We start from the raw sequence: 143,038 nt of genomic DNA on the forward strand, positions 1-143,038 counted from the left end.
AAATATATTACATTAGGATGTAGCCAGGGTTGAAGATTCAAAAAAAAAAAAAATTCTATAGGGAGAATAAAATCAAAATATGAATTCAAAGGGAAAAAAAGGAGCAGTGTAAAATTTCCAACTGTTAAGAAAGAGATTGTTTGTTCTCTTAAAAAATTAATGATGAGTGTCAAAACATTATGGTATTTATACTCCATTGGACACATGATTAACAATTTTATTTAAGTGTGTTATATATATAATATGTTGCAAATTATATTCTTTGCAATTATTTGAATCCATGCTGAGAATTTCAGGTCAGTCTAAACCTGCAAGAGGAGTTATATGATATTTCACAATTCTTTTATGAGAGATATGAAGGGAAGACCATTGAGCTATTCTTCCTCCTTCTTGTGTTACCCTAATAGGAACATGGACATACAACCGAGAAGAGAACCTAGGTGTCAGCAGAGACATGAAGGAGTGAACATTTTTTTTTTTTATTCTATGCCAGAAAGCTCTCTCAAATGAAGAAAACATAAGGGAGAGAGACACCAATCTTGATGCCCTTGGCATTCTGGAAGGCCTGCCCCACACCCTAAATTACCACACCCCAAAGCTCCCTTCAGCCCAGTAGGTTGTTCTTTAATTTTCAGCAACTCTTCCCCACAGCAAAGAACCAATTTTTCCTTTCCTTTTAATTTGAATCTCTCTTCTTTATTTACTTGAAAATGAAGATATTACCCTCTTTCACTACCGGTGAAGAGAAAATGACCCATGTGAGGCCAGGGGGGAAGTGGGAGCTGTGAGGTCTTAGAGTAAACCATTAACTTTATACTTGAAGTAACAGAAAAATTTAAATGCCAGCCCAAGGTAGAATCTGGAAACAATGGAGGAAAAGAGGCGGAACTGCCTGGCATTAGACAATTGCACTCCTAGAAGTCTGTCCTGCAGACTTTCCTCCAATGAACCCTAATCTGGGGACAACACCAAGTTTCTTTAACTCCAAATTTGCTCCTCATATATGCTTAGGGTAGATATCTCTTTGACTATCCAATCACACCATTGAGTAGCACCATTTACATATACATACACACTCACCTAGAGTTTTTTTGTTTGTTTTTAATCAAGTCTGGGATCTGGTTTCCTCCCATTGAATCACTGGTGAAAAATTTGGGAAATGCAAGAAGAATGTCCTTGGAGTGGATCTCTTGGAGATAAGGGAACCTTTTCTCAGGTGCCTGGGTGCCCTTCTGGTTACTCTCCAGGCCCCGGGCTCGGCTTCCCCAGCGCCCATGAATAAGCAGGGGAGATCCAAATGCAGACCAGGCACGTGGAGCTCAGACCACAGGGGCTGGCCATCCCTAGAGAAGCCGGACATTGGGCACTGGGCCTCCTGGAAAACCTGTCTTGCTGATTTTGCAGTTCTCCATCGTGACTGCTTTTCAGGCTAAGTTTTCACCAGCCTCTTGTCTCACCTCCTCTGACCCAAGCAGCAGCAGGAACTCATTTGCATGTGCTGGCCCCCTGGGCAGTGGCTTCTTGGCCATACCCTCTGCCTACCAGAGGGTGTGAGACCTGCCTGCGACTTGCCTGCCTGATGGTCATACTCTCCTCTATCCTCTATAGCACACCTGTGGGTCACCTTCTCTAGCCGTAGCATAAGAGTGGTGGGATATTGTGTACCTCACCTACTTAGAGTGTGAAACCCACACGTCAAGCTGAAGCGGCCTGGTATCCTCACTCCCTTTCTACTCGAGTTTTTCATCCGTATTATCCAAACTCCATTCTAATAACTAGAACACCAAGGAAGAGTAGACCAGCAATTATGTCCATGATGATTATAAGGAGGTAGGAAGTTGGCTTTGAGAAGGGGAGAGGAGACGGCTTATGATTCTCTCTAGGCTGGAACCTTGAGAGTCCTGCTTAAGGCACCCTGGATAGCTCCTGATTTCCCTGGTCTGAGAAGAGATTCCCTTCCCCACATCTCCCTCCGTACCCCATCTCAGGCTGAGGGAAGCTGATGTGAGGCCCAGAAGGTGGTGCCTGAGAGAGAAACCGACCGTTGCACAAACCGAGGCCACCCCAGGTTAAAGGGAGCGAGTTATATGTATATCTAAACGAACACGGTGAGGACTGAAGGGATAAATGTACCACCCGAAGGATTCCCCTGGGACGCTCCCCAAGCACCAGGATTCCTTTAATGATCCCTCCAGAACAGGAGCACTCGGAGTACACCCGCCCCAAGTAAAGAGTCTAACGCTATGGGCAGACCCCCTCCCTCCCTCGTCAGGGACGAGACCCATTCTCACTGCTCTCCCCCGCCTCACTCCAGGGGCCCACGGAGGAAACGAGAGAGGAATCTAGAGGTCCGTATCCCTTTCTCACTGCCTCAGCGGGGCGATCCCTGGGGAACACAATCACCGTCCCACATCTCACCACGCAATAGCGTCTCCTGCGCGTTCTTCAGGTATTTGCAGAGCCCCCGGATGCCCTTCTCCTCCTCCAGACAGGCGCTCTGGGACTCTGCACGATAGGCATCTCCCATTGAGCCTGGGGTTTCGAGTCGCCATGTCTGCTTCTGTCCAGGACTCCAGGCCCGGGTGCGGCATTTCGACCAGGGCAGTCGGAGGTGCAGAGACGCAGGACTCGCCGGCGCCCCCCTGCCGCACGCGCCTGAAATATAACGACCTGGGGGTCGGCCTCCAAGGGCGCGCCCCCGAGCGCTCCGGCCCCACCCACCTCAGCCAGGCCATGTTTGGCTCGGCTCAACGCCAACCAGGGCTCGGCGCGGTGGGGTCGGGAGGCTCGCAGCCCGACCCTCCAGCTTAAACCCCCTGTGGGATAGTCTCAGCGCTCCGCGGGTGATGCGGCTTCGCTGATGTCCCCTAGTGCGGTCCCGCGGTGACCTGAGATGTGCAGCCCTCAGCCACCGCCCCCCGGGTCCTCCCGGCTCGTCTGCGCTGTTCTCGCTCTAGGCTGAGATCCGCCACTCGTCTTCGCGCCTCCAGTCTCAGCTCCCGGGCTCCCCTACCTCCCGCGGCCCCCGGCGGCCAGGCGGGGCGCGGCCACCGAGAAATGCCCCGGACTGAGACCCGAGCGGCGGCCGTGCCCGCGGCCCGACTCCCGCCTCTCCAGGGCCCTGGGCCTGCCTTCTTCTCGACTTCCCGCCCCGCACAGCCCCTGAGCGGCTGCTGCGCGGCGAATTGGTCACCCGCAGGGAGGAAAGGAGGGGTCAGGGTGGGGGAGGAGAGACGGAGGACTGAAGGAAGAGGGGGGCAGAGTTGGCAGAGGGCGGGCGGGAGAAGGTTGCGGGGAGGGGGAGTGTTAACAGCATGAGTCCTTTCCTCGCAAGGGTAGTCTCTCTTCTCGCAGTGCGATGGCTTCTCGTGTCAGTTCCCCCACTCACCTGCTCACCCCTGCGGCGGGGCCCCTGGAAGGAGCAGGAGGGGGATTTCCAGTAGTGTATCGGGATCTCCAGATGCCACAGCATGACACAGGAACTTAGAATCTAGGTCCACTCCAGCTGACTTGATAAATGCGAATCTTGACTAACCCTGGAATCTTCCTCGTTGGCAGGTGGAAAAAAAGGACGTCATCTGTCCCTAAACAGAATAACCTGAGACCGCAGGTACCATGGCTGTGGAAATGTGGGGTCGTGGGCATCCCTGGCACTGGTCGCGCTCTTAAGTCCACTTCCAAACCTCATCCATGACCCCAAAAGCATGCATATATATATATATATATGTGTGTGTGTGTGTGTGTGTGTGTGTGTGTCTGTATATATATATATATAGTGGAATGGAATACATAATATATATAAATATTTAATGTAACTGTATATAACATATAAATATATGATATATATATTTTAGTGGAATGGAATAGAATAAAATAGAATAGAAAATACTAGCCTGCATCACAATGAGTGTAACTATAGTTTCATGAAACACTTGTTTCAGTTAAATATATTTGTGTATGTGGGTGTGTGTATTAGCAGGTATATATATATGTCTTTATATATATATCTTTTATATATATCAGACATTTTTTAAAAAGTCTGAAAAACACTGATCCCTCTCCCTGAACTGAACTCTTGGTGCTCTTGTTCACGAACTAACCCAGAGGCCTTCTTTCCCTGAGCCCTGCCATGCCTCCCCCGCACCTTAGACTCATCTATAAGGAAAGGAGCCCTGAGCCCAAGAGTGATCTTCCTTCAGAAGATGGCAGGTGATGGAAAGGGGCTTTGCTCTTTCTTTCCGAAAATAGCTGCTGGTTGGGGGCACCACACAATGATCAACTCATCATTTTTCAGTTACATTGAATCCTTCATTTTAATAATCACCTGCAGAAAAAATTAAATGGACTGTTGAATATTTTCCCACAAAGGAAACTCGAGCCCTGATTGCTGCACCAGCAAGTTGTACCAAACACTCAAGGAAAAAATAATTGTTTCTCCAGAAGTTCTTACAGAATTTAAAAAGAGGAAATATCACCTACTCATTTTATGAGGCTAGTATAACCTTGACACTGTAAGAAAGGAAAATTATAAGTCCATCTCACCCATGAATATAGATACAAAATTCCTAAACACACAGTTCACATGGTCTTTCACACAGGAAAAATAAATCTCACACTCAAATAAAAGAAGAAATCATTGACTTCTTGGGAAAGCTGAAGATTGTACAGTAACACTTTCCTTCCAAGAAAAAGAAAGGAAAAATGCATACATCTAGAAGAGAAAAAAAAAATCACAGAGCTTCCTTATGTTTCGTTTTAAAAAAAAATTGAGGGTGATGAGTTGTGGATCTCTTTTACTGAGGAAAAGCAACCTATTTGAACCTCTGTGTTCAGCATCGTGTAACTTAAACCCCAGCTGGGTTATTCTCAGTGCTCTCCATGGGGATGCTCTCCATGTTGGCCTCATTTCTCACAAAGAATCACTCACTTCGCATCAGATGAAATTATAACTTGATCAACGTAGAAAAACAAATGATAGAACATATGGTGGAATTACAATTGTTCTTCTCCTCCAGTGGTTCTCAAAACGTGGTCTCTGGACCAACAGCTTCAGCATCACCTGGAAATGTATTAAAAATGCAAATTCTCAGATCCCAAACCAGACCTACTGAAATCAGAAACTCTGGATGGGGGACCCAAGAACCTGCAGTTTAACAAGCCCTCCAGCCATTCCAGTGCACGCAGGTCTGGGAACGCCTGCTCTGATTCAACTGCTAGTGCACTCACAGATAAGACTCCACCTGGACCCATGCCAACAGTGATTTCTAGCAAAAATCTTTAGACAAAAATCAACAACAAAATAAAATCCCGTAATTTTCTTACTTTCTAATAGCTCTGGATTTTTAGTACAAATAATTCTTTAACAACAAAGTTTTGAGCTAACTAGGGAAAGATCACAGAGGCAAGCAGCCTCCCATTGAGGCCCACATAGAGATTCATCTTACTTGGCTTTTTAAAATTGAAAAAAAGTTTTTTTAATTGTAGGCTCATTTTTAGGCTCAACATGGAACAACCCTCCTTACATCTCCACTCTCTGCTTGGTTCAGTCATCCAACAGTCTCTTACACTCTGTCTAATAAAAAAAATCCAGTAAAGCCATTTTATTCTGACATGAGAAGAGGGAAATGGCAATGATTCTCTTCTGGTTTGACAGAAAAAATTTACAAGTAATTTTACCTTCCTGCAGATGGAGATGTTCACTCAATATTATCACTAGAGCCCTAAATTATTAAGAAAGATAAGTGGTCAAAATTATAGATGTTTTTTAGGTGAAGGGTCATTTGATCAGGTCCTGTCCAAAATCTTTGAAGTCTAGGGGTTTGACAAATTATCCTTATTAGAAATATTATTTACAAAGATACTTTTATGTTAAAAAATACATTCATTGTTCTCTCCAGCCTCAGGGGCAGGAAAGAACATTTTTTCCTCCTCATCTTGCCAAGAACTTTGTCATCAGTGTTTCAAGGCTAAGAGCTGAAATTCCATTGTTGGCACTGAAAAAGAGGGAGACCTTTTTAGAAAGTAAAATTTTATAATGTGAAATGGAAAATGGAATAGTAGGATTACTTAGGCAGGAAATAGGGGACTTTTAACAACAGCCAAAAAAAAAAAAAATAGAAAAGTTAGAAGGATGGGAAAGAAAGCAAGCTTTCATTATTTGCTAGTGATATGATTGTCTACAGAGAAAACACAAAAGAATCTAAGGCATAAGAATTAATAAGAGAGTTTAGCAAAGCGGATAAATATACAAAAAATCAGTTGCATTTTTCTGTCAAAACAAAAAAGCAGAAAATGGTCCCATTTAATAAAAAACTTATAGTAATCAGGAATAAAGTCTCAGAAAGAAAAGACATGCAAGATCTTAATAGGGAAAATTAAAAACATTGAAAGACATTGAAGAAGTCATGTATTATTAGAGAGATACACCATAATCATGGTTAGGAAGCCTCACTATTATGAAAATGGCAGTCTTCTCCAATATGATCTATAGCCTCAATGCAATGCCTAGAAAAATCTCCGCAGGGTATTTCATGGAATTTAGACAAACTGATTCTAAAATGAAATGAAGTAGTACAAGGTTAAAAAGAGGCAACATACCACTGAAGGCAAAGAGGAAGTTGGGGGGATTTCCCAACCATATGACAAGATACTTTAATGCCACTGTAGTTAAGACCATGCACTACTGATGGTGGTTGGCTGTGTAGACAACTGGGCCAACAGAGTAAGATGGAAAGACAGCATCAGGCCCTCTTGTATATGAAGAGTAGCCATTAAAGACAAGTGAGTAAAAGATGTACTAGTCAATAAATGACTCAGGAGTAATTGGATGTACATTCATCACACATAAAAATCAATTCCAGATGAACTAAGGAGTAAGATGTTGAAGACAAAACATTAAAACTTTTAGGTGAAAATGTAAAATAAATAACTATATGACTTTAAGATGGGGAAATAGTTCTTAAACAAGATATACACGCAAATTTTAAAAGCACATAAAAATAAAAGAAAAGGTTGATAAATTTGGCCAAGTTAAAATTAGAAAGTTTAATCAAAGTACATTCTAAAGAAAGAAAACCCAAGAGCCACAAACTAGATTTATTTGCATCACACATAATTTACATAGGATTATATCCAGAATATTTAACCATAATCCAAGGGAAAGATGGTGAAAAGTTGTGAATAGAGGCCGGTCCTGTGGCGTAGCGGTTAAGTGCTCGAGCTCCGCTACTGGCGGCCCGGGTTCGGATCCTGGGTGCACACCGACGCACTGCTTCTCCGGCCATGCTGAGGCGGCATCCCACATACAGCAACTAGAAGGATGTGCAACTATGACATACAACTATCCACTGGGGCTTTGGGGAAAAAAAGGAGGAGGATTGGCAATAGATGTTAGCTCAGAGCCGGTCTTCCTCAGCGAAAAGAGGAGGATTGGCACGGATGTTAGCTCAGGGCTGATCTTACTCACAAAAAAAAAAAAAAAAAGTTGTGAATAGGCATTTCACAAAAAAGGAAATATAAATGACCAATAAATATGGAAAAAATTACGCACATCCACAATGGTTATCAGAGAGTTGTGCGTTAGAACTGCCTTTGAAATTATATTTTAAAATGACTAGATGGGCAAAAATCGAGATGTCTAGCATTATCAAGTTTACTTGGCAAGGGACTCAGGGTGCCAAAGTGGGAGAAATGAGCCAGAAAGAAGGTGCTAGTTTCAAGGATTGAGGAAAGAACACAGGAAAGAGCAGGACATCAAATTTGAAAATAAACAGTAAGTGAGAAAAATGCTGTGGGGATAGAAATAAAATAACCGAACAATTAAAAGTAAGTGACCCAGAGGCAGAGACTTTTGCACTCAGAAATAGGCCTGGTTTGCCCATTAGTCACAGGGGAGCAGTGACTCCATTGTTAAAATGCTAAGGATTTCTGGCACAGTTTGCTGGGAACTCTGACCAATGGTGAAGGAGCCTGGAATTGGCACTAGTTAGAATCAAAGAAAAATAAGGCACAGCCAGGGAGGGGGGAGGCGGAGAAGCAAGGGTAGTGAGCCAGGGTCTAATAGAGCACATTCAAGGATTAAACTGCTGCCCGGTCCTGACAGATTTTAGATCCCAAAGGAAATAAATTGAGGGTCATAGTGTCCCCCAGCCACAGTGAAGCGAATCTGGCCACCCATTTCAAAGTGCCTCTGCAAGACAATACAGGTGGTTATTAGAAACCAAATCTGGCCTCTGGGGAAAAGAAATAGCATATCACAGGTGAGAATATCTAGGTCTCACCTATTGGCCAGATCAGAGCTGGGGCCCAATTGGGGGTGGAATAGAGTAAAAGGAATGGGCAAAGAAGCTGGGCAAAGACATAGGGTCATTGAGGCAGGCTGGTCAGAGATATTGGAGGTTAGGCCAGGCTGCTGTAGCCACTTACGGTGGCTCTTCCTTCAGAATACTCATGCCTCCTTTCATCCAAGGGGACTCTGGGAAAGGAATGTGTGCAGATCCAGTGCATATTACTACAATTGTACTTCACTTAAGGAAAAATAATATATATTTTATTTATCAGTGTGTGTGTCTCTTCTATTATTCTAACCATAATGGACCGCCATTGTTCAATTTCAGTAGTGGTATATCTCAGGCCAGTTTACAGAAAAGCAGGTTATAAGATAACATAACCAGAAAAGCATTGCTCATAAGAGCATAATATGTACAATCTGGCATTCATGAAGAAGTTCAACTTTAGACTGAACTAGTTAATAAATATTTGTAGCTACAAATGTAGCAACAGCATTTGATTATCAGCTTAATGAATGTTTCCTTTTGCCCTTCAGTTTCAGACTGACATTGATGGTGATTTTTTTTTCTACTACCACCTAGTGGAAATTCATTCTTTTTCAAAAGTGCAATTTTTTTTTTTTTATCATTTAAAAAATTCCAGAGCCAGCCCTGATGGCCTAGTGGTTAAAGTTTGGTGCTCACTGCTTCTGTGGCCCAGGTTTGCTTCCCAGTCACGGAACCACACCACCCGTCTGTCAGTTGCCATGCTGTGGTGGCAGCTCACACAGAAGAACTAGAATGACTTACAACCATCAGTCATTGGTTGAAGACAGCTTCCTGACATATGAATTCCTTGTCCCTCCTAATCTGCTTCCTCAGGGAAAAAAAAAAGGTTCAAACCATACAAAAGAGCATGGGATAAAAGGTCCTCCTTTGTCATTCTCCCCTCCCCATTCTACTCTGCCTTCCAAAGGTAACTGCAATGTGGCATGTATCCTGCTAGGACATTTCCTGTGATTTTACATATACAGGTATATGGCGGGAAAAGTTCTGAGACATTAACTGAAGATTGTTTTGTCTTTCTACTATAGAGGCAGATAAGGCATTTTCCCTTCATGCCTTGGGTGACCACAGCAAAACACACATGATCAAAATAGTAAGCTCTTTAATTTAAAATTTTACTTTTGAAAACCATGGTAGAGGCAAGATGAAAGAAAGGCCTAGTAAATATCTGAAGTCAATGCTTATGCCATAAGTAATAGATTTGGGAGGGACTCTCAATGATGTTAGAGCTAGTTTTCCTGCTTTGGAGTTGATGCAGAATCCATGGGCTGAGGAGAGAGAGTCTCAGGGACTGGTTTGGGGGTCTTGCACCCTGTAATCCTTTTAAATTGTGTCACATATGATCAGTGCTCCCCACAACGAGTATATCTTGGGCATACAAGGGCAGGACCAGAGGCAATGTATTGTCTCTCTTTTACAGAATATTACAAATTTGAACCAAATAAAAATATTTCTGACAGTTTCTAAACTGTCTTTGCTTAATATTCAATAGAATGGACTGTCATCCATACTGGAGAAGGCAATGAAAGAAGGGAATAAGGAATTCTTGAGAGACAGGGTGCTAGAGATCCAGGCACCATGATACAGAGTCGTGGTTAATGACTCTTTGGTTACCGCTGTGAAGCAAAGAAGACATCCCAGGTGCCTTAGTTTTGTTTCTTCCAGAAGCAGTCCCTGAGACAAGGACATGAGTGAAAGCAGTTTATTTTGGAGGTGCAGGAACCTTCAGTGGTAGATTGGAGGATGTTAGATAGGGAAAGGACAGCAGCCAATAAAGGGTGAATGACTGGAGATTAATCCCATGGGGAGACTCGGGGATGACATGGAACACACACCTTAGAGTTATCCCGACTGAGGCGTGAAGGAGATGGGTAATTACACAGTAACTTCCATCAGTCATTGGTTGAAGACAGCTTCCTGACATATGAATTCCTTGTCCCTCCTAATCTGCTGTGAGTGTGGCAGAGTAGCCTCCATGACTTTTGAGAAAGCTTTCAGGAAAGAGATGCAAATGCTGATAGTAAGAAGTCCAGCCAGTGTGCACTGCAGTGGTAAGGCGAAAGGAATATGGGCAAGTCTTGGTAGTGTTGGCCACATTTGGTCTATTTCCAGTTGGAAAACCCTTAGATGGGCTTGGGCCTGTGGTCTCTAAGATCCATAATATCTGCCATCAGAATTGAAGGGTTTCCTGCCACTATGGAAAACAGTATGGAAATTCTTAAAAAAAAAAAAAAAAAAGAAAGAATAGAATTACCATATGATTCAGTTATTCCACTTCTGGGTATTTATCCAAAGAACATGAAAACACTAATTCAAAATGATATATGCTCCCCTATGTTCATTACAGTATTATTCACAATAGCCAAGACTCGGCAACAACCTAAGTGCCCATCAACGGATGAATGGAAAAAGAAGATGTGGTGTATACATATATATATATATATATATATATATGTATACACACACGCACACATATACACAATGGAATACTGCTCAGCCATAAAAAAGATGAAATCTTGCCATTTGCTACAACATGGATGGAACTTGAGGGCACTATGCTAAATGAAATGTCAGACAGGGAAAGCTAAATACTGTATGATTTTACCCATATGTGGAAGATAAAAACAAGAACAACAACTAACAAACACATAGACACAGAGAATAGATTGGTGGTTACCAGAAGGGAAGAGGGGAGAGTGAAAGGGGTGAACGGGGTAAAAGGTCACATGTGTATAGTGACGAATGGCAACTGGTCTTTGGGTGGTGAAGATGATATAGTCTACACAGAAATTGAAATATAATGATGTACACCTGAGATTCATACAATGTTATAAACTAATGTTACCTCAATAAAAAATTAATTAAAAAAAAGAAGTGAAGGGTTTCCTATCATCGTTTTCTTCAATTTTGCCCAAGCTTTCAGTAAAATCTTATTAAATGTTACAGTCTTACCTAGCAGTCCCTTCATTAATAAGGACTAGGCCTAGGTCCAAATATTGGAGGATGTATTAATTTGCTAGGGCTGCCATAACAAAGTACCACAGACTGGGAGGCTTAAACAACAGAAATTTATTTTCTCACAGTTCTGGAAGCTAGAAGTCCGAGGTCAAGATGTCAGCAGGATTGGTTTCTTCTGAGGCTTCTCTCCTTAGCTTGGAGATGGCCATCTTCTCCCCGTGTCTTCACATGGCCTTCCCCCTTGTGTGCCTGTGTCCTAATCTCTTCTTCTTATAAGGACACCAGTCATATTGCATTAGGTCCCCCTCTCATGACCTCATTTTAACTTAATTACTTCCTTAAAAACACTGTATCCAAATAAAGTCAGATTCTGAGGTACTGGGAGTTAGGACTTCAACATCTGAATTTTGGAAGTTTGGGGGTAGGGATACAATTCAGCCCATAACAGAGGAAAATAGGGCAAAGGGAAAATCCTCCTCCTCCATCTCCCTTTGTTTTTTCTCCCAAAGCCCAAGGTGACTGAGAGCACATTGGATCATGGGATTTTGGTGGTCCTGCAACTCAAGAGATATCAGGCTTCAACATGAGCAGTGAGCAATAGCAGAACTGAGAATAATGGTCTAGAGCTGGGTCACACAAGAGTTAGGCCAAATTTTCCAGGCTTATTTGCAACAGAATTGCAGATCTAATTTTGGTTCATTCAAACTTTCTGTTGATCCACTTCCTAAAAATATATTGAAAAACTGTACACATACTTTTTAAATTAAACTTTTATTTTGAGACAGTTGTAAATTCACACGCAGTTGTAAGAAATAATATAGATACAGCCTTTTACCCTTTACTCAGTTTCCCACAGTGGTAACATCTTGCAAAACTAGTACAGCATCGCAACCAGGATATTGACATTGATACAGTCCAGATACAAAATATTTTCTTTACTCCAAGTATCCCTCATCTTGCGCTCTTGTGGTCACCCCACCTTCCTCCCACCCCCACCACCTCCTTAACCATAGGCAACCACTAATCTTTTCTACATTTCTATACTTTTGTCATATCATGTTTGTTATACAAATTGAATCATACAGTATGTATGGCTTCTTCTGTCACCATTCCAACAGGGTTAGGTGGGTGAACTTCATTACTGCCTGGTAGGGGAATAAGTCCAGGTTCCCCATTCAGCCTCCATTGACACTCCAGAGGAGTCCTCATTACTGAGTGGAAATTCTGACTCCCCACTAGGCCTTCACTGATACCTCTGTGGCTAGTCGGGGTAGGAGTGCCTCTTACTACCCCCCACTTGGGAGCAGTACTGACACCAAGATGGGACTGGGAGTCTGGGGTGGGAGTGGTTGCCTGATTAGCTCTGGGTGATGGTAAAAATCCTGACTCTCCACTAGACATTTTCTGACATCACCCCAGAGGGGCTGGGAAGAGGTGCCTCTTTATTGGGGGAGTGGGGGTGGGTAGGTGGAAGTCTAGGTCTCCATTGACACTGTGGGGGTTGGGGGAGGAGGCCCATTTCCACCGAGAAGGGATGAACATTCTGGCTTCCTGCTCACTTTCTCTGACACCACCCTGGCGTGTGCGTGTTGGGAGGTTGGGCGCCTTGTTACTGCCTGGTGAGGGTGGAATTCTAGGCTCCTCATTTGGCCTTTGCTGGTGGGGATGGAGTCAGATTTTTGTGGGGTTTGGCTGGAGTAGAGCAGTTGCCTAAAAGTTTCTGTCTTGCTAGGCTGCCCCTCCTCCCTTTTTCCCTGTGGCTGTTGGTGTTTCTGGGTTGCTGGCTTTTTGAGCTCCAAGTCTGAGATATATAAGGCAAAGAGAAAACCCAGGGAACTCATCATTGTGTAGTTACTTGGGTTCTGAAGTCCCTAGCTAGTCTGCCGCCTTCTCTCCATCTTTAGGAGTCTTATATTTGTTTTATAATAATGTCCAGGATCTTTAGTTGTACTTAGCAGAAGGAACAGGAAAAAGTACATCTACTCTATCTCTTGGGAGCGGAAATCTCCCCATGCATTTTGAAGTTGATAACAAAATTCTTATCATAAGTTTAAATATATGTAAATTTATGGCCAATAACAGAATTTAAAAAACAAAACTGTTACATCATTTAAAAAATGTATCCAATATTTTATACACACCATGATCTGTTTCATAAATATAAACATGCAGACATTTTGCATTGTTTTTCTTTTTCCCAATTTTATACTCAACTTGCCTACCAGAATTTTATCCTAGATTTGAACTCGCAAATATTTTTGGTTGATCACCATATCATAGTTGTCTGCAACAACAAAGTCAATCAATATAAAGTTTCTAAGGCCATAAAGTTCTAAGAGTTAAAATGTTTCTTTTGTTTGACTTGTTATTATAATCAGGTATAGTATACAATATATCAGAACAGTATAAATTTATTATACATTTTTATAAATAATCATAACCATAAAAAGTAAAATTATATTGGTAATGAATCTCTTAATGAGATAGATGGAGCTTTTTCCAATTAATTTAATGTATCTGTGGATGAATAATACTTATTTCTAGAATGAGATAGAATTCAGCATCAGTTTTATTTTGAATTTTCCTTTCATATTCTGAAGCACTTGGAAACTGTGCACATAAATAAATAGATGGCAATGGATGGAATTTTGTTAAAGCAATTTTGCTTAACTGTTTGAATTTCTGCAGAATCATATTTCCTAAATCACATAGTGAACTGTCATCAAAAATTATTTTAAATGATGTAATAGCTGACAACTTGATTGGGTCCTCTTTCTATTTCGTTGGAAGCAAAGAAGCGGAAGCTACCTGACTTACAAAACGGATTCGTTTCCTGTCATTAGACTCATTTGCTGTCTCAATTTCTGGGAAGTAAACCTAAACGTAAACATATACATTTAATCTAATTAAGTTATTACAAGCTGCTTTTATTATTTTTTTTAACTATTGGCTCTTGTGAACTTTAGAGAATGCTGCAAATCATTTGACTTAGTTACTACACTGACTCTGTAAAATTTGTAAATTTCACCTCTGAGAAACTTCTAAGATCAATAGTGATATGTTCAGCTCTGTAGTGTCAACCTAAAGATTTTATGACTTTGGACCAACTTAAATTGAGTTAATTAATTAAGCGACTTTTGATTACCAGCAAAATTCTTAAAAGAAATGTTAATTCATAGAGACAAAGATAAAAAGTACTGGGTCACCAAGCAGCTTTTGTGTATATACTCTTGTCCATATCTACTTTTGCAAAACTCAAATTAAGGTAGTAAATTGAATGTGGTGTATACATTAGTGTATTGTATCAATAAGGTTAGTTACATTTTAAAGCTGAAGTTGAAAGCTTTAAATAATATTGTCGTCTAACTATATGCATATTTCCACATGTTTAAAACACACACATAATGATGAAATAAAATTAATAAGCAAAAAAAGAGAGGACTTGTAGTTCAAAATTTTTCTTGGGACATTCATTATACTCTTAAAAAGAGGTAGAAAAGTTGGTTTTTTTTTCCTTTAGTGTAATCTGCCCAGCTAGCAAAGATTTCTTACCAGAATACTCTCACTCAATATCCTGATAACTTTTAATGCTTTGTGCTGATAGTGTCATGTTCCTAAATCATTTTTACAACAAATAACAAAAGCCTTTTGCTTCTGAGAGGCCTAAAACCTCTTATAATTATTATGTTACCTTGCTTACATTTATTTTAAAATGTTTTATTGTCACTCTGGTTATTGGGATAGCAAAAGCTATAACAATTGCTCACTCTCAGGTACTTGTGATCTTATCTTAATTAAATGATCAGTTTCTTCTGAAAATTCTTTTGTGTTGTTGCCGTCTTGAGGCCCAGACCCTGAATTCAGAATATTCAAACTATCAAGCTATCTTTTACTCTGAAAAAATCTTCCTTTTTTCCCAGCAGGTAGCCACTACACACTTGACCACTAGGTAGCACCAAAGGCTTAATCTTTCACCACATAAAATGAAAGAGGCTAGAAGTAATCAGGTGCATTTGGCATGCTTCACATTTTTAAAGTTAATTCTATACTATCAAAAAAGCTACCCTGTGTATCAAACCCACAATGTGGAAAAACCTGATAAATAAAAAACAGGAGCTCAACCTTTCCTTAATAATTTTGTCCAGATAAAAATATTAGTAATATATGTTTTAAAGACTGTATATGTTTCAGGAAGGGTAAAAGCATACCCATGTTCATATTCCAGGTGTGGCATGGCGATTAATGCATTCATTTATAAGAAGATTATGTTTCTGTGTTTAAAATAACTTTATCAACTGGTAGGAATCCTGATACACACTTTACAGGATGGATTAGAAGACTGTGGAAAGCTGTCAATGTCCTTACTGTCTAGAACATGTTTTTACCTTCAGAGTAATGACTAGTAAGTCTTGGTGAACTAGTGATATGTGGAATATTCTGTTCCTCTATTATGATATTGTTGGTGACCGTAATACATTAAACAGAGCCATTTGGTCTTGTTAAAAACAGATGTTTTCTGCTTTTCTCTCATTTGCCTGAAGGCCTCTGCTATAAGCTATCATCAAAAATTGGATCTTCTGAGAGAAATGACAGAAAAGGACAATCTCAGAGGATAAGTGGAAATGACTCTACCAGGTACTCTTGATTCTTGATATTGCAGAGAATAGAATTACAAGACAAACTTACCAGGTTAGGCTGACATTGCCACCTATTGACACCTGTCAGACTTTACCAGGGGACTTAAACATTGGAATTTACGGGATTGTTTTTGTACAGAAACAGATGAGTTTCTTAACGTAGTCTGCTGGCCCAAGCTCAATAGAACAAGAAATAAGACTAGATGAAACTGTTAACCAATGTTGAATATGATGATTTGTTTTAGAATATTGTTTTAAACATTCTACTTTCTGATAAGCTAAGAGAAAAACATTTTATTTGCCTTTTAATTTATCTATCTATAACCCTCAACTTTAGCCTATGCTTGTGGAAACTGAAACCAAATGTTCTTTGAATGATGGCTTGTTCCAATGGAACCTTAGAATTCAGGAAAAAATATCCTATAGTAAATCTTAATATACATGACAAAGTATAAATACTCAGGAGAAATTAAGGATGATAATGATCCTATTAATTGGAATTCTGAGAAATGTTTTTATAATTTTTTGATCTTAGAAAAATCTCAGCTATTCTTTGTTAAAGGACATTGAGTGAAATTTTGCTTTTTATAACTACTACACATCTATAAACAATCAAACATTTTTGTAGACAGCATCACTGTCTACAGATATTATATCTGTATACAGATATAATATCTACAGATATTATATCTGTATACAGATATATATGATGATTCTACAGAAAAATTGATACATAGTTCTCTGCAAATACTATGGGAAGTGCTTTTATGGGTTGCTTTATCTTTTTACGGCAATGTAGTGATGTGTGATGATTTAATAGTCCTTCTACCTCCAAATTTGGAATCATGCCAGAAATGTCACATTTAAAGGAAAATCTCATTTAATTGGGTATGACAAGTCACTATTAAAGAGAAAGGGCTTCAGTTCAGATGTGGAAACAAGGCCTACTAATTCCTCCTAGCACACTGGTTCAGAGTTTATTAAGTCCCCACTTGACATGTAGATAAGAATGTTACTTATGATAAGCCAGGATCACTGCTGAACTTTGGGCATCTCAGAGAAAATGGGATTTCATCCACTGTTATAGGCACTGCGAGCAAAACTCTGAGGAGGTAAGTTGGGGGAGGGTTCTCAGAATACATGAGCTGATGCGTGGCAATAAAAATACTTCTGGTTATAATAGAAGTGATCAAAATTACAACTTATGGGCTAAAGCCTTCCAGACAGATGTGAGCTCTCTAGTCTTAAAACCATAAGACCTTCATTTTGTTAACTACACAACAAGGAGGTCATTAAGTCTTAATCCCAAAACAGGCCAAATAGAAGAGACAACACAATTAATGATACTGAATTAGAACATTTCTGAAAAATCTTATTTGGTCAATTCTGTACCTTAGGAGAAGGAATTGTGTAGGAAAAATGTTCCAAAAATTGGAAATAAGGCAAAATCTTGCTTGCTTGATTATTTAATTAATACCATACCTGAACATTTTCTTATAATCCTGCCTGATCAAAATCTGAGTGTTTTAGGGATTGTAATTGGACTCAAAAGAACCCAGCCAGCCCTGTACTATTAGAGGTTAATCTGTAGAAAGCTGATAAGGTATGGTGGTTTTGCTTTTTCTCTAGTAAAGAAGATAACACCGAGGTTATGATTTTATTGCTCTGTAGTACATTAACCATTTTGAATCTCTACCACAGCAATTTTTCCTGACTACCTACATTTTTGTTTTGCGAATATTTATTTTATTTTTAATTTTTTATTTATTGCAGTAACATTGGTTTATAACCTTGTATAAATTTCAGGTGTACATCATTATACTTCTATTTCTGCATAGATTACATCATGTTCACCACCCAAATACTAATTACAACCCATCACCACGCACATGTGCCGAATTATCCCTTTCACCCTCCTCCCTCCCCCCTGTCCTGCGAATATTTTTTGAATCAAGTCTCTTGTATTCTTCCTGGTTCCCTCATTAATGAGTTTGATAAAACTTGGAAAAGTCTAACATAAATTCCTCTCAGAGTTAGGCTTTTAGAGTGGAAATGCTGAAACAACAATGGAAGGCTCATTATAAATATATTTGGGCTCAGATAAAGGCCCCAAACACACACAGAACAGGTCTGATAAACCACATCACTTTTCCTGATGCGCTGCTTCTAGATGTTGCTGTTTGCTCTGTTGTTAGAGACTTACTGCAACCACCACTGAAGACACTTCGAAACCACTTCTGTTCTAGGAACTTCACCTTTTTTACCACTGCTTCCCCAAAAGCCAGTTGCTTCTTCTGTCACCTTTGCCAGTGAAATGAGGGCAGGGTGGATCCCCATTTCCTCCTGTTGTTCCGTTTTGAATTGAAGACTTAGGTGGATGAATTTGACCGGCAGACTTAGGTCCCATATTTGTGCCCTCACTTCAAAGGGGGCTAGGGGAAGTGAGTTTTCTGATTTTGACTATGGGGAGGCAGGACTCATAAGGTAGGTGAAATTTTACAGTATTCTAAAGATGTTCAGATCCGACGGGCAGCCAGAAAACATAACCAGTGTCCATACACGGAATGTGAGGTGCTGTATGCAGTGGCTGCCGAGAACAAGTGCTTTGGTTCATGGGCTACATCAGTGGTTTTTAAAGCCCAGGTAACCCACAGACTCACATGAGATAATAAAATGATTGTTTTTGTTTTAAGGCACAAAGGTTAGGGGTGGTTTGCTACACAGCAATAGATAACAGAAACATAGAGTATGTATTTGTGTGAGTGTGTCTGGCTTCTTCACTCAATATTGTTCCTATGAGATTTATCTGTGTTGTTGCATTATTAGTAGTTCATTAATATGTATTGCTTATATAATATTCCACTGTATGAATATACTACATTTTATTTATCCATTTACTGTTGAGGAGGTATTTTGTTAAGCCATTTGAGAGTAATCTGTGGACATTATGACATTTCACCCCTAAATAGTTTGGCATGTGTGTTTTAAGAACAAGGACATTTCTCCTAAATAACCACAATGACATCATCACCCCCAAGACACTTAAAATGGATATACTGTTATCAAAGGCACAGTCCATATTCAAATTTACCTTATTGTCCTAGTAATGCCCCATAGTAAATGTTAGTTATTTTAAGCTGCTAAGTTTTCGGGTCATTTTTTACACAACAGTGGGTCTGCTTCTTCCAGCAAAGATGTTCAGGGGGATTTTGTGATTCATAGTTCTCAGAATTCTCTGTGTCTGCTTGTATGGCCCCATTTCCTATCTCAGGGTCCAAATCGATCCCAACCAATGGCCTTACCTTAGCATAAGAGACCCTGTGTGTCATGCAGTTAACGGCGTTCTGCAACTTCACAACCCTTATCATCAGACTCTAGGCTTGACTCTCATCTGTGTCTCTGTTGGGTTGTAGGAGAAAAGATATCCTTTAAAGTGCTATAGTGGCTTTTAAACTTTTTCATTCATGTCCTGAGTTTGGATTAAAAGCTTTTAATTTATTCTTTTTTCTTTGTATGCTCTCTAGGGCAGTCTGAAGCAGCCAGCCTATGAAGTAGGGACAAAAACCTCAACTGAGTCACCCAGCATTTGTCTGGTACCTATCCTAATCTAAAGCCTTGTGGCATGTTACCTTGGATGTGAGGTCAGTGCAACACTTCGGTAACGATGATTCAGCTGTGCTAATTGGTTAGTACCGAGTCCATTTCCTTCCTCAACACTCCTGCCACATTTATCTTGAAGTTTCACCTTGAGCCATGTGATGGCTAATTCTGTGTGTCAACTTGGCTAGCTATGGATCCAGATATTTGAGTACCAGTCTATGTGTCACTGTGAAGGTATTTTAAAAATGAGATTAACATTTAAATCAGTAGATTTTGCGTAAAGCAGATTACCCTCCATAATGTGGGTGGGCCTTCCAATCAGTGGAAGACCTTAAGAGGAACAGACTGAGGTCCCCCGAGGAAGAAGAAATTCTGCCTCCAAACTGCCTTTGGATTCGAGCTACATCAACTCTTCCCTGGGTCTCCAGCCCGCCCTGCAGATTTCGAACTTGTCGGCCCCCACAATCACATGAGCCAATTCCTTAAAGTAAATCTTTTTATATACATATATCCTATTGGTTCTGTTTCTCTAGAGAACCCTGACTAATGCATTTCCTAAAGAAGGCTATTTCCTAGAGAAATCCACTTTCTTCCATGTCAACACAGTTTAGATTAAAAATGAATCTCCATACTTCATCTCTGAGTTTTTGAGAGCATATATTCTGTATTGCACATAATTATGCTATACATAGAACACTGTCATAAACATTATTGAGTAAAGTTGAATATTGTTGAACCAATTTCCAATGTTGCTGAATAAGCTCAATGGAATTAAAACATTTTTCTTCTTACAATGTATGCCCACAACCAGCAGAGTCAAGAATTTGGTAAGGAGGACCAAAGATAATTCACATATTCTGGTTTGTTATATAAAATAGAACATATTCATTAGATTCTAAAAGATTTAGAATAAAAAAATAGTATATGTGCATTGGAGAGAGATGCTGCAAATGTAGGAAGGAATCTAAGTATTCTTAATTCCTACCCTCCCTTTCTAAATCCTGATATTCAATTGAACACTTTAACTATATTCCCTGTTTATTTAGTTGGATGGAGAAATGGGGAATTAGCTAATATTTGTTGTGGAAATATAGAAAATATTATTCTCAAAGCTATGATTTTCTTTGAGTCATTGACCTTTTAAAAGTCTTAGATGAAAATGGTAGAATTAATTATATTCCTCGGTTCATAAGACATGGTCATCATTGGTCCATAAGAAATCTTCTCTTGTGTTTGTTATTAATTTCTTTTTCTCTACTTTTTCTACTTCCAACTTCCTTCTCCTCACTAAAGGCAACCATTGTAACGTGTTTTGTATGTATCTTTTTGTTATATGTATTCTGACAAAATGTGTATTGTTTTGTGTGTATTTCTTGTTTATTTAAAATGAATGGCTTTGTGCTAAATAGCTCATTCTGTTACTTGTTTATTTTCCTTAACCCTCTGGTTTAAAGATCCATCCATGTTAGTATGTGTACATTGAATGCACTTCTTTGAACTTCTGCGTAGTACTCCAGGTTGTGTATTCACAACATTTTTCCTCCCTTTTCTCTGATAGATATGAAGATTACCTCTGTCTTCCCACCACCACAAAAGCTTACAAATAACATCCTCCTACAAGTCTCCTTATGTGCCTACGAGACAGCTGGGAGGAGGGTGTATTCCCAGGAGTGAACTGTTGGATCCTAGAATGTTATTCACTTAATTTGATCAAGTATCACAGACTTCTCTCCAGAATGGCTGCACTGGTTTATATTTTCACCAGCAGAGCAGGAGGCTTCCTTCATTTCTATTTCCTCACTGACACTTGGCATTATCTAACTCTACTGTTTTCCAGTCTAATAGGTATAAAGTGATGTATCAGTACTGTTTAAATTTGTTTTACAGTGATTATTATTGTTTGATTGTCTCTTCAAATGCCCGTTACCTTTTTTGTTTCCTCTTCTGGAAAGTCCATGTTTACGTCCTGCACGTGCTTTTCTCCAGAGGTTGCTGCCTTTCTGTTACTGATTTGCAGGAGTTCATTGTACATTCTGGATATTATCCCTGGTTGGTTTTAGACAAGGCAAATATCCTCTCTCATTCTGTTCTTTGTTTATAAGAGTTGTCCATGATCTCCTTCATTTAAAGAAATCTGTAATTTTGATGTAATGAAATAATAAAGTATTTCCCATTATGATTTTTGGGGTTTTATATAAAGAAGTCCTTCTCTGTCCCTGGTCACAAAGATAATTTTTACTTTTATTCTATTAAATTTAAAGATTTCCGTTTCTCTTTTATGGCTTCAAATCACCTGGCTATTATATGTGGCATTAGGTCAAGATCCAGTTTTATTTTTCTGTATATAGTGAGCCATTTTTTTTCTAACAGCACCTATTAAACAATTCATAATTTCCTCATTGATTTATGGTGCCAATCTTATTGTATATTAGGTTCATATATAGGTAGATTTGTCTCTCAGCTCTCTATTTCCGTACCTCATTTTGGAATTCTGTCTCCTTGTCAATTTCTTTTTTTTTTAAATAACTATTGGATTTATAGTATGTCTTTTTTATAATTATAGTCACATAGAATGTCTTCATGTTTCTTTTTATTTATTTATTTCCCCAAAGCCCCAGTAGATAGTTGTATGTCATAGCTGCACTTCCTTCTAGTTGCTGTATGTGGGACGCGGCCTCAGCATGGCGGGAGAAGCGGTGCCTCAGTGCGCGCCCGGGATCCGAACCCGGGCCGCCAGCAGTGGAGCGCGCGCTCTTAACCGCTAAGCCACGGGGCTGGCCCTTCGTGTTTCTTGAGACAGGTATCCCTTTTGTATTGTTCTTTTTTGAAGGTTTGCTTAGCTATTTGAGGACTTTATTCTGTCATATATATTTTAGAGTAAATTTACAAATTTCCTCAAAAAGATCAAGTGGAGTTTCAATTGGGATTACACTCAATTTAAAGATTAATTTGGGGGGACAATTGATATCCTTATAAGATTGTGATCCCATCCAAACACGCAAAATGACTCTCCATTATTTCAAATCAGATTCAATGACTTTTTAGAGTTCTATATTTTTTTATGAATTCTTAATTATGTTACTCACTAGACACTATATGGCTTTTTGGCTACGAAACATGATTTCTAATTTTTATTGTATTTCTTATTGGTTATTCTGTGTAGGGAAATGCTATTAATTTTTGTAAGCTGTTCTTATGGTTGAAAATGTTGATAAATTCTTTTGTTATTTTAATAGTTTGCTGCTTCTGTTGTTGTTTTTCTAAGTAAATGATCATATGATTGGCAAATAACAATAGTTCATCCAGCGCTCTCATTTCTCTTTCTTCCTTACGCATTAGCCTGAACTCCAGTGCTATGTTAAACTAATAATTATAGTGCGCATTCTTGTCTTGGGCACATAACATTTTTCCATTATGTATATTGCTTGTTATGGATTTTTTGGAATATAATCTTTACCAAGAGAAGAAAGTTTTATTTGATTCCTGGATCATTAACTTTTTTTCAAAAATCATAAATGGATATTTAACTTTATAAAATACCTTCTATTAATTAAGAAAAACAGATGATTTTTCTAAGTCTGTGAATATGGTGAATTATAGCAATATATTTTATTATATTGAAGCATCCTTGCACTCTAAAGATTTCCCCTTTGATTTTGATGTATTATCATTATTTTTAATACTGTTGAATTCGGTTTGTAAATAATTATTTATTTTTTTCCATCTATGTTCAAGGTGAAATGGGCCTATTATATTCTTTCCTTGAATTTTCCATATCTCAATTTAGAATCAAGATTATGCTAGCCTGGGGCCAGCCCCGTGGCTTAGCGGTTAAGTGCATGCGCTCTGCTACTGGCAGCCTGGGGTTCGGATCCTGGGTGCGCACTGACGCACCGCTTCTCCGGCCATGCTGAGGCCGCGTCCCACATACAGCAACTAGAAGGATGTGCAACTATGACATACAACTATCCACTGGGGCTTTGGTGGGAAAAATAAATAAAGTTAAAAAAAAAAGTTAAAAAATTAAAAAAAAAAAGATTATGCTAGCCTGATAAAATTAGCTGAGCTGCTTTTAATTTCTTTTCTATTTTCTAGAAAAAATGCATTAGACAGGAGTTGCATGTTTCTTGAATATTTGATGGAACTCACTTGTGAAACCATCTGGGCATTAAAAAAAATATTTTTATCAGAGGCTATTGATGATTTTTTCCATTTCTTCAATATTTACTGGTGTGGTCAAATTTTATATTTCTTCTTGTGCTAATTTTGGTAGATTAAGTTTCTCTAGGAATTTACCTCTCTCACTGAGCTTTTCAACTCACTAGCATATATGTGTCCATAATATCCTTTATCATGTTTCATATCTCTGTTATATCTATTGCTACTCCCCCTTTTTCATTCTATATTTTATCTATTCATTTTTTCTCCCCTTTATTCATGATCAGCCTTGTTCCAAGTCTGAATATCTTACAAATATTTTTTTAAGAAGCAGCTTTTGGTTCTGTGAATCTTCACTACATAGGTTTTGACCTGTATTAAACTGCTTTCGATTCTTATCTTTATAATTTCCTTTCTTCTTATTTCTTTTCTTCTTTTTGCTGGGAAAGATTCACCCTGAGCTAACATCTGTTGTCAATCTTCCTCTCTCTCTCTTTCTTTTTTCCTCCCCAAAGCCCCAGTACATGGTTGTACATTCTAGTTGTAAGTCCTTCTAGTTCTAGCCACCACCACAACACAGCTACTGACAGACGAGTTGCGTGGTTCCATGCCAGGAACCGAACCTGGGCCACTGAAGTGGAGTGCAACGAACTTTAACCACTAGGCCATCAGGGCTGGCTCTTCGTATTTCTTTAGGTTTGCTCAGTTGCTCTTTTTGTAAATTTTTGAGGAGAATTTTTACATCATTTATTTTTAACTTTTCATGTTCTAATAAATGTATTTGAAGCCATAAAATTCTTTCTCAGTATTGCGTCAGCTGTGCCCCACAAAATTTCATATGTAACGTTTTTACCACCTGGTTCTGAATAAGCTGACTTCCTTTATGACTGCCTTTTAAATCCATGTTATTTACCAATATTTTGTTAGTTTGCAAGCCATGAAAATATTAGGAATCCTTTTGCTGTCAAGTTCTAACTTTATTACAGTATGGCTGCAGAATGCAGATAGTTTCAAAGATACTGATACTTTGTAATTTATTGGAATTTTCTTTATGGCATAACGCATATTCTGTTTCAATAAATGCTCTGTGTGACAAAAAATTATATATATATGCTGTTTTTGGGATGGCTTGCTTTTTTTGAATGAACCTTTTGAATCTTGTACCTAGTTTCACTTCCTTCTTTGCTTTTACTACTGTGTTAGCTCAGAGCCAGTTGTTTTTTACTCAACGATAGCTGGCTGATAAATAAGTGTCCTGTTAAACTGGCTCTCTAGGGAAAAAAACAGAGTTCTGACTTGTAGCACTGCTGGTTTCTGTAAGTTAAATACGTCCACCACGGTTAACATTAAGCTACATCAATGGTTAACAACTGCCTTGCAGAATTCCTAACTATTTTACCATCTGCTCTTGTTAGCTAGTAGAAGACAGCTCTAGCGCACCATTTTTTTTTTAATTCATGTTGTGTATTTGTTTTACCCCTCGGCTTCACTTATTTTCTTAACTTTATTTTCTCTTTGCCCTGATTTCTTCTTCTCCTTCTTTTTAAATTGTGCCTGTCCCTGTAAGCTGCTACAAACCCTTTTTGGAACGAGAGACATAAGGACACAATTCTTTGTCCAGTTAAAAAAAAAGATAGCGTTTTAATTTTAAAAGGTTTAAATCTTAGTTCGGTTCTAAAAGTCATTGCTGTGCTGTTCTGGGCGTGTCACACGCATGCGCAGCTCAGAGGTAACAGCTACTCAAGAGGGTTCATACCTAGAATTAGAGAATCCCCTTCTTCACGCTCTCATTAGGGAAATTCCCCTACACTGTCTCACCCACAGGGGCCCCTTTTCTCAGTTTCTCTCATCAAGGGAAAGATGGTTTTTTTCTTGGAGATTTAGCTGGCTGTGCAGCTCAGCATCGCAGGCCTGACTTCGGGGCAAAGCCCTGAGAAGAAAGAGGAAAACAAATTGATAACCACCCCCAGGAGGGTTGCCTCTCCCAGTTTTGACTCTCTTCACAACCCACCTGCTGTTCTTTACTTTTCAGAATCCTCTAGTACTTGTTCTTGTCTACTCTCTAGAATTTCTCATTGTGATCAGTGGGAGAGACAGGCTCTTAAACTATTATTTTAAACTTTAAAATAAATTAAATATCAAGCCTAGAAAGAACTCAGGGCTCTAGTAATTTTAGATTTTTTTCCCCCCAAACCAAACACACACTCCCAAAGGCATAGGATTGTTTTAAGGTACTTTGAAGTTGTATGTTTAGCTTGAGATCCAGAAAGAAAAGCAGTCAGAAGCTTCCTGGGGAGCCTACTAGTATTTCTGTTAAATATGCCTCTTAACTGCTCACTTATTAGCAAAATGGCATTGAATGTCAGAACTGTAAACCATCTTAGAAGTCACTCAATACCTTCATTTGACAGAAGAGGAAATGAGGGCTCACAGAAGGGGAATAATTTTCCTGTCACTCAGGAAGTACATGGCAAAGATAGGACCAGAATTCAGCTTGTTTAATACTGTTACTCAGGCATCTGATACCCACTTCCTAAGTGTCAATTAACGTGCTGGGCTAATTCTTGCAGATTTCAAGGAGGAGATGATATACGAAGCTTGAGGGAGTGGAAAGTTTATATAATGGTAAAGTAAGGGCATATGGTAAAACTAAATCCCAGATCTCAGCTTTTGAACTTGCTTTGACTTTGATCAAGTGACTTGCTCTTTCTAAGTCTCCATCTGTCTTTAAATAGAAGCAGTAATAGTACCTATATAAGGTTTTTTGTTTGTTTGGGTTCTAAGAGAGAAAGTTCATAAGCGTTTAGCCAATGCCTGGCTCAATAAATGTAGCTTTCTTTGGTTATTGTTATTATTCTTTGAAATTCACAAATGCTCCCAAAATATTTAAGCATTTATCATGTATTGATCTCTAATGTGAACGAATGCATTATTAAAGGAATTTTCTCACATGAGTTTGCTGGTGCTCTTAGCTAATTCTCACGTGGGTAGCTGTCTTATCTACCTATCAGTCTTAACTTTGAGGGAATGAATCTCAGCTCCTCACTTGCACCCTCATCCCTTGGGCATCAGAATGAGAATTTCTATTGTTTCTAATATTTCTGAATCACTCCGTACATGATGACCTGTCATGTATAGGGCTCTTTCTAGTATACTACCCACTCCTCCTTCTGAGAAAGATGTTTCAGACCTGAGAACAAAGGAATAAAAAGGGTGTGCTGGTATCTGGGAGGGAGGAAGCCCCCTCCGCTAAGCTTCATCTCCCTGAGTACCCATTTCCCACTGATAGTACCAGGTTCTGTTCCCAGAAAGTTTATTATAAAATAAGGGAGGGAAGTTTGAAGAAGATTCACTCGTCATAGAATTTCGGCAGCTCATTGCCCAAGATTACTCGATGGTCCACACCAGCAGCTGTAATAGTGACCAAGTAGATGACACCCCCACTAGAGCCATCCCGGCTCATGGCCAGAGCGATAGCTGCAGAGGGTTTCAAGTTGGGGAGAGAGAGAGAGAGAATGGCTTAGCTTCAAAAATCTTTTCCTTTCCCTCCTGTCCATATGCCTACTACCACATTCAGACCTCAAAACCCATCTCCTAGAAAGGCACATTTAGTGGTGTGCTGGTAAACCAACTTAAAAAAATAAAAGCCTTCATATGTAGCATCTCCCGATGTCTATGGTCTCAATACTCCCACCATGATCAATTTCAAGTTATAAATAGCTTAACAAGCAGGTCACAAACCCTTGATTATTTAACAATTGGCTCTCATGAGCTGGCCCAAGCCAGCTCCAGCACACTGCCGGTTCTTATGGTAACCATGTACCTTAATTTGGTGTACTCAGAACAGTCCTGGTTTATGCCTTTTGTTCTGAAGTCCCATTTAGGTAAGCATTTATTCTGCCCCCTTTCACTCTCAAAAGTGTTGTCCTTTGGACATTAAATTAAATGGTCACCCATGTATTCCTCTTCCTGTTCTTCATATTCTCCTTCCTTCCCATGTTTAAAAACCCTCCCAGGTACCCTTCCACTTGGTTAGTTACCATCCGTGGTGAAGCGCCTGCACTCCTCAGGGGACATGCCTGGTTTATATGCTGCGTCCACATAACCGTAGATATAGGTGCTGCCAGAGCCACCAATGGCAAAGGGCTGTCGAGTCAGCATTCCTCCCAGGGTTCCGTATACCTGAGGGAGGCATCCTCAGGTCAGACTATAGAAGCATCAGTCTTCTCCTTCCTACTGAGACAAGCAGGTGGTCTCTGCACTCTGCAATGAAGCCCCAATATCTCATACCCCCATTGGTTGAGACCGTACTACGCTTTCAGAGGCAATGTCTTTGGAACTCATTGCTAGAATGACATATGACCTCCATGTCCCTCTACAGGAGAGTGGGGAACCTCAAGGGAGGGAGTGCATTGGGGAAGACTCGCCTGGCCCCCTTCACGTTGGTCCCAGCCAGCTACCATGAGATGTGCAGACAGATCCTCCCGATATTTGTAGGTGATATTCCTCACCACGTTGGCAGCAGCCAGAACAAGCGGAGGTTCTTCCAGTTCCATCCTGCAGGAAATGTTAGGAATAGGGGTCAATATAATTTCCTGAGGTTCCATCCTCCTGTGCCATTTCCATCATTCCTGCCAAGTGACACTTGAAACCTATAGCTGCAATGGTTCAAACTCTGGCTCCCCTCCCACATGTACAGGGGAGCCAGAGTCTCACGCCACCAACCAGTAACAAGATTTCAATTGTTCCCCTCCTTTACTCTGTCCCACCCATTCACCCCCCAATGGCATAACTCTCTCTTGGCTGCAAGGGCCCTGCCCACGTGGGTAATAGCAGATAAGCTTTACTTCCACCCCAAGACCTTGGTTTTTCATACAGTAACCGTCTGATATTTTGGTGGGCAACATCATCCTTTTCTTCCTCATTATTTACATTAGGATAGTGATTTAAAGTTTTCAAACTGCCTTCGCATATGTCATTTGCTTCTCAAAACAACCATCTGGCGAGGTAGGGTAGGTACTATTATCTCCACTTTACGGATGCAGAAACCAGCTTAGAGAGATTCAAGTGCCAGTTGAAAGCTAACAAAAGCAAGAGCTCAAACAAGACAGTGCTCCTGCAACAGGACACGGTACGGGGGTTCACTGCCTGCGGGAGCTCTAGCAGGTGTGGAGTGAGGACCCGAGAGCTTCGAGCTTCATACCCATGGAGCTCCAGCTGGTAGGCGGCCATGTCGGCCACAGCCTGGGCGTCAGCAGCTGAACCAGAGAGGGCACAGTAGATACGTTGGTGCAGGGGGGACAGCTTGTCAAACACTCGGTTCACCACTGCCTCTCTGTCGGAAAGGAGTCAACAGTCATCAACGTTAGAGTTGCAGAAATTTTTGAGGTTAATCGTCCGGTGTTTCTCAAACTTATTTGACAAGAGGACAGCCACATAGTGCATGAAATTCAATGCTTGGATTAAAGCAGGGAGCATAAAAATCGTCTCAAATAAATGAAACACTGCAAGTAATAATCAGAATTAGACTTACTTTCAGGCTTAGATTTTATAATAAAAAATACTAAGTTAAGAATAATGCTCCTTTTATCAATTTTTCTTTGCTATTAACCATCTTGAGGAAGTTATGTGTTTCATGGAACATAAAGTAAGTAATATTGATCTAATCTCATATGGTCATTTTGCATGTGAGGCAATTGGCCAGGAGGGAGAAAGACTCAAAATTAGTTCAACGTGTGAAAGATGAGAAACCAGAATATCTGCTTGGCAGAATCATCTTTTCTATCTAAAGAGGGCCCCTCAAATCTCCATCTCCTATCCCCTTCTTAGACTCTATTCCTTCCAGGGACAGGCCACATAAGCATTCAGGCCCCACATGCTCCTCCATGAAATCAGAGACCTGAGCACCCACCCAATATCTTATTATACTGGCCTTTCTGAAAGGTTAACTCCATTTCTCCAAAGATCCAGTTCACTAGTCTCTTCATGAATAGGTAAGAAAAACACATATTTAGGGCCACTAGCTTCCTTCCCAAAGCAGATACGTTCACTGATACTTACCCCGCAGACACCCGGGAATCAGAACCCACCACAACGCCCCCATCAAACTCTACTGCCATGATGGTTGTCTGCAGAGACACAGAAGATGGAATGTCAGAGCAGGCAGAGCCTTGATCCCCTCATGTTACAGATGAGGAAACATTCCTAAAGAGGAGAGGTAACTGGCTCAAGGGCATTCAATAATTCAGGCCAGAGCTGATTCCCACTTTACAGGATTTTTTCTTCCATCTTCCCATTTTCTCTATTGCCTCTCTCAGCTGCAAGGGAATGTCATAGCCTGGCCGTGGTACGACACAGAAAGAACCACATCCCTAAGTTCCAACCTTCCTACGTGGAATCCTTTCCACTGTAGGGAGAGAGTTGGGGATGAAGCTCCTAGGGGCATAAGCGCTCCCTTTGAGGGAAGGGCTCAGGGGGTACTTCCAAGCTTCAGTGAGGCAGCCCCACAAGTGAATTACCTCTACCACATGTGCTTGTTGTATGTGCAAATGCAGTACAGACCTGACACAGAGCAAGTTACTGTGACCTTGGGAAACAGCTCAGGTCTTTTTTTGGCCCTAAATCCCCCCCCGCCCCCCACTTAATCAGAAGCAAGCTTTTTCAGTTTACTGAACAATGGAGAAAAACATGGAGGGGTAAGTGGTTAGCATGGCCACATGTCAAGGAAGGAGGGAAGCAGCAGGGAGCACATGTGATGGTTTACAATAAAAGTTTCACTTAAGGATTTCTGATCAAGAGGTAAATAGATATCCCAGCAGCCAAGGGAAGAGGGAGTTGATTGGAGAGTCTGAGCTGACTTTTTCAGGTCAAGAAAAGAATTAAGCAAGAGTGAAGGAGGATAAAGCTACACTTTCTCTACTCCTGTTGAGTTGGAAAGAGCCTTAAAGATACTTGGCTCAAATGAGGAAACCGAGTCATAGAGAAGGCAAGTGATTCATCCAAGGTCACACAGAATTAATAGCAGACTGGGACAAAACCCAAGTCTAACTGCCATCCCTTGTTTGGACTTCTACTTCCTACTTGCCACTGTTCATCTGGCAGTGAGGGGAGATTTTCTAACATATTAGTGGTTTTACCGCTATCTTGCTCACCACTTGTCAGTTAGTCTGGCGCCTGGGGATACTGCCCTGACGATGCTTTCTGACATGCTGATTTCCCATGAGTAGAGGGCCAGAGAGCAGGGACAACCCCGTCCTAGAGGTCATTCCTCTATAACAAAGCTGCCCCAAGCCAAGAGTGGCAGCAGTAGTCTGGGAGCAGAAGGTAGCCAGCTTTAGGCTGCCACATCTCCAGGCACCCAGTCTGGACAAAGTCCCCAGCAGGCATGTGGGAGTGGGTAGGGAAGACACAGGGAAGGGAGCATGGCAGCACCTGGGCCATGCAGGCGCATTCCTGGGCCAAGCCAGAGAAGGGCACCATCAGCTCACATGGAACACCCATGATCAGTGCTGGGCTATGAGTTACTCAGGGACCAGTTTATCAAAAGTCTGTGTGATGAGGTGTCCCTTTGCGATCAGCGCCCATACTTCCCTCCCCCAGGTGTTGTCCTACTTCACCCAGGGCACCATTTTCTTATCTCTTTGCACCTTCTCCAACCCCCCTCCCAGTTCAGAGCAGCCCCTCTCTCCAGTTCAGAGTGAAAGCGAAAGCGCTTTAGAACAGCTTCCCCTTGACGTTTCCAGCTAAGAGCCAAAGCACCCCCTTCTCCACTACCCTCGAGTGCCCAGTCCCTTCGCGGACCCCTAGATGATCCCCTTCAGAATACAGATGCCCTATATCATTGTGGGGTGCAAGCACTGGCTGCTACAAGCTATCATCTCCTCACTCTCCTTAGTCTCCGCATTCACTCCTCGGCGCTTCCACCGTCCCCCATCGCTCTACTTCCTCCACCCCTCTGCTAACCCTCAAGCCCAGCTCATTACCCCAGTGTGGACTTCTCCGGCCCGGGGTAAGTCCCCGGTTGGTCCTCCCGCCCGCAGCATCCCGGCGCCGCGCTCCTCGCTGCCTGGGGCACTGGTTTCCGACCTGGGACAGCGCGCTGCGCGCAGCCTACAGCCCCGCCCCTTCACCACGCCCGCCAGGGGGCGCCTGGGTCCTCTCCCGAGGCCGCGCTTCCGAGCGCTAACCTTTGTGCGGCCGATCTGCCCGGAGACAGGTGACGCAAGAGTCCCGCCCTGAGGCTGGGGTGAGAAAGTCCCGACAAGCGGATCCTGCCAGAGGAAGCAAGGAAAGGAGGAGGGACGGCTGTGCGTGATGGACAAAGATGGAGCACCGGGGCTGCTCCCCAGAACCTCAGATCTGATTTCCTTAAGCCCTTTCCCCAAATCATCTGGGCCGGCCGTGTTCGGAAGGGGGCGGATCTAGCGAGCCGGGGACCGCTTTCGTTTTCTCTTTCCACTAAACCTGCTAGCGCGGACGGGCTCAGCCGGTTCCTGGGACTTTCCGAGAGCTCCGCCCCGGCCCGCCCTTCCTCCCTCCCCCAGCCGCCGGTCCCGGCGCCCGCTCGGGCACCGACTCGAACCGCACCCGGAGACTCCGGCCCAGCGGGGACGGCGGAGTCCCAGGCCCGGGCGCGACGCCCGACAGCGCCCGCGTGCCAATGGCCGGCTCACGGTCCCCCGCTCCCTGCGGGTGCCTCTGCCTCTCCCGAGCTTCCCTCGCGTGGCTGGGCACAACGCTGCTGCTTCTCGCCGACTGGGTCCTGCTCCGGCCGGCGCTGCCCAGAATATTCTCCCTGCTGGTGCCCAACGCGCTGCCGCTGCTCCGGGTCTGGGCGGTGGGCCTGAGCCGTTGGGCTGTGCTGTGGCTGGGGGCCCGCACGGTCCTCAGGGCCACCGTTGGCTCCAAGAGCGAAAGCGCAGGAGTCCAAGGATGGCTGGCTGCTTTGGAGCCGCTGGCGGCGGCGCTGGGCTTGGCCCTGCCAGGACTTGCCTTGTTCCGAGAGCTCGCCTCCTGGAGAGTCCCCAGGGACGCCGGCAGCACCAGGCTACTGCACTGGGGAAGTCGCTTCGACGCCTTCGTCCTCAGCTACGCAGCAGCACTGCCCGCAGCCGCCCTGTGGCACAATCTCAGGAGACTTTGGGTGCCAGGAGATCACGGGGGTTCTGGAGACGCGGTGCGTCGGCTTCTGGGCTGCCTGGGCTCAGAGATACGCCGCCTCCCGCCGGTTCTCGTCCTGTTGGTCTTCTCCTGTCTTGGTAAGGGGGGCGCACGGGGACAGAGAGGACGCTAGGGGACTCGGCAGGAATCAACAGCAATGGTCAGTGAGAGAGATTAGTATGCATTCTGGGAAATGTGGATCGGGCGAAGGCGACCGAGCTCGTGTCTTGAGAAGACCACTCCAGTGTAGACGAAAGAGCCCCGGACTGGGTGGGAGTCAGGAGTCGTGGACTCCAGTGCTGCCGCAGGCGTGGCTTCACTGGCCACCTTGGGCAAGTCCTTTCCTCTGGGGCACACACCCTATGATCTCCTAATTAAACTCCTAAAGGTCTGGCGGGGCCACAGCGTCGTGAGTTCCAGGGCGGCCTGTTCAGGTGCAGGGTTGTGTCCTCAGTGTGCTCTTTCTGCCACTGACCTCCGGGATAATGGTGAAGGGTGAAAGAGGGGTGGGTTGAGGCCAGTCTGGCTGGAGCTGACCTGCTCAGACTTGATATTAGTGACTGACCTCTCTCTCTCCTCTCCTTCCCCAGGGGAGATGGCCATTCCATTCTTCACTGGCCGCCTCACCGGCCGGATTCTACAAGATGGGTCAGCCGCTGCCTTCACTCAAAACATAGCTCTCATGTCCATTCTCACCATAGCCAGGTCTGGGCACTAAAGATGGAAGGCTGAGAAGGGGGGACTCTGAAAAAAAGGGAGTTGGAAGTTCGGGCTGCTGTCCAAAGTGCACTTCTCAGGGATACCTGGGACCTTCTGTCTGTCCCCTGAACACACCCTGACCCTCCTTCTCTGTCTCTCTCTAGTGCAGTGCTGGAGTTCCTGGGTGATGGGATCTACAACAGCACCATGGGCCGCGTGCACAGCCACTTGCACGGAGAGGTGTTTCGGGCTGTCCTGCGCCAGGAAACAGAGTTTTTCCAACAGACCCAAACAGGTTTCTCGTGAATCTCTTTCATTACACATCCATATATGTACTCTTAATATCCCCATACATCTTCTTTACTTATAACCTTGATCCCTCTCTCTCACATATGAACATTGTCATTGCTTATTCTTGTTATACCTCAAGGGCAAAATATGACACTCTTTACCTTCAAAAAGCCCTAGTTTTTCCATCCAAGATTTTTCCATAAATGTATCCCTATATGTGTATTTAGATAGAAACTACAGAATTTCAAGCCTGGAAATTTTGAGATCACAGAGTCCAACTGCCTCATTTTACAGAGAGGGAAACTGAGGCCTAGACCCTCAATGCTGAAACTTGCATGGTCACATATGGATAAGAGACGAACCTGGGGATGGAACCCGTCTCTTGATTCTCAGTTCAGTGCTCAGTACAGTTTCCTGCACTGCTTTATATTAGCACCCTCTGTTTTTCTCCAGCTCTGTTATATCACCAGCTTAAACTCTTCCTGTCTATGTGTACAGCATGGGATATACAGGTTTTTTAAGGAACAGAAATCTGTCAGAGAAACGGAAATTCACATGGGCATCAGTTTCTTTACAATTAAATTGAAGGTCTTTGGCCACGCTTTTCCTCTCTAACACTCCTTCTCCCTGCACTGAGATCGCCAAACCTCCCTATAGCCCTAACCTTGTTTTCCCCAGCCTCTTTAGAACACCACGTCGACACCCCTCCCCCTGGCAGCCAGGCTCATTGCTAGTCCCTCCCATCACTCTGCCTCTCACTCACTCCGCTCTCTTGTCCTGAACCCGGCAGGTGCCATCACATCTCGGGTAACAGAGGACACGTCCACCCTGAGTGAGTCTCTGAGTGACCAGCTGAGCCTATTGCTGTGGTACCTGGTGCGAGGGCTGTGTCTCTTGGGGCTCATGCTCTGGGGGTCACCGTCTCTCACCATGGTCACCCTGGTCGCCCTGCCTCTGCTTTTCCTTCTGCCTAAGAAGCTGGGAAAATGGCAGCAGGTATGTCCAGGGAGTCGCCTCAACTTACACAGACTCTCATCTCCCAGACTTGGAGGACTCAGATCCTCTTATATTTCTTTCCTGGCACCCTCACTGATTCTCCACCTTTGTAGGATTGCTCAATGTTGATCTTCATATTCTCTGTCTTCTCTTCTGGCCACAATCTATCTTTAAGAATATGATCACCAGTCTCAAGAATATGATCCCCTATGGCCCTTCTGAGTCATTTTCCTCTCGTCTGTATTGCTTTAGTATCCAGGGGGGATAACTGTGTTTCTTTCTCTTTTCTCCTGTCCCTCTGCCTCTTTCCACCTTTAGTCTCCATTCAGGTAACTCAGGTACTAGTGTCCCTTTGGTTTGTCAACCCTTTGTGACATCTCTTGTCCATGTCTCCACAGACGCTGGCAGCACAGGTGCAGAAGTCTCTGGCAGAGTCCAGCCAGGTGGCCATTGAGGTTCTGTCGGCTATGCCTACAGTCCGGAGCTTTGCCAACGAAGAGGGTGAGGCCCAGAAGTTTAGGCAAAAGCTGCAGGAAATGAAGACACTGAACCAGAAGGAGGCCTTGGCCTATGCAGTCAACCTCTGGACCACCAGTGTGAGCACCTGGAGATGAATGCCTATTCCCTTGTCCCTGAGATGCCTCAATTCCGTTCCCTTTCCCGTGACCCTGCTGCACACTCCTCCACTGGGCAATGGGTGGTTCAGTGTTCTCATCCTAGCATCCTGAGGCTCAATTACCCTACTCAGTGTTCCTAACCCCCTCCCTCTTTTTTAGCCATGCTGGATGGCTTCCTTCCACTATGGTACACAAAGTCCACCCAACCTCCTTTTTAGGGAGATGCCATGTCGTCCAGTTCTAGGGCCTTCCTTTGCCTCTCAGGGAGCCATAAGTTCCTACACCTGGGCCCGCTTCATGCTGGGACTGTGTGGATGTGCTAGTCGTAGCCATGAGACTAGCAGAAGCCAAGAATGAGGGGCCTCTGTGATGGAATTGAAAGAGAACTAGACCAAGAATCAGAAGTTCCTGGCTTGATGCCACCATTTACTAGCGCTGTGACCATGGGCTAGTAACTTGCCTTCTCTGAGACTGTTTCCTCGTTTAAAAAAATGAGAGTGATATAACTTTGTTTATAGGGATCTTGATATGAATATTGATGACATTAGATTCATGAAAGCCTTTTGTGAAGAGCAAAATGCTCCCCAAACAAGGCGATAATGGGGATGGTGATGATGATCATGATGACTTCTATCATGTGTAATTGAGTAAGACTCCATGGGGTCGCTATGGTTCATTCTTTCTGTCTACCTATTGAGCCTACTGCTGTTACTTGGGGGAAAGGGACTTTATATGTCCTTAATGCTAACGATTCTGGTTCTTTGTGCCCATTCTAGATTTTTCTACCACAATCTCTTTTTTCCTGTGGACTCTCCACAGATCTCAGGAATGCTGCTGAAGGTGGGAATCCTATACGTCGGTGGTCAGCTGGTGACAAGTGGGGCCATAAGCAGTGGGAACCTTGTCACATTTGTTCTCTACCAGATCCAGTTCACCACAGCTGTTGAGGTGAGGTCCTTCCAGTCTCTCTATTGCCTTTCCCACCCCGTCCCATCACCATCTTGGCCACTTTCCTTCCATTCTTTACCCTTCTCACATCACATAACCCTGGCAAGCAGATTAGGTCTCCCTGCCCCACCTCACTATTCATACCTCCCCTCCAGGTACTGCTCTCCACCTATCCCAGGGTACAGAAGGCTGTGGGCTCCTCAGAGAAAATATTTGAATACCTGGACCGGATCCCTTGCTGCCCAGCCAGTGGTGTGTTGACTTCCTTAAACTTGGAGGGCCTTGTCCAGTTCCAAGATGTCTCCTTCGCCTACCCAAACCGTCCAGATGTCCCCGTGTTGCAGGTACAACCTACCAATCCTTGCACTCCACCAACCTCACTCTCAACTCTACCATCCTAAATTTTCTTCCTGCCTTCAGCCTGCTTACCACCAGGTACAGGTAGATCCTTCCTAACCCTTCAAAGGCAAAGAGGAGCATCATCTATTCCATAAAACTGCTCCAAACTCAAGAACCAGTTTGGATTTCCAAGGAGAGTGGGAGAGGAGGCTCTAGGGAAAAGACTCTCGCATCCTGAGGAATTGCTGAAGCAAAATCAATGTCTCCAGTCTTCCATCTTTCCTTTTCTTTCCCTTTGTGATTTGGAATGTGATTTTTCTGTTTTCTCATGGTATCTGATATCAAGTGTGGCACAGTGGTCTTTAGTCTTTGCTCTTGTCTTTGCCTCATCTTCCATCTCTACTCCTTGGGGAGGTCTCATTCCTGAGGAACAGAAGTCTGTGCATGAGGGAGGGTAGGAGTTGCTCTGTTTACCTATTTTTCTCCTTTCTTCTCTGGGGTAAGACATCATGCTGGGTAATGAGACAATGCCAGTCTCAAGGTTAGGGGCCTTAGTCTGCCTCTTACTGTGTGATCCTCTGGCCTCCAGGGGCTGACGTTCACCCTACGTCCTGGTGAGGTGACGGCGCTGGTGGGGCCCAATGGATCTGGGAAGAGCACAGTGGCTGCCCTGCTGCAAAATCTGTACCAGCCCACAGGGGGGCGGCTGCTGCTGGATGGGAAGCCCCTTCCCCAGTATGAACACCACTACCTGCACCAACGGGTGAGCAAGAGGTGGCATGGGGGTGGGGGTGGGTAGCACCAAGTAAAAAGAGCGTTCTCACTGAGCACTCTCACTGAGCACTCTAAAGGAAGGGTTAGGGAATCGTAGGAAACCTTGGGTGGAGATGGGGGTGTGGTCAGCAGAGAGAGTGTGTGATTTTGTGATATGCTCTCAATAAAGACTGAGTCTTCAGTCTCTAGACAGCCATACTCCTGTGTTCCTTGTTCTATGACTTTTCATCATATTTCATCCCAGGTGGCTGCAGTGGGACAAGAGCCATTGCTATTTGGAAGAAGTTTTCAAGAAAATATTACCTATGGCCTGATCCAGAAGCCAACTATGGAGAAAGTCATAGCGGCTGCAAAGAAGTCTGGAGCCCATAGTTTCATCTCTGAACTCCCTCAGGGCTACGACACAGGTGCTCTCCCACTTGTATCACCACCCAGACATCTTTACCTTTCCTGAAACCCCAATAGTCTTGCCTTTAATCATCAGTTCCTCCTGCCCCACTGACATCAATTTGAAGTTGTAAGATCTTGTTCCTGTGGCTCCTTCATCCTCACATCCTCAGAACTCCATTCACTTTCCCAGAACCATCCCTATCCAGCTGCATCCATCAGTCCTTGCTCTGTGTGTGTGTGCACGGGGGTACACATGTGGTTGTCCAGCTCGCCCCTTGTCTTGTCTCTGCAGAGGTAGGCGAGACTGGGAGCCAGCTATCAGGTGGTCAGCGACAGGCAGTGGCCTTGGCTCGGGCATTGATCCGGAATCCACATGTACTCATCCTGGATGACGCCACCAGTGCCCTGGATGCAGACAGCCAGTTACGGGTGAGAGAATCATCTTCTTAGTGCCTATCTCCCACCCAATCTTCCTTCCTTCACTCATCCTATGTTAGTCATCCTAACATCATAATTATCCAGACCAGTGCTTGCAATTCTCAGTTCCCATCGGTTACTCCCCAAGATGCCTAGAACCATTTAAAAGAGACTGTCTACAGACTCTGAATCTCTGAAGCCAAACGTAAGGAAGAGACCATCCTAATAATATTAACATTAATTGAGCTTTTACTATGTGCCACACATGCTACTAGGCCCTTTACATGTACTGTCTCACTCATGTTTTCATCATGAATGCTTGTGAGCTGGTTTGTTACCCTCATTGTACAGATGATAATATGGAGGCTAAAAGAGATCAAATAACCTGCTCACTCATCCAGCTGTTGAGTAGCAGAGCCTGGACCCAAATTCAAGTCCACTTGACTTGAATGCTCATGCTCTTCGCCACTAAGTTATATTTCCTTAAAACAGAATATAAAAATTCCCAGTCCATAGGTGCAGAGGAGGGACTATTCAATACCCTTCACTCTTTTCTTATGGGTTTCACCATAGGATGCTTACTTTTATGCCACTGTTGCCACCTCCTGTACACAGTCCTTAATAAATCAAAGATTTCACAGAGAAACACTCAGAAAGAGAATCTTCGATCTCCTTGGGGTTGTTGGCAGAGGCGGCAGTGATCCTGGTGAGGTCTGTCTCAGCTCTGGAAACACAGATGTCTGCCCGGGCTGGGAGAGGTGCCCAGCTCTGACAGAGTCCATGTCTTTTCTCAGGTGGAGCAGCTCCTGTATGAAAGCCCCGAGCGGTGCTCTCGGTCCGTGCTTCTCATCACCCAGCGTCTCAGCTCGGTGGAGCAGGCTGACCAAATCCTCTTTCTAGAAGGAGGCATCATCTGTGAGGCAGGAACCCACCAGCAGCTCATGGAGAATAAGGGACGCTACTGGGCCATGGTGCAGGCTCCTGGCGGGTCAGGCGCTCCGGAATGAAAGACTTCTCAGACCTGCACCCTCCCTCTCCCTCCCTTTTTTTCTCCTCTCTATAGTGGAGAATTTCGGAACAGAAATCTTACAGAGCTGGAGAGTAGGCAGCTGCTTCTAGAAGGAGTTACATCCTAAAATGTAACCCCCTAGATGATGCCTGACATTCAGCCATGAGCGTTACCCCCTCTCCAAACTCCTCTTGATAACGCAGACTTCCTAGAAGAAAACATAGACTTTATAACTCCTTAGTGTAACTGGGTTTAGAGCCAGGGTTGGTGTGGATAGCACCCTGAAAATCAGGAGAAATATTTAGAATACACAGAGGGGAAGATCATCTACTTTCCAATAAGACCAAAGGCATATGCCGGCCCATAAACACCCTGTGGATTCTTGATATTTATAATAAAACTGGTGTTTTGTATTGTGGTTTCTCGCATTTTCCGCGCACCAAATATCTCACACATCTTTTCAGTGTTCTTTTCTGGGTGTCTCCCTCCTTCAGCATCCTCGATGTTTCACAGCCTTAAGTGAGCCATCTTCTTTCTCCCTTAAGTTTTCTATTTCCTATGGTCCACCCCCCACCGCCCCCCCCGGCCCCCGCTAGTTCCCAGGGATAAGCCAAACTGGGATACAGCGCCCTCCAAGGCACCAGCCGCTGCAGCCGGAGCCAGCGCCTTCCTGAGGTGGAAGACGGAGGGAGAGCGCGGCTGGCGGAAGTGCAAGCGCGCGAGCGGACGAGCTGGTCGCGCCTCACCCTTCCCCGCCTCGCCCGCCCTGGGCCTTTCCTGCCGGGCTCACCCGGCTCAGAAGCGGCACCTGCCGGGCTAGTCTCAGCGTAGTGGGCGGGGTTGCTAGTACATCTCTTCCATTCAAGGGAGGGCCACGGTATGTAACGTTAACAGTTGCTGGGCAGATTAGGCCAAAAGAGGATGCAGCGAAAGGCGGGGTTTAGAGGAGTTAAACTCAGCAGTGGTCAGGCAAGCAAGAATTATGCGAGGAGGTGTGGGCAGAAAAGGCAGTAGTTGTGGGTGGCTACAGGTTAGGGAGACTGTTGAACCGAGAGAGGCCCTATGAGGGACCACGTGGAAAGGTTCAGAGACTGCGCCCTCTCCTTGGTGCCGCTTCCCCCATACGCCGCTGGTATATTCTATTGCCTATTGCCCCAGGACTCGTGCTCAAGACTCAGTGGCCCCACACACTCCTGTCCCTCCCCTACTTGTATGAAATAATGCCCATATGAACACCCCACGCCCACCCCCGACGTGAGTCTTGCTGACTTCCAGCTTTCTGGTTGAGGCTACGCTTTTAGATAATACGACCCCTACCACTCCCTGACTGTTCCCAGAGGATGCCCCGCCTGTTGGTTCTCTCACCGTAACCTCATCGCCAAGGGGGCTTTCGAAGCCGTTCCCTCTCTTTCTTCCTTTCTTCTGACAGTCTATTACCCACTGTTTCCCTAATCTCCAAGAAGGCGGAGCGCAGAAGTCTGTTCCCAATATGATATTCCTGGTCCCCCGACATCCACTGACTTCTTCTCGGAAAGGGCAGGGGGATGTGGAAAAAATTCTGGTTCCCTCCCCTGAAGGCTGCGGGCTTTCGCTTTCACTTCCTCCTCCGAGAGCCGACGGATCTCCGGGTGCCAGGCGATCATGGCGCTGCTGGAGGTGTGCGGAGCCTCCCGAGGGCAGCGGGAAAACTGGGCTTTCCCCGCCGCGGGAAGCGGGCATCGCTCGGACCCTGGACACTACAGTTTCTCTATGCGATCTCCGGAGCTCGCCCTCCCGCGAGGAATGCAGGTCAGGGTTGTAAGAGAACCCCGTGGGAGGGGGGAAGAGGGCGCAGAGGAATGGAGGGTCTGCCTTGAGGCTGCCGAGAGGTGGGGAAACGCGGAGGGGGCCATCCTTTAGTGGAGCAGGGCCCGAGCTGGGGAAGAGGCCACGTGGGAATCGGGGGCTGACCGTCTGAGGGTGAGGAAATGCGGATTACGGCAAAGGGGTAGGGGTGAGGTGGGGGGTCCCGGCGGAAGAATAGAGCTTGCTTGCCTGTTCTCCATCACACACAAATCAGGAATCCTTTCTCATGGGGCTTTCATGATAGAGGGGCTGTCTTGGAAAACCTATGAACTTCGGCAATTAGCCTTGCCTCAGCCACTCACTGTTAATGGGGATACTATTTTTTTTTTAAATGTTGACATCCTTTATTGAACAGTTTCTTTTTTTTTAATTTTTTGTTTATTGCAGTAACATTGGTTTATAACATTGTATAAATTTCAGGTGTACATCATTATACTTCTATTTCTGCATAGATTACATCATGTTCACCACCCAAATACTAATTACAACCCATCACCACACACATGTGCAGAATTATCCCTTTCTCCCTCCTCCCTCCCCCCTTCCCCTCTGGTAACCGCCAATCCAATCTCTGTCTCTATGGGTTTGTTTATTGTTGTTATTATCTACTACTTAATGAAGGAAATCATACGGTATTTGACCTTCTCCCTCTAACTTATTTCACTTTGCATAATACCCTCAATGTCCATCCATGTTGTCACAAATGGCTGGATTTCATCGTTTCTTATGGCTGAGTAGTATTCCATTGTGTATATATACCACATCTTCTTTATCCATTCGTCCCTTGATGGGCACTTAGGTTGCTTCCAAGTCTTGACTATTGTGAATAACGCTGCAATGAACACAGGGGTGCATGTATCTTTATGCATTGGTGTTTTCAAGTTCTTTGGATAAATACCCAGCAATGGGATAGCTGGATCATATGGTAGTTCTATCCTTGATTTTTTGAGGAATCTCCATACTGTTTTCCATAGTGGCTGCACCAGTTTGCACTCCCACCAGCAGTGTATGAGAGTTCCCTTCTCTCCACAGGAGATACTATTAATAAAATGTGTTGGTGAGGGTTAAATGACCTGTGAATGGAAAAAACACTAAAGTCACCGTAACATTTTTAGCTATGGTAACATTTATTTTTTTTTCATTTCTATTGCGCTGGAAAATGGAAAAGTTTTGTGTGGTGTGGCTCGTCTTTTCCTTCTCCCAAGCCGTTTCCTTGTAGAGATTAGTTACTAACTGTTCCATTTATTGATGGTGGGAGAATTTCTGCATGTCCCCTCACTCCCATTCTCTCTAAAACCCTGTCCTGGAGCCTCCTGCTTCAGAAATTTTCATTGCCCCTTTCTCTGCCTTTTCTCCCTCACTAGCCCACTGACTTCTTCCAGTCCCTGGGTGGGAACGGAGAAAAGAACATTCAGATTGAGATGGCCCATGGCACTACCACACTGGCCTTCAAGTTCCAGCATGGAGTGATCGTGGCGGTGGATTCTCGGGCCTCAGCTGGGAGTTACATTGGTGAGTATGTGTTCCAGCAGCTGGAATCCTGGGATCTGGGCCCACTGCTCAGCAGGAGCCCAACATCTGCACCAAAGCAGAAGCAGATATTGATTTAGGATACAGAGGGAGAGCTGTGGAGACATTCCTCCTCTCTCAAAACTCCATCTTCCTCCAGCCACCTTAAGGGTGAATAAGGTGATTGAGATTAACCCTTATCTGCTTGGCACCATGTCTGGCTGTGCAGCGGACTGTCAGTACTGGGAGCGTCTGCTGGCCAAGGAGTGCAGGTAGGCAAGGCTTCTCGCCTCCATTCTAAGCCTGGTGGTCCATCCTGGAACCTGGATCCTCCAGATCACTGCTCCTCACCCTTTCCCCCTGTGCTAACATAGCATCTCAGTGCTAATGTAGTATTTCATAAAACAGCCTTTTGGTGATAAAACCTCCCAAATCTCAGCTTGTACTCCTGCCAATAAGCCAGATAATTTGTCGGTGATTTAGCACCGACACCATCAACCCTGGTGGGAGAGTATTATTTACTAGGATTTCTTTATATGGTTTAGGTACTTTAAATTCCAAATCTCTCCCCCATCCGGAGATCTTACAAAATCACTTCTTTCAAATGCTTATCTCTTCATTTCTTGCCCATCCATTGGGCTGCTTGCTTGGAGAGCTAGCCTTCTCCTGCCTCTTCTAAGTCCTCTCCCTGCACTGCCCTGTCCTCACCCAGGCTGTACTATCTGCGGAATGGGGAGCGCATCTCAGTGTCAGCAGCCTCCAAACTGCTCTCCAACATGATGTGCCAGTACCGGGGCATGGGCCTCAACATGGGCAGCATGATCTGTGGCTGGGACAAGAAGGTGAGTGCCCTCCACTCTCCGTATTCCCCCACCGTGGATGAGAGGTCAGTTTCCCCATTGTACACTCCCACTCTCTCCCCTACAAGATGCGTGGCACATAGAATGCTCGGTTATAGAACTGTTCCATCATATTCACAGGCTATTTTTGGGTCTAGATGTGGACCATTGTTTCATAAGCTTGTCCCTTTTGATAAAATTGCTGATTCCAGGTTTGTTTTTCCTTTTTTTCCCCTAAAGTTCTGTGAGTGTTATCAAAGTGTTGTCCTGGTTCAGATGTTCTTGTGGTAATTCTTATTCTTTTGTCCACTTTTTGTGTCTCACACTTGAACCTGTATGTTACCAACAATTCCCTCTCCAATTCCAACCTGGAACCCTCTTGCCTCCTGTAGGGTCCTGGACTCTACTATGTGGATGAAAATGGGACTCGGCTCTCAGGAAATATGTTCTCCACTGGTAGCGGGAACTCCTATGCCTATGGGGTCATGGATAGTGGCTATCGGAACAATCTTAGCCTCGAAGAGGCCTATGACCTGGGCCGCAGGGCTATTGTTCATGCCACCCACCGAGACAGCTATTCTGGAGGTGTTGTCAATAGTAAGAGACCAATGCTCCCACCACCACGCCCCTGGGCGGGGAAAGGGGATTTGAGGTTGGGAGACTCAGGGAGGGTAGAGTGGCAGGGAGAAGGTTTTCTGAGTCAGAAGAGGAGTATTGGAGTCCCAGTAATAAGCGCTTTGAGCGTGTGTGTTGCTGTTGTTGCCTTCAACATAACATTATTAACAGGAACTTGCTGAAGTGAAAGGTGACGCCATGTTCTTTCTCCTTTGCCCACAGTGTACCACATGAAGGAAGATGGTTGGGTGAAGGTGGAAAGTACAGACGTCAGTGACCTGCTGCACCAGTATCGAGAGGCCAGTCAGTAACAGTGGTGGCCGCTGGGCTGGCCTCCTCTGGGAAAGCCTGGCTGACTGAGGGACCTGGGCCAGCTTATGCCCCAGGAGAAAGAGGGGCCTAACCTGAGCCCAGAGATAGAGAACTGCAGCCAGTGGGGGCAGGGCAGAGTTCATCCATTGCATGTTCTCTGTTTCCCTCCCCCCACCTCAACCTTCTGGCTGCCCCACTAAGCACAATAAAGGAAAACGGTTATAAAAGCTTCTGTGTTGTGGCTGAGTGGGCTTGGGGATGTGTTTGTTAGTGGGGAAGGGAGCAGGAAATAAAGAGAGGCTTTTCCTGAGAAGAGAGACTCAAAGCCCTACCTAAGAAATGGGGCCTCACCAAATATTTCTCCTGGGTTTTCCTTCCACACTCATCTCTCTAGGACCTCAGGAAGGCTGATCATTGTGGTCTGTGGACACTCACTTGCAATTTAATTCAGGTTAGGGTCCTTTCTATAGGGAAACAACCTGGAGACTCCTGTGTGGTCCATTGTTAATGGTTTGGGTGCCTGGGAGTAGGGCACCTAGAACAACTGCTTTTGACTTTGCAGAGTCGGATGAAAAAGCTCTCACCTCACATGTGTACGGTAATTGTAAACATGGTAGTAACTTTACCTCAAAGAACACTTTGGATGTATTGGCTATTGAATGTAAAGATGGACATTAGGGGTTCAATTTCGTGATGTGTCATGCTCAATTACAAGATGACAGGACCATGATTGAAGAGGAAGAGGAGATAGAGAGGACTCCCTGAAGTGGGGAATAGGAGGAAAAAGTAGCCAGGTTAGAAAACTGAGACAGACATAATGAGGTTTTCTGAATCATGCTGGAGCTTCAAGAAGGAGCAGGCACAATGTCACCTTTCAAAGCAGAGTTAGTGAAAGGAAAAGCTTGAAAGAAGAAAGTAGCTGAATGTAAAGCTTTTTTTCATTAGGAAGAGATCCTTAAAACCCCAGAATGGACAGGGTTGGAGAAATTTTAGTAATCCCCTACTTTAAATCTCTCCCCCTTCCCCCACACTATTTTAAACTTGAAGTGACTTATTTGTAGTCACACCAATAACATTTCAAAAAGGTGGTTTGGAATCCAAGCGATCCTCTCCTTGGGGATATTTTGAGTTTGGGAGGTAGTTCCAACCTGAAGAGTTATTTCTGGAATAAACAAATCTGCATGTTCCATAGATAAACTCTAGGTCAGGCAGGATCTGTAGAAGCCTGATTACTGTTTTAATCAGTGTTGAAACAGACCAAGAAACAAAGTCCATTTCCCTTCTATGCCGAAGGTGCTTCCCACACAATTTGGAGCACAAATTTAGAAGCATCTGAACATGTGCTCTGCTCAAGGTGCTGTGTTGAGAAGGACAGACGAAGATAAAGGGTGAGATAAAGGGTCAGGGCCTCCTAAGCTCAAAATCTGTTAAGTGGAAACCCACTTAGGCCCTGGGGAGAGTGGCTGAAATCTTCTATTTAGGATAGGTCTTGTGTGTTTCTCGCTTATTATCTGGGTCTATTTTTACCCCAAGACCCTAAAACTGGCGCTTGGACAGGGGAAGAGGGCAGCTCTGAAAATAGGTTCAGAGCTTGAGGTAGCACGAGATTGAAGTAAGAAAATTGATTGGTTCTCCAATTATAAAGCATCCCACTCTTGAAACAGCTTTATTTCACTTAGTGACAATTAAAAAAAATTGCAGTCGTTTTCTATCCCAGAGTGTTGCTAAGGGTGAGAGAGTCACCTGGGCCTGGCAAGTGCAAGCAGGAGCTGGGGGCTCCGGGCCGGCGGTCTGCAGCTCTCGCGCGCCCCCCGCTGGCCGCGCCGCCCGGAACGAGAAGCGAAAGGGAAAGCGAAAGGCGCAGGAGCGCGGCCGCGCTCGCTGGGGGAGCAGCGCCGGCGAGCGGAAGGGGGAGACGAAGTTGAGACCGCGGGAGCGCATTTCAGAGCTCGGTCTTCAGCGCTCCACGGAAAGACCTTCGGAGCCGTGGTCCCGAAGCCGCCGCTGGTGAGTTCGTGCGGATGGAAACCTGGAGCGCTAACAGAGACGCATCCCAGTCCCCCAGCCCCTCCACGCCCCTCCTCCCTGTCCCTCTGGACCCGGGAGTGCAGGGGAGCGGGGCGGGGACCGCCTGGCTCTTTGGAACTCGGCGGCGGCGGCAGGCGGGGGATGGGGGGTCACGGGAATTCTTTATAAAGGATGAGGCTCCTGTGGTCAGGCTTCCCAGCTCCCTCGGACAGGCCGAATGCCTTCCGCCGTAGGAGGGATGTACTACTGAGCGCAGGGTGCCCAGGGGACCTTTTAGGGTGGGATTGGATAAAATGAGAAGCCAATGGACGGGTTGGGCAGAGTGGGGGTGGGGGGATAGGGGTGAGGATTGGGACTTCTCTGTAATTTCTTGTCTTCCACCCGCAGGTAACGCCATGTGGCTCCCTGACCTGAGACCCTGGGCCTCCCTGCTGCTGGTGGACTCGGCCTTACTCTGGCTGCTTCAGGGGACCCTGGGGGATGTGCTTCCCCCAGGATTTCCAGGCCTGTGGCTGGAGGGGACCCTGCGACTTGTAGGGCTGTGGGGGCTGTTGAAGTTGGGGGGTCTGCTGGGATTTCTGGGAACACTGCTGCCCCTGCTCTGCCTGGCAACCCCCCTGTTTCTCTCCTTGAGGGTCCTGGTCCCAGGGGCCTTAAGTGCTCCCCCACTCAGAGTGGCTTCAGCATCTTGGAGTTGGCTGCTGGTGGGGTACGGGGCTGCAGGGCTAGGCTGGGCAGTGTGGGCTGTGCTGAGCCCTCCAGGAGCCCAGGAGAGAGAGCAGGGCCAGGAGAACAACAGAGCCTTGATGTGGAGGCTGCTGAAGCTCTCCAGGCCAGACCTGCCTTTCCTGGCTGCCGCCTTCTTCTTCCTTGTTGTCGCTGTGTTGGGTGAGTCAGGAGAGGGCCTTGTGAGTTGGAGGTGGGAAAAGGCCCTTGGCACCAGCCTATTCATCTGGTATCCTTCATGCCTCTTTCAGGTGAGACAGTAATCCCTTACTATTCTGGTCGTGTGATTGACATTCTGGGAAGTGATTTTGACCCGGATGCCTTTGTCAGCGCCATCTTTTTCATGTGTCTCTTCTCCATTGGGAGGTAAGTGATGGGCCATTGGGTCCATTTGCCAGTCCCAAATCTTAACAGGGGCCCTCACTTTCCTAACTTTGTTTTTAGACCCTTTTGTGCACAAAGCACAAAATACTTGAACTAAAATATGCATGTATTTATTTTTTCAGCATTCTGTTTCATCCATCCATTCATTCGTTCCTTCATTCACCATATTTATCCAGCATCTTCCAAGTTTATAGTACGTGATTATAAATACAAGTACTAGTAAATGTAATTCAAAGGAGTTTATGTGTCAAATGGAATGTCTCTCTGTTGCCTCTCAACATTCTGTCTCCATGGAATTCCATGTCTCTTTTCTGCCTCCTACCTCCCACCCCTAAGTTTGTTTGCAAAGTTATCCTCTTGTCAAGGTGGACATGTTTCTCCCTCCCTTCAGGACCTCAGTTTCTTCCGGGAGACTAAGACAAGTCAATCCCTGAAGATCTTACTCTGAAGCTTAGCACCTTTCTTTCCAGCATCTTCACTCTTTTTCTTTTTCCTCTGTTTTTAGACATACTCAGGAGTCTGCTGTCTACTAACTAACTAACTAACTAACTGGTTGATCAGGCAGGGGCGAGGATGAGGTGGGTGAGGCACCCAGGGTGCAGAATTTAAGGAGGTGCTTGCTCCTAGGGTGGTGCAGATGCCTCACTTGCCTTACCCTAATACCAGCCCGCTGCTTGATGCTGCCCCTTTGTTATGGTCATACTTTGCTGAGAATGCCTCAAAAATCAGTTCTTCACTATGCCTTCATTCCATATTTGCTACTCTTTGCTGAAAAGTGAACTTCTTATTCATCAATCCACTGCTTTTTTTTTTTTTCTTAAATCAGTCCTCAATTCTCTTTGCTTCTCCGTTTCATTTGGCATTAGAATAAACTCTTATTGATCTCTTTCTTCACTTAGCTTTTATGAACTCCCTTTCTACTTCTCAATCCACTCCTCCTCTGGATCCTTAAATATGGACTTTCCTTGTGATTCAGTTCTTTGGTCTTTAAGAGCATTTTTCCTATTGAGCTAACTCAGTTCATCTCTGCAGATGACTCCCAGATCCATATTTCCATGCCCACCAACAGTCTTGTAATCCAGTTGCCTCCTTGACATTCCCATTGGATAGCCCACTTTCATCTCACTTTCCACATACCCAGAGCTCCAAATGCATTACATTCCCTCCTGTCTTCTTGAAAGTGGCTCCCTCTTCTTATTCCCCTTCCTGAGTTCCCCATCAGTATCCTAGGCTCCAGGCGTCAGTTTCGTTGATGCCTTTCTCATGTTCAAACAGTAGCCCTGTTATTTTCTTTCAAAATGTTTCTCCTTTGGCTCCTTTCTCTCCATTCCCACTATGATCACCAAAGTCCAAACCCTCATCATTGTATGTCTCACTATCCCAACAGCCTCCTAACCATGGTAACTAGATTTGTATTAAAAACACATATTTTGTAAAATACCTGCTATGCTTTCACATTTTTCCTTTAAGTTTTATTGTTTTACAATAAATTGGTTAGTCTAAGAGGAATTCTCCAACTCCAGGGATGATGGAGATGGGGGAAAAGCGTGACTCTAGGGCTCTGGAGAAAGAGAGTTCATTGCTGCAGTTCCCGCAGTGAATTATCTGGGACTAGGAACAGGGACTTTGGGGTGGGGGTGGGGGTAGGGGGCAGTGGGGAAAGACCAAGACATAGAGGAAGCCTGGAGGGAGAGCACTGAGGGAGGCCAGGTCAGAAGCAAGCCATAGGCTATTTCTTTTCACATCATCTGTTCACTTCTATTGTATCCTTCCCTTGTGTCTATCACAGAGTGAATTCCATAAATACACGTGTATTTCTGCACGTTAGTATTGTGTTCCCACATGCAGCTCACCATGTCCTCTCTTTTCTTCCCCTTTTTATTCCTGCCCCTCTTGTCCCCCTCTCTACTTCTTTCTCTTCTGCGTCTCCTGGTATACTTTCCCCAACTTCGTATTTTTTCTTCATTCCATGCTCTCTCCTCTGCTTCTCTCACTTATGCCCTCCTTCTCTATATCTCTCTCCCCTTCCTTCTCCTACTGTCTCCTCCCTATCTGCAGCTCACTGTCCGCGGGCTGCCGAGGAAGCGCCTTTATCTTCACCATGTTTAGAGTCAACTTGCGGATTCGAGAGCAGCTTTTCTCCTCCCTTCTGCGCCAGGACCTCGGTTTCTTCCAGGAGACTAAGACAGGTGGGGCCTGGAGTCCAGGTCTGGGCTTCCCCCGGGCATTCCTTGCCCCTCAGTCACCCTCCACCTGCACACAGCCTCTCCTGCCTGCATCCGGGGAGCCAGGGCCTGGGGCTGCTTTTCTCTCTTTTAGGACAGGGCAGTGAGGCAGCCTCCACTGCTCTCCCAAAAGTGAGGGAGGGTGTTTAGAGGAGGGGCTGTGCCAGAGGAGACAGGAGGGAGGGAGTTTCTGGGGGTTCTGCGTTACACGTGGTTTCCTTACCTGCTCTGTCCTCCCCAGGAGAGCTGAATTCACGGCTGAACTCCGACACCACCCTGATGAGTCGCTGGCTGCCTTTAAACGCCAATGTGCTCTTGCGGAGCCTGGTGAAAGTGGTGGGACTGTACAGCTTCATGCTCAGTCTGTCACCTTGGCTCACCCTCCTCTCTCTGGTCCACGTGCCTCTCAACATAGCAGCTGAAAAGGTGTACAACGTCCGCCATCAGGTATATGTGGATGTGAGAGAATCGCCAAAGACGAATAAAGCTCTCCTAGAGGTCGTCTCTTCTCTGCCCTTAGAGCAGCAGTTCTGACAGGCATCAGAAGGTCCATGGCCCCCTGGGACTGTATGCAAGTATGTGTGTGTGTGTCTTTCCGTGTGTGTGTGAAAGAGAGAGAGAGAGAGGAAGAGGGAGAAGGAAACAGACCAAGAGCATTTTTCTGGGGAGAGGATAACTTTTCATCAGATTTTCAAAGGAGTCTGTACACACCTTCCCCACAGAAGATTAAAAATGCCATCGTAGAAGATTTTAGGTAGAGAGTTTTCCCTTTTATAATCAACAGAAGGAATTTGGATGGAATGTAGAGAAAGTAGAACGTGCAGCCAGGAAGTCCTGAGTCTGAATGAATGGCAGCTGCACCTTCTCTCTCCCTTTAAAAAAAATTGTGGTAAAATATACATAACATAAAATTTACCATTAAAAAATTAGTATTATTTATTTATTTTTTAAAATTATTTTATTGAGGTCACATTGGTTTATAGCATGATGTAAATTTCAGGTGTACGTCATTGTGTTTTAACTTTGTATAGACTGCATGGTTTTCACCACCAAAAGGCTGGTTTCCATCTGTCACTATGAGTTTGTGACCCTTGACCCCTTTCACCCCCCTCCCCCACTCCCTTCCCCTCTGGTAACCACCACTCTGTTTTCCTTATCTATGTGTTTCTTTGTGTATCTTCCACATATGGGTGAAATCATATGGTATTTGTCTTTCTCTGACATTTTGCTTAGCATAATAACCTCAAGGTCCATCCATGTTGTCACAAATGGCATGATTTTGTCCTTTTTATGGCTGAGTAGTATTCCATTGTATATATAATACTGTATCTTCTTTATCCATTCGTCCATTGATGGGCACTTGGGTTGCTTCCAAGTCTTGGCTATTGTGAATAATGCTGCAGTGAACATAGGGGTGCATATATCATTTGAAATTAGTGTTTTCATGTTCTTTGGATAAATATCCAGAAGTGGAATAGCTGGGTCATATGGTATTTCTAGTTTTAATTTTTTGAGAAATCTCCATACTGTTTTCCATAGTGGCTGCACCAGTTTACATTCCCACCAGCAATGTATGAGAGTTCCCTTTTCTCCACATCTCTCCAACACTTGTTATTTCTTGTCATTTTGGGGGGGGGGAGGAGTGGAGGGAAGATTGGCCCTGAGCTAATATCTGTTGCCAATCTTCCTCCTTTTTTCTTTTTTTCTCCCCAAAGCTCCAATAGATAGTTGTATGTCGTAGTTGTACATCCTTCTAGTTGCCCTATGTGGGATGCCGCCTGCGCGTGGCTTGATGAGCCGTGTGTAGGTCCATGCCCAGGATTTGAACCTGTGAAAGCACGAACTTAACTGCTACGCCACCGGCCCGGCCCCAATTTCTTGTCTTTTTAATAATAGCCATTCTGACGGGCATGAGGTGATATTTCGTTATAGCTTTGATTTGTATTTCTCTAATAATTAGTGATGTTGAACATCTTTTCATGTGCCTATTGACCATCTGTGTATCTTCCTTGGAACAATGTCTGTTCATATCCACTGCTCTCATTTTAACCATTTTTAAGTGTGCCATTTTGGTGGCATTAAGTAAATTTGCATTGTTGTGCAACCATCACCACCATCCATCTCCAGAACTTTGTTCCTCTTCCCAATCTGAAATTCCATGCCAGTTAAAAACTAACTCTACATTTCTCCTTTCCCCCAATCCTGGGGCAACCACCATTCTACTTTCTGACTCCGTGAATTTGACTAGTTTAGGTATCTCATGTAAGTGGGGTCATATGGTATTTGTCTTTTTGTGACTGGCTTATTTCACTTAGCATAATGTCTTCAAGGTTCATCCATATTGCAACATGTGTCAGAATTTTTTTCCTTTTTAAGGCTGAATAATATTCCATTGATGCGTGGACCACATTTTGTTTATCCATTCATCTGTTGATGGACACTTGGGTTGCTTCCACCCTTTGGCTGTTGTGAATAATGCTACTATGAACATGAGTGTACAAATATCTGTTTGAGTCTCTGCTTTCAATTTTTTTAGGTATATAGAATTCCTGGATTATATGGTAGTTCTGTTTTTAATTTTTTGAAGAGCCACCATACTGTTTTCCACGGTGGCTGTACCATTTTACATATTTTATGTTCTCACCAGCAATACACAAGGGTTTCAGTTGCTTTATGTTCTTTTCCAACACTTAGTCTCTGTTTTTGTTTTTTTTTTTGTAATAGCCATCCTAATGGTTGTGAGGTGATATCACATTGTGGTTTTGATTTACATTTCCCTGATGATCAGCGATGTTAAACATCTTTTCATGTGCTTATTGGCCATTTTTATACCTTCTTTGGAGAAAAGTCTATTCAAGTTGTTTGCTCATTGGGTTGTTTTTTAATTGTTCAGTTGTAGGAGTTCTTCATATGTTCTGGATATTAACCGCTTATCAGATATATGATTTGAAAATATTTTCTCCCATTCTGTGGGTTGTCTTTTTACTCTGTTGATAGTGTCCTTTGATGCACAAAAGTTTTTAATTTTGCTGAAGTCCAATTTATCTATTTTTTTCTTTTGTTGCTTCTGCTTTTGGTGTCATATCCAAGAAATCATTGCCAAATCTAGCGTCATGAAGCTTTTCCCCACTGTTTTCTGCTAGGAGTCTTATGGTTGTAGCTCTTATGTTTAGATCTTTGATCCATTTTAAGTTACATCTCCACCTTCTGTTAGTTAGCTGGGGCTTTTTGGGAAAACTACCTCTTCTTCATTCAGTTACTGGGAGTGGTGTGAATGACCTCAAATGAAGTTCAAAAGAAATAACGTGTGTCTCTTACACTACCTATCACTGAGAGCTCAGTAATATTTTGTTCCCTCCCTCCTTCACTCTCATTATTCCTTCTGGAAAGAAATGTAAGGAAGATGGAAAGAGGACAGTTTGAAATTTTTAGGTAGATTGGGGGAGCATTCCACATTGGGCTGGAAGGAGACATGGCGTCTGCTGTCTTCTGCCGAATCAACCCCTTTTATCCCCTGCCCCACTTTTCCAGGCAGTGCTTTGGGAGATCCAGGATGCAGTGGCGAAGGCAGGGCAGGTGGTGCGGGAGGCCGTTGGAGGGCTGCAGACTGTGCGCAGTTTTGGGGCCGAGGAGCAGGAGGTCTGTCGCTATAAGGAGGCCCTTGACCGATGTCGGCAGCTGTGGTGGCGACGAGACCTGGAGCGAGCCCTCTACCTGCTCATAAGGAGGGTGAGAAGGCCCAGTGGCTGGGGCGAAGGGCCCAGGGAAGAGGGCCGGGAAAGCAATGGGAAGCCTACAGCTGGTCCTGAGGTCTCTGCTGCTTAATGTCATAGGGGAAGAGTGGGGAGACTCTTTCTCAGCCTTGCCTTTCTTCTCCCCTTCCAGATGCTGCACTTGGGAGTGCAGGTGCTCATGCTGACCTGTGGGCTGCAGCAGATCCTGGCCGGGGACCTCACGCGGGGCGGGCTGCTCTCCTTTCTGCTCTACCAGGAGGATGTGGGCAGCTATGTGCAGGTGAGTCAGGAGCCCGTGCGTGCTGTTTTCCCCTCCCTTTTTCTCTCTGGCCTTCTGGGCCTCGGGCTTTATTTGTTCTCCTTAAAAATACACAACAAGGAGTCGGCCCGGTGGCGTAGCGGGTAATTGCGCATGTTCCGCTGCGTTGGCCCGGGGTTCACCGGTTTGGATCCCAGGCATGCACCAATGTGTCGCTTGGCAAGCCATGCTGTGGCGGCGTCCCATATAAAGTAGAGGAAGATGGGCACGGATGTTAGCCCAGGGCCAGTCTTCCTCAGCAAAAAAAAAAGAGGAGGATTGGCAGATGTTAGCACAGGGCTGATCTTCCTCACAAAACAAAACAAAACAAAACAAAACAAAACAAAACAAAACAAACCTAACTCATTTTGTTATGGAGAATTCCAAACGATGGCAAAAAACACCCAAAAACAAAGAAAAACTATTATCGAGTCATGGCCAGTCTTGTTTCATCTGTATCCCCACCCACTTCCCCGACCCATGTTATTTTGAAGCAAATCCAAGATATAGTTTCATCTCTACATATTTCAGAATGTATCCTTAAAATATAAATATTAAAGAAACCACAATGCCATTATCCAACCTAAAAAATTAACAGTAATTCCTAAAATTCATCAAATACAGTCAGTGGTCAAGCTTCCACTTGTCTCGTACATGTCATGTAGTGTATATATTTCATTTATATCTCTCATATATATCTGTGGTATCAGCCATTGATGCTCATTGCCTAGATCCATTAAATTATTAAGGGTTGCAAAAATGGTGATATTCTACCATTCCTTCATTGATTAGCTGGAATGCCTCTGTCAAGGGAGATGTCTCCTCATCTGCTGTTTGGTTACCCAGGGTTACAGTTTGATTAGGAAAGGCAGAATGAGCATTTAGTTCTTTCCCTATATTTACCAGTTTTAATTAATTAATTCCTTCGTCTTGGGCTTTATTTTATAGTTTTCCTAGACATTTATTAATCATCTTCTATGTGTGAAGGACTGTGCTAAGCACTCTGGTGGCTACAAAGATGAGGTAGGCACAGTGCCTACTTTAAGGAGTTCACTGTCTAATCAGGCAAAAACTGTGCTCAAGTAACACAAAATCGTAATTGAAAAGGTCTGGGGATAGAAGTAATTCTGTACAGGAGGGAAGAGTATGGACTTCTCCATCCTTTACATTGCAAATTGGAACACTGGAGTAGGGATTGGTGCCACTTTTAAATTCCATCCAAATTGCACACTTAAAGGTAGAGAATCTTTTTTGGACGAGGGGAGGAGAAGTGTGACTGGGGTGGAGTGTGGCAGGGAAGTGTGTGAAGAGCTGGGAAGTTGGTTTCTGGTGGAGCTACGTTTGATTAGATGACCCCTCCACTCCTGTCTTCCAGACCCTGGTATACATGTTTGGGGATATGCTGAGCAACGTGGGGGCTGCCGAGAAGGTTTTTCACTACCTGGACCGACAGCCAAATCTGCCTCCCCCGGGAACCCTGGCCCCTCCCACTCTGCAGGGGCTGGTGGAATTCCAGGATGTCTCCTTTGCTTATCCCAATCGCCCTGACCAGCCTGTGCTCAAGGTACCTGAAGAGGCCACAGGAGGAAACCTGGGCCCTTTGCTGCCTGCTGCTTACGTGTGACCAGGCCTCACAGCCTGTAGATCATCTGCCTCTGAGAAGCTGATCTTCCCTTTGATAGAAAGAAAAGGGGAGGGGACCTGAGGGAGCAGAGGCAGGCTCCTAACTCTTTCTTGGCTTTTCTAGGGGCTCACGTTCACCCTACGTCCTGGTCAGATGACCGCACTAGTGGGGCCCAATGGGTCTGGGAAGAGCACAGTGGCTGCCCTGCTGCAGAATCTGTACCAGCCCACGGAGGGGCAGCTGCTGCTGGATGGGGCGCCCCTTCCCCAGTATGAACACCACTACCTGCACCAACAGGTGGGTAGGGAGGAAGAAGAGGGGTAGGAGATAGGAAAGAAGAAGCACGTGCAGAGGGAACATGGGCGATCGGTGGGAAGAAACACAGGGAGTCCATTCTGAGGGAGGAGGAAAGGAGGATCCCTGCCATGCGGGTTTACACGCAGTCCTCTGCTCCCACCCCTGTGCACAGGTGGCTTTGGTGGGGCAGGAGCCCGTGCTGCTCTCGGGTTCTGTGAGGGACAACATTGCTTACGGGCTGAAGAGCTGCAGTGATGAGAAGGTGATGGCTGCTGCCCAGGCTGCCAAAGCGGATGAGTTCATAAAAGAAATGGAGCGTGGACTAAATACAGGTGCCTTGAGTCAAGAGAGAAACGGGAGCTTACTCTTGCAGTGAGGGCTGTGTCCCTGTAACTTGATATGTGCTGTTTCCTTGCCCTTTCCTCAGCTCCCACTTCCCCTCCTTCCCCAACACCCTGAGCTCCTCAGCCGCTTGTCCTGCTCAGGAGTCCTTGTTCCCAGAGAGCAAGCAGAAGCAGTGCTCCCTCCACACGGGCAGCCCCAGCAGGTCTCCACCCCACCACCCTCCCTATGCCAGGCCCTCCTGCCTCCTAACTGCTGCTAGTGGAAATACCAGTTGTGCACTTGTCCCTGCTCGTGGGGAAGATGTTGTTGTGGTCACTTGTGTCTGAGGAAGGGTATTTCTCGGTTTCCCCAGATGTAGGAGAGAAAGGGAACCAGTTGGCCGTGGGACAGAAACAACGTCTGGCCATTGCCCGGGCCCTTGTGCGGGACCCACGAGTCCTCATCCTGGATGAAGCCACCAGTGCCCTGGACGTCCAGTGTGAGCAGGCTGTGAGTACTGGGGTGGGAGAGGCAAGGGACAATGGGACCTGAGGGGTCACGTTTGCAGGAGCAGCCTGTGCAGAATCGGGCGGTGGCAGGACAAATGGCCCACTAGTGGAAAGAGTAGCTGTGTCTTCTTGGGGTCGGGAAATGGAATGGAGAATACGGTGGTCTGGGAACATTCTCTGTTCTTCCATAGCTCTCTTTCCCGTCCACCAGCTGCAATAATCCAGCTGAGAGAGAAGGGCAGTGCAGACCTTTATCTTCTGCTCTTGCCTACCTTCTCATGTTTCGTGGCTTCTTTACCCTAAGCCTCAAGAGATGGGGCCCACTTGGGGTGTGGTGTCCATCCCATTCTTATCTCTCTGAGGCATTGTGATCCTCTCCCTTCAGCTGCAGGACTGGAAGTCCCGCGGGGACCGCACGGTGCTGGTGATCGCTCACAGGCTGCAGATGATTCAGAGCGCTGACCAGGTCCTGGTGCTCAGGCAGGGAGAGCTGGTGGATCATGCCCAGCTCATGGAGGGGCAGGACCCCTATTCCTGCCTGGTGCAGCAGCTTCTGGAGGACTGAGGCCCCAGGGACACTGGGCCCTTCTCATGGCCATCTTCATGACCCAGAGTAGCTCCTGCTTTGAGTTTCCCTGGGGCTGTGCCCCTGGGTAGTTGTTTCCGGAGTTGGAGGCATGGTGGAGATTTGGACTGTGTGTGCTCTCGTTGAGGCTGGGGGTGGGGGTGGGGGGGGTGCTACCTGTGTCCACGAAACTTATTTCCTTGATGAACAGAGCTTTACCTGGTGCTGAGTAGTATATTGTGGCATAATAAATATATTTTAAAATATTTTTTCCTTATTATATAAATAGCACACCTTCATATAGAAAAGTAAAACTAACCTTTGTTTCACCTCCCAGAGATAACCCTGGTTACCATTTTGCTGGCTATCCTGTCAGTCTTTTATCTGTTCTTTGATATACAGATTAGCCAATATGACATAAATATTCAAGAGTTTGTCTGTCTGTATCCTTCCCCATTCCCACCAGTGTCTGATATTTTGGAGTGAGCTAGGGAAGGGCAGAGCACAGCTCCCTAATTAGCAGTGTTAATAAAACATTGATAATAGCTACTGATTATAGACGTTTAAGAGTGGGAACTATGCTAAGCGTTTTTCACGCATTATCATTTTTAATCTTTATCCTCAACCCTATGAGGCTGGTTGTTATTATCCCCATTTTATAGATGAGGAAACTGAGTCTCAAAGAGACTAAATAACTTTCCCAAGGTTACACAGTGGTGGAGTTCGAGTTTGAATCCAGGCCTGACCCCAGAGTTCACACTCTCAACCAATAAATTATATGGCAGCTTGTGTTCATAATCTCTAATTCATAATCAGATCAAGTAAAGCTCTTTGACTTCTAGTGCTGTGTAGCTCTGAATCCATTACCTTCTCTCCAGTCCCATTGTTATAACTTTGATTCAATCTTAGGTAATCTCATCTCCAAAGAGGTTTCCCTACCACTGGCTCACCTCTTCCAACCATTCTTCATGAATTTACTTTTCTTTCTAGAAGGCACACAGGACGATGTCACTTCTGTAAAACCCTTCAAGTGCTCTTCATTCCTTTCTGCTCAGATCTTCCTCAGAGCACACAAGGGTTTCCAGCCCCGTTGTCTTGCCCTTTCCTGTGGCATTAAGCTCCAGCCCAGCAAACTTCTGGCCCTTCCCCGCCCCTGTGTCTTCACAGGTGGTGTCTCCGCGCCATTCCCTGCACCACCCTCCCTGATGTACCCCAAGTTCTCCCAGACTTAACTCCAGGTTCAGGTCTCCAGGAAGCCTTCCCTCTTCTCCCCAGTCTGGAGGAAATGCCCTTTCCATGTGCTCCTGTTGCTCCCCGTCTGGCCTCTTTCACAGCCCTCATTAAACTCTCCTCCCCACTCCCCTTAGTCCTTCCACTAGACCATGAATGCCTGGGGTGGGGGGAGGGCCATATATCTTATTAAGCTTTATATCTACTGCCTGGCACAGGGCTCTATCCCTAGTCGACAATAAATAGATGTTTGTTGGATCTATGAGTAAGTCTCCTTCCTCTGCTGTCCTCATTCTCAACCCTCCCTACACATACCAACCACCGAAAATCCAAAGTTGTACAGTTACTGGTAACTGGGAGGGACTTACCTTTGAAGGTCCCTATTCTAGGAAAGAGAAACTTTCACATTCCCAGAAATAGCAAGTACTTTCCAGCACCAGCCATGAACTAGCCAGACTTCTGCTGTGTTGGATTTTTTTTTCTGCCTGGCAACTGTTGGGAGTGGGGCCAGATGAGAGTAGGGAATTTCTTATGCAGATAAACCTTTGCCTCATCCTGCTGCTGCCCTGCTGTGCCACACCCTTCCATCTCCCAAATGTTACTGAGGATGAAATATGCATTTGGAGAGAGAGAGAAGCCTGGCCTGATTCCTTCTCCTCCATGCAAAATGTCCTTTCTCTAATTACCAAAGGGGAATAATAATTCCTGTCTCTCCCAACCTTATGGAAACTGTAGCCCTCATGGAAGAAGATGATCTGTTAAAATTCTTTGATATCCTCAGTACAATCACACCCATAGACTCATAATACTTTAAACTTGGAAGGCATCTTAAAAATAATGTAGCAGTCAAATCCTACTTTACAGATGGCGAAACCGGCTTGAAATCACACACCCAATCAGTGATAGAACTGGGAGGAAAACTCAGGCATCCTGATGGGCAGGGCAGGAAGATACAGCAGACCTTGGGATCTTAAGATGTCCTGAAAATTTATCATCTTAGGGGAAACGGCCAGGTAAGCCTTAGGTCAGGGACACAGAAAAATGTTCTCTGATGGTCAAAGTATTCAACCTAGACAGACAAATCTCCACAAGTATAATCTGTCTCATATCCACAGATGTTAGTAATTCTGGTTTGTCCCCAAGTTCTAGTTCTTTTCATTCGTCCCTCCTACCCGCCAACACCATTTGATTTCCCTGCCCCATAATTTCCTCTTCTCGTCACTTACCTTCAGTATGTTTTCCACTCAGTCATGTTTTACTCTTTCCGAAGGAAGATTTGAATGGAGAGGGGGAACCTTAGGAAACTCTCATAGATTTCTTTGGAACCCCAAATCACCCCCCACCCTGTCTGCCCTGCTCAATGTGGAAACAGCCTTGAATTTCAAGTCCCTTATGCCCTAGCCGAGTGGGGTAGCCACTTGCAGTCCGCATGGCAGTCGTGAACCAAGAGGAGGAAGAGTGGAGTTGTCAGAATTTTGGGGGAAAGGACTAGGGAATAAGGAAAACAAAGATCTTTCCTGTTTTGGGTGCTGAGAAAGGAGCACCCATTTGTTTGAGTCTGATGCCATCTAGTGGTCCTAGGAAATAATGGGTTTTCAACCTAGAGTTATGGACTCCAATAACTCAGTGACAATAATAATCATTCATTGAGTGCTTACTGTGTGCTACTGCTGTGCTAAGTGCCTGACATGTATCTTCTTGCTTTATCTTCAAGATGATCGTATGTGGCAGGTATTACTATGCCAGTTCTAAGAATGGGAAAATGGAGGTTTAGAAACATTTACTAACTTGCCTAAGTCACACAGCTAGGAAAAGGTAGACTCTGCCCAGCTTTACTACAAAACTCCTCAAAGAGTTGTCTATACTCCCTGTATCCACTTACCCTCCTTCTGTTCTATTTTTTACAGATATAATTTATTTGAATAGGAAATATATTAATGTGGTTTAAAATCCAAAGGCACAAAAGTTACAAACAAAGGTTACAGAGGAAAGCCTACTCCCATCCTTCCCCACGGTTGGCCAATACCCCTCACATAGGCAATTATGCTCCTAACTTTATGTTTATCCTTCCAGAGAAATTTAATGTATATTTAAGCATATATGTGTATATATTCTTGCTCCCTATTTTTACAAATAGTGGCTCCCTAAATTCCTTTTTCTGAACTTTACTTTTTAAACTTTAGAAATATATGACTATATGATATTCTATTTTATGGAAGTACCATATTTCATTTAGCCTGTATCCTCCTATTGATGGGTAGTTAGGTTATTGGAAATCTTTTGCTATTATAAGCAATGTCTTGTATAGACATTGTAATACACATGTGCAAGAATATCACCAAGATAAAATCTTAAAGGGGGAGTTGCTGAGTCTGAATATTATTAATTATTCATATTGATATTATTAATTATTAATATTTTTAGATACTGCAAAATAGCCTTCATAGAAATTGTATTAATGCACCGTTCCATCAGCAATATATGAGTTTATCTATTCCCCCCATCCTTGTCCACACAGAGTGTTGTTAACTTTTTAGATTTTGCCAATCTTATGGATAAAAAGTGGCATTATATTGTAGTTGTCATTTGATTTTCTTTTATTACCACTCAAGTAAGAAGGATACTGAACCAAGAAAGAAAAACTGGGATGCAAGAAGCAAAGATGAGAAACACACACACACACACACACATGAAACAACAACAACAACAAAAACCTGTCTAAAATATTGGTAAATCAGAATGAGGAATGAAAAATGACTATAACTGTAGAAATCACCAACAATGACTATTAAATTTAAGAACAAGATGGAACAATCACAAATAACATGAGAATGAGGCAGATAAAGTAAAAGTATTCTAAAGTCTTTGCCTTGTTTGGCAGGAGGGTAGAGCTATTGACTAACTTTGGATGTTGCCAAGTTAGGTGGTCATGTTAAAAATGTAGGGGTAACTCTTAACTAATAGAATTTAAAACTCCTAAGCCAATAGGGGGAAATTAGAGATTACTTAAAAAAATAATATAACTGATGAACGGAGGGAAAAAAAGAAGCAAAGAAAGAACATAACAAAATAGAAAGCACAATATACGATAACAGAAACAAATCTAGATAAGTTAGTAATCACAATAAATGTAAACAGCCTAAATTTAGAGTCAAAAGAAAGAAAATCTCAGATTGGATTAATAATATTACAAAATCCAGTTGTATGTCCTTCATGTGAGTCACAAAGAAAACCTAAAGACATAAAAAGGTTAAAATCAAAACATGCAGGAGCCAGCCCGGTGGCATAGTGGTTAAGTTTGCACGCTCTACTTAGGTGGCCTGGGGATCGAGGATTCAGATCCCGGGTGTGGACCTAAACCATTCATCAAGCCATGCTGTGGTGGCATTCCATATACAAAATAGAGGAAGATTGGCACACACATTAGCTCAGGGACAATCTTCCTCAAGCAAAAAGAGGAAGATTGGCAACAGGTGTTAGCTTAGGGCCAATCTTCCTCACCAGAAAAAAAAAATCAAAACATGCAATAAAACACACAAACTAACACCAACATAAGACAGCTTGTGTAGTTACATTGATATCTAAAAATATAGTCTAAGACCAAAGATATTAGTAGAGACAAAGATGAACATTAACAATGATAACAAGTTGTCACCAGAACATTATACTGAAGCTCTACACCTAGCAACAAAGTCAGTCTAAATCACTCTGCTTCTAGCAACAAAGTCACAAAATATGTAAGAAAATATAGACAGAACTACAAGAAGAAATTGATAAATAGAAACCCATTTCTCAGTCATTATAGATTAAGTGGAAAAATAAGTAAGGATATAGAATAAGCTTGCTGATGGCCTTGTCTGTAATATCTGGGAGTCAAAAGATATCCCTTGACACTGATAAATCAAGTAGTTGTATTTAGAACGTATTTAAGAGTACAAAGGTAAACACGGAAAATAGAAGAGGAAGGGAGAGGGTAAAAGCTAGTTTTATGGTGTTCATAGTGGAAAACGAATAGGACCTATCCAATGAAAAAGAGAACTAATTGTATTATATAAAAATAAAGTTATCAAGACAATCCCAAAATATACACCTTCCTAAGTATCTGAAAAACTGCAATTTAGAAAAACCCCAAAAAGACATAGTGAAAGATTTTTAAAAAGAAATGCTCATATAAACAGCATATATAACAGAAAATAATAATCTCCAAATTACACTGAATCTATTTGCTATATTAATAATTGTAAACAGGCTTAACTCATCTATAAAATAAAAATATTTTGAGATTGGATTAAAAGAAAAACCCTACTGTTTGCAATATACAAAAGACACACCTAAAATAAAGTCATTCAGAAAGGTTCATTCATTCATTTAACAAATAAAATGATGGGCAAAGACATAACAAGAGAATGCAAATAAAAAAGAAGCAGAGGTCACAATCTTGTTATTAAACAAGGTGAAATTCAGACCGAGAAAAAATTGAGTAAGATGAGAAGTCACTTTACAATGTAAAGCGTAGAATTTATCATGGATATCTAAGAGAGACATAAGTTCTAAACAGCATATAAGCAACTCTCGTAAAGCAGAAACTAAGGTAGATACAAGGAAAATATTCAGAAATGAACTACTAATAGGTGACTTTAATTCACTTTTCTCAGGACTAGACAGATCAAATAGACAAAAAAGAAGTATGAGCACAGAAGATATTACTAACACAATAAAAATTAGATATGATGGATCTATATTAAACTTTCTTCACTGAAAATGGAGAACACAACTTTTCAAGTTCCAACAAAACATTAATGAAAATAGACCACATATTATGGCACAAAAAACCCTCAAAAGTAAGAATGGTATAGATATCATTCTCCGAGCATAATGGAAGAAGCTGGATAATAAGAGAAAGCCAGAAAAGAAAAACGCTCTTCCACACAGAAACTTAAAGAAATAGTCTCTGTCTTGGGCTAACGAGAAAATAAAATAAACAAACTGAAAAATTTATGGAAAAATGACAACTAAAAATCAAATATCAAAACTTTTGGGATATAGCTAAAGCAGTGCTCTGAGGAGAATTCATGGCCTTAATTACTTAGATCAGTGAAAGAAAAGAATGAAACAAGTGAAATAAATGAAAAGAACAACAAAATCAATCACATAAAAGCAGGAGCAGATAATGAAGATAAAAGCAGAAAACTGAAAAACAGTAGAATGCATAAATTCAAAAGCTTTAAAATTTTTTCAGTAAAATAAGCAAACCACTGGCAGACCTCATCAAGAAAAAGTAGACAAGTTATGACAAGGACAAAATTAATACAGGAACAGAATAAAAATCAGAAGGGACTATTTTGTTCAATTTTATGAAAATAAACTTGAAAACTTGAATTAAATGGATAATTCTCTTGAAAAATATAATATACCAAAACCAATTCCTATAGAGGTAGAATATAGAATAATTTCCACAGAAGAAATAGAGAGAATTACAAAAAAGTTACCCCCAGAAAAGCTCCAGGTCCAGATATTTAGGGGAATGCAATGAAGTCTTTAAAGAAATAAAGATAATTCCAATCCTAATTAAATGGCTCAATAGCATAAAAGGTCTTCTTTTAATGAAGTAAGTATAATGTTTATGTTAAACTATGACAATGAACAAAAATAAAAACTATAGGTGAATTTACTTATTAATATTGATGCAAAAATCCTAAAAAAAGTACTGCAAACAGAATCTAGTACAGATTTAAAAAAACCCATCAGGACTAATATGGGTTTTTTCTAGAAAATCTTTTTTTTTTTTTTGTGGGGAAGATCGGCCCTAAGCTAACATCTGTTGCCAATCCTCCTCTTTTTGCTGAGGAAGACTGGCCCTGGGCGAACATCCGTGCCTATCTTCCTCCATTTTATATGGGACGCCTGCCACAGCATGGCCTGACAAGCGGCGCGTCGGTGTGCGCCTTGGATCCGAACTGGCAAACCCCGGGCCGCCGCAGTGGAGCGCGCGCACTTAACTGCTTGCCACCAGGCCGGCCCCATAGAAAATCTTTTTGAAGTTCATAATATTATAATTTCAGTGAATATTTCCTAGGAATAATGAGTTCAAGTGTACAAATTAGCATAACAAAAGACCACCAACATTCACTTTTCCAGGATGGGTGGTAGACAAAACCATCATAGGAGAATGGTGTCACGTAGTACGCATAAACCAATTATGATGCGTGGATCTAGCCTTCCAGAAGTCATTATCAAACAAGCGATTGCTGATTAGAGCCCAGAGCCTTTAATCCCTCAGTTCCCAAACGCGTTCTCACTGAGTAGAATCATGAGTTTGCTTCAGACACCCCAAATTCCACCTATTTCTGTTGTTCCTCATATCCTGTCCTTCTTACCTTTCCCCTCATGTGATATGTCCCTCTAGTCTGGGACTGCAATCACCACGAGGGAGAATTAAGCAAGCGTTTTGAGCTGGCAATGTTCTTAGCCAGTACAACCCCTTCAATTAAAAAGAAGCTCAACATATAGTGTTCTCTAAAAATATGTTTTAATTTTCTGTCTAGTATCTCAGAATGTTTTTCTAACTTCTCCAAGGCAGCTTATGTTTCTGGTGATAGAAGGGAGTAGAAAGAGGAAAATGAATTTAAATGAACAGTTTATTCCAAATTTAAAGTCACCAAAATAGCAGTTGAAGGGGTATTTGTGTCAGGTAATAGGGAGAATGATTTTTTACCACCTTCAAGAAACAACCACATATATCACACCCAACTTTCCTCCACTGCTTAGAGAATGGGGAGGGAAAGAGAAAGAGGGATGCAAAATATGAGCTTGTGCGAAAAATCACAGAAAAGCCCGTGTCTATAGAAGGTCTGTCCATGATAGGGCTCTTGGCTGAAGTCAGACAGGAAGAGAAAGATGAAAATGCCCCGCCTTAGTTTTCAAGCTCATACAAGTAGAACACAAAAACAAAAATGTGAGAGAAGGGAACCAGGTCACAACCTCTCCCTTTGTTAGCTGTCTCTCCAGAACTGTAGAGTCTCTCTGAAAAGCCCGGGGAGCCCAGATCCTTCCACATTGACATTGACATTGTGGAAGTAGACATTGTAGACACAGTAGACATTGACACTAAGCACAGAAAATGATTCAACAAAACTTCTAACTGGACGAATCAGATGCTTTAATTTATTCAAGATGTATTAGAGGCCATTGACAAGAGAGATTCACAGGTTGGTATTGCTTTCTCTTCTTAGTTCCTACAGATAGGCTCTATGCCATTCCTTGCTTGTGGTGTATGAGACCACCGATTTCCTTTTGTGAGATAAGATATGATAGAGGTCTGTCCTGGCACCAAATAGTTATAATAAAATTCTTCAGTTATTTTGACCTTTTGTGCTTCTTATCATTACAGGGATGTTGAAGGTGTAGAAATAAAGCTTTCCTGGTTCCCAAGTGAGAAATATAGCGCAATGGAAAAAGCATAGTCTTTGGACTTTGTAGTTTTGTGAACTTCGGTTCATTCTTTCATTACTTCATCTATAAAATGGAGATCGTAATATTCTCCCCCACCACACACACACACACACACACACACACACACACTTATATAGTGCTTAGAAAACTGACTCATAATAAGAAATTGACAAATATTAGCTATTATGATGATGATGTAGGCAAGTCAGATTTTAGCGTTTAAGGGTCTTAGATACATTCGCACTACAAGTAAGAAAGAGCAGCCCTCCTCACTTTCTGGTTCAGCATCCATATCCTCCAATCTTCCTTCACTACCCCTTGCTATCTAACAACTCCTCCTCTTCCCTTTAAATCCAAATACAAGCCCCCGTTTAATCTATATTCTTTAGGCCCTTCTCTCTTTCCTCCCCTCATGGTCTCTCTCATCTCTGAGAGAAACTGCAGACGCCCAGCCGGGGTATTGCCTGCAGAGGAGGGACAACAGGCTTGGACTTATGCCTCTCCTACCCTCTCACGCTTTTATTGCTTCTGATAATCTCTGTGTCACGTCCTCATTCACTTAGCCTCAAGTAAAATGAGATCAGTTACATCAGAAAGACTAAGGTAGGTGTGGGTAGGAAGAAGGAAGGAAGTTAAAACTCCGTGGCTTGGGCTCCTTCTGCCTGTCACCTTTTTACTCAGCTCCACAGACACCCTCCCAAATAGGAGCAACACAACTATCCACCTCTAGAAGAAGTATTCACAATCATGGGTCATAGGCTCTGTGTACCATTTTCTGGGCTATGATCAGGCTTCTAATTCATGAACACTGTATTCAGATCTACCTGAGGGATATGGAGAGAGTGGGTCAACATTCTTGTTCCTGCCCTATATTGGTTAGGTTAAGTTAGGCCAGGCTGTGGTAACAAACAACCCCAAGTGGCCTTAATTAAGCAAAAGTTATTTCTTATTCATACAGCATCTATTGTAGGTTTGGCTGATTCTCTAGGCGAGAGCTTATGCTTTAGAATGCTGTCTACTTTCTTTTTGATTTACACAGTTTGTCGGCAATGTCAACCACTCCATAGGAAGGGAGACCTATTGGTTAGAACAGGCCAGGGACTGTGCTAAATGAGGGTAGCATGATACATAATAAACAATCTGCCTAGTTCTTCTAGGACCACATAGTGTGTAGAGAATTTTTTTCTCCCAGTCCATTTTCCACATACCTAAACTACTGTCAGTGATTCTGCAGGTAAACAATTCTAGAGTGGCATAACACAACTTTATGAGAGTATTCTACCCAGCACCTAATGATGCACAACTCCTCTATCCTGATTGGTTATCAACGTGAGGCATTTCCAGTCCTGGGGAGGATAGAAAGATATCTATGTTCTTAATGAATATTTTTGACTGAGTTGTGTGGGGGCATGCCCCATTCTGAAGAGGCTGACGATTTTACTGTCTCTCTTTTTTTTTGCTTCCAGAATGGCTTCTGGGTGGGTTCTCTGGGTGGTGGCTCTGTTAGTGAATCTAATCAGGCTGGATTCCTCCATGACTCAAGGAAGAGACTCTCCAGGTAAGAACAGAACAATTTTTTTCGGGTATGTATGCAATAATTGGCATGGGGGAGGGAGGCCTGTCCTTATCAGTCTAGACCGCAGAGCAAATTGGAAATGGCTTCTGGCTTCAAAGAGAGCGTTCTTCCCTTTGACAGAAAAATATTCTTTCCCTCTTTACCACACACAATGGGCTGCTGGGAAAAGGGACTCTGGTACCAGAGCTGCAGATTCAAGGAGTAGGGAGGCAGGAAGACGGGAAGCTTCTTATCTTGCTTAGAGTCCTTGTTGTATCAGTGTCCGTCTGGAGAACTGGGAAAAATGGAGGCTGACTGCGAATGGCTGCCATTCTTCAGCCAGAATTTGCTCTGGTGATTGTGACAGTTTCTATATTTATCCAGTTGGGGTATATGTGGACAAAAGTAATTGGGAACAGAGGTTTCTTCTTTTATTTATTTATTTTTATCAAGCCCCTATTGTGTGGTCAGAATTGTACCGAGAAATTTTGCGAGATAAGAGAAGTTGAGTGCATTATCCCTGTCCTCACGTTACTGGGTACATGTATTTATTGCTGCTGTTTTTCTAGCTGAGGAGATAGGCTATGCAAACATGAAGCAGCATTACACCATGAAAACATATTTATCAGCAGAAAACAGGATATAGTGTGCTAAAAACAGAATCTCTTTGAAAGTCAAAGTCTCATTAATACAAAAGAGGAACAAACCTGGGGAGAGGGTGGGTGGGAGAAGATCGTTGTTCTCAGAGAATAGAAACCTTTCTGAGCTTATAATGTCCCTTAAACAACATAAGTGGAAAAAAAATCAGCACAGATCTTAAATCTGGCACAGATCTGAATAAAAAATAATTATTTTTCTGATTTGGACTGTAAGAGGGAATAGAGAATTGGAGGTTAGAGCCTCATCTGAAATCAGTTACTTAGTGAGAGAGGAGTCTGGCTGACCCAGGAGGATGCTACCATCCTTATGCTCAGTCAGTAGTTCCTGGAGGAGGCCTCTGAACTTAGAAATGAAAGCGAATTTACAACTCAAGATCAGTGACGATTATCCTTCTAGTCTCAACTTAAATGCCATTTCTTCAGGGAGATCTTTCCTGACCAACCTGCATTATTAACCCATTTTAATTGTTCTTTTATTATTGTTTTTCTTAATGCATAGAATTGAGTTAATCTTACTCAATGAGTTCACAGCACACTGTAATCATTCGTCAGAACAAAGACCCTCTCCTTTCTTCCCTTGTCTCCATTCTCACTCCTTCCCTCCCATAGATGCACATTCTAATGTGTCTGGTATGTCTTTAAGTATGAGAGTGGCGTTTAAAAATATGTAGCATTGTTTTTCTGTGTCTATTTTAAATTTTAATAAATGTCATTGTGCATCAAATCACATTCTGTTTCTTTTCTCACTTAACACTATGCCTTGAGCTTTGAAGTACATTGTATGAAAACAATATATAGCTCAAACTAATCACTATAAATATTAGTAAGGTACTTTGTGAGTAGAAAATCATAATGGATGATGGAATCGGATTTTTTAATTCCATTATCAATGGCAATGTTTAATTTCAAAGATCCAAAAGAAGGTTTAAGCTAAGCTTATATTCCACATCACCAAATTGTTGCAACTACTAGAATTGTGGGTGTTGACCTTAAAAATAAAACATCCAGTTATTTTACCAGCAAAACAAATTTGTTCAGGAATAGCCAAAAGATTGCAGTTCAGGATGTGCATGCTATGACGGACCATAGGCAAATCCAACACACAAGGGAGAGGAACGTTCTTTTCTGGAGAAAAAGGAGGAAATTTGGAGGAGTGTTTTTGAAGGAAAGTCCATTGGAGAAAAGCAAGAGTTCTGGGTGATGATGCTTTCTCATTGGCTGAGTTGTTCGGGTAGTCAATTTCTGTTTGAGATGCAATGTAAGTTTCTTCCTGTAAGGAAGGATTCTTTCCTGTTGAGGACTTCCACTGGGGTCTGTAATTGACTACCTTTCTTGTAATTGACCTTGAGTGGTGCTGTGTGGGAGTTCCTCCTTCTGGCCTCCTGACTCCATTTTATTTATTTTATTTTTATTTTTTTGTGAGGAAGATCAGCTCTGAGCTAACATCCATGCCAATCCTCCTCTTTTTGCTGAGGAAGACTGGCCCTGGGCTAACATCTGTGCCCATTTTCCTCCACTTTATATGGGACACCACCACAGCATGGCCTGACAAGTGATGCGTCAGTGCGCGCCTGGGATCCGAACCCAGGCCGCCGGCAGCAGAGCGCACGCACTTAACCGCTACACCACGGGGCTGGTCCCCTGACTCCATTTTAAATGAGGTTTCCCTTTATTAATCTTCACATAGGTATAGCGCCAATGATGATAATGATCATGATAAAAGGCATCTCCAAGCCATGGATTAATATTATTTTACCCAACACCAAAAGAGGTAATGAGGTCATTACCTAACTAGAGCCAATGGAGGGGATGAGGTCTCTGAGTAAGACTGCAAAGGAAAAGATCCAAAAGGAGAAAACCCATAGTGAGTGGAAGGTAGGAGGGGAATTTATTTCACAACTAAAATGTACCTACTCTGCATTTCTTTGCTCCGCCTCCATCACTCCTTTACTTTACTCCAGAAGGAATGCATAGAATGAACCTGCTAAGGGCGAGAGTGCTATTGAATTATTCCATATGGGGGTGGATCTTTTCAACTTGATAATAAAGAGAGTTAAAACCTTGGGTTCTGAAAGCTTGGCTTGGAGAAACCCAGCACAGTGTTTGGCAAAACAAAAACAGTCAATAATATTTGTTGAATGAATGAATGAATGAATAAATATTTGTTGAATGAACGTTTATGTCTCTTGGGTCTCTCTTTGGCTTCCTTCTTTGGGTAACATTTCTCTTTGGCTGGCCTGGTATCATGGGCCTCAGGCTTCTTTCCACTGTGATGTGAGGAACCAGGGGGAGAGGCTACATTTGTCTGTTTACTGAGGTCAAAATGCCTCCTCTCAAATTGATGTGGTCTGGCATAATTTACAAGTTATGGGTTTCTTAAAGATGGTGGCTGGTTCCTAGAATTCATAGTCTTTTTTTGGTTTTCCAGAAGATTTTGTGAGTCAGGCAAAGGCTGACTGTTACTTCACCAATGGGACAGAAAAGGTGCAGTTTGTGGTCAGATTCATCTTTAACTTGGAGGAGTATGCACGTTTCGACAGCGATGTGGGAATGTTTGTGGCATTGACAGAGCTCGGGCAGCCTGATGCTGAGCTGTGGAACAACCGGCCAGATATATTGGCGAGGAGTAGAGCTGCTGTGGATATGCTCTGCAGACACAATTACAAGCTGGGTGCACCCTTCACTGTGGGAAGAAGAGGTGAGGTGGAAGATGAGGTCTGGTGGAGTTCAGGAATCTCCTACACGTGAACCTGGCCATGGCTCTTCTTCCTTATGCTAGGGAATTTTCTGCTTCAGGATCAGTGGGTTATGAGCAGGGAAGTCTGTTTATATGTTCTGTCCCCACTTGTGACTCACTCAATATCCTCACAGGGCAGGTCACTGTGGTCTTGGTCTCAGACCTGCAAGGTTCTCAGGGACTTTAGAGACTGGTTGGCCCTCAAATAGAGTGAGTAATTGTCGGAGTGTCTGATAAGGTCTAAATCCTCCTGGGGGGCATGACATCCCCAGTTTCTGAGTCTTGGGGGATATTTCCCCACGTTTCCAGTTTCCACCTGGGTGATCTGGGAAAGAGATTATCGGCAGAGATAGTCCCTAAAGAAACTCCTGTCTTGGCTTGGTGGTTTTTCCTTCACAATGTCTCATTTTTCTCTCCCTTCCTAGTGCAACCCAAGGTGACAGTGTATCCAGAGATGACCCCATCCCTGCAGCACCACAATCTGCTGCTCTGCTCTGTGACAGATTTCTATCCTGGGGACATCAAGATCAGGTGGTTCCGGAATGGGCTGGAGGAGAGAGCAGGGATCATGTCCACTGGCCTTATCAGGAATGGAGACTGGACCTTTCAGACAATGGTGATGCTGGAAATGACTCCTGAACTTGGAGATGTCTACACCTGCCTTGTTGATCATCCCAGCCTGCTGAGCCCTGTTTCTGTGGAGTGGAGTGAGAATCAGCTTCTTGTTCTCTCTGGGACTGACTCAGGGTCATACTGACTCTATATGGGGCCTGAGTTACCTCTGCAATCGTCTTGGTCACAACACTAATTTTTCTTTCCCTCAATCTGAGGGAGTCATAGAAATTGGAGTCTTTGGTTTAGTGTGGGAGAAAACATGGCTGATATCTATCCTTGTATCTTCCAGGAAATGAGGAGGTCTAATCACCTCTTCACTTCCTTCCGACTTTGGGAATTAGTATCCTCTAATACTTTGGTCTTAATATTTCGGGGACATTCTTATGGGCTACAAGAATCAGTAACAGAAACTGCATGGGGGCAAACCTTGGCCTCAACAAACCATTTCTAAATCTGTTCTTTCTCTAGATAGCATTGGATTTGGTGCGCAGTACAGGCTCTGGGATTTCAGGAAGGTACACCAAATATTGGGAGCTTTTTACTAACTTGAAGACCTGTTTCCCATAGGAGCTCAGTCTGAATATTCTTGGAGAAAGATGCTAAGTGGAGTTGCAGCCTTCCTGCTTGGGCTCATCTTCCTCCTGGTGGGGATCGTCACCCACCTCAGGGCTCAGAAAGGTAATGAGCCTCTGAGGAGTCCCCTGCCACCTGCCCCATGGCTTCCCCCACTTCCCACTTTTCCTAACGTCAAAGACGTGAGGCAGGGAAGGCTGATTGTACTTCTCAGGGATGTCTGGAATAGTCTTTTCTGAAGCCAGAACCATTCCAGGGGGTAAGGGGAGATGGAGCTCTGATACTGCAGGTCATCTCCCAGCCCTCAGGATAATGACATCTGGTCCTAATTGGCGCATTCTATTTCTTTCTTCTCTTTCATTCCAGGATATATGGACAGTCAGTTGTCTGGTAAGGAGGTAATGTCCTTTTCCTTGTCTTTGGGTGGCGGATCATTCTCTCAATCTTTTGGCCAGAGGGAGACGTCTTGGGGATAAGATGTAAGGGTGGCTCTGGCTGAGAGGCACTGTCTGCTGAGTCCCTGAAATAGGACGGTGGGGGTCCCTCATGAGACTTTTATCACTGTCTTTGCAGGTCTCAAGAGCTGTTCTCTCACCACAGCCATATTAAGGTCTTAACTGAAGCTTCTCCCCCTGGAGCCTGAAGTACCACTGAGTGGCCTGGGCCGCAGACTAAGTAAAGGACATTCGTGAAGTCAACGTTCTGGAGTGACTCTTTTCCATGAGGCCTTGGAGGAGTCCTGAACTGATTCTTGAGTTTGTGTTCTGAGATCATGCATCTCTGACCCTTCTGCCCTTCTTCCTCCTACTTGAATATGTTTTTAGTCCCCATTCCCAAGGACTGAAATTCCCCTAAGACCTGACTCCTTCCAGTTCCAAACTGGTTACTTTTTCTATGGTCCAGCCCTAACCCTGTACGTAGTCATCTCGTCTTTCTCTCTTCCTACTGCGTCTCCACAGTCTTAAGAAGACAAATGCTCAGATAGTCACTGTTTCCTTTTCACTGTTTTTGAAAACCTTTTTTATTGCAAAATAAAACTGAGATACATTGTGTGTTCTTGGCTCCTTTGTCAAAGATTAGCTGTCCATAGATGTGTGGGTTTATTTCTGGCCTCTCAGTTCTGTTTCATTGATCTGTGTGTCTGTTTTTCTGCCAGTACCATGCTATTTTGATTACTATAGCTTTGTGGTATATTTTGAATCCAGGGAGTGTGATGCCTTCAGCTTTGTTCTTTTTTCTCAGGATTGCTTTTGCTATTTGGGGTCTTTTGTTGTTCCATATAAACTTCTGGATTCTTTGTTCTATTTCTGTGAAAAATGTCATTGAGATTCTGATTGTGATTGCATTGGAGAAAGGTATTTAATAAATGGTATTGGGAAAACTGGACAGCCACTTGAAAAAGAATGAAAATATACCATTATCTTATACCATACACAAAAATAACTCAAAATGGATTAAAGACTTGAGCGTAAGACCTGAAACCATAAAACTCCTAGAAGAAAACATAGGCAGTATGCCCTTTGACATTGGTCTTAGCAGCATCTTTTCAAATATGATGTCTTCTCAGGCAAGGGAAACAAAAGCAAAACTAAACAAATAGGACTACATCAAATAAAAGGCTTCTGCACAGCAAACGTAACCATCGATGAAATGAAAAGACAATCCACCAACTAGGGGAAAATATTTCCAAATCATATATCTGATAAGCGGTTAATTTCCAAAATATGTAAACAATTCATACAACTCAATAACAAAAGACCCCATCCAATGAAAAACTGGGCAGACATTTTTCCAAAGAAGATATACAGATGGCCAAGAAGACATGAAAATATATTCAAGATCACTAAATATTAGGGTGATGCAAATCAAGCCTACAATGAAATATCACCTCAAGCCCATCTGAATGGCTGTTATTAAAAAGACAAGCAATAACAAGTGTTTGAGACAATGGAGAAAGGGAACCTTTGTACATTGTTGGTGGGAATGTAAACTGGTGCAGTCACTATGGAAAACAGAATGGAGAATTCTCAAAAAATTAAAAATAGAAATACTGTATGATCCAGCTATTCCACATCTGGGTTTTTATCCAAACAACATGAAACACTAATTCGAAAAGATATATGCACCCCTATGTTCTTTGCAGCATTATTCACAATAGTCATGACTTGGAAACAACCTAATTGCCCACTGACGGATGAATGGATAAAGACGACGTGGTATATGTACAATGGAATACTACTCAACCATAAAGAAGACAAAACCATTCCATTTATGACTACGTGGATGGATCTTGAGGGTATTATGCTGTGTGAAGTAAGTCAGACAGAGATAGACAAATGTCATATGATTTCACTCATATGTGGAAGATAAACAAATAAACAAACACATAGATAAGGAGAACAGATTGGTGGTTACCATCGGGGAAGGAGGTATGGGAAGGGCAAAAGGGGTAAAGGGACACATATATGATTATGGATGGAAACTAGACTTTTGGTTGTGAACATGATGCAGTCTATACAGAAGCCGAAACATAATGATGTACACCTGAAATTTACACAATGTTATAAACCAGTGTGACCTGAATAAAATAATAAAAAGTAAAAAAAAAAAAAAATTTGCCCTTAAAAAAAAAATAACAGAAAACTCCTGAGATACCAATGACCACACAAAATGTAAAATTTAATGAATTATTTAAGGCAATACTCCTGTAATCACCACTCAGGTCAAGAACAAGAGCTTTGCCAGCTACCACAAAGTCTCCATGTGCGTCAGGCCAATCAAAATCCCCTCCTTCCTCTCAAAAGTAATCATATCCTGATTTTATAGTGACCACTTTTTTATATTTCTTTATAGTCTAGTCACTCAAGGATGAAATCCTGGACACGATAGCCTAGTTGTCTTTTATGTCTCTTATACTTTACAGGTTTCTCCTCTACCCCTTTCTTTTCCTTATGATTAATATGTTGAAAAGTCTGAGCCATTTGACCTGCAGAGTTTTCCACAGTCTGGATTTTGCTGATTGCACATACATGGTATAGTTTAACATGTCCCTCTGTCCTCTGCCTTTCCTGCAAATTGGCATCTTGGATCCAGAGGCTGGATCAGATTTAGGTTTCATTCCTTTGGAAAGTCTGTAGGTGGTATTGTGGTCTTTCATGGTGAGGCATATAATGTCCAGTTGTCTCTCTTTTTATGATGTTAGTAACCATTGATGCTCATTGCCTAGGTCCTTTAATTTGTTGGGGATTGCAGAATCATTGCTTCTTCATTTATATGCTTTATTGCTTCTGTAAGGAGAAATTGCCCTTCTGACAGGGAGTTCTTTTGACATAAGGCTTTTGATAATTTTTTTGTTATATGGAATGACAAAATGTTCCAGGTTCATCCTATACATTTCCTGCTCAGACTTGAAATCAGCCCTTTTTCTAGAAAGCCCTGGCTGTTTTGAGTGGAAAATGCCGATTAAGACCATAATCTAGAGGTAGGGATTGGTCATTGTATCAAGCCTTTTCAGTGGAAATAGAAATGTTTATGTTTATATCTGTATTCGTATTAATATAAATATGAAATTTATATATGTATACATTTAAAATATTAACCTCTTCTATATTACATTTGTGTCTCCTTTCTTCTATACCAAGAATTCTGGTTTTCAAGGACACAGGGCAGACACAATTAGAATATCCATTCATACTTACTCATTTACTTTCCCCACATTAACATACTCAGCAGTCTAAGAATAACGATACTCATGCTACAACCACCAAAATGATCACTGAAAAAAGTTAATATTCCTTTTGTCTTTGTTCTCCTCCTCATCCCTCCTTTTTATGGTTGTTCTATATCTATATTAATGGATCACACACCATTATGTAGAATACATGCTCCCTTTTTAGTCTTAGTTCTGTGAGTAATAATATGTGTAATGCTTACCACTATTCCTGATGTCGATGTCCATCTAGTGTAGTGTTTCTCAAAGTGTGGTCCACAGACTCCTAGAGGTCCCTGGGACCCTTTTGGAGGGTCTTCAAGGTCAAAACTATTTTTACAATAATACTAAGATATTGTTTTCTCTTTTCACTATGTTATTTGTACCGGTGGTGCAAAATCTAGGGTGGGTCAAACTGTTGGTGCCTTAGCACACATCAAGGCAGTGACACCAAACCGTACAGGTAGTCGTGGTATTCTTCACTGCCATGTACTTGCAATAAAAAAATTGCCAGTTTCACTGAAGAATAGCCTTGATGAAGTGATAAAAATCATTAGTTTTATTAAATCTCAATTCTCAAGTAGACATCTTTTAAATATTCAGTGTGACAAAATAGATAGCATTTCTGTGGCATAGCAATAGAAGGGCAGGTGTCTTGTGGAAAAGCCTACTTGAGTTGTGAGTAAAAGTAGCCACTGCTTCTTTTTTGTAATGGACCATCATTTTTCATGAAAGAATGACTGACAGACGTGCTATGGTTATTTGGACTCGGTTATTTGATAGACATTTTCTCAAAAGTGAACAAAAGAAGCCTGTCACTTCACGGAAAATTATTATGAAAGTGAACATTAGACTTTCAAGAGAAAATTAAAATTTTGGAAAACATATGTTTACCACAGCTTCCCGATACTTAAAGCTTTTTCTGATGAGATCGATGGTGATATTAACAAATATTATTTTTGATATTGTTTAGTGAAGTGTGTCAACATTCTAGAGATCTGCATAATCTTGTGAACCAATATGTTCCAAATGATCAATGCATGATATTGCAAAGACATCATGGTTACAGGATCCATTAAAAGTGCAAGATAGACCAATGAATTTAACATACCAGACTATGAAAGTTCACTGATGAGATTTCATATTCCACATTGCAACTGATCTGTAAGAATCTACCATTTGTTGAGTTTTGGTGTCTTATCAGAGAAGAATATACACAAGAGCTGAAAGGCTATTAAAATTCTTCTCTTCTTTTCCACTAGTACACATACGAGTGAGGCCACATTTTCTTCATGTATTTCAACCCAAACAACATATTGTTACAGATTGAATGGAGAAGAATATATGACCAAGCTATCTTTATTAAGCTAGACATTAAAGAGATTTAAAAAAATGTAAAAGAATTCCTTGTCTTCCACTATTTTTCTGTGCTGGAAAATATAGCTACTTTTCATAAGTGTATTATTTACATTAATATGTACTGGGTTCATTGCTGTTATTTAAACAAACAAATATTAATTTTTTTTCAATTTTAACTTCTAACGTGGCAAATTTTACTTGACATAATCAAGTTCTAAACTAAAGTTCTAAATAAACTAAAGTTCTTTTGAGTTCTTAGTAATTCATAAGAGTGCAAAGTGATCTTGATACAAAAAGTTTGTGAACTACTGATGTAATCATTGTGGTTGTTTGAAGCTCTTTCTCTAGTCTGTTCCTCAGGAGGAGATTAGGAAGTTCTTGCATTTGGTAGCTTGCAAGTCAGTTTTGCTGGATACAAAAACCTTGGTTCCTATTTTCTACTCTTGAGTACTTTAATAATGTTACCACATTTTCATGCAACGTTGCTATCAAAAAGTCTCATGACAATCTAATTATTAAGTCACTTATTATTTTTGCTGCGATGCCCAGATGGTATTTTCTTTTTCTTTAACATCCAGAAATTTTATTAGAATGAATAAAATTCATTTTTGATTTTGGTCACTTGGGTTGAGTTTCTCAGTTTAACTATGTTCTCTTTCAATATGTTGTTCAAATCTTTTTTTATTTTAGGAATGTTTTATTAAGTTATATTTTTTAGCATTTGCTTTGATTTTCTTTTTTCAGGAAGTCCTATCATTTACATGTTAGATTTTTTGTATATCTTCAATATTTGTCATTTTCTCTTGAATCCTCTTTATCTATCATCTTTTTCACTTAAAAAATTGTTCTCCTCTTCACATTCTCTCTTCCTGTTGAGACCTTCTTCATTGTGTTTATTTGTTCTTCTGTTCCTTCTAGTTTAGTCTTCATTTCCGAAATGGTTTCTCTTTTATTTCTAATTATTTCCTGAGTACTGTCACCATATGTCTGAGATTTTCTAATTCTGATTTCTGTTGTTATTTCACATCCTCTAATACTTTCATAATATCTTTTAGCTTGTTTTGAAATAGGTTATAGGTTAGTCTTTTTGGTAGTATGATTTTTCTAATGTGCTTTCATTGTAAGGATTTAATTCTGTTCCATATTCTCTTTTTTCCGTGAAATACAGCTTCAGCCCTTTTCTGTTGCTCATTTTATGTGTAATTAATTGTCTTGAATTTTGAAAGAAGGCATACTCCAGGATAGTTTCCTTTAACTTCACAGAGCTCCCTCTTCTGTTGTTTTTGCATAGTGCTTAAAAGGATGGCAGCTTGCTTTTTGAGAGTTCCTGATTCTGTTTCCACCTCACACTTTGAACTTCTTTTCTTTCATCTCCTTGTCCCTGCCTGGTTCAATTTTGATTCTACACCCAAATTTTCCTCAGTGTAGGGCCCTGCCTTGGATAGGTGTCTGGATGGTTAGTTTAGAGAATTCTTAGAGGTGAGACCCGTCCATCCCCTTCTAACCTTACCCAGGCCCCTTGTGTTCAACTACTGTTGGATTGGGCAGACCCCACCTAGTTTCATTCTGTTCTTGTATTGGCCTGCCGTGTTTTTCAATGAGGACCTGTTGGTTGTTTGAGATTTATCATATTCTCAGATATGTCAAATGCCTGGTTGCTTCCCTCTGCCATCCCCAGCACAGACTCATTCCAGGCAGATTGTGTGACTATTAGTGGTTTGTCTCCACCAATTTGTATTTTGAGGTTCATGGGGTATCTTGACATCTAGTTTTGTTGAAAATATTGTCAATATATTTTTTAAAATTAAACTTTTTATTTTGATATAATTATAGATTCATATGCACTTATTAGAAATAGTAGAGATCCCATGCACCCTTCACCCAGTTTCCCCTAAAGATAATATCTTGTAAACTATAGCAAATTATCCTAATCTGGATATTGACATTGATACAGTCAAGACACAGAACATTTCCTTCACCACAGTCTCCCTCATCTTGCCCTTTTAGAGCCACATCCGCTTCTCTCCCATTTCCACTCCTTCTTTAATATCCAGCAACCATTAATCTGTTTTTCACTTCTATAATTTTGTCATTTCAAAAATGCAAATGGAATCATACAGTATGTAACCTTTTGATATTGCTTTTTTTCACTCAGACTAATTCCCTGGAGGTTCATCCAGGTTGTTGTGTGTATCTCTAGTTTGTTCCTTTTTATTGCTGAGCAGTATTCCATGACATGTATGTACCACAGTTTGTTTCCAGTTTTTGGCTATTATGAATAAAGCTGCTATAAACATTCATTTATGGACTTTTGTGTGAACACATTTCCCTGGGATAAATGCTCAGGAATGTAACTGCTGGGTTGTATGGTGGTTGCATGTTTAGGTTTTGAAGAAACTGCCAAACAGTTTTCAAGAGTGACTTTACCATATTCATTTCCACCAGCAACGTATGAGTGATGCAGTTTCTCTGCAGTCTCACAGCATTTGGTATTGTCCCTATTTTTAATTTTAGCTCTCCTGATAGTGTGTACTCTTATCTCAGTGTAGTTTTAATTCGTATTTCTCCAATGGCTAATGATGTTGCACATCTTTTCATATCCTTATTTGGCATCTGTATATCCTTTGGTGATATGTCACTTTATGTCTTTTGCTCATTTTCTAATTGGGTTGTTTCCCTTTTTTACTGTTGAATTTCAAGAGTTGTACATATCTCTCTCTCTCTCTCTCTCTCTCGGTACTAGCTGTTCCTCAGTTGTGTGATTTCAAAATATGTTCTTCCAGTTTGTAGCTTGTCTTTTCATTCTCCTAAGAGGGTCTTTTGCAGAGGGAAAGTTTTTACTTTTTATAAAATCCAGTTTGTAATGTTTCCTTATGAACCATGCGTCTGGTGTCTAGTCTAAGAACTTTTTGCTTATCCTTAAATCCTCAAGATTTTATCCTAGAAGTCTTATGGTTTTCCATTTTTACATGTTAGTTGGTGATCCATTTTCAGTTAATTTTTGTATAATGTGTGATGCTTTTTCCTGTGGAGTCTAACTGCTCTAGCACCATTTGTTGGAAAGTTTACTTTTCCTTTATTGAATTCCTTTTGCACGTTTGTCAAAAATCAGTTTTGTCTATGGTGTGGATCTATTTCTGGGTTCTTAATTCTGTTCCATTGATCTACGTGTCTGTACCTCCACCAATACCACACAGTCTTGATTACTCTAACTATATAATAAGTCTTGAAATAAGGCAGATGGATTTCTTCCATATTATTCTTCTTTTTCAAAACTGTTTTTACCTGCTGTAATTCCTTTGCCTTTCCATATAAACTCTAGAATAATCTTATCTATATGTGAAAGAAATCTTGCTGGGATTTTGATAGGAATTGATTTGAACCTGTTTATCAATTTCAAAGAATCAGCATCTTTACTGTGTTGAATCTTCCAATCCGTGAATACAGTATGTCTCTCCATTTATTTAGATATTCTTTGATTTTTTTCATCAGTATTGTGTAGTTTTCAGCATTCAAATTTTGCATATGTATTGTTAGAATTATACCAAAATGTTTCATTTTGAGCAATTTTTAAAGTTCCAAAATCTGTTTATTGGGATGGTTTTCCACTCATCTTGCTTCAGGGTGCTTTTAGTGCTGCTTCTGTGTGAAGGAGCATCTTCTGTAAGCTTACTTTTCTTCCTGTAGGCTTCCTCTGACAGTGGAGCAGCCAACACAACTACCATTTGTGCATGACTAAGACTTTGGTGATTTTATAGCATCCTGGGCATTTCACATCCATGAAGTAGGAAGTGGGGCTCTGACCAGGCACTTCTTCTTGTGTTTCCTCTTGTCCTCTCCTGGAGAGAGATGAAGGAGAACCTTTGTGAGAGGCATGTTTTTAAAGGGAGATAGTCACTTCCAGAAAGGCTTGAGTGATTTTAAATGGTATTGCATTTTTTAATTTTTGTATTTGTGTGTTCATCGCTAGTGCACAGAAATACAATTGATTTTTGTATGTTTGTTTTTTTCTATCCTATAGTCTTGCAGAATTCACTTATTAGTTCTAGTAGTTTATATGTAGATCCCTTGGAATTTCCATGTAGACAATCACGTCATCTGAAAATAGGAGCAGTTCTATATCTTCTGTTGCAATCTATGTGCTTTTTATTTCCTTTTCTTGCCTATCGCGCTGGCAAAACTCCCAGAAATGTTGAATGATGGTCGTGAGAGTGGAAATCCTTGCCTTATTCCCAATCACAGGGGGGAAATCATTCAGTCTTTCACCACGAAGGATTATTTACCTGTAAGGTTCTTTTACAGATGCTCTTTATCAAGTTGAGGAAGTTCCCCTCTATTCTTATTTTTCTAAGCATTTTGTCATGATATCATGTTGAATTATGTAACCCAGTACTCCATACATGTACATCATTAACTTGGATTATACTTTTCTTACAGATGCCTTTTCTACTGGTTGTCAAATGAGCCATAGTCTTTCCATTTATTGCATGAAGTCTTTGAACATGGACTCTATGTCATTTATTTACTTCCTTTCAGGTTTCCAACCAAAATTGATGCCATTTCAGCTACTTAAGCACTTATTCTGGTCTATGCCTCATACAGTTTAGTTTCGTTACAAGAGTGCACTTACATTTGATTCCCTTTTATACTCCTAGTGTCTTTTTTTCTTACACATGTGGTGCGTGTACTTGGACTCACAATATTTATATATTCTCTGTTGCCTGAGCTACATCTCCTCCAATGCTACAGCATCTGTTCCTGGAGAGTCCTGTTGTGTTATGTGTTTCCTCTAAGACAAACCCTCCATGTTATTTGAGTGCCAAGCCTGCAATTAAGGTTATTCAGGCCCCTGTAATCTCCATTAACCACATATTCAAAAGCCATAATTCTGTTATACTTTAGAAATTATCCACAAATGGAATCTTAGTTTCCAAATATTCTGCATCTCAAATCATCAGAGTTTATTTCTATGCTTGGAAAGTCTCTTTTGCTGTCAGAGCTTAAAATTTTTTCACTTAGCTTGTCTACCTTACTGTTAGGTAGAGTGATGTGCTTTTCTCAGTTTCTTAGTATTTTCTGTCTATGAAGTGACATTAGAACTATTTGAAGTTAACAGTGTAGTGAACACCCAGCGTCTTGTCTATTTCACTTTCTTTGCTGTTGTGTAAGAAGAGCAAGTTCTATCTCCTCTGCTGACCATGTCCCAAGCCCTTAAGTCAGACAAGTGCAGTGAGAATTTAGCAGAATAGTGTTAACATTTTAACCTAATATAGTTAATTCAATTTGTATTGATTAGGAGAATATTTAATATTAACTGTATGAAACTGTCTATAAATCTCACAAGTATGGTAGTTACTTTTTTTTTTTGAAGGGGATTAAAAATGAAATGTATCAAAGTTTTCACCTTAGAAAACAGAAATGAAAGTCTTTTTCCTTTTTTATTTCCCTAAGTATTTTAATATTTTAGAATCATTTTACCTTCTACACAAAATTCTACAACGATATAGTTTAAAATATCAGGTGTTTCCAAAAGTCTTGTCATAAAAAACAGCAGACCTCACTGCCTCCCCTTTTTCTCTTTCCAGGCACAAACTCTATTAGATAGTCCTATTTTCCAGGTGACAAAAAAGAGGGTTAGAGGGGTTAATTAACACTCAAGTTCACATGGGTAGAAAGTGGTGGAGCCGTGATAAGACCTCAAACCCTTTGACCCCAGAGCCTGAGCTCTGCGTTATATTGCTTCCCAATTACAAGATGTATCAGTTTCCTATTTCTGATGTAACAAATTACCACAAATTTAGGGGTTAAAACAACACAAACTTATGATCTGACAGTCCTGGAGTTGATAAGCCTTAAATGGGTCATATGGGGCAAATCAAGGTGTCCGCAGGTCTGTGTGTTCCTTCCAGGGGCTCTAGAGAAAAATCTATTTCTTGCCTTTTCCAGCTTCTGGTGGCCACTGCACTCCTCGGCTTCCAGCAATCACTTCCCTCTGACCTCTGCTTCTGTCGTCACACCTTCTTTGACTCTCCTGCCTCCCTCCTTCAATTACAAGGATTGTTGTTATTATAGTGGGCCCACTTAGACAATTCAGCATAATATCTCCATCTCAAGAGCCTTAACTTAATCACAAATGTAAAGTCCCTTTTGCTTTGTGAGGTAACATGTCTGCAGGTTCCAGCTATCTGGACTTGGAAATCTTGGGGAGGGGGCACTATTCTGCTTACCATACAGGGCAAAGTTTCTCTGAGTGACCCAGAGTAAATGCAAAATATCTAAACTGGAAACGTTCCTTTCTCCTTAAACTCTCCCTCCACCTGTCCTGCTCTCCTTGGTGACTGGAATCTCTGCCCCCTGCGCTCTCAAGCACCTTCTACTCTTCCCCTTCTCCTCTCTCCCGTATACACCAGATGGAAGCACATCATCCTGCACGTGCTTCCTCACATCTCCCTGACCCTCTGTATCGCCCTGCCCTTACTTTAGTTTTGGCTCAACCATGTCTGGCCTATGTTGCTCTAACATCATCTAACGCTTTCTCTGTGTCCCTCTAACCCATCCTTCCCACCAGAGTATTCTCTCTAAAATGGGAAACGGCTCATAACACTTTCCTTATTATCAACCTGCACAGTGGCCCCTGCTGTCTGCAGAGGAACGTCCTTAGTCTGAGGGACGAGACATCCATCCCTAACCCTTCATCTGTCCCCCTCCTGCTTTACCGGCCCCAACTACTTCCTCCTCCCTCAGCGCCCCTGCCTTTCCTGTCTCCACGCCTCTCGAGGGTCATTAGACTTGGAAGCCATTCTCCACGTCCCTCTGGATCAGCTTGAATGTCTTTTCCACTAGAAAGGTTCCTAATCCTTTGAGACACCAACGTATTTTAGACTTTCCTCTGCCGAGCCCCTTTTCTATGTGTTTTCCGGACAGTAAGCAGGGCTCCACATCTTATTTATTTACGGATTTTTATGTCTCCAGCTCAGCTGACTGTGTCTGTCACACAAGTGCTTAGTAATGAATGACTATACTTCGTTGCTCCTGCCTTGTTTATTACCAGCTTCCGCCAATAAAAACAATCTCTCCAGTCTCTGTTTTCACATCACAACCTCAGGTCAATAACAAAGATTGTTAAGTTTCTGAACCTCTTCCACCTGGGGCAAGGCTGTCCCGTCAGACCTTGTCCCCATCCTCCTCCCTACTTGCTCTGATTGCAGATTTTAATTTTTCTGGCTTTCAAGGTCATGGAGTCTCCGTGTCTTTTTGTTCTGATTTGTCTTGATCATGCCACGATTACGTCAATCTTACTTGTCTCTGCTGTTCCTTAAGTGTTTTGTCCTCAGTTTGAACTCACAACTTTCGATAGATTGTCAGTGGGTGAGTTTCCTGGTCTCCCTCGGATGTCCAAAAAAGGGTATCTTTTCCGCTTTTCAGTGTTGATCAGTTGTGTGAATGTGTTTTCTACGAGAGTAAGATTCTATGGAGTGTCCCTGGCAGCAAATATTTCACTCAGAATTTGGCCTGAATCTGCACTCCTGCCACCTTGCTCCATCAGGAAGTCATCTTCCTTTTTATCATTGTTCCAGGGAGGTGTGCTAACCTCTTAGGTTTAGACCCCAGAATGTGCTGTGGGAGGGGGAAGGTAAGGTGGGAGAGGCAGTCACAGGTCCTCTGTGGGTAGGATTTTTGGGGCAGAAAGATGCTTTCATCTATAGCATCCTCAATAAACCAAGGATGAGCTGAAAGAAGACTGGGGTTTCATGTCAAAGTGAGGGACATCCTCACGCTGCTAGAGTAACCTTCAAATAAAATTCCAGTTGGAAAAAGTTCAGAAATTTAACAACCTTAAACTTGAACCAGGTTTTGTTATGCAAAGATCAGTTATGGCTCCGAGGATGTGATGTGCACTTCGACCACCAGATGGCGGTCGAGACCGAAATGTACGATGAATTGCTTCACTTCCTCTGTGGTGGGAATCCCCGTGGAAACCAGATCGTTTTCTAAGGTGCTTTCCCCACTTAGCCTTCCCGTCTCCTTCCTTTCTCGCATTCCTTCCATCTGGGAGGCTCTGAAAGGAGCGATGGGGCAGACGGAAACTCAGAGAAGGGAGCAGAGGGGGTGGAAGTTTTCCAGCCCAGCAGGGCAGCCCTCCTGCTTTTGTCTGTCACTGCTTGTCTGCTTTCCCTCAAACCCCTCCCTCCTGAGGCTGCTGTTCATAATTACCCCACTCGCCCCCTCATTGCTGAAGTCTCCAGCTCTAGCAATAGGGATCTGGGTCGAAGACAAATTGAATTTAACATTCTATAAAACGGTCTCATGGATGCCAAACAAAATGTGGTTAATTAGAACTTAAGAGGCCGGTCTGGTGGCGAAGCTGTTAAGTTCGCGTGTTCTGTTTTGAGGGCCTGTGGTTCGCTGGTTCAGACCCTGGGCACGGCCCTATTCACAGTTCATCAAGCCATGCTGAGGCGGCATCCCACATAGGGGAACTGAAAGGACCTACAACTAGGATATGCAACTACGTACTGGGGCTTTGGTGAAAAAAAGAAAAAGAGGAAGATTGGCAACAGAGGTTAGCTCAGGGCCTTTCTCAAAAAAAAAAAAAAAAAAAAAAAAAAAGAAGAAGAGTTACAAGAAGCAAGTCCATTTGGCAAATTGGCTATTCTGTTATTCTGTGGCCTCAGGGCTCTGGCCAGCTTCCCAATCACCCTGAGATGTCTCCAGGTACCTAATCACAGGGTCTAAGGTGTAGAAAGGACAATGGAGCTTATCAAGTTTAACCCACCAGTTTTACTGAGTGTAATGTAGTCCTACTAGAACTGAGCTCCAGGAGGGCAGGAATTATGCCTTTTTTCCCCCTAGTGATGTTCCAGTGCCTAGAACAGTGCCACACAATAAATATTTCTTCAATGAGTGAATGAAGTAGAAAAATTCAGGCCACAAGCTCTAAAGGGCATATCTAGGGTCATACAGCCTGTGAGTGGCGAGGCCAGTTCTAGAATCAGGTTTTTTGACTTGCAGTTTGGTGCTCTTTTCACTAATTTGTATAATACCAACAACATTTCTATTTTGAGTCTTTTAGTCCTAATTATTGGGTGAAAGTCTTCATCTTTTCTTAAAGAACTTTAGTCACCAGAGAACTGGAAAGATTTTCTTTCTGTCAGAAGTATCTAGATGATATATATTATTTTCTTTCTTCCATCTTGACCACATTTATTGGAGTCCTCTGTTTCCTTTTCTGTCTCCCTCCCCAGATGAATAGTTTTGTTAGCATTTACACATTATCTGAATACGAATATTTGTATATATGTGCACACATGTATATACATATACATACATATGCATAGATAGATACACACATACACAATGACTATATGGTGTTTCTTGAGAGACATTAAAATTCCTGCCCTTATTTGCTCTAGTATGTTACATGAATTCTTCATGTGAATCACAATGGACTGCAAACCAATTTCTGCAACTCTGCAATTCGGACTTTGTATTTTCTGGAAGTTGGGGCTCATATTTGAAGCCACGATTTGTTTGTTTGTTTCCTGACCACGATGTTTTGCACAGGGCAACCACACAGGTCTCCACCCTAACTCACCGCTGTACAATGAGAAGAGTGGCTAAAAGTCACCCAGGTGCTCACTTGGATTGCCTGGGCAGTGAGCTAGCTGGCCCAGGGAACCTCTTCTGCTGAGCTTCTGCTGAACCCCTTCTGCTGAAGGGGCTGAGCTGAGACCAACCTTCAACTTCCCATCGTTCCAGAGGAATTACAACTTGCCGTGGGCTGAAGGTCTCTAGATGCTGACAGCAGGTGTTCCCAGACACTCTTGTAAATATCTGTGCCCAAATCTTTTCTTCTTGGCAGCAGAGTAACCTGAATGTCCCTACTGACAGGGCCACTTTCTCACATGCGCCCTACAAAGGGAGAGCAATAGGGAGGTGCGGTCTGAGCCCTGGAATAGATGCTCAATGTGTGTCCAGGCTCAGATCACCCTTCTGCGGGAGGGGGAGGGTGGTGCCTGTGCCTCTCCTTCTGTGGTCGACCCCTGGCCTTAAAAGTTGTCCACTTCTCCAGTCAATCCTTAACTTGTGCAGGGAGACCCTGTGCACAGCAGCAGTAACCATCACCATGTTCCACGCTCACTTCCGTCTTCTCTGGAGGAAGACTGCCATCCTTTGTGATGCCACACCCATGCTGGGCTACAAAGTGAGTTTTGGCTGTTGATGCATAACAAACCTTTGTGCTATTTTTGTATGGTAATAGAGAAGCAGAGAGGCCAAAATACATAACCTTTCCTTCCCCTCTCTCCCTCCCTCTCCCCCTTCATAAATCTGTGTATGTATGTATGTATGTATGTATGTATGTATGTATGTATGTATCTATCCTCAATCTATCTATCATCTACCTATCATCTTCATCATCATCCTCTATCATTTATCTATCTTTCATCTATCTATCTGTATCTATCATCTATCTGTCTATCATCTATCTCGTTTCTATCAAGAGAGAGCATACCACAGTGGTTTAGAGCACAGACTCTGGAGCCACAATGTCTGAGTTTAAATCCCACCCCTGCCCCGTGATGATTATGTGAACATAGACATGTTATTTGACAACCCTATGCCTCAACTGCTGCATCTGTAAAATAAGAATGATAATAGTGTGTGTGATCCTGTATGATTTTTATGAGAATTATTAGTTGTTAAGTGCATAGAACAATGCCTGGCACTCAGCAGTGTTAAATATCTATTAAATAAATTAAAATTTTATAACACTACACACGTGCAGTATGATATACATATACATGTATTTAATATAGACATGTCAATGTATATTATATTAATAAATGAAATCAACTTCAAACTACTAGAGAAGAATGGTAATAGGACAAAAACCAAAATGATCTCTGAGTGTGTAGTCTGTAGTCTGTTCTGAGCATGCGATAGTAAGCAGCTGTCTATCCCGAGCTCCCACACACCGACTCTTTTTTGTGCCTCTGCTTTTGGGAAGTCTCTCCCAAGAATAGGACTGTGTGTATGTGCATGTGGGCTTCTTAGGTCAGGACCCCTGTGGGGACACACCTGTATAGGGAGATGGGAAATGACCAGGCAGGATGCAGAGGCATGATTTGAATGGTTAGATGTGCCTGAGTGTAAAGAGGGGTATCAGGAGCTCACAGATCATTATGAGATAGAGTCTAGATTAGAAAAAAGAAACACATTTCTCTTTTTGATAAACATAAAAAAATTGAAACCATACTCATTCTAATAAAAAGTAACATGTGCAGCTCTTTACTGCAAAGTCTGTCTATTGCTGTTCATAACAACAGGCCTCTGGGGTGTATATCACTTTTATAAACATGGAAACATGGTGCATCTACTAATTTATGTTGTTCATTAGTTCTCCCTGAATAAGAAAGGGAATACTCCTTTTACTCTTAGTTTGTAATTTGAAAGAGAAAATTTGTGACAAAAGGAATGCTTTAAATGACATATAAGTAATTAATACAATTGGTTGTCCAAAGATGGTCTGGGTTAAAAATGTATAAGCCTCAAAAACATTACAAAGCAATTGAATGGTTAATTAGTAATTGCTAATGAAGGAAATGGTGTGTTGGAGAACGTTTAAGATTACTGAGGTTGGTACAAATGAAACTACAGAACGGTTTCATCATATATTTCTTGATTTACAAATTAGATACAAAATAGGACCTTGGGTCCTCTGGTAGTAGAGGGAGATTCTGATGTTGACGTTGAACTCTATCATAGAGCCTAGATTCTGAGAGATGTTGACAGAAGAAGTTGGTATCTTCTTGGTATTTGTCCCCAAGGATCTTCCAAAACTGAGAGAATCTGGATTTACACAGAGCGTGTTCACCAGGCAAGTCTCTCTTGACTGTTCCCCACTCCTCCAACCCGTATTCACTGCTTTTCCTTTTCTGTCTCCCACTTCCATCCCCACATCTGTCTACACTATGCTCATTGACAAATAGGGTGATTAGAAGGACTTTACCCAGAATCAAGATTTTTTCCTGGGTCCTCTTACTCTCAGACTTTTCTTGGCGGTGGGTATGTTTAATAACAGAACAGAGATGAGGGCCATGTCAAGGAGAAATCTAGAGCTGGCTGGAGCAGGTGGAACCGGCTGACCCTGTCAGATCAGGTTTCAGCCATTCCTAAAATACCTCTGAGCTGTAAATTCTGTTATCACTTAAAGAGTCTGTGTAAAGTTGCCTCTGAGAATAGGAAATTTTAAGGACTGAAGAAGTCCAGGTGACACAGAGCAGAATTGAAGTTTCCATGGTCCCCGAGGACAGGAAGCATGCCAATGCCTCTGCTCCCTCAGTGGGGCGTGGGGTGAGAGGAGGTGGGCGTGTGAATGGGGATGAGATGAGGACAGTGTGATGCATTCTAGGACTAATATTTCATGTTCCCTCACAGAAAATTCTTTTCTGAAGTACTCCTCCCGACACATATACCCTGCACCAGTCTGGGTAGCTGTCTCTCCTAAGAGCTTTCAGAGAACACATTTACCTTCTGAGGGAACACTGTTCATCATCAGCTCACTGTTGGTGGAAGCCTAGTAACAGCTTTATGTTTTCCCCTCTAGTAATGCAAAAATGTAAGTTCTTTCCCATTCTTTCACAGTAAAAATGCTTAATTCCTCCTCTTGCTACCAATGAAAACTACCAGCTCTTTCTTCCTTCCTGATTTGCTTCTCTTTAGGTTCTACGCTTGGGTAATTTATTCATTCCTTGTAAATACTCTATTTTTAGAGCAGTTCTGTGTTCACAGCAAAATTAGGCAGAAAATACAGAGAGTTCTCATATTCTCCTGGCCCACACAGCACAGCCTCCCCCACTATCAACATCCCATAGTAGAGTGGTACATTTGTTCCAATTGATGAGTCTACATAGACACATCATTATCACCCAGAGTCCTAGCTTACCTTAAGGTTCACTCTTGGTCTTGTACATTCTATTGGTATGGACAAATGTCTAAGAACATGTGTCCACCGTTACAATATCATACAGAGTAGTTTCACTGCCCTAAAAATCCTCAGTGCTCTGCCTACTCATCCCTCCCTCCTCCCTAATCGTGGCACCTACTGATCTTTTTTGTGTCTCCATAGTTTTGCCTTTTCCAAGGTGTCATATAGTTGGAATCATATGGTATATAATTTTTTAAGAGGGCTTTTTTCACTTAGTAATATGTGTTTAAGGTTCCTTCATGTTTTTTCGTGACTTGAGACTTCATTTCTTTTGAGTGCTGAATAAATATTCTATTATTTGGCTTTATTTTTGAAAATATAAAGATATCTTTAGAAAAAAAGCAGAAAAAAATCACTGGCAGTTTTCATATTTCTATTTATCTTTATGAAATGTGACAGAGAAGTATTGGGGTGGAGATGTTTGCTCTGATTACCATTAGGATAAAATCAAAACTCTCTGCCATGTGTTACACGATCTTTTCTCTATAAACTTTCCAGTCTTGTTCCATCCATATTGACCTTCTTGTTCTTTAAATGCTCCAAACTCATACCTTCCTCAGGGACTTTGCACTCTCTCTTGCCTACGATGTTTTCTTCAGGTCTTAACATGATAGAAAAACAAAAGGAAATATTTATTGCATCTACTGGAACCTAAGCCCCACGAGACAGGGACCACATCCTTTTTTTTTTTCTTAGTGGCTTAAAACAACAATCCTTTTATTATTATCACATGTTTCTGGGGGCTGGCTGGGCTCAGCTAGACAGTTTTTGCTCAGATTCTCTCATGCAGTTTTTGCTCAGAGTCTCTCACGCATCTAGGGCAAGCATCATCTGAAGGCTCGCTCATTCACTTGTCTAGCACCTGGGCTGGGAAGGCTCAAACATCTGGGGGCTGGAACAGCTGAGGCTCCTTGGGCATCTCTTTCTGACTTTACATGGTCTCTCCAACATGGCAGCTTCAGGGTGGCCAAACTTCCTTCAAGTCAGTTCTGGACTTCAGAGATCTGTGTCCCAAGTGAGAGCCAGGTGGTGCAATCACCACACCCGTATTTCTTCTATATTTTATCCCTAGCACCTAGCACCAGTCTGGGTAGGTGTCTCTCCTAAGAGCTTCCAGAGAACACATTTACCTTCTGAGGGGACACTGTTCATCATCAGCTCATGATGATGATGAACAGTGACTGATGTCACTGATCAGTGACTGATACGTAAAGGGTGCTAAAATGTTTGTTGATTAAAAACATTTAGTATGTTTTTCCCAGTAGAATGTACACACAATGAAGGCGGCTATTTTATCTGTATTCTCAGCTTGTAGAACAGCACATTTTAGGTGTTCAATAAATATTTATCGAATGCATATTACATTCTTCAGATTGGTCTTCTCTGAACCTTTTTTTTTTTTTAATTTGAAAAACCAGAAAACTATGGGTAATAGTGTGAGCACAAAAGCCAAAGTCAAACACTATGGAAAGATTCTCCTTGTAAAAATATTTTTTCCATATCTATAATGAACCTCAAAGTTATCTGGATACTTATAACAGTGGTACGAGAGACATGTCTGATCAATGTGGGTCCTCTATTCTCAATTGATTTCAGGACTTCATCCTTAATTGTATATGACATATGAAACACAATGGCTATTTATTTGCTAATCATCAGCATTCATTAATTCAAGGATTTACTGAAATATTACATGCAGGATTTACCTGAGGTTCTATTTCCTCAATAAAAACTAACGGGATTACTCGGTAATTTATTAGGAGAGGTGTAACTAGGGGTTCATATATATATATATATATTTATATATGTATACATATACTTGTCTAATTTTCAAACATCATAAGTACTTTGAAAGCACTTACATAAAATCAGTTAATGTATATCATTAAATAAGTTCATATTTAATATTAATATGCAATATAGATGCATGTTTTGTATCAATTTGCAAGCCAATTGTGAGGGAGTATTATGATCACTATCGCTCTTCTGATTCAATTGACAACCCTCAGACTTATTCTTGGCTATGTATTTAATGGGGTGTACAAAAGCTATATTATTTGAAACTATGTAATTTTGCTTTTTCAATGTTTTGTTCAAATAATTCTCTTAGTATAAATGAATGAAGTATCACGTATAGTTCTGGACTGATTATCAAAGGTGTATTATTAAAACAAATTATAAGCTGTGATTTGGGGCAAGTTACTCAAACTAAAGGATGGTTTTCTTTTCTGAAAATTTAAATAATAATAATTGCCTTATAATTTGTTAATAAGATTATGTGAGGTAATATATCTTAATGTATAGTACAGTGTCTGGTATCCACTGGGTCTAAAAATGATAGCTATTATTGTTATACTAATACAAATAATAATATTGATAATTATGGTAGTAATTATGTGTCTTTCTCTGGGCTATATTCCTGTTTCCAAGAGAATATCCTGTTTCCAGGGAATATCATTATATTGCTGAAGAAATATTCCACCTTCCCACCGTCAAACCCTAAATATAAGAACCAAAGAATTTAAATAAATGACCCAGGAAGGAATACTCCAAATCACTTTCTTCTTCTGGTTCCTGAACCCCCATACATATCTTCAGCATATCTCAAAGTTCAGTGATATTTGCTGACAACCTAGTGCTGGGCACCAAGTAGGTGGTCCAAGAATAATTTTCAAATCTAGAACTTTCGTTAAAAATGCTTACACAGAGATAATGAGAACTTAAGTTGTTGGGTTGATTGGCTTTTTTCCTGGGAACAGTCCAATCCTAAAATTCAGAGGTTTCCTAGTTTTCATTCTCTGTAAAGTGAAACATCAGGTTAACTGGTGGCAGCTGTGCTGACTACCAATGCTTTAGTTAAATTGTTTCTGTTTCAAGTCTGGAAAGATGACTGTGACAATCCCTAGGAACCCTTGGACCATATTTGGAATTGCGATGGTTGTTCTCATGGTGCTGAGGACTCCCATGGCCCAACACAGAGCTGCTCCAAGTAAGTGCTGGGCAGCTACCTTCAGAGATCCCAGATCTAGGAATTAATTTTTTTGGGGGGGGGCTCTGGGGCTTAGGGTCAGGTGAGTTGCACTCTGACCAACTCCCAGGTAGAATTTGGAAGAGCTCCTATCACAGTCCAGATTTCTTCTCCCCAGGAAAGAGAATTTTCCTAGATTCTTCTTTCAGCCTCTGCAGTAGGAGGGAGGATAGATTCTCTCGGGGAAAGGACTTTGAGGTCTCAGGGTTGGAAGAAAAAGAGAATGTACGTTACTATACCAGATGCAGGACAAAGGCATATGAGACCACTTGAGAAGCATTAAGAAATCTCAGAGAATAAGTGAAAAGGATTTGCCAACCTAGGGACTTTCTGGGCCAAGTGGTGTTCATGTACTATTAGACTCGGCGTTGGAGAAATTCAAGACCGCCATGGTCTCTGTAGCTTCACTATCTGAAGACCACAATTGCTTATTCCTTGAGTGTAAGCAGTGGGTTCAAAGAGATAGTGTCATAGGGTCTGAGAGGAAAAATGGGATGAGGACAGGCAGTGACTGTCACTAATTCTGAGTTTACATACAAACTTGAGTCAGGATTGATGGTGAATAGGGTTATGAGAATGGTGAAAAAACCAAGGGAATTAATATTTATTTTGCAACCACTAAATCTCCAATTCTGTAATAGTATCATCAGACAAACCACCTCACTTAATCTTTCTAAAAGACGCAACACGCACACACACATACACACACATGCTGATGACTTGGGGGTGTTATTATCCCACATTTTATTTACATTAGTTATTTTGAAATATAACATAATACAGACATTATATAAAACATATATGTAAAGTTTAACAAAATTTATAAAGAAATATCCAAATAACCAATAACCAGGTCAAAAATGACTGAATATTACCAGCACCCCAAAAGACTCCATGTGCCTCTTCCCAATTACACATTTTTCTACTTCCCAGAAGTAAGCACTATTGCAACTCTTGTAATCCTAATTTTATTGCTTTTTGTTATTGTTTTAACATATATGAATGTGTTCTTAAACAATAGAGATTAGTATTTTCCCCTTTAAAGGTTCTATAAATGTTGTATTTGTCCTGCTTCTTTTGCTCAATATTATGTTTAAGAAGATCTGTTGTAGATCTTTCATGTAACAGTAGTCCATCCATTTTCATTGTTGTGTAGTAGCTTCCATTTCATGAGGGTGCAACAGTGTACTTACCCATTCTAACGTGGATGAACATTTGGGTTGCTTCCGTTATTTTTTCATGTATCCTGGAGCATATGAGCCTGCATTTTTGTAGACTATATACTGAAATTGGAATTGGTGGGTCTAAAGGGTATGCATATCTTCAACTTTATAGCAGTATGTCCGAGTGTTATTCAAATTGATTGTTTCTATGTGCACTCTCACAGGTGGTTTATAAGAGAACCTAATTCTTGGCAGTTTTTGGTATTTTAGACTTTTTATGTTTCCCTGTCTAGTGGGCATGTGGTGGTATTTCACTGTATTTTTAACTTGCATTTCTCTGATTACTAATGAGGTGGAGCAGTTCTGCATATGTTTATTGTCCATTGGTATTTACTCTTTATTGAAGTACCTATTTAGCTATTTTCTTCTTTTTTTCTATTATGTCTTTTCTTATATGTTTTTAAAAGATATAAAAATATATTCTGAACCAAGCCCATTGTCAGTACAAGCTTTGCAAATACTTGTTTGTACTTTGTGGCTTGTCTTTTTAACTCCTTTAACGATATCTTTAGATGAGCGGAAATTGTTAATTTTAATGAAGTTGAATTTATCAATCTTTTCTGTTTATGGTTAGTGCTTTTAACGATTTGTTTAAGAAATCCTTTACACCTCCAAAGTCATGAAGATCTTCTCTAATTTTGTCTTCTAATACATTTGTAGTATTGCATTTCATACTTAGATCTTTAATTCATCTAGGGTTAGTTTGTGTATGGTGTGAGGAATATGTCCAACTTCCTCTCCTCCCCACCATGGAAACTCATGTATCAGAACACCATTTATTAACAAAAGCACTGTTTCCACACCAACTTGCAGTGTCACTTCAGTCAGAAATTTAGTATAAATGTGTGCATTGAGCTTATTTTGGATTATATTATTACTGTAGTTTTATTTAATTTCTTAATATTTAGTAGAACAAATATTTTCACCATGTTTACTTCTTCAAGAATGGTTTGGAAAATCTTTGCTCCTTGTACTTCTATTAAATTTTAGAATCAGCCTGTAAAGATTTAAATAATAAAAAAATCTATAGGAATTTTAATTGATATGTGTAGAATTCATAAGTTCTCTTGGGAGAATTATATTTATAATATTGTTATCTTTATAATATTCCAATCCATTCACAAGATACACCATTTTTATTTATTTAGGAATCTTTTAGTGTATCTCATAAAATTTTATTACTTTCCTTTAAGAAGTCTTGTAACTGAGCTATATACTCATCCCTGAATGAAGGATAATTAGTATTGGCCACACTGGGTCAAAAACTCATCCCTGAATCAATCACTCTCTCCGTTGTGATGAGGTATTTGAAAGGCTAGGTGAAGGTCTGTTGCCCACTGCTGTAGTCACGGGGTTGTGATCTCTTAGAAGGAAAAGGAGGGAAGTCACTGGGAAACAAATACAATAGCTACTGGAGTTACATAATAGAGCATTTCTGACACACACCTCCCCAATATGCATATTACTACTGTCTACTTTTGAGGTGGTCATCATGAAAAATACAATTACCAAAGTTAGAGGTATCACTGTATTGATAGCATTTGAGATTTGTCATGTCCCTATGAGTCTATTTGGTTATAAACATTTTCTTTTCTATTTATTGAGGTATAATTGACATACAAAATTATGTTAGATTCAGGTATATATGTGTATATTCTGAAAAGATCACCACACTAAGTCTAGTTAACATCCACCACCACACATAGTTACAAATTTTTACTTTCTTGTGATGAGAACTTTTGAGATCTACTCTCCTAGCAACTTTCAAATATACAATAAAGTGTTACAAATTATAGTTACTATGCTGTACTCTCCATCTCCAGCTATCATTTATTTGTAACTGGAAGTTTTTTATATTTTGACTATCTTCACCCATTTTGTCCACCTCCCCCCACTCCTCGCCTCTGGCAGCCACCAATCTCTTCTCTCTATCTATGAGTTCAATTTTTTGTTTTGTTTTTGTTTTTTAGATTCCACAAATGTGTGAAATCATATGGTATTTATCTTTCTCTGACTTATTTCGCTTAGCATAATGACCTCAAGGTCCACCCATATTGTCACATATGGCAGGATTTTCTTATTTTCTATGGCTGAATAATAGTCCATATATATGTGTCAAATTTCCTTTACCCGTTCATCTGTTGATGAACACTTAGGTTGCTTCCATGTCTTGGCTATTGTAAATAATGCCACAACGAACATAGGGGTGCATATGTCTTTTTGAATGTATTTTCATATTTTTTGGATAAGTACCCAGATCTAGAATAAATAACTATATCGTATGTTAGTTCTATTCTTAATTTTTTGAGTAATCTCCATATTGATTTCTATAGTGGCTGCATCAATTTACATTCCCTTCAGCAGTGTACAAGAGTTGCCTTTTCTCCACATCCTCTCCAACACTTGTTATTTCTTGACTTTTTAATAATAGCCATTCTGATGGGCATAAGATGATATCTCATTGTGGCTTTAATTTGCATTTCCCTAATAATTAGTGATGTTGAACATCTTTTCATGTGCCCATTAGTCATCTGTATATCTTTTTTGGAAAAATATCTGTTCAGATCCTCTGCCCATTTTTAATTGAGTTATTTGTTTTTTTTGTTGTTAAGTTCTATGAGTTCTTATATATACTGGATACTGACCCCTTATCAGATGTATGATTTCAAATATCTTCTCTCAGTTGGTAGGTTGTCTTTTCATTTTGTTGATGGTTTCCTAGCCATGTAGAAGCTTTTTAGCCTGATATAGTCTCATTTGTTTATTTTTGATTTTGTTTCCCTTGCCTGGTGATACTGTTGAGACTGATGTTGAAGAGAATACTGCCTATGTTTTCTTCAGGAGTTCTATGGTTTCAGATATTGCATTCAACTCTTTAATCCATTTTGAGTTAATTTTTGTGTAGAGTGTAATGTAATGGTCTACTATCATTCTTTTGCATGTGGCTGTCCAGTTTTCCCAACACCATTTATTGAAGAGACTTTCCTTTCTCCATTGTATGTTCTTGGCTCCTTTGTTGAAAATTAGCTGTCCCTATATATGTGGATTTATTTCTGGGCTCTCAATGTTGTTCCATTGATCTGTGTCTTTTTTCTGCCAATACCATGCTGTTTTGATTACTGTAGCTTTGTAGTATACTTTGAAATCAGGGAGTGTGACACCTTCAGCTTTGTTCTTTTTTCTCAGGATTGCTTTGGCTATTCGAAGTCTTTTGTTGCTCCTTATAAATATTAGAATTCTTTGTTCTATTTCTGTGAAAAATGATAGGGATGCATTGATTTTGTAGATTGCTTTAGGTAATACGGACATTTTAACTATGTTAATTCTTCTGATCCATGAGCATGGAATATCTTTCCATTTTTTTGTGTCTTCTTCAATTTCTTTCCATAATGTCTTATTGTTTTCAGTGTCCAGGTCTTTCAGCTCCTTGTTTAAAGTTATTCCTAGGTATTTTATTCTTTTTGTTGTGATTGTAAATGGGATTGTATTCGTGACTTCTCTTTCTGATACTTTGTTGATAATGTATAGAGACAACTGATTTTTGTATGTTGATTTTTTACCCTGCAAGTTTACTCTATTTGTTTATTATTTCTAATAGTTTTTTGGTGGATTCTTTAAGGTTTTCTATATATAGAATCATGTCATCCACAAATAGTGACAGTTTTACTTATTCCTTTCCAATTTGGATGCTTTTTATTTCTTTTTCCTGCCTAATGGCTCTGTCTAGAACTTCCAATACTGTATTGAATAAGAGTGGTGAGAGTGGGCTTCCTTGTCTTGTTCCTGTTCTTAGAGTGATAGCTTTTTCAGTTTTCTACAAAATCAATGAATCCCTGTGTATGATGTTAGCTGTGGGTTTGTCATATACAGCCTTTATTATACTGAGGTACTTTCCTTCTATGCTCACTTTATTCAGAGTTTTTATCATAAATGGATGTTGAATTTGGTCAAATGCTTTCTCTGCACCTATTGAGATGATTGTATGACTTTTATTCTTCATTTTGTTAATGTAGTATATCACATTGACTGATTTGTGGATGTTGAAGAATTCTTGCAATGCTGAAATAAATTCCACTTGATTGTGGCATATGATCCTTTTAATGTATTGTTGTATTTAGTTTGCTAATACTTTGTTGAGGATTTTTGCATCTATGTTCATCAGTGATATTGGCCTGTAATTTTCCTTTTTCGTGTTGTTCTTGTCTGGTTTTTGTATTGGGGTAATGGTCTCATAAAATGAGTTAGTAGGTGTCCCCTCCTCTTCAATTTTTTGGAAGACTTTGAGAAGGATAGATATTAAATCTTCTTTGAATGTTTGGTAAAATTCTCCAGAGAAGTGATCTGGTCCTGGACTCTTGTTTTTTGCGAGGTTTTTGATTACTGTTTCAATCTCTTTACTTGTGGTTGGTCTATTCAGATTCTCTATTTTTTCTTGATTCAGTTTTGGGAGGTTTTATGAGTCTAAGAATTTATTCATTTCTTCTAGGTTATCCAATTTGTTGGTGTATAGTTTTTTGTAGTATTGTCTTATAATTGTTTGTATTTCTGTGGTATTCATTGTAATTTCTCCTCTTTCATTTCTAATTTTATTTATTTGAGCCTTCTCTCTTTTTTTCTTGGTAAGTCTGGCTAAAGGTCTGTCAATTTTGTTTATCTTTTCAAAGAACCAGCTCTCAGTTTCATCAATCTTTTCTACTGACTTTTTGGTCTCTATTTCATTTATTTCCACTCTGATTTTTATTATTTCCTTCCTTCTGCTGACTTTGGGCTTTGTTTGTTCTTCTTTTTCTAGTTCTCTTAGGCACAGTTTAAGGTTACTTATTTGAGATTTTTCTTGTTTGTTGAGGTGAGACTGTATTGCTATGAATTTCCTTCTTATGACTGTTTTTGCCATATCCCATACGGGTTGGTATGTTATATTTTCATTTTCGTTTGTCCAGGTATTTTTTAATTTCTCCTTTGATTTCTTCATTGATCCAGTGGTTATTCAATAGTGTGTTGTATTGTCTCCACATATTTCTGACTTTCCCAGTTTTTTTCTTGCTGTTGATTTCTAGTTTCATAGCAGCGTGGTCAGAAAAGATGCTTGGGATGATTTTGATCTTAAATTTATAGAGGTTTGCTTTGTTTCCCAACATATGGTCTTTCTTTGAGAATGATCCATGTGCACTTGAGAAGAATGTATATTCTGCTGTTTTTGGATGGAATGCTCTGTACATATCTATTAAATCCATCTGATCAAGTGATTCATTTAAATCTACTATTTCCTGTTGTCTTTTTGTCTGGATGATCTGTCCATTGATGTAAGTGTGGTGTTGAGGTCCCCTACTATTATTTGTTGCTGTTAATTTCTCCCTTTAGGTCTGTTAATAGTTGCTTTATGTATTTCGGTGCCCCTGTGCTAGGTGCACATATATTAATAAGTGTTATGTCCTCTTGATAGACTATCCCTTTTATCATTATATACTGCCCCTCTTTGTCTCTCATTGTCTTTTTTAACTTGAAGTCTGCTTTGTCTGATACAAGTATGTCAACACCTACTTTCTTTTGTTTGCCATTAACTTGGAGTATCCTCTACCATCCTTTCACTCTGAGCCTGTGTTTGTATTTAGATCTGAGATGTGTTTCCTGGAGGTAGCATATTGTTGGATCTTGTTGTTTAATCCATCTAGCCACACTGTGTCTTTTGATTAGAGAATTCAATCCATTTACATTTAGAGTGATTATTGATATACGAGGGCTTAATACTGCCATTTTATCTCTTGTTTTCTGGTTGATCGATGTTTCCATTGTTTCCCTTCCTTTGTATTTCTGAGTGCCATTTCATTTGGGTGGTTTTCTGAGGAGGTTTTCTCAGTTTTCTCTCTTTTTGTGAATTGAGGCTCTGCTCTGATTTTTTGTTTAGTGTTTACTGTGAGGTTTGTGTAAAAGATCTCCTAGATGAAATAATCCATTTTCTCATAGTCTCTTATCTCCATTAACCTAAGCAGGTTCCATCCCTTTCCTCTTCCTCTTCTGAATTATTGGTGCAAATTATTCTGTTTTTAATGCTGTGAGTTTGTGACTAAGTTGAAGTGTTTATAGCTACCTTTATGCTTTCCTTCCCTTTATCTTTAGGTTATAACTGAGTATTTGCTCCCCTGTTCTGATAGAAAGCTGCAGTTTTCTGATTTTGTCTGTCTATCTCCTGGCTCAAAGCTTTGTAGGCATTTGCCTTTTTGTTTGCAGTGTGAGCACATCTTTAATGATTTCTTGTAGGGGAGGTCTAGTGGCAATGAACTCCCTCGGCTTTTGTTTATCAGAGAAAGCTTTTATTTCTCCATTGTATCTGAAGGAAAGTTTCACTGGCTAGAGTATTCTTGTCTGAAAGATTTTGTCTTTCAGTATTTTGAATATATCATTCTATTATCTCCTAGCCTGTAGGGTTTCTGCCAAGCAATCCACTGAAAGACTGATAGAGGTTTCTTTGTATGTTATTCTCTTTTGTGTAGCTTCCCTTAATATTTTTTCTTGTCATTGACATTTGCCAGTTTTACTATTATATTTACCATATCGCCAGTACTACTATTATATTAATATAGTAATGTTTGGGGAAGACCTTGGGGAAGGTCTTTTAGCATTGATGTAATTAGGCGTTCTATTAGCCTCGTGTATTTGTAAGTCTTCTTCCTTCCCCTGGTTTGGGAAGTTCTCAGCTATTATTTCTTTGAACAAGATCTCTGCTCCTTTCTCCTACTCGTCTCTCTCTGGAATACCTATAATCCTTATGTTGCTTTTCCTAATTGAGTTGGATATTTATCAAAGAATTCTTTCATTTTTTAAAAACCTTATTTCTGTCTCCTCCTCCACCTGTAGCATTTCTATATTTGTATCCTCTAAATCACTAATTCTTTCCCTCATAACATCAGCTCTATTCTTTAAGGATTCTAGATTATTTTTTATTTCATTGATTATGTTTTTCATATCCAGAATTTCTGCTTGATTTTTTTTTTTTACAGTTTCAATCTGTGGGGCGAAGAGGTTCATTTTCTTCCAGAGCTCACTGAACTCTCTTCCTGTGTTCTCTTGTAACTCATTGAGTTTTTTTTATGACAGCCATTTTGAATTCTCTGTCATCTAGATTGCAAATTTCTGTGCCTTCAGGGTTAGTTTCTAGAAAATTGTCATTTTCCTTCTGGTCTGAACTGTTGCTGTGGTTTCTCATGGCATTTGATGAAGTAATCTTTTGTCAGGGCATTTGTGGTAGTATTAGGTTGCAGATTCCACCTGCTACCGCTAGGGGGAGCAGGAGCAGAGTTTCTGGTCCCACCCTGTCTGCTGGAAGTTGGGTGGGTACTGTGGGCTCTGGCACCAGCCAGGAGAGCATTCAAGCACTTGTGTGGACTATTCTTGGTGGGTGGGGCTTCTTGTGGGGACCCAGCCAGGGCCACTCCCTGGGGCTGCAGGGGCACTGTGGGCTCCCCCCTTCTCCATGAAAGTGATCACCAGTGGCTTAAGGGTGGCCGCCACCTCTTCCTGCAGTTGTCCCAGGGAGCACTCCCTCTTTCAGGGCTCAGCTGTACTATGGGCACTAGCGCAGGCCTGGAGTTTGCTTGCCCTGGCCTGCATAGTTCTGCCGCAGACTCTGCTTGCAGTCTGGTGGGCTGCTGTGGTTGGTGGGCGGGGCTTCACATGGGGACCCAGCCAGGGCCACTCATTGGGGCCACAGGGGCATGGTGGCCCCCCCCACCCCCCACTGCTGGGAAAGTGATCACCAGCAGGCTAAGGGCTGCCACTGTCTCTTCCTACAGTCACCCCCAGGCATGTTCCCACTTTCAGGGTGCTTGTGCCAGGTTGGAAAGTGATCCTGTGTGTGCACAGGGCTGTTGGGGGAGGGTAGGGAGTGCTCACCTATCTCCACCACTTCCCGGAGGGTCAGTCCTCCACCCTCAGGTGTATAGCTGCGTGAGTGTCTCAGGCATCCTGTTGTGCTGTGTAGGCTTCTTCTGTTGTTCAACGAATGTCCATTTAGTTGTAGTTCAAAAGAGGAAGAGACAAAGGGAACAGCTCACTCTGCCATGTTGCTGACTGTTATGAGAGGTTTGGGGATTCGATCGGAGATGTAAAAGAAACTTTCCACTCCAAACAAATGGACTGAAGGTATATTTTATTATATAGAGGAGAGTAAAGGCGACAGTCCGCAAACGGATCTGAATAGGTCAAATAATAAGAGGGAAAAACACCAGCTGGATCAGAAAGGGAAACACCAGATCGACTGAAGGGAAATGACACAAATCAACTGGAAAGAGAAACACCAGGTTGACCGAAAAGAGAACACTTCAGATTGGTTACTCACAACATCCACGCCCCACTGCCTGGAGAGTTCCTTTAATTGACACGGCTGGGCGGGATTCACACGTCCTGGGCAAGGTGTCCTTTCCACAGGTGAGACTCTCACCAGGCCTCGGTTTCCAGCAGTTTATATGGCATCAGTAATTTCCAGAGTGAGCAGTTACAGAGTTTACAGAGCAAGCATTCAACATTCCCATGCACAAATGGTTATCAGTGGCATACATGCACTGAGCCTCCTGGCTATCGTCCCAGCCTGGCAGTTGTGTACCTGCGTTGTTTTCCCTGGTTATCATCCCAGCCTGGCACAGATGGCCAGTCTCCCCCAGGCTGTGATGCCCAAAGGACCTTGAAATTCTTACAAATTGCAACTATCTCCATGGGAGAAAGGCCAGTTCCTGAGAAAAAGGCCAGTTCCCACCACACAGAAAGCAGCTTTATATTTCTTTGTGTGCTGGTGGCTGTAGGTTAACGGAAGGGCCAAATATGGCTGCACTCATGTCAAGACACTGACGTCACCTTAAAGGAATTCCTTTAACATTTCATGTAAGGCCAGTCTTTAGCTTTTACTTTTCTGGAAAACTCTTTATCTCCCCTTCAATTGTAAATGACAACTTTGCTGGGTAGAGTATTCTTGGTTTGCAGCCAATTATTAAAGACTTTTTATTTTGAAATAATTATAGATTCACACCTAGTTGCAAAGATAGTACAGAGAGATCTTGTGTACCTTTTCACCTATTTTCCCCAAATGGTTACATATTCAGAAGCTATACTACAATATTAAAACCAGGAATTGACATTGGTACAATGTGTGTGTATAGTTCTATGCCTATGTTTTATCATGTTTGTAGATTTGTGTAACCACCACCACAATCAAGCACAAAACCATTCAATTACTACGGTGATCTCCCTCATGCTACCTTGTATAGTCACGACTACTTTCCTTCAGAAATCATCACCCTCACACCTGACAACCACTAACGTGTTCTCCATCTCTATCATCTTGTCATTTCAAGAATGTTAGATAAATAGATTCATACAGTATGTGACGTTTTGAGATTGACAGTTTTCAGTCAGCATAATGCCCTTAGGATCCATCCAAGTTGTTTGGTGTATCATTAGTTTATTCCTATTTTTTTTTTTTTTGGCTGAGTAATACTCCATGGTATGGATGTAACCATGATTTGTTCAACTATTCACCTATTGCATAGCATTTTGGTTGTTTCTATTTTAGGACTATTAAAAATAACTCTGCTAAGAACATTTCTGTAAGATTCTTGCATGAACAAGAGTTTTCATTTCTCTGGCAATAATGCCCAGAAATGTGATTACTGGATCATGTGGTAATTAAATGTTTAGTTTTTTAAGAAACTGCCAAACTGTTTTCCAGAGGGCCTGTACCATTTCACAGTGTATGAGAGATCTAGTTTCTCTGCATTCTCACCAGCATTTGCGTTGTCTGTATTTTACATTTTAGCTGTTTTAATAGGTAATTAGTGATATATCATCGTGTTCTCAATTTGCATTTCCTTAATAGGTAGTGATGTTGAACATCATTCACAGTTCTTATTTGCCATCTGGGTATGCTCCTTGATAAAATGTCTCTTCATGTCTTTTGCCCATTTTGTAATTAAGAATGCTTGTTTTAGTGTGGAGTTTTAAGGTCCTTTATATATTCTAGATAAATGCCCTTTGTGATATTTTGGGTGTGCAAGTAGTTTCTCTCTGTCTGTACCTTACCTTTTCATTCTTCTAACAGGTTTTTTTGTTTTTTTGTTTTTTTTTTTTGTGAGGAAGACCAGCCCTGAGCTGGTCTAAACTAAAGCCCGATTTAGTTATATTTTTCTTTTATGGATCATGCTTTTGGTGTTATGTCTAGGAACTCTTCACCAGGCCCTAGGTCACAAAGATTTCCTCCTGAGTGTTCTTCTAAAAATTTTATATTTTACATTTAAATTTATGATCTATTTTGAATGAATTTTTGTATAAGATTTGAGAATTGGTGTTTTTTTGTTTTTTTCTCTTTTTTTGCCTATGGATATCCACTTGCTCCAGTATCATTGTTTGAAAATACTATCCATCTCCACTCAGTTGCTTCGCACCTCTGTCAAAGTGAGTTGGTGTGGGTCTATTTCTGGATTTCCTATACTGTTCCATCAATCTATGTGTCCCTCCCTCCAGAATACCCATCAGTCTTGACTACTGTATCTGTCTAAAAGTCGTACATTTGGTTCAAATGATCTTTCAACTTTATTTTTCTTTATCAAATTTGGTTTATCTATCCTAATTCCTTTGCTATGTCATATAAATTTCAGAAAAGCTTTGTCTACAACTATTAAAAACTTTTCTAGAATTTGGATGGAAATTGCATTAAACTGAGATATCAATTTGGGGGAGAAGTGACATTTTTACTATTCAGTTTTTTATTTTTATTTTTTTCATCAGCATATCAGCATGTAAGTCCCTAACGTGTTCTGTTAGAGTTTTACTTAAGTGTCTCTCATTTTTTTTCAGTGATTGTAGTGGGTATTTATTTTTATTTTTTGTTTTATGTCTTCCTTGTCATATATAGAAAAGAAATCAATTCTTTTGCTGATTTTGAATTCTGCAATCTTCATGATCTCCCTTATTAGTTCTAGGAGGCTTTTTTGCGGGGGAGGGGTGAGGCATTCTTTGGGCTTTTTTATATAGACCATCATATTGGAGATCAAAATTTGGCTACCTCAAAATACGTCTCTTTACCTTGATTATTTTCTCTGATGGAATTTGACCTCCCCCACTAACTGCCTAAATGAATTTAACTCTGGGTATGGATAATTTACATTTGTAAGGGAAATCTCCATTTGTAAAGGTATCTCCCTCTCTGTACTGGGGAGAGGGGAGATGACCTTATCTCTAGAAACTTTTGTCAGTAGGGAAGGAGAGGACTTAAATCTGCACACTCTTGATTACTGTGATTTCTCTCTCCCCCCTGTCTCCCTCCCCAGCCCCAGCATCCTCCTTTGTCTTTATCTAAATCTATTTAAGGTGAAATTCTCTGCCATTCGTTGAGAAACTCAGTTTCCCTGGTTTCTCCCATGTATACATGTTATTAAGCTTTGTTTGATTTTCTCCTGCTATTCAGTCTCATTTCAATTTAATTTATAGCCCAGCCAGGAAGGACACAGAGTGGGTAGAGGATACTCTTCTTCCTCCCCCTTCAATATCAACTGAGGATAGGAAAAGTTTTGTTTCTCCCTTTCTGATCAGTGTGTGTTTTGACCACCTCCTTTTTACCCTGTTGATGAATGAGGGGTCCCCCGCCCAAGTAGTATGAGACGGCTGAACACACAAAGCCCAAAATGGACAGATGAGATCGATAGCAGTTCATCACATATGCTCACAGCCTGAGGGAGCAGGACACTGCATTCCATGTAGGGCCACATGGGGGTTGCACTCAGGAAGAGAGTGAGCCAGCAGGGGCTGTGAGATGTAGGCTTTGTAGTAATAAGAGGATGGGTCACTTTGGATCCCCGGGAGGATGTTACCAGTTTGTGTGACTAGTTCCGTGGGCTGGCAGGGAACTGAAACCCTCAGGCTGAGGATCAGGTGGAGTGCAGCTGTTCAGGCTGATAGAAGTAGCCAGATGGGGAAGCTTTCCTGCCGGGTTGAGGGAACATATTTGGTAAAAGCAGGAGAACTCATGGTCAAGCCTTTCAGGTCTTTTGAGGCTTGAAGATGTCATAGCACCACTTGAAAATTCAGATCTCACAACACAGCATGCCATTTATTTTCTTGTTTTATAGTGCTGGCTAGGACTTATGTTACTATGTTAACTCAAAGAAGGAGAAAGGCATCTGAGCATTTTGATAGAATCATAAAATGTCATTTGACAGAATTCAACACCTGTTCTTAATTTTTAAAAAATCTAGTATTAAAAAGGAGTTTTCTCAACCTAAGAAAGTTTAGTTACCCTACTGCACACATCAGACTCAATGGTGAAACATTTAAAAACTTCCCCTTGATTTCTGGAGTAGTGGATGTGTTAGACAATGAAAAATGGCAAGAAAAATAAAAAATATAAGGGTGGCACACAAGGTAAAACTGTCATTATTTACTTTTGATATGATCATGTACATTTTAAATATTTAAATATTCCCCAAGTTAAAACTGTTAAATAAAATATATTCAGAGAAGTCCAGCTTTCAACTCTATTCTCTACAAGCTATTCCCTCACTTGCCCTATAGGCAACTATTTTTAAAATCCTTCCATTGTTCCTATTTATGAATGCAAGTACAATAGAACAGAACAGAACAGAATAGAATAGAATAGAATAGAATAGAATAGAGTAGAATAGAATAGAATGGGTATAGCTGTATATTCCTAATCTTCTCCTCTACTTTATTAAACAAAACATTGTATATTACAAATACTCTCCTATACCTTGCTCTGAATATATTTTGGAAATTATTTCATAGCAGGGTACAGACAGCCTCTCATTTTTTTCTACCAGCTGCAGAGTATTTCATTGTTTGGATGTACTTTAGTGTATTTACATATTCCCCTTTGTCTCCCATCGCTATGTCTGATTTATGCTAAGATAAGATCCATACAGGATTCTCCTGTGATAGAAGATAAGTTTGTCACACAATCTGGAGAGTCTCAGAAATGCATCTTTTCCACTAGAGTTGTAACTTTTCCCTGGTGGCCTTCTGGGACCACTAACGGAAAGAGTACATTCCAAGCCAAAGAGTCAGCATCCACTGGCTTTTATTTAAGAGACAGAAAAAAAGATTGAAGTGTTGAAGTCCACCCTTAACTAAAAAATACGCAGTTCAAGAAGTACCCAGGTTTAGATACTTTCTTAAAAAAATCATGGAAGAAGAGACGAAAGAACGTGACTATAAAAATCCTGAAGGCAACATATTCTTACAAGTTACCTGCATTTCTTATACTTCTTGTCCCCATTCTGTATCCCATGGTGTGGAGGACCTTGTGTGTTTGTCTTTGAGAACACAACGATGTAGGATATAGGGTCATTAAGGGCTTTCTCCTAGCTCAAGAAAACATGCCTAATTAGAGAATGCAGAAAACCCAAGAGAAAATAGGGAATGAAGCAAGGAAACCTGTCAGATCCACATGTGACCAAAATTAAGAAATGTAAACGAAAACCATTATCGTTTTGTAGTGGAATTCTCCCCTTCTCTTTTCTTTCTGCTTCTTCTCCTTGAAGCTGTATGAAGCAGATGATTTCACTCCACACATTTATTTGAGAAAAACATTATAAAGAAGCGTGGGCAGAAGGTGAGTTCAGATACACAGGAGGCCATAGGGGTTGACTATAAAAGAGACTGGGAAAGAAGGAAGATAAGGCACTGCAATCAATATAGGGGACTTCCAGGCCTAGGTCGGGGGCTGAGGAAGCCATTAGGGAGGACATTTTCTGCAGGGTCACTGAACCAGGAGCAAACCAGATCCTGAGAAAGCACTCTCTTGGTGGAGTAAGGGTCAAGCAGGAAACCTTTTCACTCTGTGAAGAAGCTGGGATAGAAGGTTCTTCCTTGAGGGTCACTATCTTCACTTCAGCTCAGGAGTCCTGCAGAAGACAGAGGAGAGCATTGTTTCCAGACCTAACTCTACAAGGAGGTTCCTTTCCCCTCTCTCAGGGCCTCATGATAAAGCACTGTAGTAAGAGGGGAAGAAATTCTAACATCACCTTGAGCAATACTACTTTAGAGTGCAAGCCTTTTATTAAGTGGACAGAAGAAGCTTTACTGCAAACTGCCTGATCAGAATTCAAAGTTTTCCCGTTATTTCTTCTCCTGCTTTGTCATCTCTACCATCTGTTCTAGGAGAACCAAGCCTATCTCTAAAAGAGGATTACAGAGCATTACCTGTTGGCTGAAGTCCAGTGTGTCCTGGGAAAGAGAAGGGAAGAAACATAATAGATATGGAGGCAAGTCTGTCCCCAATTACAATGTCCTCACCCCCGACTCCCTAACTGAGATTTCTCTAACACCACAGCTCACATCACATGATGCCAGGGAAGAGAGAAGATCAGAAACTGAGAGCGTGTGACCCATGAAGTTTCTGTCACACAAATCCAGTGTAATTTCACCAGCGTTAGTGGCCCTTCCTGCATGCCCCAGGATCTCAACCCAAGATCTTCATGCATGTTACCCTTTCTCTCTCTGCTGTGGGCCATAACCTCTCATGTTTCAACATAGTAACCACGGACTGTCGATTTCCGGATTTCCAGGAAATTTGAGGTCAACTAGGTGAAGACAGGCTTTGTACAGGGCCACTGGTGTACAGAGAACTAACTTGAGCAAAGCTATGTTTCTTCGCCCAAAGGTCTGTGGGGAGTCCCAGCTGCTGACAGGGTCCTCACCTTTCTGATTCCTGAAGTGGATGAACAGCCCCACCCCAAGGAAGAGCAGACCCAGAACAAAACCCCCGATTCCACTCAGCATCTTGCTCTGTGCAGATTCGGACTGGGCCCCTGAGAAAAGAAGCTAGTTTTAGTGATTTTTACCCCAAGTCCAACGTTTCTAATTGAGACTCTAGGATAGAGAGCTTTGAGAATGGGGGAAGAAGGCAGCCCTGGAAGAGCTACAATGATTGCCATTTCTGGAAAAGAGACTTAAAAATCACACTGAGTAGCTACAAGGATTCAAGCAACAAACTCATTTAAATATCATAGCCCTGACGTAAGGCCACAAGTTCAACATCTGAGGGAAGAGGAGCCTGCGACTCCATGAGGTTGAGTAGCTTGTCTAAGGTGACAGAGCTAATAAAAGGCAGAGCTGAGACTGGACTCCCCTCGAGGATGGGCCTCTGCTCAGATCACAGTGAGCAACTCAGCAACAGTGTCAGAAGTACAAGCCCAGCTAGAGGCAGGGGACCGGTGCCCAGGGCCGAGGAGAAACCATGAGCTGTGATATCATGGGAGGGCTCAAAACAGGGACAACCTCTCTTCTGTCTGCCAGGCATAATTGCCTCCCCAGGACGTATAGGTATTTATAGAAACTACCAGAGGATATCTATAAACCATCAGAGAATTTCTATCAGAGGATATCACAGGGTACCCCCTGTGATTTGTGCTGAAGGAGAGGAGAACATGGAGCAAATGAAAATAATATGGTGTGGGGAGAGGAGAAATCTGACACTCAGGGATAAGCAAAGTCCCCTCCTTGGTGGGTGAGGAATTTATGAGGGCAGGGAGCTTCTCACTCCATTCCGCTGTGAGAGGGCTGGTCCGGCTTGGGTGCTCCACTTGGCAGGTGTAGACGTCTCCAGCCTGAGGGACTGTTTCAAGCATCACCAGGGTCTGGAAGGTCCAGTCTCCATTACGGATCAGGCCTGTGGAGACGACCCCAGCATCCTCTTCCTGGCCATTCCGGAACCATCTGACTTCAATGTGGCCTGGATAGAAACCATTCACAGAGCAGACCAGGAGGCTGTGGTGCTGCAGGGGCTGGGTCTTTGCAGGATACACAGTCACTGTGGGCTCAACTAGGAGAGAAAAGTTAGAGGGAATAAGTGAGGGAGACAGAGTAAGTCTCCTTGGTTGGCTGCCTTTCTGCGTCTCTCCAAAGCCAGGCCTCCCTCAAAGCTGCCTTGTGGCTGAACAGGAGCCGGTGTCATGAGTCTTGAATTTAATCCTTATAGCATGGGCCCATTGGATTTGAGACATGTTGAGGAAAATTGTGGGATTTTTTTTAAATCTGGAAATAGTTATTCATTGTTGAACTGAAGTATTTACAAACCTTTGCAAGACCTAGGGTGTAGGTCTTGCATGATAATTAAAAGCATGATTTCTGGAGCTAGACTGCCTGAGTTTCAATTCAGGCTCTCCTTCTTACTGGTTGATCCTGGGAGAGTTTTTAAATTCCTCTATGCCTCAGCTTTCTCACCTATAAATGGTAATGATAATACGGCCTTACCCTTTAGGGTTATATGAGGATCAATGGACCCAAAATATGTAAAATAATGGCTGGAACTCGGCTTTCAATATACGTTAGCTATTTATTGTCTTTGTTTACTATGAAAGAAAATATGACTCGAAGCAGTAAGGATAAATTGGAGAACAGCAGTGGGATAGATGGAGATAAGATACCAAATCGTGAGAAAGCTATTCAATGCACTCACACTTTAGAAACCATGGAAATGGTTCTACCTTGAGACCAAGCAGGAACAAAAAGAAGTGATTCTCTAAATTTATGAGTTTAATCTCAGGGAAAGCATGAGTCTTGAAGGAGAGGGAAAGGAGCAAGGAAAGTCATTCATTTAAAAAGTTTCATATTTACACTCAGCAGAGCAATTTCTCTCCTTGCAAAAAAGCCATATCTACTATAGGAATTGTTATATTTTTTAAATTATCTCCCATTCTTAAGTGACATTTGAAGTCAGGACTGGGTCCAGGACTCATTAATACACGTGCTTAACATCTGAGACGGTCTCTGGCACTACCAGGCTCTCAACAAATACAATTATATGAAAGAAAGGAGAAACTTCGTGGGCAACATCTTTACAATACCACAAAATAGTAAATTTAAGATTGATGGTATATCACTAGTAACAATTTTGCAGTATATTTCATTAGGTAAAAATGTTTAAGTTCTTAACATGGAAAATAATAAAGTTAATCAAATATAAACCACAAAATAGAGAAAATGCTGAATCAAATATCAGCAAAATGTTAATAATCTTACTGCATAGAGAACCCCAAAAATCACTGAGGAAAATACTAGGACCCCAGAGATGATAGATAATGCTTAGAGCACTAAGTACAATTGGCAAATAACTATGTGAAAAAATAGAAGAACCCTAGAAATAAAAAAAATATATATTAAAAATAAAAGGATATAAATTTCCAATTGAGTGACAATATTGAAAAAAACCTAACAAAGGGGAATGTGAGGTCAATTATGTTACAACTATACAAAGGAATAATATGTAACTACTTAAATACTATTAACATTATAAAAATAGTCACAGTATGTTAAAGATAAGCAAAAAAATTATTATTCACAAAGCTAGTTTCACAGTCATTTCAACTATGTAAAAATACATGCTAAGAAAACAAAAAGTAGCAGGAAATTTAGACCTAAAGGAAGCCTCAGAAAGGTCAGAGGTGCCTGGGAGAGGCCTTCCCACTCCCTCCCTCCCCACAAATCTCGTTCTCAATGAAACGCTTATGTGCACCAACACAGGCACGTTTATTTCAGGGGTTTCAGGATTAGGAAGGGTGGATGCCAAGAACAGTCTGTGAGCAGCCTCCTCACACTCCCCCAAAGCTTTCACATTCCTCCTCTCTCCTCCCAGAACCTTCACTCCAACCACAGACCCCACCTTAAATGTCCCTCCTCACGGGCTAACCACCCACCCCAACCAGTGTTTCCTCCCTCTCCAGCCCGCTGCGCTGCCATCCCCCTCCCCCACAGCGGCCCCCCAGGGCGCCTGGAGCCCCCCCCGCACCCCCCGCCCCACACCTATTCCCTTCTGCGTCTTCTCAGACCCGCGCCCAGGCCCCCACCACATACACACATTCTCTGTCCCACCTCAGCTCACAGCACACCCCTCACACACACACACTGTCTCCCCACAATCACACAGACAAAACCACACACTCTCCACAACTTGGTCTCACAGGGACCCTTGTAACTTGTGCTCACTCACAATCCTACACACTCACCAAGACTGTGCCTCTGTCTCTGTCTCTGTCTCTCACCACCTCCCCCCCACACTGTTCCCCGACCCCTGGCCGCCCACCCGCCGCGCTCACCTCGCCGCTGCACCAGGAAGCTGTCACTAACCCCGTAGTTGTGTCTGCAGAACGTGTCCACCGCGGCCCGCGTCTCCTCCAGAATGTCCTTCTGCCCGTTCCAGTACTCGGCGTCCGGCCGCCCCAGCTCGGTCACCGCCCGGTACTCCCCCACGTCGCTGTCGAAGCGCACGTACTCCTGCCGGTTATAGAAGTATCTGTCCAGGAACCGCACCCGCTCCGTCCCGTTGGAGAAATGGCACTCGGACGTACTATACTCCAGGAAATGTGCTGTGGGGACAAGAACGATCTGGTCACCCGGGCGGGCTCCTGAGAAGAGACTGACGGCGACGCCCACCAATGCGGGGCGCCCAGGCGCCGGTGGGGGCACTAGGACACCCCTGACTGGCTCCACGGGCCCCCCAGCTACCAGCACCCTCCGGAGACATCTTTCATCTGCCCGCGGCCGAGGGAGGCCGGGCCAGGCGGAGGAGACCCCTCTGGTCCGGAGACGTTCAGGATCCACTGGGCTTCCGTGCTTGGCTGCTGACCTCCAAGCAGGAGCTGGAGCTGGAGGAGGATGAGTCCCCATCTCCACCTCCCCCTGGACGCCTCCACCTGAAAGACACACGCCCCTCCCTCCTCTCATCCCACAGCTCTTGAGCTGTTCCTTCAACTCTTCCCACCTCCTTCGTTCTGTAAATACATCATTAGTGCTGACCTTGTGCCAGGCCCTGCTGTCTCCTGGGAATCCAGAGAAGGAAAACAGGCATCCTCCCTCCACTTGTGGAGCTTAAAATTTAGTGAAAATGATGGACAAAACTCAACCACACAAGAATTTTTACAGGAGTGAGAAATGTCAAAAGAAAAGTGTGGAGTTCTGGAACAGAGAATAACAGGATGATCTAAGTTACTTCAGAGTGAGAGAGAAGTGGTCTCTGAGAGTGACATTTAAGATGTGACAGGAAAGGTTAAGTTTATGTGAGCTAGAGAGGAGTGGGTGTGTGTGTATATGTTTGGGGAAAAAGGGAGGCACATTTCAGGTAAAGGTAATACCAATATGGGGAAGTTTGAAAGAATTGATGAACTCCCTCAAGAAACCAGTTCACTGAAGCAGTGACAGTGAGAGGGAGGAGATAAAAGATTAGACTGGAGAGCTCAAGTGGAGCCCAGGACTTAAGAAGTCTGTGGGTGATGTTAGGGTTTTGAATTTATAGCAAATATAGTGGGAAACCACTGAAGAGTTTTAAGGAGATTAAAACCATTATCCCAATACAGGTCCACAATCCCTTTTCTAAATCCAGATAGCTCAGAAAACCAGATTCTTTTTTTTTAACTTGGCGCCAAAACTCATTTGGCAAATCTAATGTGATGAGGTCTGGGCTCAAATGTGTCTCACTGTTCTTATTGGTTACATGTGCTTCAATATGTGCAAACATACATGTATGTGTAAATGTACACATATATATCATATAAATGTATATATATTTGATTTTTTGTCTTTATGTTTAATTAAACCGTGAAAATGTCAAAAAGCATTAAAGAATAACCCTGTGGTTAAAAGTGAGCTGAATAAATGGGAGTTTCTGATTTCATCAATAGCACGGAAAGTAGAATTACTGCAGAAATTTGAGGCATTTTACTGAAGAATATTTGCGCCAGTCACCACTATTTAGAACTTAAAAAGGCAAGTCGTTGAAAGTTACTAATAAATATTGGCTGCATGAATTAATGACTTTTTGCATACCAGTCACCTCTGCATATAAGGGCACTCTAGTGCTTCCTTGCTGATGACTGAACATCTCTGGTTCTCAAGTCCCCCAAGCTCCTCTTCAGGATCTTTTAGTCTTATGCTTTAGGTCCAGCTGACTCCTTGATCCCAGAGCACAGTCTTACTCTGAGGTCAGCTACTCAGAAGAGTCATCTATAATCCGTCCATCCTTCACTTCTTCAGCTCCTATTCTCTCTTCTAATGGTCCAGTCCAGTTTCTATCTTGTACTCCACTGACTACAAATGTCAAGTCCACCAGACCCAGTGCTCACTTCTCTGTCCTGTTCTTGCTTCACCCACCTCTTAGTGGTCCTCACCGCAGCTGGCCACTCCCTCCTCCTTTAAAAGAATCTACTTTCCTCTGCTTCCATGCATCACATTCTCTTGGTTTTCCTCAACATCACTGGTACCCATATCTCAGACCCCTTTGCTGACTCATTGGCCCTTGGCCCTCTGGGCATGGCATTGCCCTGTTCTTGTCTTCCACACATAAACACTCTCTCTCTGTGTAACTTCTCTACTTTCCTGAAATTTAACACAGTACATGTGTTGGTGGCACCAACATATACACCTCCAGCTCTGGACTCCCCCTGAACTCCAGTCGCATATATTCAACTGACCTCTTGACAGCTTCACATAAAAGTCAAAAAATCATTTTAAACTCATCTTAAGCAAAGCCTTTATTCCTAAACACCCACTTAAAGTTATTTCCTCCCACATCTTCCCTATCTCAATGAACAGCACAATCATCCACTTAGTTATCACGAAAGACAAAATCCTTAGGAATAAGCTTGACTTTCCATCCCCCTACTCCACCATTTAATTCATTAACAGGTCATACAAAAATCTATCCTAAATCTGTTCACTTTATCTTGAGCACTGTCTTTGTCACTACCACACTAAATGAAGCCACAAGCATGTCTTCCCTGGAGAATTCTACCATGCTCCTAAATGTTCTTCTGACGCTACTTGTGAATCTCTACAATGCAATCTCCATATGGTAGCTAGAATTACTTTTTAAAAATAAATATAAATTGACTGTCTTTGTTACCCTACAGTAGCCTTACATATCTCTTTAAGTAAAATTCAGATTTCTTACCCTGGCCATCAGGGCCTAGTATGATTTGGCTCCTGACTTCTTTTTCTTCCTCATCTTCTGCCACTTCCCAACTTGCTCACTATGCTTCAGCCACTCTAGCCTCCTTTCTGCCCCTTAAACACAGCAAACGTTTTCCCATACTTCAGCCTTTCCCCTCTTCCTCTCCCTGGAACACTTATCCCTTAGATCCTTCAGATGACTGGCTTCTTCTCACCATTCATTTCTCAACTAAACGTCACTTTCTCAGCGAGAGCTCCCTAGCCACTTGAACTGAAGTCAGGTGAATCCATTCTCTCTGTTCCGTAACTCTGATGTGTTTTTTTCAGAGCACTTATTGCTCTGTGAAATTTTTTTCTTTGTTGAATGTTTATGGGGTTATTGTCTATCTCCCCTGTCATTAGGTAAGTTCCACAGTAGTAAGGGACTTTTCTATCTTACACAAATGGAATTCTGTGAGCTTAGAACAGAGCCCAGTATGTAATAGTTGCTCAGAAAAATATTTGTGCCTAAATGAATAGACCCAAGGTTCTGGGAATTGATCATTGTGGGGATCCTGGGAGGCAAGAGGGGCTCAAGCTCCAACACTCTTTTATTCTGATGACACCTTATATTCCTTTTCTTTCTTATGAGAAATTCAGATAAACTCCCACTTTCTCTTCCGAATGTTGGAAGAAACATTCACAGGTAAGGAAAAGGTGATTTTAAGAAGGAGGGAAAATTTCATTAAGTAATTTCAGTTCATCCAATGGATCTGTTGTAGTGCTGAGGGTCTGTGCAAACTTTGGGGATTTTCAGTAATGGTGATGACATAGCTGTGGAAAGAATAGGGAGGAACTGGAAGTAGAGGTAACCAAACGCGGCTAATTAAGGAAAACAGATCGCATGATGAATGCACCGAGTCATTCCAAGTTCTAAGGATTCCTGCTTCAGCTCCAGGGTGCTTTCCATGGGAGAAATAGAGAGCACTAATCCAAACTTCTGTCAGACACCCTCCAGGACAGGGATACAGGCCTTATAAATATTGGGGTTCAGGGAGAAATGAAAGGAGATAATGAGGGAGCCTCTTGGAAAATCCTCACATATTAGAGAGAGGAGCCAACATCACAGATCCTGTTGACAACATAACACAGGAGAGATCTTTCTAATTCCTTTTGATGCCTTATAAAATTTTCAGAGAAACTTTCCCTTTATCTGGCAGAACTCAACATAATAAAGGGAGTCATTGGATGGGAATTATTTTGAAAATTTTATTTCTAAATCTTTTCAATATCCTGAGGGAATGAGGTGCAAGGTTGGAGACATTTTATTGGAGGAGAGATGAGAAGAAATGGCCCATATATATGGAGGCTCCTTATGCAGCTCTCATAAAGAGGGCAAGCGTCCAGGCTCCTTTTGTTCTGGAAGGAATTAGGGACCCATGTGATAAAGAGAGGTGGTCACTGAAGAAAACGACACAATTTTTAAAGGGACATGGCCTGGACACAGTGACAAAACTAACTCCTTTCCTTCCCCCACCCCACAATAGCTCAACACCCAAAGTGTGCACTTACCTCCAGGGTCCCTGGCCCAAGCAAGAGGAGGGCTCAGCACCGTCAGTGTCGCTGTCAGAACTGCCATCCAGGAGCCTCCGGGGCCTCCGGGGAACCACAGACACACCATGCTGGAGAACAGGAGAGATAGGATGCAAGGGAGCAGGCAAGTCTCACTCACTGAGGACTAAGACCCTCTTCCAACCACATCCTTAATAATACCAACCAGGCACCTCATTTCTTTGTTCCCAGATTGGGTAATCTCTGTGTTGAGAACCAATCAGCATCAGAGATGAATAGCATCATCAGTTGTTGGTCAGAGATTCAGTTTGAAGGTCTTCTGAAACTTAAGATTTTCTTCACTAGATGAATTGTTTTAATTTGGTACTGTAAAGATTTGATCCAGTGGTATCTGAAAAATTTTAATTGGGCCCCTATTGTGAGCCAGCTCTGTGCTGATCAGTGAAGTATACATAAGTTTGAGCCTTTTAGGGGCATTCATCTCTCTCCCTTGAAGACAGAGCTATTTTGACAAATGTATATGTGTGTGTGTTTAGGAGTTGAGAGGGTGGAAGGAAGATTGCAAGTTAGGAGACCTTTAATCTGGTCCTTATTGCACCATAACTTAGTGTTGTCGATTTGAGAAAATTACTTAACCTCTTACAGTTGAAATGAAGGCACTGCGATCTTTTGGGTATTTCAATAATGGAAAATGCTGTGATTCTGTGGACAGCTCAGGGAACAGCATCCCCTGGTAACTGATGATATGACAGAATTGTATCTGTTGATTGGAGAGTATAACCTGCACCTCCTTACAGATAGGAATGTCTCTGATAAACTAACGGAAATTGAAAGGTAGTCAATAATTTAATCTGAGTGAAAAGGTTTTCCAGGTTTGTTTCCTGATGTTGTCACTGAGTTTTGTGGCACCTCCAAAATGCACATAGGGAGAGGGGATTAGAGAAGGTGGTCTACGTGGAAATTACTTTGGTACAGTACTTGAAAGTACCTTTGTGTGGCACTTAACTTAACAACGTGATAAGGCCAACCATCCAAATCAATGTATGCAGGAGGCTGAGAGACCCAAATAGGACTCAAAGTCAGCCTCTGGCACAACAACTTGGCTTTGGAATAATTAATATTTTATGTGAAAAAGTGTTCAGTTTCTTACTCGTGGTCCCCATTATGATTTCCTAATTTTCTTGTGGATATGTCCCTTTATTATTCACCTTCTCTTGCTTTATCCTAAAGAAAAATATAAGAAGACTTTGTTAATGAATACATTATAGAGTGTTCAGGAAATAGAACACTATGGAAAAACTATGAATTACATCCTTTGATGTAATCACGTAATTTTAGACATATAATTCTACTTTTAGATAATTATTACACATTATGTTAATATCAATGTATATCTCAGATTCAGAATGGACTTTAAAGGACAACTCTATGTCTAAAGTTCTGCATTAATTCACTCTCCACCATAGTTCTGATAAGCAGTCATTCTTTATGTGCCTTAATATTTCTACTGACAGAGTACTCACCATGCTGCAATAAAAATGATTAAAATTTGTTGAGCAATTTCTAAGCATTTTAGTTTGTACCCAGAATTAGACAAGGGCTTTTTATACATCATATATTTATGTAATTCTAACATCATCTCATTGATTTAAGTACTTTTTCCGTCCCTACAGATGGAGAAAATAAAATAATGGATGGTGGTTAAAAAACTTTTGCAAGGATACAAGGCTGGTAAATGGTATACCTCAGATGGAGCAAAGTTATATGTGATTTTAAAGCCTACAAGCTCAGGCATTATATCATACCACTTAACAGTCAATTTCTGAAGAGAATAATGTCTTATATTAAAACTAGTATTATCACTTTAATTCATGGGTATGTGTATCAGTAAGACTACTCCTTTTAATGAATGACAGCATTTGGTATAAATTGAGGCAGCCATTATGTAGCAATTCTAGTTCCTCCAAAAGATTCCCCTCATCATCATTGTCATTATCCTCTGGACATGACAAAATTTGCATTTATAATATATAAGGATACCCATAGCTACCACACAAGTCTCCTTCTCATTAAAGATCACAGTGGCCTCCAAATTCATAAGTCCAATCTATTGTTCTTAATGATTATTTCAGATTTCTCAACATAATGTAGTGTAAGTTTGAACATCTAAGAATTGAATAGAAGTAGTATCTCATGTGCTTTGGAAAAATATATTTCTGCTAATGTGTAAGTTCAAAATTTCTTGGAGAGGTGGAGTAGAAGTCACTACCATTCCTGGTTTTGAGAAGAAAGTGTCCCTCAGCCTCAGCAATAATTCAGTACTATTGAAAGTTGTGCAATTGCTACCAGGAGAATAACATGTTTAATTTGACAAACAGAAAATCATAACTTACACGGAATTAACTAGTTGTGATGTGATAATCTTGGAAAGCCAAGCTAAGGTTCACCTCAGATTATAGAATGAAAGCAATGGCAAAGAAAAGTAATTCAATATCAGGAACATACTGAAATATAACTAAAGAAAACACTATCAAACTTGTTCATATAAATTTGACATATTCTTTACAAATCATACAAATTTATTTTTAAAGAGAATGGGCCAATGACTATGACCTAAATTCTGTATGTTGTATATAACATTTATGAGCAACAAAAATGTGCTGCTTTAAATAATATATATCACACTTTTTTTCCAAAATTAACTCAGTATAAGGACAGTTCGGGTAAAGCAATGTGGCAACTGTCACCAAACCATCAATCCTACAGGGGATCTCTAGGCTGAACTTCTTCCCTGAAAGCAAGAGGAGAAGCAATCCTGCTCAGCTTCTGCTGCGTAAGAGAAGTGGCAAATAAGGGCTTATCTCCTGAGGAAAAAGCAGTTAAACAGGTTTCCAGAGGGAAGTGGTTATCAGCACAGAAGTTTTACTGTCTCTGCTCTTGATGCTTGAAACCCCAGGTTTGTTGTTATGGAAAATAAATCACAACACTCTTGGGAACAAACAAGTGGCATCAGAAGCACAGACTTCTGTTGAACTAGAAGCAGGTTCAAACTTGTAGCATTACAGAACGTCTTGAGTCCTACCAGCTGTCACAGAATGAGACTCACTTGTTGTAACTCTGAAAGGTTGCAATACGTCTGGAAAAAATGAGCTCTTAGTTATCAGAAAGCCACACAGCATAAAATGTCTCTTGTCTATGCAGTCTCAGAATATTCTCTGTAGTTTTCAGAAAGCTACCACCACCAATCTGGAACTTAACCTGAGAAGCAGGCCAGTGGTCTCTTTATCTAAGGAAAAAATATTAATAATAAGAAATGCACAAACAAGTCCAATTTCTTCTTACCATGGAAGACATGTACCCTCAACAGAAGACTGTGCCATTTACAGGCCATATTAGTATTCAGCAGGCCTCGTAGAACCCTTTCTATCAAGATCCCAGTGATGCCCTCCATTGAGGAACTTTGGATGGAGCCCGTCTTTACACCATGACACTATCTAAGTCAGTTGACTGCTTCTTCAGCTACTGAACGTCACTCTTTGACCTAACTTATCTGTGTTTTATAGTACTTTAACACAGTACTGTTTTTTCAGAACCAGAATGTTTGCTGTTGAGTATTCACAGAAAAATCAATTAGAGTTCTCATAGGCCTGTCCATTAATATTTTATATAGGAAGAATTTTAGTTTTCATTCTGTTTGATCTACACCTCATGTTAATCGTACTGTGGCAAAGTATCTACCTCTTCATCCAGTACAAACACTGACCAGATTAATTTTTAAAATTCCACTTTGGTTTTCCGCTAGCAACTGCCCAGTGATTCCATGTGTGTGCCTGGAATGCTCTTTGTGTTATTCAAAATAAAGAATAAAATCTTTTAGCAGTTTTTTTTTCTAATAGTCCATTCTCATAGATAAGCAAGTTTATACGCTGAAAAAGTAAATTTACTAGTAATTATTCTCTCCAAGGGGAGAACGAGCTACTCCTTTTGTCTTGACATCTCTTCCTACTTGGTGTGTCTGTCAAACAAAGCAACTCTTTCAATATTGTAGAGCAATTTTGAGAACATTAGGGCATATGACCTTCACTAATTATTGCTAGCATCCCTATTTTGGTCATATGTTCATTCAACACGTTACACAAGCAAGACAAAGAAGCAAAACTTGGCGCTATTACACATCCATCTAGAAATGCTACATATGATCTACTTGCAAAAGATACCCTGTCAATCTCCATAGTTCAGAATTTGGGACCTCACTTTAAAGAAAAAGCTTTCAGAGATGTTGGTTGTTAAATTAAGAACAAATGAGACACAATAAAAAATTATCTAAACCTTGGTGACATTATTAACCAGAGGAAAAATGCTTTCTAATAACCACAGCAGAGGATAACATAAGGACTATTAGGGATTTTAAGCTTTTCCAGAACTGAGGAATTCTTACTGCTTTTAGAAATTCTTAACTATGAAAAACACAAAAGCATAACAAGAATCAGTCCTATAGGCAGTTCATTCCACCACCTAGGCAAAATACATAGCAGTTGGTTTATTTTCCTTCCAGAACAGGCATTAACAGTAAATTCTTTTAACTGTCAACATTTCCTTCAGTGCTATTGCTGACACTAACTGCAATATTGCTAATCTTGACTAAGGTCTTTTCTAGTTTTCTTCTTGTAATTTATTTCTAGTTTTATACCATTGTGGTTGGAAAAGATGCTTGATATAATTTAATCTTCTTAAATTTATAAAGACTTGTTTTATGGCCTAAAATGTCATCTACCCTGGAGAATGTTCCATGTATACTTGAGAAGAATATGAATTCTGTTGCTTTTGGATGGAACGCTTTGTCTATATCTGTTATTTGGTCAAAGGTGATGTTTAAGCCTGATGTTTCCATATTGATTTTCTAGTTTGGATGATCTATCTGTTGATGAAAGTGGGGTATTAAAGCCCCATACTATTATTATACTGCTGTCTATTTCTCCCTTTAGGTCTGTTAATGTTTTCTTTATATATTTAGTTGCTCCTTTGCTGGATGCGTTAACTATTTACAAATCTTATAATCTCTTAATGGATTGACCCCTTTACCATTATGTAATGCCCTTCCTTGTCTCATATTATGGTCTTTATTTTAAAGTCTATTTTGCCTGATACAAGTATAGCTCCCCCAGCTTTTCTTTTGGATTCCATTTGCCTGGAATATATTTTTCCATCCCTTCATTTTCAGTCTGTGTGAGTCCTTACATCTGCAGTCAGGTAGCCTCATTACGTGGAAGCAGCATATAGATGGGTCTTGTTTCTTTAATCCATTCAGCCACTGTATGTCCTTTGATTGGAGAATTTACTTCATTTACATTTAAAGTAATTATTGATAGGTATGTACTTATTGCCATTCTATTAATTGTTTTCTGGTTGTTTTGTAATTTCTCTGTTACTTTCTTCTCTTGCTCTCTCCCTTTGTGATTTGATGAGTTTCTTTAGTGGTGTACTTAGATTCCTTTGTCTTTATCTTTTGTGCATCTACTATAAGTTTTTGCTTTGTGGTTACCACGAGGCTTACATAAAACAACTTATATTTATGACAGTGTATTTTAAGTTGATAACAACTTAAGTTTGAATGCGTTCTAAAGCATTATTTTACTGTCCTTTGATGTTTTCTGTTTTTGATGTCAAAATTTACATCTTTTTTTGTCTTGTGTAACCCTTAACAAATTATTGTAGTTACAGTTATTTTTACTACTTTTGTCTTTTAACCTTCATACTAGCTTTATAAGTGATTAACCCACCACCTTCCCAACTTGAGAGTATTCTCAATTTTACTATATATTTACCTTTACCAGGGAGATTTATACTTTCATATGTTTTCCTGTTACTAATTAGCACCCTTTCTTTTCAGCTTACAGAAGGCCCTAAAAAATTTCTTGCAAGACCAATTTAGTGGTGGTGAACTTCTTTGGCTTTTGCTTGTCTGGAAAACTCTTTATCCCTCCTTCAATTCTGAATGACAACTTTGTTGGGAAGAGTATTCTTGGTTGGAAGCTTTTTTTCCATCAGCATTTTAAATATATCATGTGACTCCATTCTGGCCTGCAAATTTCTGCTGAAAATTCTGCCGATAATCTTATGAGGGTTCCCTTGTATGTAACAAATTGTTTTTCTCTTGCTGTTTTTAAGATTTCTCCTTGTCTTTAACTTTTGACATTTTAATTATAATGTGTCTTTGTATGTTTCTCTTTGAAACTTTCTGAGTTTGTTTGGAACTCTCTGAGCTTCCTGCATCTGGATGTCTGTTTCCTTCCCCAGGAAGGGATGTTTTAAGCCATTATTTATTCAAATAAATTTCCGTTCCTTTCTCTCTCTCTTCTCCATCTGGGACTCCTAAAATGTGAATGTAGGTCAACTTGATGTGGTCTAATATGTCTCTTAAGCAATCTTCATTTTTTTTAATTCTTCTTTCTTTTCCCTGCTCTGATTGGGTGAGTTCCACTGCCCTGTTTCAAGTTCACTGATCGTTTCTTCTACTTCATCTAGTCTGCTGTTGAACCCCTCTAGTGTTTTCTTCAGTCCATTTATTGTATTCTTTGCTCTGTGACTTCTATTTGGTACTTTCTCATATTTTCTATCTCTTTGTTGTGTTCTTCAGTCCATTTATTGTATTCTTTGCTCTGTGACTTCTATTTGGTACTTTCTCATATTTTCTATCTCTTTGTTGTGTTCACTGTGTTCATCCATTCCTCTCTTGAGTTCCATAAGCATCTTTATGACTCTTATTTTGAACTCAGGCCCACCTTAACAAACAAGAAAAATCCCAAATAAGCAATCTTAAATTACACCTAACGGAATTAGAAAAAGAAGAATAGTAGTAGATAATAACAACAATAAACAAACACATAGGGACAGAGATTGGATTGGTGGTTACCAGAGGGGAAGGGGGGAGGGAGGAGGGTGAAAGGGATAATTCGGTACATGTGTGTGGTGATGGGTTGTAATTAGTATTTTGGTGGTGAACATGATGTAATCTATGCAGAAATAGAAGTACAATGATGTACACCTGAAACTTTTACAATGTTATAAACCGATGTTACTGCAAAAAAAAAAAAAGAATAAACAAAGCCCAAAGTCTGCAGAAGGAGGGAAATAATAAAAATTAGAGCAGAAATAAGTGAAATTTAAGCCAAAAAAACAGTAGAAAGGATCAAAGAAACAAAAAGATAGTTCTTTGAGAAGATAAACAAAATTCACAGACCCTTAGCCAGACTCACCAAGAAACAAAGAGAGAAGGCTCAAATAAATAAAATTAGAAATGAGAGAGAAGAAATCACAAAAGATACCGCAGAAATACAAAGGATTATAAGAGAATACTAGGAAAAACTATATGCCAACAAATTGGACAATCTAGAAGAAATGGATAATTCTTATACTTATACAACCTCCCACAGCTGAATCAAGAAGAAATAGAGAATATGAACAGACCAATCACAAGTAAAGAGATTGAAACAGTAATCAAAAACCTCCCAAAAAATAAAAGTCCAGGACCAGACGGCTTCTCTGGAGAATTTTACCAAACATTCAAAGAAGATTTAATACCTAGCCTTCTTTAACTATTCCAAAAATAGAGAAAGATGGAACACTTCCCAACACATTCTATGAGGCCAACATCACTCTGATACCAAAGCCAGACAAAGACAATACAAAGAAGGAAAATTATAGGCCAATATTGCTGATGAATGTAGATGCAAAAATCCTCAACAAAATATTGGCAAACTGAATACAGCAATACATTAGAAAGATCAGGGACTGGCCTGTGGCTTAGCGGTTAAGTGCGCTCGCTCTGCTACTGGCGGCAGGGGTTCGGATCCCCGGCATGCACCGACGCACCGCTTGTCAGGCCATGCTGAGGCTGCATCTCACATACAGCAACTATAAGGATGTGCAACTATGACATACAACTATCTACTGGGGCTTTGGGGAGTAAAAGGGAAAAAAAGGAGGAGGATTGGCAATAGATGTTAGCTCAGAGCCGGTCTTCCTCAGCAAAAAGAGGAGGATTGGCATGGATGTTAGCTCAGGGCTGATCTTCCACACACACACACACACACACACACACACACACACACACAAAGAAAGATCATACACCATGATCAAGTGGGATTTATACCAGGGACACAGGGATGGTTAATATCTGCAAATCAATCAATATGATACACCACATTAACGAAACAAGGAATAAAAACCACATGATCATCTCAATAGATGCAGAGAAAGCATTTGACAAGATCCAACATCCATTTATGATAAAAACTCTCAACAAAATAGCTATAGAAGGAAATTACCTAAGCATAATAAAGGCCATATATGACAAACCCACAGCCAACATCAAACTTAACAGGGAAAAACTGAAAGCCATCTCTCTAAGAACAGGAACAAGACAAGGGTGCCCACTCACCACTTTTATTCAACATAGTACCGGAGGTTTTGGCGAGAGCAATTAGGCAAGAATAAGGAGTAAAAGGAATCCAAATAAGCAATGAAGAAGTGAAACTCTCGTTGTTTGCAGATGGCATGATTTTATATATAGAAAACCCTAAAGAATCCATCAGAAAACTCCTAGAAATAATCAACAACTACAGCAAAGTTGCAGGGTACAAAATCAACTTACAAAAATCAGTTGCATTTCTATAAGCTAATAATGAACTAACAGAAAGAGAACTCAAAAATACAATCCCATTCACAATTGCAACAAAAACAATGAAATATCTAGGAATAAATTTAACCAAGGAGGTGAAAGACCTATACAATGAAAACTATAAGACATTATTGAAAGAAATCGATGAAGACATAAAGAAATGGAGAGATATCCCATGCACATGGATTGGAAGAATAAACATAGTTAAAATGTCCATACCACCTAAAGCAATCTACAGATTCAATGTAATCCCAATCGGAATCTCAATGGTGTTCTTCATGGAAATAGAACAAAGCATCCTAAAATTCAAATGGGGCAACAAAAGACCCCGAATAGCCAAAGCATTCCTGACAAAAAAGAACAAAGCTGGAGGCATCACAACCCCTGACTTCAAAATATACTACAAAGCTATAATAACCAAAACAGCATGGTACTGGTACAAAAAGAGACATACAGATCAATGGAACAGAATTGACAGTCCAGAAATAAAACCACACATATATGGACAGCTAATCTCCGACAAAAGAGCTAAGAACATAGAATGGAGAAAGGAAAGTCTCTTTAATAAATGGTGCTGGGAAAACCGGACAGCCACATGCAAAAGAATGAAAGTAGACCATTATCTTTTGCCATACACAAAAATTAACTGAAAATGGATCAAAGACTTGAAGGTAAGACCTGAAACCATAAAACTCTTGGAAGAAAATATAGGCAGTACACTATTCATCATTGGTCATAAAGGGACCTTTTGGAATTTCATGTCTTTTGGATAGGGGAAACAAAAGAAAAAATAAACAAATGGGACTTCATAAGAATAAAGAGCTTCTGCAAGGCAAAGGAAACCAGGATCAAAATGAAAAGACAACCCATCAGCTGGGAGAAGATATTTGGAAATCATATATCTGACAAGGAGTTAATCTCCATAATATATAAAGAACTCACACAACTGAAGACCAAAAAAACAGATAACCCAATCAAAAAATGGGCAGAGGATATGAACAGACATTTTTCCAAGGAAGATATACAGATGGCCAATAGGCATATGGAAAGATGTAAACATTACTAATCATCAGGGAAATGCAAATCAAAACCACACTAAGATATGACCTTACATTACACAATATTACACTCGTTAGGATGGCTATAATCACCAAGACAAAAAATAACAAATGTTGGAGAGGACGTGGAGAAAAGGGAACCCTCATTCACTGCTGGTGGGAGTGCAAACTGGTGCAGCCTCTATGGAAAACAGTATGGAGATTCCTCAAAAAATCAAAAATAGAAATACCTTATGATTCAGCTATCCCACTACTGGGTGTTTATCCAAAGAATTTGAAATCAACAATCCAAAGAAGCTTATGCACCCCTATGTTCATTGCAGCATTATTCGCTATATCCAAGAAGTGGAAGCAACCCAAGCGTCCCTCGACTGATGATTGGATATAGAAGATGTGGTATATATATACACCATGGAATACTAGTCAGCCATAAAAAAGACAAAATTGTCCCATTTGCAACAACATGGATAGACCTGGAGGGTATTATGTTAAGTGAAATAAGCCAGACAGAGAAAGACAAACACTGTGTGATTTCACTTGTATATAGAATATAAACTAACACACAGAGAGAGAGAACAGTTTGGTGGTTACTAGGGGGAAGAGAATGGGGCGTGGGCACAAGGGATGAAGAGGCACATTTATATGGTGACTGACAAATCACAATGTTCACCTGAAATCTCACCATGTTATAACTATTATGACATAAAAAAAAAAAAAGTAACTTTGTCTTAGTGTTGCTCTTCTCTCAAGTGAGAGTCTCATCTTTTCCCTTGTTTTCACTTCCAAAATTCTTGGAGGACTGTTTACATCTGCTGCCTTCATTCCCAATTCACTCTTTACTCTTTGAAATATAGCTTCTACCTTAACACTGTATGTCCCATTGAAGGTTGTTGGTGCCCCACTAACTAAAAAACACATTAATGCTTTTATATTTTGTCCTCTTGAACATTTTTGCAGCAATTTATTCTTTTGAGAATCCTCTTTCCATGTTCTTTTTTTTCTTTTTTGTGGTCCTCTCCTAGTTTACAGGAAATCATACTCTCCGGCTAATTCTCAATCTCTTATACTTCTTCTCTGATAATCCCTTCACTAACTCCTCCTTTGGCATATGCTTAGAATGCTGTCTACTTTCTTTTTTACCACCACATTCTCCATTGGTAATGTCAACCACTCCATAGGAAGGGAGACCTACTTGTCAGAACAGGGCAGGGACAGTCCTAAATGAGGGTAGCAGGATACATAATAAACAATCTGCTTAGTTCTCCTAGGACCACATACTGTGTAGAGTATTTTTTTTTCTCCCAGCCCATTTTCCACATACCTAAATTACTGTCAGTGATTCTGCAGGTAAACAATTCTTTTTTTTTTCTTTGTGAGGAAGATTAGCCCTGAGCTAACATCCGATAACAGTCGTCTTCTTTTTTTGCTGAGGAAGATTGGCCGTGGGCTAACATCTGTGCCCATCTTCCTCAGCTTTATATGGGACGCTGCCACAGCATGGCCTGACAAGCGATGCATCGGTGTGCACCCGGGATCCGAACCTGTGAACCCCGGCCACCGAAGTGCAGTGTGCGTACTTAACCACTGGGCCACTGGGCCAGCCCCAGGTAAACAATTCTTGAGTGGTACAACACAACTTTATGAGAGTATTCTACCCAGCATCTAATGATGCACAACTCCTCTATCCTGATTGGTTATCAATATGTGGAGTTTCCAGTCCTGGAGAGGCTAGACAGGTAACTATATTCTTAATAAATATTTTTTGATGGAGTTGTGTGAGAGCAGGCCCCATTCTGAAGAGGCTGACGATTTTACTGTCTCATTTTTTTTCCTTCTAGAATGAGTTCTGGGTGGGTTCCCTGGGTGATGGCTCTGTTAGTGAATCTAATCAGGCTGGATTCCTTCATGACTCAAGGCAGAGACTCTCCAGATAAGAACGGAGTGAATTTTTTGAGATGTGTATGCAATAATTAGCATGAGAAAGGGAGGCTTTCCCTCTAGGTCTAGACTACAAATCATCCTGGAAATGGCTTCTGCCTTCGAAGAGTGTTCTTCCCTTTGACAGAAAAATATTTCTTCCCTCTTTACCACACACAATGGGCAGATTCAAGGAGTAGGGAGGCAGGAGGGAGGGAAACATTTTGTTTTGCTTAGAGTCCTTATTGCATCAACGTCAGTCTGGAGAACTGGAAAACATGGAGGCCAACTGGAAACAGCTCCAGTTCTTCAGCCAGAATTTGCTCTGAAGATTGTGACTATTTCTATATTTATCCAACTGGGGTCTATGTGGACAAAAGTAATTGGGAACAAAGGTTGCTTCATTTGGCGTTTATTAAGCCCCTATTATATGGTCAGAATTGTACCAAGATATTTTGAGAAATAAGAGAATTTGAATGCATTATCCCTGTTCTCAGGTTACTGGTTACATGTGTTTAGTGCTGTTATTTTCTGGCTGAGGAGACAGGCTAAGCAAACATGAAGTGGTATTACACCATGAAGACATATTTATCATCAGAAAAGCATATATATAGTGCTAAAAACAGAATCTCTTTGAATGTCAAAGTCTCATTAAATAGAAAAGAGGAACAAACCTGGGGGGATGGTGGGTGGGAGAAGACAATTGTTTTTAGAGAACAGAAACCTCTCTGAGCTTATAATGTCCATCAATCAACACAAATTAAAAAAAATCAGCCCAGATCTTAAATCTGACACGGATCTGAATAAAAAATAATTATTTTCTGACTTAGACTGTAAGAGGGAATAGAGAATTGGAGGTTAGAACCTCTTCTGATATCAGCTACTGGGTGAGAGATAAGTACCGCTGACCCAGGAGGATGCTACCATCCTTATGATCAGTCAGTAGTTCCTGGAGGAGGCCTCTGAACTTAGAAATGAATGCGAATTTACAACTCAAGATCAGTTACAGTTATCCTTCAAGTCTCAACTTACATGCCATTTCTTTAGGGAGATCTTTCCTGACCAACTTGCATTATTAACTCATTTGAATTTCCTTTTATTATTGTTGTTCTAAAGTGTATACAATCACGTTAATCTTACCCAATGAATTCACAGCACATTGTAATCATTTGTCAGAACAAGGACTCGGTCCCTTCTTCCCTTGTCTCTATTCCATAGATACACATTCTAATGTGTCTGGTATGTGTTTAAGTATGTGGGTGGCCTTAAAAAATATGTAGCATTGTTTTTCTGTGTGTATTTTTAATTTTTAATAAATTTCATTATGTGTTTAATCACAGTCTGTTTCTTTTCTCACTTAACACTGTGCTTTGGGCTCTATGTCAGTGTCTTTATCAATGGGAAGCAAGTCAGGGAGGGTAAGTGCCTGTTTCTATGTAAAACTACTGAAGATAGAACTAGGACTCAAATCAACTATGACCTAACCCAGGGTCATTCACCAATTTGTCTCCTAAAATTTTCCAGATCTTCAAATCTGAGACAAATATCACTGTCTTAGTCTATTCGGGCTGCTATAACAAAATGCCACAAACTGGGTATTTATTTCTCACAGTTCTGGAGGCTGGAAGGCACCAGCACGGTCATGTTCTGGTGAAGGCTCTCTTCATGGTTCAGAGCTGGCACCTTCTCTTTTGTCCTCACACGGTGGAAGGGGCTAGGGATCTGTCTGGAGCCTTTTAGATAAGAGCACTAATCCCCTCCATGAGGGCTCCCTGCTCATGACCTAAGCATCTCCCAGAGGCACCACCTACTAATACCATCACCTTTGGGAGTTAAATTTCAACATATGACTTTGGGGGTGGGGGGCATTTATTCAGACCGTAGCACATTGTGTGCTCTACAAATAAGAATCATACTTTTTAAAATTTTTTTTACCTACCTAGGAGCACTGATTAAACAACTTTAGAAAATTAAATTACTTTGGAGAACATGAGCAGATTATAAATGAGGTACATTGTATGAAAATAATATGTAGCTGAAACTAATCACTAATGCCATGAGTAAGGTACTTTGTAAGTAGAAAATCATAATGGACAATGGAATTGGATTTTTTTTCTGTGTGTGAGGAGATCAGCCTGTGCTAACAGCTGCCAATCCTCCTCTTTTTTTGCTAAGGAAGACTGGCCCTGGGCTAACATCTGTGCCCATCTTCCTCCACTTTATATGGGACGCCACCACAGCATGGCTTGCCAAACGGTGCGTCGGTGTGCGCCCGGGATCCGAACGGGCGAACCCTGGGCTACCGCAGCAGAGCACGTGCACTTAACCGCTTGAGCCACCTGGCTGGCCCCCTGGAATTGGATTCTTTTTATTCCATTTTCAGTGGCAATGTTTAATATTAAAGCCCCAAAAGAAGGTTTAAGCTAACCTTATGTTTCACATCACCCTATTGTTATAACTACTGGAATTGTGGGTGTTGACCTTAAAGATAAAACAACCAGTTAGTTTACTAGAGAAACAAATTTATTTGGGAATAGCCAAAGAATTTCAATTCAGGATGTGCATGCTATGATGGAACGTAGGCAAATCTAATAAACAAGGGAGAGGAACATTATATTACAGAGAAAATGGAGGAAATTGGGAGAGGTTTTATTGAAGTAAAGTCCACTGGAGAAAAGCAAGAGTTCAGAGTGGTGATGGTTTCTCATTGGCTGAGTTGTTGAGTTAGTCAATTTCTCTTTGCAATATAATGTATGTTTCTTCCTGTAATTAAAGGTTCTTTCCTGTTGAGAACTACTTTTGGGATCTGTAATTGGCTATCTTTCCTGTAATTGACCTGGAGTGGTGGTGTGTGGGAGTTCCTCCTTCTGGCCTCCTGACTCCGTTTAAAATGAGGTTTACCTTTACTAATTTTCACTTAGGTATAGAGCTGCTGCTGCTGCTGCTGCTGATGACCAAAGACATCTTCAAGCCAAGGATTAATATTATTTTACATAACACCAACAGGCGATGAGCTTGTTACTTCGCTAGAGCCAATGGAGGGGATGAGGTTTCTAAGACTTCAAAGGAAAGGGTCCAACAGAAATTTCTGGGGAAAACCCATAGTAAGTGGAAGGTAGAAGGGGAATTCTTTTCACAACTAATATGTGCCTACTTTGCATTTTTTTGCCCCACCTCCATCACTCCTTCACTTTACTCCAGAAGGAACGTATAGAATGAACCTGCTAAGGGCAAGAGTACTATTGAATTATTTCACATGGGGATGGATATTTTTGACTTGATAATAAAGTTAAAACTTTTGGCTTCTGAAACCTTGGCTTGGAGAAACCTAGCACAGTGTCTGACAAAACACAATCAACAATGTTTGTTGAATGAATGAATGAATAAATACTTATTGAATGAACGTTTATGTCTCTTGGGACTCTCTTTGGCTTGCTTCTCTGGGTTACATGTCTCCTGTTCGGCCAGCCTGGTAGGATGGGCCTTAGGTTTCCTTTCACTGTGATGTGAGGAATCAGGGGGAGGCCCATGATAGAAGAGGCTACTTTTGTCTGTTTACTGAGGCAAAATGCCTCCTCTCAAATTCGTGTGGTCTGGCATAATTTACCAGGTATGAGTTTCCTAAAGATGGGTGCTAGTTCCTACTGTTCATAGTCTTTTTTTTTTGTTTTTTTCCAGAAGATTTTGTGATTCAGGCAAAGACTGACTGTTACTTCACAATGGGACAGAAAAGGTGCATTTTGTGGTGAGATTCATCTTTAACTTGGAGGAGTAAGCACATTTTGACAGCAATGTGGGAATGTTTATGGCATTGATGGAGCTGGGGCAGCCTGATGCTGAGTTGTGGAACAACCTGCCGGATGTATTGGCGAGGAGTAGAGCTGCTGTGGATATGCTCTCAGACACAAGTACAAGCTGGGTGCACCCTTCACTGTGGGGAGAAAAGGTGTGGTGGAAGGTGAGGTCGGTGGGGTTCAGGAATCTCCCGCATGTGAACCTGGCCATGGCTCTTCTTCTTTATGTTAGGGAATTTTCTGCTTCAGGATCAAGGGGTTATGAGGAGAGGAGTCTGTGTATATGTTTTGTCCCCATCTGTGACTCATTCAATATCATCACAGGTCAGGTCACTGTGGTCTTGGTCCCAGACCTCCAAGGTTCTCAGGAACTTTATGGACTAGTGGGCTCTCAAATAGGAGGCGTAATTGTGTCTGATAAGGTCTAAATCCTCCTTGGGGGCACCGACATCCCCAGTTGCTGAGTCTTGGGGGCTGAGATTTCCCCACATTTCCAGTTTCCACTTGGATGATCTGGGAAAGAGATTGGGGCAGAGATAGTCCCTAAAGAAACTCCTATGTTGGCTTGATGTTTTTTCCTTCACAATGTCTCATTTTTCTCTCCCTTCCTAGTGCAACCAGAGGTGACAGCGTATCTGGAGATGACCCCATTCCTGCAGCACCACAATCTACCGCTCTGTTCTGTGACAGATTTCTATCCAGGGGACATCAAGATCAGGTGGTTCTGAAATGGGCTGGAGGAGGCATCAAGGGCCATGTCCACTTGCCTTATCAGGAATGGAGCCTGGACCTTTCAGACAATGGTGATGCTGGAAATGACTCCTGAACTTGGAGATGCCTACACCTGCGTTGTTGATCATCCTGATACCGAACCAAGTGGGCTTGCCTCCTGGTGAGTTAAATAAGACTCTACAACAGTGGAAGTTGTCTCACAAAGTAAAGTGTATTTGCAGCAACAGGAGGCCATGAGGAATCATTTCCAAAGTCATGGCGTCCCCAAATGAAGGGAAGGAGGAACTTTTATTTGGTTGGGAAATGAATATTCAAAAGGGAGAGGTGGGTATTCGCTTGCACAGGCTCAGTTGGAGAACATGCTTCCACATAATGAGGCCTAAGCTCCTCCTGGAGAGATCTTTGCATTAAAAATAAGGCAAAGCTCTTGGGCATAGCTCTTGTGGCTCTTGGTCAGTTTCAGGATGGCTGGTGGTTACATCTCCTTAACACACAAAAGGAAAAGAAACAACTTGGAAAAACAGTTAATTGCTTCCAAACCAAACTTTGAGTTTCTCGAGGCACCTAGTTGGTGACAATCCCACCCTGCTGAGCCCTGTTTCTGTGGAGTGGAGTGAGAATCAGCTTCTTGTTCTCTCTGGGACCGACTCAGGTTCATACTGACTCTATACGGGGCCTGTGTTACCTCTGCAATCGTCTTGGTCACAACACTAATTTTTGTTTCCCTTGATCTGAGGGAATCATAAATATTGGAGTCTTTGGTTTAGGGTGGGAGAAAACGTGGCAGATATTTTTCTTTTCTTTCTTTTTTTTTTTTTGGTGAGGAAGAGTGGCCCTGAGCTAACACTTGTTGCCAATCTTCCTCTTCTTGTTTGAGGAAGAGTGGCCTTGAGGTAACATCTGTGCCCATCTTCCTCTCTTTTTCATATGTGGGATGCCACCAAGAATGGCTTAATGAGTGGTGTAAGTCTGTGCCCCGTATCTGAACCCAGGAACCTGGGCTGCCAAAGCGGAGCCTGCTGAACTTAACCACTATGCCAGTGGGCTGGCCTCTAGATATATATCCTTGTATCTTCCAAGGAATAAGGAGGTCTAATCACCTCATCACTTCCTTCCAACTTTGGGAACGAGTATCCTCTAATACTTTGGTCTTCGTGTTTAGAGGGCATGTTTTTTTGGGGGGAAGAAGATCGGCCTTGAACTAACATCTGCCAATCCTCCTCTTTTTTTGCTGAGGAAGACTGCCCCTGGGCTAACATCCATGCCCATCTTCCTCCACTTTATATGGGACGCTGCCACAGCATGGCTTGACAAGTGGTGCGTCAGTGAGCGCCTGGGATCTGAACCAGCGAACCCCAGGCCGCCGCAGCTGAGCGCGCACACTTAATCGCTTTCGCGCCCGGGATCCGAACCCAGCGAACCCAGGGCTGCCGCAGCGGAGCGCGCGCACTTAACTGCTTGTGCCACCGGGCCGGCCCCCTAGAGGGAATTCTTATGGGCTACAAGAATCAGCAACAGGAACTGCATGGGGGCAAACCTTGGCCTGAACAAACCATTTCTAAATTTGTTTCTTCTCTAGATAGCATTGGATTTGGTGCGCAGTACAGGATCTGGGATTTAAGGAAGTTACACCAAATATTAGGAGCTTTTTACTAACTTGAATACATGTTTCTCATAGGAGCTCAGTCTGAATATTCTTGGAGAAAGATGCTAAGTGGAGTTGCAGCCTTCCTTCTTGGGCTCATCTTCCTCCTGGTGGGGATCGTCACCCACCTCAGGGCTCAGAAAGGTAATGAGCCTCTGAGGAGTCCCCTGCCACCTGCCCCATGGCTTCCCCCACTTCCCACTTTTCCTAATGTCAAAGATATAAGGCAGGGAAGGCTGATTGTACTTCTCAGGGATACCTGCAATAGTCTTTTCTGAGGCCAGAACCATTCCTGGGGGTAAGGGGAGATGGAGCTCTGACATTGCAGAGGTCACACCCCACCCCTCAGGATAATGACAACATCTGGTCCTAATTGGGGCATTCTATTTCTTTCTTCTCTTTCATTCCAGGATATGTGGAGACTCAGTTGTCTGGTGAGGAGGTAATGTCCTCTTCCTTGTCTTTGGGTGGCAGATCATTCTCTCAATCTTTTGGCCAGAGGGCAATATCTTGGGGATAAGATGTAAGAGTGGTTCTGTCTGAGTGGCACTGTCTGCCAAGTCCCTGAAATGGGAGGATGGGAGTCCCTCACAAGACTTTTATCACTGTCCCTGCAGGTCTCAAGAGCTGTTCTCCCACCACAGCCATACTAAGGTCTGAAGTGGATCTTCTTCCCCTGGAGCCTGAGGTAGTACTGAGTGACCTAGGCCCCGGACTAAGTAAAGGGCATTCATGAAGTCAATGTTTCCAAGTGACTCTTTTCCCTGAGGCCTTGGAGGATTCCTGAACTGATTCTAGAGTTCATGTTCTGAGATCATGTATTCCTCACACTTCTGCCCTCTTTCCTCCTACTTGTCTATGTTATTAGTCCCCATTTCCAAGGACAGTGCTCAGAAATTCCCCTAAGATCTGACTCCTTCCAGTCCCAAACTGGTTACTTTTCTGTGGTCCAGCTCTAACTCTGTAAGTAGTTATCTCGTCTTTCTCTCTTCCATCTGCAGTCTCCACAGTCTTCAGAAGACAAATGCTCAGATAGTCTCTGTTTCCTTTTCACTGTTTTTGTTTCCTTTTCACTGTTTTTGAAACTTTTTTATTGCAAAATAAAACTGAGATGCATTGTATGTTCTTAGCTCCTTTGTCAAAGATTAGCTGTCCATAGATGTGTGGTTTTATTTCTGGGGTCTCAGTTCTGTTCTATTGATCTGTGTGTCTGTTTTTCTGTGAGTACCATGCTATTTTGATTACCATAGCTTTGTGGTATATTTTGAAGTCAGGGAGTGTGATACCTGCAGCTTTGTTCTTTTTTCTCAGGATTGCTTTGGCTATTTGGGATCTTCTGTTGTTCCATATAAATTTTAGGATTCTTTGTTCTGTGTCTGTGGAAAATGTCATTGGGATTCTGATTGTGATTTCATTGGAGAAAGGAAAGTCTCTTCAATAAATGATGTTGGGAAAACTGGACAGCCACATGCAAAAGAATGAAAGTGGACCATTAGCTTACACCTTACACAAAAATTAATGCAAAATGGATTAAAGACTTGGATGTAAGACCCGAAACCGTAAAAGTCCTGGAAGAAAACATAGGCAGTGTGGTCTCTGACATCAGTCTTGGCAGTGTCTTTGGGAATATGATGTCTCCTCAGGCAAGGGAAACAAAAGAAAAAATAAACAAATGGGACTACCTCAAATTAAAAAGCTTCTGCACAGCAAAGGAAACATTCAACAAAATGAAAAGACAACCCACCAACTAGTGGAAAATATTTCCAAATCATATATCCAATAAGTGTTTAATCTCCAAAATATATAAAGGACTCATACAACTCAATAACAAAAACCCAAACAACCCAAATAAAGAATAGGCAGACATTTTTCTAAAGAAGATATACAGATGGCCAACAGGACTTGAAGAGATGTTCAAGATCACTACTAATTAAGGTAATGGAAATCAAAACTACAGTGAGAGATCATGTCATGCCCATCAGAATGGCTATTATCAAAAAGACAAGAAATAACAAGTGTTGGAGAGTACGTGGACAATAGGGAACTCTCACTCACTGCTGGTGGGAATGTAAATTGGTGCAGCCACTATGGAAAACAGCATGGAGCTTTCTCAAAAAATTAAAAATAGAAATACCATATGATCTAGCTATTCCACTTCTGGGTGTTTATCCAGAAAACATGAAACACAATTCAAAATGATAGATGTACCTCTATGATCTTTGCAGCATTGCAGCATTATTCACAATAGTCAATACTTGGAATCAACTTAAGTGCCCATTGGTGGATGAATGGATAAAGAAGAAATGGTACATATATATATATATACACACACACACACACAATGGAATACTACTTAGCCATAAAAAATACTAAGTTCTACTATTTTTGACAACACGGATGGACCTTGAGGATATTATGCTAAGTGAAATAAGTCAGACAGAGAAAGACAAGTATCATATGATTTCATTCATATGTGTAAGATAAACAAACACATAGAAAAGGAGAACAGATTGGTGGTTACCCAAGGGGAAGGAGACGTGGGAAAGGCAAAAGGGGTAAAGGGGCACACATGTATGGTGATGGATGGAAACTAGACTTTTGGTGGTGAACGTGATGCAGTCTATACAGAAGCCGAAATATAATGATATACACCTGAAATTTACACAATGTTATAAACCATTGTGACCTCAATAAAATAATAAAAAGCAAAAAAAAAAATCACCCTTAAAAAAACCCCGCAGGGGCCAGCCGCATGGCTTAGTGGTTAAGTGCACGTGCTCTGCTACTGGCAGCCCAGGTTCGGATCCGGGAGCGAACAGACGCACTGCTTGTCTGGCCATGCTCAGGTGGCATCCCACATACAGCAACTAGAAGGATGTGCAACTATGACATACAACTATCTACTGAGGCTTTGGGGAGAAAAAGGGGGGGAAAAAAAAGGAGTAGGATTGGCAATAGGTGTTAGCTCAGGGCCGGTCTTCCTCAGCAAAAAGAGGAGGATTGGCATGGATGTTAGCTCAGGGCTGATATTCCTCAAAAAAAAAAAAAAATCCCAAAACCTGAGATACCAATAATCACACAAAATGTATAATTTAAAGGATTATTTAAGGCAAAACCCCTGTAATCACCACTTAGGTACAGAAATAGACTGTTGCAGCCCCCGCAAAGTCTCCATGTGTGTCAGGACTACCAAAACCCCCTGCTTCCTCTCAAAAGTAATCATATCCTGATTTTACAGTAACTGCTTTTTTTGTATTTCTCTATAGTCTAGACATTCAAGGATGAATTCCTGGACACAACAGGCTAGTTGTCTTTTATGTCACTTATACTTGACAGGTTTCTCCTCTACTCCTTTCTTTTCCTTACGATTAATATGGTGAAAAGCCTGAGCCATTTGACCTGCAGAGTTTTCCACAGTCTGGACTTTGCTGATTGCACATACATGGTGTAGTTTAACACGTCCCTCTGTCCTCTGCCTTTCCTGCAAATTGGCATCTGGATGCAGAGGCTGGATGACACTTAGGTTTCATTTCTTTGGAAAGTCTGTAGGCGGTGCTGTGGTCTTTCACCCTTTTCATTAGAGGCATACAGTGTCTGGTTGTCTCTCTTTGTATGATGTTAGTAAGCATTGGTGCTCATTGCCTAGGTCTTTTAATTCATTGGGGACTGCAGAATGGGGGTACTCTAATTCTATGACTGCTTCTTCATTTCCATGATTTATTACTTCTATAAGGAGAGACTGCCCTTCGTTTACTAGTGGTTTGCCCAGTGGAAAGAAAGGATCAAAGTTTAACTCTTTCCCTTTATTTACTAGTTTTCAAGTTAATGAATTTGTTTCCTACTTTTATCCAAAGGCGAGCAATTAGCTTTTACTTTTTAGTTTTTTATATCATTATAAACTCATGGATTTAAATGTATTTGCTGGATTTTAACTCATTGCAATTTTTTTTTTTTTGTGAGGAAGATCAGCCCTGAGCTAACATCTATGCCAATCCTCCTCTTTTTGCTGAGGAAGATTGGCCCTGGGCTAACATCTGTGCCCATCTTCCTCTACTTTATGTGGGACGCCGCCACAGCATGGCTTGACAAGCGGTGCGTTGGGTGCGCGCCTGGGATCCGAATCTGTTAACCCCTGGCTGCTTAAGTGGAGCGCGCTCACTTAACCTCTGTGCTGCCGGGGCGGCCCCTCAAATCTTTTTTTATTTAAGGAATGTTTTACTGAGTTATATTTTTTTAGTACTTCCTTTGGTTTTCTTTTTTCAGGAAGTTCAATCATTTACAAGTTAGACTTTTTGCATATTTTCAATATTTGTCATTTTCTCTCAAATCTTCTTTATCTCACATTTTGTTTTTTCATTTAAAACATTGTTCTTCTTTTCACCTTCTCATTTTCTATTGAGGCCTTCTTCTTTGTGTTTATTTGTTCTTCTGTTCCTTCTAGTTTAGTCTTCATTTCTCAAATGGTTTTTCTTTTATTTCTAATTATTTCCTGAGTACTGTCACCATATTTCTGAGATTTTCTAATTCTGATTTCTGTTGTTATTTCACATCCTCTAACACTTTCTTACTGACTTTTAGCTTGTTTTGAGATAGGTTATAGGTTAGTCATTTTGGTAGTATGATTTTTCTGGTGTGCTTTCATTGTAAGGGTTTCGTTCTGTTCCATGTTCTCTTTTTTCCATGAAATACAGCTTCAACCCTTTTCTGTTGCTCATTTTATATGAGATTAATCGTCTTGAATTTTAGAAGGAGGCATACTCCAGGACGGTTTCCTTTAACTTCACAGAGCTCCCTCTGTGTTGCTTCTGCATAGTGCTCAAAAACATGGCAGCTTGCTTTTTGAGAGTTCCTGATTCTGTTTTCACCTCTCACTTTGAACTTCTTTTCCTTCATCTCCTTGTCCCTGCCTGGCTCAATTTTGATTCTACCCCCAATTTTCCCTCAGTGTAGGGCCCTGCATTGGATAGGTGCCTGGATGGTTAGTTTGGAGTATTCTTAGGGATGAGACTCCTCCATCCCCTGCTAACCTCACCCAGGCCCCTTGTGTTCTACTGTTATTGGGTTGGGCAGACCCCACCTAGTTTTGTCTGCTGTTCTGGTATGATCTGCTGTGTTTTTCAATGAGGACCTGGTGGCTGTTTGAGGTTTATTGTATTTTCAGATATGTCAAACGCCTGATTGCTTCCCTCTGCCTTCTCCAGGACAGACACTTATTCCACTTGTGACCATTAGTGGTTTGTCTCCACCAACTTGTAAATAAAGTTGATGGGGTACTGTTGTAAGAGGTTCGGTGGATTCGATCAGAGATGCAAAAAAGGAGCTTTTCAACCCAAACGAATGGACTGCATACACATTTTATTATATAGGGAAGGGTAAAGGCAAAAATTAGCAAATAGATATGGAGAATACAGGAAGTAGCTGTATAGCAAGGAACATCAAGCTAGATACTTGTAACATCCAAATAAGTCAAATAAAGAGGAAACAACATCAGATCAATCGAAAAGAGAAACATCAGCTCGACCAAGAGAGAAATATCAGATTGGGTACTTATAACATCCACGCCCTTACATTGGGGAGAGTCCATTTAACTGACATGGTTAGGCGGGAGTGCCGATCGAAAGAGGTCCTGGGCAAGGCGTCCTCCCCACAGGCGAGACTCTCACCAGGCCCCAGTTTTCACCAGCTTATATACTATGAGCAATTTCCAGAGTGAGCATTTTGGTGTTCTCATGCACAAATGACTATCAGTTGTGTACGTGCATCGAGCTCCTTGGTTATCGCCCTAGCCTGGCACAGATGGCCAGTCCGTCCCAGGCTATGACAGCCCAAAGATTCTTGTAATCTTACAAATTGCAACTATCTCTGTGGGAGAAGGGCCAGTTCCCACCACCTAGAAAGCCACTTTATATTTCTTTGTGTGCTGGTGGCTGTAGGTTCATGGACTGGTCAAACATGGCTGTACTTATGTCAAGACAGATACCTTGTCACCTAGTTTTGTTGAAAATATTGTTAATATGTTTTTTTAAATTAAATTTTCAATTTTGATATAATTGTAGATTCACATGTCGATTCACAATTGAAATAGTACAGCAATCCCATGCACACTTTACCTGGTTCCCCCTAAAGACAATATTTTGTAAACTATAGTAAATTATCCCAATCTGGATATTGACATTGATATAGTCAAGACAGAGAACATTTCCTTCACCATGGTCTTCCTCATCTTGCCCTTTTAGAGCCATGTCCACTTCCCTCTCATTTCCACTCCTTCCTTAACCCGACAACCATTCATCTGTTTTTCATTTCTGTAATTTTGTCGCTTCAAAAATGTTACATAAATGGAATCATACAGTATATAAACTTTTGAGATTGGCTTTTGTCACTCAGACTAATTCCGTGGAGGTTCATCCAGACTATTCTGTCTCTAGCTTGTTCCTTTTTTGTTGCTGAGCAGTAATCCACGATATGTATGTCCCACAGTTTGTTTCCAGTTTTTGGCTGTTATGAATAAAGCTGCTATAAACCTTCATGAATGATTTTTATGTGAACACGTTTTTCTGGGATAAATGCTCAGGAGTGTGCCTGCTGGGTTGTATGGTGGTTGCATATTTCGGTTTTAAAGTAACTGCCAAACTGTTTTCCAGAGTGACTTTACCATATCCATTTCCACCAGCAACGCATGAGTGATGCAGTTTCTCTGCAACTTCACCAGCATTTTCTATTGTCCCTATTTTTTGAAAATTACTTTATTGAGGTCATATTGGTTTATAACGTTGTGTAATTTCAGGTGTACATTATTATATATCAGTTTCTGTAGACTGCTTCATGTTCATCACCAATAGTCTAATTTTTATCCAACACCATACATATGTACCCCTTTACCCCTTTTGCCCCACCCTCGCCACCCCCTTCCCCTCTGGTAACTACTAATCTGTTCTCCTTATCCATCTGTTTATCTTCCACATATGAGTGAAATCATACAGTGTTTGTCTTTCTCTGCCTGGCATATTTCACTTAACATAATACCCTCAAGGTCCATCCATGTTGTTGCAAATGGGATGATTTTGTCTTTTGTAATGGCTGAATGGTATTGTATATGTATTGTATGCTGCATATATATAACACCTCTTCTTTAGCCATTCATCAGTTGATGGGCGCTTGGGTTGCTTCTACATCTTGGCTATTGTGAATAATGCTGCAATGAACACAGGGGTGCATGAACCTCTTTGTATTATTGATCTCACATTCTTTGGGTAAACACCCAGTAGTGGGATAGCTTGATCATATTGTATTTCTTTTTTCAATTTTTGGAGAAATCTCCATACTGTTTTCCATAGTGGCTGCAGTTTACATTCTAACCAGCAGTGTATTAGGGTTCCCTTTTCTCCACATCCTCTCCAACATTTGCTATATTTTGTCTTGTTAATTATAGCCTTTCTGACTGGTATAAGGTGATATATCATTGCAGTTTTGATGTACATTTCCCTAATAATTAGTAATGTTGAACATCTTTTCATGTGCCTGTTGGTCATCTGTATATCTTCTTTGGAAAAATGTCTGTTCATAACCTCTGCCCATTTTTTGATTGGATTGTTTTTTGTTGTTGTTGTTGAGTTGTATGAGTTCTTTATACACTTTGGAAATTAACCCCTTGTTAGATATATGATTTGCAAATATTTCCTCCCAGTTGGTGGGTTGTCTTTTCATTTTGTTCATGGTTTCCTTTGCCTTGCAGAAGCTCTTTAGTCTGATGTAGTCCCATTTGTTTATTTTTTCTTTTGTTTCTCTTGCCTGAGTAGACATCGTATTCGAAAAGATGCTGCTAAGACCGATGTTGAAGAGTGTACTGCCTATGTTTTCTTCTAGGAGTTTTATGGTTTCAGGTCTTACATTCAAGTCTTTACTCCATTTTGAGATAATTTTTGTGTATGGTGTAAAATAGTGGTCTACTTTCATTCTTTTGCATGTGGCTGTCCAGTTTTCCCTGCACCATTTATTGAAGAGACTTTCTTTTCTGCATTGTATGTTCTTGGCTCCTTTGTTGAAAATTAGCTGTCCTTAGATGTGTGGTTTTATTTCTGGGCTTTCACTTCTGTTCCATTGATCTGCATGTTTGTTTTTGTGCCAGTACCATGCTGTTTTAATTACTATAGCTTTGTAGTATATTTTGAAGTCACAGATTGTGATGCCTCCAGCTTTGTTCTTTTTTCTCAGGATTGCTTTGGCTATTCAGGGTCTTTTCCTGTTCCATATAAATTTTAGGATTCTTTCTTCTATTTCTGTGTAGAATGTCAGGATTCTGATTGGGATTGCATAGAATCCATAGATTGCTTTAGGTAATAAGGACACTTTAACTATGTTTATTCTTCCAATCCATGAGCATGGAATATCTTTCTGTTTCTTTATGTCTTCTTCAATTTCTTTCAATAAT

At 41.5% G+C, this 143,038-nt stretch overlaps 6 protein-coding genes and 1 pseudogene across 11 annotated transcripts; 5 read left to right on the forward strand and 2 right to left on the reverse strand.

Annotated features, from left to right (window-relative positions):
• Nucleotides 1-26,982: 26,982 nt before the first annotated feature.
• PSMB9 (proteasome 20S subunit beta 9) lies at nucleotides 26,983-31,814 on the reverse strand. Its single transcript, XM_058554673.1, has 6 exons — nucleotides 31,669-31,814; nucleotides 29,747-29,814; nucleotides 28,890-29,021; nucleotides 28,114-28,243; nucleotides 27,727-27,868; nucleotides 26,983-27,163 (listed from the first exon to the last, which is right to left on the reverse strand). Exons 1-6 carry the CDS (start codon nucleotides 31,726-31,728, stop codon nucleotides 27,036-27,038), a joined length of 660 nt encoding a protein of 219 aa, XP_058410656.1. The 5' UTR covers nucleotides 31,729-31,814; the 3' UTR covers nucleotides 26,983-27,035.
• A 361-nt stretch (nucleotides 31,815-32,175) lies between these two features.
• Nucleotides 32,176-39,743, forward strand: TAP1 (transporter 1, ATP binding cassette subfamily B member). The gene is made up of 11 exons (XM_058554658.1): nucleotides 32,176-32,943; nucleotides 33,436-33,550; nucleotides 33,709-33,839; nucleotides 34,626-34,831; nucleotides 35,230-35,427; nucleotides 36,268-36,396; nucleotides 36,552-36,740; nucleotides 37,325-37,498; nucleotides 37,754-37,916; nucleotides 38,192-38,328; nucleotides 39,111-39,743. The coding sequence occupies exons 1-11, from the start codon at nucleotides 32,346-32,348 to the stop codon at nucleotides 39,321-39,323; spliced, it is 2,253 nt and encodes a 750-aa protein (XP_058410641.1). The 5' UTR covers nucleotides 32,176-32,345; the 3' UTR covers nucleotides 39,324-39,743.
• Nucleotides 39,744-40,707: 964 nt separating this feature from the next.
• On the forward strand, nucleotides 40,708-44,672 carry PSMB8 (proteasome 20S subunit beta 8). Its single transcript, XM_058554665.1, has 6 exons — nucleotides 40,708-41,113; nucleotides 42,535-42,682; nucleotides 42,840-42,951; nucleotides 43,392-43,521; nucleotides 43,911-44,115; nucleotides 44,356-44,672. Exons 1-6 carry the CDS (start codon nucleotides 40,967-40,969, stop codon nucleotides 44,442-44,444), a joined length of 831 nt encoding a protein of 276 aa, XP_058410648.1. The 5' UTR covers nucleotides 40,708-40,966; the 3' UTR covers nucleotides 44,445-44,672.
• Nucleotides 44,673-46,325: 1,653 nt separating this feature from the next.
• On the forward strand, nucleotides 46,326-57,762 carry TAP2 (transporter 2, ATP binding cassette subfamily B member). The gene is made up of 12 exons (XM_058554657.1): nucleotides 46,326-46,452; nucleotides 46,861-47,361; nucleotides 47,451-47,565; nucleotides 49,642-49,772; nucleotides 50,050-50,255; nucleotides 53,340-53,537; nucleotides 53,694-53,822; nucleotides 55,216-55,404; nucleotides 55,588-55,761; nucleotides 55,934-56,093; nucleotides 56,459-56,595; nucleotides 56,980-57,762. Exons 2-12 carry the CDS (start codon nucleotides 46,869-46,871, stop codon nucleotides 57,157-57,159), a joined length of 2,112 nt encoding a protein of 703 aa, XP_058410640.1. The 5' UTR covers nucleotides 46,326-46,452; nucleotides 46,861-46,868; the 3' UTR covers nucleotides 57,160-57,762.
• Nucleotides 57,763-67,205: 9,443 nt separating this feature from the next.
• Nucleotides 67,206-73,032, forward strand: LOC131413790 (HLA class II histocompatibility antigen, DO beta chain-like). 6 transcript variants are annotated; one of them, XM_058554662.1, is made up of 6 exons: nucleotides 67,206-67,399; nucleotides 70,484-70,753; nucleotides 71,218-71,499; nucleotides 71,975-72,085; nucleotides 72,347-72,378; nucleotides 72,554-73,032. In XM_058554662.1, the coding sequence occupies exons 1-6, from the start codon at nucleotides 67,309-67,311 to the stop codon at nucleotides 72,587-72,589; spliced, it is 822 nt and encodes a 273-aa protein (XP_058410645.1). In that variant the 5' UTR covers nucleotides 67,206-67,308; the 3' UTR covers nucleotides 72,590-73,032. The 6 variants fall into 6 exon arrangements, 5 of the variants coding, with proteins under 5 accessions (XP_058410645.1, XP_058410646.1, XP_058410644.1 ...); XM_058554663.1 differs by having other exon boundaries at nucleotides 72,347-72,370; XR_009222025.1 differs by having other exon boundaries at nucleotides 71,975-72,378.
• Nucleotides 73,033-107,845: 34,813 nt separating this feature from the next.
• On the reverse strand, nucleotides 107,846-112,953 carry LOC131413288 (H-2 class II histocompatibility antigen, E-S beta chain-like). Its single transcript, XM_058553868.1, has 5 exons — nucleotides 112,383-112,953; nucleotides 109,829-110,110; nucleotides 108,987-109,097; nucleotides 108,490-108,513; nucleotides 107,846-108,191 (listed from the first exon to the last, which is right to left on the reverse strand). The coding sequence occupies exons 1-5, from the start codon at nucleotides 112,951-112,953 to the stop codon at nucleotides 108,178-108,180; spliced, it is 1,002 nt and encodes a 333-aa protein (XP_058409851.1). The 3' UTR covers nucleotides 107,846-108,177.
• Nucleotides 112,954-128,358: 15,405 nt separating this feature from the next.
• Nucleotides 128,359-135,260, forward strand: LOC131413289 (patr class II histocompatibility antigen, DO beta chain-like; annotated as a pseudogene).
• The last annotated feature ends 7,778 nt before the right edge of the window (nucleotides 135,261-143,038 follow it).

The sequence above is a fragment of the Diceros bicornis genome, chromosome 14 (genome assembly GCF_020826845.1).
Source record: "Diceros bicornis minor isolate mBicDic1 chromosome 14, mDicBic1.mat.cur, whole genome shotgun sequence".
Lineage (NCBI taxonomy): Eukaryota > Metazoa > Chordata > Mammalia > Perissodactyla > Rhinocerotidae > Diceros > Diceros bicornis.

Bases quoted from the DNA above. Each gene is read 5' to 3' on its own strand.
- LOC131413288 (XM_058553868.1), bottom strand. From the start codon at position 112,953: ATGGGGACTCATCCTCCTCCAGCTCCAGCTCCTGCTTGGAGGTCAGCA. The intron at 110,111-112,382 runs GTGAGCGCGGCG...TTTCTCTCCTAG, and splicing joins CTTCCTGGTGCAGCGGCGAG to TTGAGCCCACAGTGACTGTG. The intron at 108,514-108,986 runs GTGAGGACCCTG...TCTCTTTCCCAG, and splicing joins CCACTTCAGGAATCAGAAAG to GACACACTGGACTTCAGCCA.
- PSMB8 (XM_058554665.1), top strand. From the start codon at position 40,967: ATGGCGCTGCTGGAGGTGTGCGGAGCCTCCCGAGGGCAGCGGGAAAAC. The intron at 41,114-42,534 runs GTCAGGGTTGTA...CTCCCTCACTAG, and splicing joins CCCTCCCGCGAGGAATGCAG to CCCACTGACTTCTTCCAGTC. The intron at 44,116-44,355 runs GTAAGAGACCAA...CTTTGCCCACAG, and splicing joins TTCTGGAGGTGTTGTCAATA to TGTACCACATGAAGGAAGAT.
- PSMB9 (XM_058554673.1), bottom strand. From the start codon at position 31,728: ATGCTGCGGGCGGGAGGACCAACCGGGGACTTACCCCGGGCCGGAGAA. The intron at 28,244-28,889 runs GTATGAAGCTCG...CATTTCCTGCAG, and splicing joins TACCAGCTGGAGCTCCATGG to GATGGAACTGGAAGAACCTC. The intron at 27,164-27,726 runs GTAACTAACCAA...AACCCTCTGCAG, and splicing joins CAGGCGCTTCACCACGGATG to CTATCGCTCTGGCCATGAGC.
- LOC131413790 (XM_058554659.1), top strand. From the start codon at position 67,309: ATGGCTTCTGGGTGGGTTCTCTGGGTGGTGGCTCTGTTAGTGAATCTA. The intron at 67,400-70,483 runs GTAAGAACAGAA...TTGGTTTTCCAG, and splicing joins TCAAGGAAGAGACTCTCCAG to AAGATTTTGTGAGTCAGGCA. The intron at 70,754-71,217 runs GTGAGGTGGAAG...CTCCCTTCCTAG, and splicing joins CTTCACTGTGGGAAGAAGAG to TGCAACCCAAGGTGACAGTG.
- TAP2 (XM_058554657.1), top strand. From the start codon at position 46,869: ATGTGGCTCCCTGACCTGAGACCCTGGGCCTCCCTGCTGCTGGTGGAC. The intron at 55,405-55,587 runs GTACCTGAAGAG...TGGCTTTTCTAG, and splicing joins CTGACCAGCCTGTGCTCAAG to GGGCTCACGTTCACCCTACG. The intron at 56,094-56,458 runs GTGCCTTGAGTC...CGGTTTCCCCAG, and splicing joins GGAGCGTGGACTAAATACAG to ATGTAGGAGAGAAAGGGAAC.
- TAP1 (XM_058554658.1), top strand. From the start codon at position 32,346: ATGGCCGGCTCACGGTCCCCCGCTCCCTGCGGGTGCCTCTGCCTCTCC. The intron at 34,832-35,229 runs GTATGTCCAGGG...ATGTCTCCACAG, and splicing joins AGCTGGGAAAATGGCAGCAG to ACGCTGGCAGCACAGGTGCA. The intron at 37,499-37,753 runs GTGAGCAAGAGG...ATTTCATCCCAG, and splicing joins ACCACTACCTGCACCAACGG to GTGGCTGCAGTGGGACAAGA.